The following is a 108,935-nucleotide window of genomic DNA, read 5'->3' on the forward strand; positions in this document are numbered from 1 at the left end:
TTAGGGTATCTAGTTAAAAAAAAATGTGTCCGGTGACCCGGCCATCCCACCGGAATGGCCGCCATAGCTAAAAATAGATCATATGGGTAAAATGCTGGTTTTGGCTTATAACTCAAAAAACAAAGCATTAAGAGAAAATCTTACATGGGGTAAAATTGTTTATCAGGTCAAGATCTATCTGCCCGGAAATTTTCAGATAAATCGGACACCCCGTTGTTGGGTTGCTGCCCCTGAATTGGTAATTATCAGGAAATTTTGCTGATTTTGGTTATTATCTTGAATATTATTATAGATAGATATAAACTGTAGACAGCAATAATGTTCAACAAAGTAAGATTTACAAATAAGTCAACATGTCCGAAATGGTCAATGACCCCCTAAGTATTTATCGTCCTTTTAACAATTTTCATAAAATTTGTTACCTTTTACTAACATTTTTCACGGAAACTACTGGGCCAAGTTCATTAAAGATAGAGATAATTGTAAGCAGCAAGAATGTTCAGTAAAAGTAAGATGTACAAACACATCACCATCACCAAAACACAATTTTGCCATGAATCCATCTTTCTTTGTTTAATATTCACACAGACCAAGGTGAGCAACACAGGCTCTAAATCTAGTTTATGTATAATGGCCCGTTAAAATGGGGTCAAAACTTTAATTTGACTTAAAAATTAGATAGATCATATCATAGGGAACATGTGTACTAAGTTTCAAATTGATTAGACTTCAACTTCATCAAAAACTACTTTTTTTATCAAAAATTTTAAGTTATAACCTATAGCGGGACGAACGGACCCACAGACGAGAAAACATAATGCCCCTCTACTATGATAGGTGGGGCATAACAATTTGAATGTTTTATCAGAGATGATTATATGTCTCTGGTTTTATTTTCTATCGTTTACTGTAGAACATTAAAATTTAAAAATTATTCACAATCGTAATATTTTAGGTTGCTTTTGTTAAATATAAATAAATCCCAAGTTAGAAAATAATTGTATGTACTAGATCAAAAGTAATAGACAATCTACCTTTTCTATGTATCAAATATCTAACATACTAACGAGACCAAGAAGTGTAGATTAAGTGTCTCCTTTTTTTAAAGATAAAAGCAGGTTATAGATTTTCTGTCAATTAAGATTGACATTAAAGAGGTGAAGACTCCAATCCAAATCCCATCTTTGCCTCTAATTACTTATAAATATTGACAGTTGTGAGTCATATAGCCATTATATAGTACTTCGAATTAATTACGTAACTAGGCAGCAAATTGACAAATCTAATGATACCCATACTTGAATAAACTGCTTAAAAGATATACTTATAACCCAAGTTCAATGTGTGCCGCAAGTGCAGCAGTATCTGCTTACCATCCCAGAGCACCTGAGATCACCCCCAGTTTTTGTTGGGATTCGTGTTGCTCAGTCTTCAATTTCTATATACTGTTGTTTGTCTTTTACAAAACATATAAACATGTACAAGTAAGCTTATATAACTCCTAAAACTTTTGTCTCAATTTGTGACAAGATAAATTGCTGAGTGCCACCTGTGAAGCATGATAGTTTACTGTTAATTATCAGTGACTTGTTTAAATTACACTTTTCCCACACTGAGTTCCATCATCTTTCGTCATTCTTTTTTGATTAAAATGAATAATAAATAACCCAGATATAAGAAATATTTGGGATAATATATTTCAGTGTGTAAAAATCAAGTGCTTAAATAGCATGGCTAAGCCTAAATTATGGACATTGGTTGGTGAGGCTGATCCTTTGGAAAGATTTGGTCGGACAACACATTCATATCTCTCAGTCAAAAACCTTGTGAGTGGCCTTCATCTGTTTGTTTTGTTATTACAAGAATTGGGTGTTGATTGCAGATCTTCAATATTTTTTTAAAACTTTATTTATGAAAGGCACAGGACAATATGTGTATGACAGGAAAAAATTGATACAATTTAAAAATGCTTTGTGATGTCCATTTTCATTGAACATATTCACATTTTGTAAAGAGGCCAGCCTTCAAGTGTGAGATTTTCTTGCAGGGTTGAAGACCCATTAGGGGCCTTCGACTAGTCTACTGTCAGATGGTTTTCTGTTTGTCACATTCTCAATTCTATTGCCAACTACTAAAGTAATACATGAACCTCCAATAAAACATGTTTTCAGTACATGTTATTTTCACAATAAACTGGCAAATAACTTGGGGAAAATTAGTGAATAGGACCTGGTTTCTGCCACTTACAATCCTCATTTTGACATAATTGACCACAGTGATGAAGGTTGTTATGTGCTACTAAATTTACATTGGCCCCTGTTAAAACGTTTAAACCTGCAACATTTGTTTGCACCTGTCCTGAGTCCGGAAAATATTGTTTGTTGTCGTTTGTTGATGCAATTCATAAGTGTTTCTGGGTTCTTGTTGTTTTATATAGGTGTTGGTTTTCCTGTTTGAATGGTTTTACACTAGTCATTTGTGGGGCCCTTTTAAGCTGGCTTTTTTCTGTGTTAGATAAGATTCTGTGAAGAAAGCCATACTTTGACCTATAACAGCTTGACTTGAATAGAGTGTTGTCTTATTGTCACTCATACCGCATCTTCTTATATCTATTGAATGGTTGGGATAAAGTAAGATTTCTGATCATCTCTACCAGTCTTTCTTATAAGACTATTCTATACTATGTAGAGGTGTTTTAAAAAAAATGTTGACATATTGCTCTCTCAGTGACCTATTTCTTTCCTTCATATTGAAAGAATCTATTTAATCTATGTAGTGAATGGTTCTGCTCTAGTCATTTTTGGGGCCTTTATACCTTGCTGTTCTGTGTGAGCGTAGGCTCCGTGTTGAAGACAGTTTTAGACTTATAATGGGTCACTTTTACAAATTGTGACTTGGCTGAAGAGTTGTCTTATTGGCACTCATACCACATCTTCTTATTTCTAATCAAATAAGTATAAGAGAAAACATGTGAAACTATCAAAATTATCAATTTATTCAAATAAATATAAGAAAACATGTTGCATGAGTATCTAGTAAAATAAAGCTAAAAAACTATGCATGTATTTGAAATGCTATAAACAAAGAAAAAATATAAGAGCCAATATTTGACATCTTCAATCAAATATTCTCCCATCAAATATTCTCCCATCTGTCAGAACTTGTTTAAAGCTTAACGCATTATAAACATAAAACTGGCCATTTAAGTAATCATATATCAACATTTATGTCACAATGATAACATACAAATAAAGAAACTATCATATTTTATAAGAATATAAAAAATAAAAAAAATAATAGGAAAATGAAAGTCACATTTTTTTCACATCAATTGCTTATTCTAAATTAAGACGAGAAGTATCCACAGTGGTCTTTTCTGATTTAAAAGAAAAGCAAAAACATATGTATAACAATAAAATCTTAAAGGAATCTTTTTTTGGTTAGGCTGTTGAAATGATGCAGTTTTTGGCAGTTTCTTTTATTAAGATTGATACAGAGGACAAATATTTCAAATTGAAAAAAAAATTAAAAACTAAATAAATCTAAATTTCATCATTTGCTCAAGGTTATCTGAAAATCAATAATAATTTTCAAAATTAAGTAGGCAATAAGTAATCAATAGCTTCTTCCCAATAAATAACAGTATCTTAATATAATAACATGCCGACTGTATCTCAATATAATAACACAAGATTAAATTATGCAATATTAACTATTGTTCAAGTAATAATGTACTGTAAGTGGGTACAGAACACCTAATTCTTTAAAAATTAGCTTGAGGTTTGAACCACAGACTTTTATTAAGGAGAAAATCAAGTTTCTCAATGATCAAATTGAGTGCTTGTCAAATTGCTATATACCCAATGAACTTATTACTGTAAATAATGTAGTCAAAACTGCAAATTTTCAAATTTTTATCAAAAGGTCAAAGGATATTTTTGTCAAAATTTTAAGAACTTTAACAAGCCAGATCTGTTTTAGTCAAAGTAATAAGTACCTTTTAACATGGGGAAAATTTACTGCAGATAATTGCAATATATTTCTATGTATTATTTACTATAAATGAAAATGAAAACATGTTTAAAAACTTATATCTAGCTGTCTATGGAAGACAAAAATGATGAGGATGGTTTTGATTGCAATTTAAACTACACAATTTAATATGGCACAAAATATCAAGAGTTGTCTCTCTTTTTCCAGAGATTTATCCTCAGACCATCTTTACCCTTTAAAACCTTTGATTAAAGTAGATTATTGGTGTTCAAAAACTTAATTAACTTTAAATGTTGATTTACTGCACTGTTTATTTTTAATTTTGTGGATTTCTTTTATGTGTCAATAAGAATTATCAATAATATAAAATCAATTTTGATTTAAATGGTTTAAATTCTTTAATGGCACATAAAAAAATATACTGAACAAATGATGTTTATGTCAAATAAAGAGCTATGTATAACCTTAAATTGCCCAAAAAAATATAACAGCAACAAGTCAGCAAATCAACAAGACAAACAAAACCTAAAAAAAAGCAACCTGAGGTTACGAAGATGTTGAAAAAAAATCTTCAACCATTTAAACTTTCTTTGAGCAAGACTTCTTGTGAAATATGAAACTGCATACCAGTAACCATTCAAATTGATCATATAGTATATAAGAATAAAAAGAATGCTTTACTTCAAAATGTATACTTTACAGAAATCAATACCCAAATATACTAACCAATTTCAAGAAAAAATACTTTCATTTAAATAGACTAGTTTATTAAGGACTGTTTTATAAATATATAAATGGGACCACTTCAAAATCTCAATGATGTTTTTGTAAATTAATAGATCAAGACAAACTCTTAACTTGCCTCTTTAGACATTTATTACATTTTCAAAATGAATTACCTGTGTAAGATGTATATTTTCATTTAACAGTCTTCAGATAATAAAACTAAGTTTTTTTCAAAGTACAATTAACAGAAATATAATATACTACATTTATTTCAACACATTCTATCATATGTCACAACTGAACATTTTAGCAATCAGTAAAAACTTTTGACAATCAATAATAAATCTATATACCATTTCATAATCATGCTCATATAAACATGTTCTGGGCAGCAAAGTGCAATATTTTCCAGAAAAAAATGGCAAGACCTGTTCATTCAAATAATCTTGAAAATATAAGGCTTTGTTAACACAAGTTGTTTTATGTTTATGTCTGCATATTACATGTATCACAAATCTGAATACGATGAAAATTATGAAAAACATGTAAGTACTCTTGACAGAACAGCTGCTATTATGAATCACTCCTTCGTAAAACCTTCTTCTTTGAGTATTTTAACATGAGCTCGTCGCCAACTTCGCTTAAAATAGCAATAGCCTGTAATATATGTATAATAATGTCATTATTCAGTGTTTAATATTTTAAGCATTTCACTTTTCATCACATTAAGAAAAAAACTCAATATTTCTGAGTTGCTTTTCAAAATTTTAAGAGATAGTTGCATTTGATAGTTCTTGAGATACAAGAAATTGAAAATGTTAAAACCCGGACAAAGAAATATTGTTCAAATTAAATATATATTAATTGATTTCCCTCCCAAAGAACTTTCAAAATATTCTACCAAAAAGCAACACAACAGTAGTTACTTTAAACATATTTCATTTCAAATTAAAGAACCTTAGTGAGCATGCTCACATACCCCACATCCCCACATTGTCATTGGAGAAATTAAATAAGTGTAAGAACAAAAAATTGTGTAAGAAAAAATAATGACTAATAATTTCCTGTCAATATGCACATCTACATATTATGTCCTTATTATCAACAAAATTTCATAAAATTCTGTTGTGTGGTTTGAGAGGAGTTGCGATGACAAGAAACAGGACTAACCGACGGACTCACGGGTCAAAAACATTATACCCTCCACAACTTTGTTGCGTGGGGTACAACAAGAATGTGTCAATAGTACAAGGATGCCTAGGTGGGGCATAAAAATGACAATAACTATCTACTATACACTTCACAGTAGACAACCTGAGCAAAACAAACCCAATCCAAAGCCAGTGGTGATTTAATGTGCACCAGGAAGATAAGCATCTTTCTAAACCTGGGTCCCATTATGTTGCTAAAACATGTAGTTATTTTCAAATAAGTTAATAGGGGATCATATGTTAATTCTTATAAAGTGTGAGAAAAAAGACAGTTGCCTTTGCTGTTTGGTTGGGTTGTTGTCTCTTTTACACATTCCCTATAATAGAATTGAGACATGTAAAAAGAGAAGATGAGATAAATATGAATGTTAAGATCCAACCCTAAAACCAAGCAAGAGGTATAAAAACTTCCTTTCTAGCCTTACCGGGTAAATGATATCAGGTGGTCCAAGACAACAATTGTCGTCCCTTGATTTTCGTTGTCCACGAGTATAGTCCCCAGTGTGGATAGTGTGTTACATGCCAATATTTTTTATATCCCTTTCAAATTTATTTCTCTATGTTTTATGCCTCACATATCAAGTAGCGGGATGAAATGACACTGCAAACAAATTTGGGTCTTGAATTTTAAAGTAGAGTAGTGATTTGGTCCAGCTAAAAAGGTTAAAAATTAGCACTTTGGAAGCTGTAAAAAGATTTCAAGACCTCCTAAACATAAAATTGTCCATATTTTGACTTCCAGCTGATAAACTTTTCTATAATTTTGATATAATTTGTCCCTATAGTAGTACAACACACTGTAAAAATATTATTGAGAAAGCAAAGGTGGGATTTATTGAATTTTCATTTATTGTCTTAAAGAAATTCACTACAAAATAACTGTGGTCTTGGACCAGGTGCTCTGTAAGGGTAAGCTTTGCCTGTAACACCTGTTGTATTTATGTATCACTGCATTTATATGTATATGTCATGTAGATGATTCTATGCCCCACCTACCATAGTTGAGGGCATAATGTTTTCTGGTTTGTGGGTCCAATCATCCTTTCGTCTGTCCATTCGTTCATCTGTTCGTCTATCCTGCTTCATTTTTTTTGGTCAAGGTAGTTTTTGATGAAGCTGAACTTAGTACACATTTTTCCTATGATATGATCTTTCTAATTTTAATGCCAAATTAGAGTTTGACCCCAACTTCAAGGTCCAGTGAACATAGAAAAGATACTGCAAGTACTATGGACACATTCTTGTTGTATCATTTTTTACCATGAATTTGTTGGTCTTTCTACAACATATGAGTTTGATTTGTCCTTCCATCTCCCCCCTTCTTTTTTAAAGGTATTGACATATGTTATATTTTGTCCAACTTACCTGATCTAGATTTTCTTTAGTATGAGCTGCTGATAAACACATTCTAGCACGTGACTCTATAATTGGAGTAGCAGGGAAGCCTACGACACAAATCCCTAATCCTTTTTCTATACACATTCTATTAATAGCTCTGAAATATAATGATATTAATTATTATTTTCACAGGCTTTTATTAACAAAAATAATACAGGTTGGAAGACACTGTTTCCCTCACAATACACACTCATAGAATCTTTTAAATATCAAAATATTTGCTTCAAAATCATAAATGTCTTCTGCGAGTCAAAAAAATACATTGGTGCATCTATTTGGTCACAGTCAAATTCACTAAGTGTATTGTTCTTTTGAAATTACAAATTGGGGTTTTCTTTCAAAAAATGATACATAGAATTCATTTTATGGAATAGTTGCATTTTTATTCATCTGTTTTCATATCTCAATTTTAACTGAATTTGAAATTATTCCATTTTACCAGAGAGAAAAGGTGTTTTGCAATTACAAAATGAATCATAACAATACTGAACTCAATATACTTTTAGTTCATAATTATTTAAAGTCATATGAAACGAGTGAGTGGTGAAAAAAATGTTTATCCAATTCTTTTAACAATGCATGTATATATCATAAACTTAGTCATCTGTGCATGATTTTATCAAGTTCTACTCATATATAACGTATAATCGTCAATTTTTTTTCTCTCTGTCTGTTATGATTTAACAAATATGGCTGCTCAGTAAATGCCGTATTTTGAAGCCAAAGTTTACTGATTGTCAACTTATAGTAAACAAATAACAAAAAGCATGGGTATTGAGCACGTGTTTAACATGTACAATTAGATAATTGTTTATTTCAATGACAGATCCATGTGTATTGCCACCACCAGATTTTTACGAGGAGGGTTACGCTCAGGTCACTATGCGTATGGAAAATATGTCGGCAAATTGCTTGGAAGGAAGCAATTAAAAATAAGTAAACTTCTTCTAAATGTGGACAAATTAAAGAAAATAAGTATGTGTACATAAGTTGTATAATGAAAACTATCCATTTAGTTATAAAAAACATATGCATATTTTTTTTTAATTTGACTTTAATTGGTACTAATTTTGTTGTTGTCATGGATATATTTATACTGCAAATAACTTACCCTAGTTTTGTAGGGAAAAATACTAGTAAAGGTACAACAGGTGAGTTGTCATTTCCATATATTATAAAACCTTTCTTAATTAGCTCTCTTCTAAAATATCTGGTATTCCATTTCAACTGTTCAATTCTTTTCTTGCCTAAAAAAACAAACATTAATAAACATCTCAGAGAAACACTATTGGCTGAATTGCCTAAACTAGAAGCTCTTAACAATTACAGCAATATTTACTTAGGGCTATTCCAGAAAAAAAAATGTATGGGGGTTGGAAGGCAGTTTTTGTCAGCACCCGCCACCCAGACAATCATAGTTGAGAATTACAGTGCATTAAAGTGTAGAAAGTTTTTCTGATACCCATCACCCATGTTTTATTTTAATGCAATGTGCCTTTCACCCCCCCCCCCCCCCCCCCCCCCTCTAAAATCAAAAACAATGTTTTTTCAACTGTTTACATGAATTTTTTTTTCAACACCAAAAGTGATAAAATAAGACATTCAAAATCTCAAGTTAACTTGAACCTTTTTGCTATTCAAAAAAGATTGCATTGCAATTTACCTTATAATATAAATATATTAATAAACCTTAATCAATATAAATGTAAATTGTCATACAAACATACCTTCTAATGTACCATCTCTCCCCATCATTATAGACATTGATGATAAAATTTGTTGACAAACTGCAGGACACATTGTAGGGGAATATATGGATGCATGGGAATTTAGACGTAAATGGTTTATCAGTTGCTGAAAGAAAACAAAAAAAATATTTTATTAAATTGATACATTTATCTCCCTTTCCATTCCAAATTTGTGCAAATATGGCTTTACAAATAAAACAATTAAAAAAAAGTAACCAATAAACTAGTTAGATGTCAGTAAATTACAATATTGCATGTGTGATTTTGTATTATTCTATCCAAATGCAAATTATCTAAAGCATATAGGTTAAATATTAAAAAAAATCTAACCTGGAATGGTAAAAAAAGGCAAAATGATTTTCTGGTGAGTTATGCTCTCCCCTTACATACCTTAATTATCTCCCCTTACTTACCTTAGTTCCAGCAATATAACCACCAGCAGCACCAAAACTTTTAGTAAATGTTCCCATCATAACATCAATGTCTCTAGGGTTTAATCCATAATACTCTACAACCCCTCGACCAGTACTTCCTAACGCACCAATACTGTGAGCCTCGTCTAAATATACATAGGCTTTGTATTTCTTCTTTAATTGGATGACTTCTGGTAAACGTATCACTGAGCCTTCCATACTGGAATAAATATACAGTATTATTCAAGTGCCAATTGAAACTCCCTGGCTTCTGTCATGGCTTAAAAGTTCAATTATAATATCAGTTTCCAAATGGCAGAAAGATTCTGGAATATTATTTCCACAGAAAGAAATATACTACAATACAGAATAAGGGGTATAGCAGTCTTCACAATGAACTGTTAAATCTAAAGGCCCAGAGCTCAATTTTTTAAAAATTTTAGTTAGATTCTGTTGGCCTATAGATATGATTTTTTCAGGCCCGAGAGCAATTTTACAAGCCTAGGCTGCCTTGGCTGCCATTCAGCGTGAATACTGGTAAAGAGTATATCGATTCAACAGAAGCAGGTACTTAGCTATTTTTATTTTCAAAGTTTGCAGAGGATCTTCTATTAGAAGAAACAGATTTACTTTGACACCTACATGTACCATGTGATATCAAAACTTCAACCTGACATAGGGTAGACACTTTTCAATTAATGGAGGTCATATGTTGCAGTCTAGACATCTTTTTTTTGTTAATGTGTTAGAGTGATCGGTTGTTGCCTTTTGACTTAACTCCTCTTTTTAATGTACACTTTACTTTGACAAGCCATATTTCATAACCATGGAGCTAAAAACATTGAAATGATACTCATTTCTGACACATTTTTCTTTTGGTTATATTGAACTGAATTTCAGTTTTTTTTTTTAAATTGAAGTAGAGGAAGAGGAATTATGAAATTTCTAACCTGTATACTCCTTCAACTACAATTAATATTTTTTTCCAAGCTCGACTTCGTCTTGGTTGACCATCTACAACTGCTGCTTTAAGCTTCTTTTCTAAATCTGCCATATCTAGAAAAAAAAAAGGTCAAATCTAACATTGTCTTTATAGTAAATTTTATAATAAAGTAAGGATTCAATTCAATTGGATTTTTCAGTCGCCAACCGATCTCTTATCTTCAAACTCTAACCACCCAACTTATTTGTCTAATTGAAGACAGAACCATGTGTCATCCAACTTTTCTTCTATCTTATCTTAATTTCTCTGCATACTGAAATCTTGGTGTTGAGGCTTGTGATCACTGAATGAACTACTGAAACCACTCTGCCACCAAGGCCACTGGATGAATTAGTTAAACCACTTGGCCATCAAGGCCACTGGATGAACTACTTATACTACTTTAAGTATGGAAGGACGTTTGATATTTGGAATCATGCATATACCATTATCTTATAATTTTGTTTATTTTAACTAATTTGATTCATTCATATTTCACTATAGACAGAAAACAGCAGATAAAACAGTGACATACCACATGTATTTCTTAAAAATCCAAAAATTGAAATCTAAAAACCTCAACACTTTGTGACACCATTGCAACTACATTTACCACAGAGCTCCAGATAAGAATTCACAAATTAGGGTTTTTACCCACCACTTTCTTATATAATTGGGTGATAAAGTTTTTTAATTGCATTATCAATTCAAATTCACCCCTCAGGTTAATAATATCAAATTGGGTTTTTCACCACCAAGTTCCTTAATGTATTGGGTTTTTTCATCGACACAATAGTGAATATTTAGGCAATATCAACCCCAATTTTGTTTTCATCTTAAATATGTTTCTTTCTTTGTTTAGCTGTTTAGGGTTATGGTTAGGGTTTTTTGCTAGCTGTTTTATTTGGTTTATTCACTGAGAAGCAATTGTAGGTTTAATTTGTGTCCCGTTTCAAACATTTTGCCTGTTTTGTATTCTTTCACAAAAACTGATATGTGTATTCACAGGCACTCGTCTTATACCTTTATATAATAAATTCTGAGACCAGTACATGATCAGTGCCTGTGTGCATGGTGTGTGTATTCATTAATTAACCGTAAAATGAATAAAAAAATGTAATTGATTTGGCCTTTCACTTTTTCCAACTGATTTCGTTTTTGATAACACCCATGTTTATTAGCAATGTTCTCGTAATGGTAGGCACACACGCCCGTGCGTTCGATGGACGCTTCCTAAAAGTCTTGTTATCATCATAACTGTTTAAACTTTCCCTCAGCTTTTCAAAGGAAGCCGAATACATGCTTCTATTCAATATTTTTACCGGACATTCACTTTCGTTTTAATTCAATGTATGTTATGATAAATCCCGAGCAATGCAAAAAAAAATATGACTACATGACACACGCTAATTGGAAAAACGCTGAGAAGATCGAAATGTTTACAAAAACACGTGTACCTATTGAGCAACGGAAAACTCAAACAGGGACCCATTTCAGCTACTTGATGCAGGGATCTATTTTTAGAACGACAGGAAATTTCCAATTATAAATATCATAAAAATAGTTTACGCGACGACTGTCAACAGATAAGGGTAAATAACGCAAAAGGTAGTCTATAAAAGGGTTGAGAACTCATGGTTTTGGCATATAATTGCGTGTTCCGTTGAATTAATTGGGTTGTTGAACCCTGCAATGGACAATTGCATTGGGTTTTCTATTATTCGTATTGCGTGATCAGGCAAATACGCAGCTTATCTGGAGCTCTGTACCAATACATTTCTTCTCTATTCTACATTTATTGACAGTATTATTATAACACTTATACCCTTTGCAAGAGTAAGCATAATCCTATAACTACCTAAAAAAGTATATCAACCTCAGACTTTGCCCTCAGGCGATATACTTCTTTAGGATATATAGTTATACTAGCTGTGATTTACGTACCATTATGTTTAAAAGTTTTGATTGTAGCACCTGACAACCTGGATCCTAGTACTAAGGAAGCATGATTTAATTCATCGCTAAGTATAAGGCTGCCCTGAAAAAAAAGATTATGTTCATTACAAACTGTGGTTAATAAAATGTGAGCAAGATCGTGTGAAAAGAAGAGGATACAAATCAGGGGAGAAAGGATGAATTGTTTGGAAAACATACATTTCAAATAATGAACCCAGTTAACTTCACCTAGATTAGTCTATTTAGGGATGAAGAAAATTGTCCAGCTTGTCTTGTTAAATTATTCCAACACACACCTTTTCTCGGAAAAGCAATTTCTATGTAAGAAAAATCACACAGGACAAGTAAAAAACATATGCAGCAAGTAATTTTTTTTAATATATATAATACTTGTACTTGGACTATTAAAGAATTTGAATATTTCGATATCCCAGCTTTAAATCTTGCTATGCAATTTCATTACCTTTCCAACTAGACTTGGCATATTCATTGAATTAGTAGCAAATCCCATTGGCATAGTAATGGCTGCCTCCATCCCAAGATATTCTGCTACCATAAGATCAAGTTTCTGATGTATATCTAAGAATCCTGAAAAGTACAGTAAGTAATGATCTTTTATTTTTTTTGCAAAAATTCAATTCTTTTGATCTACAAGAAAAAAAACACAATATAAATTCAATGGGAAGGAAATTTGGACACCGGAATCATTACTTTTTTTTAATTACTGCATCAATAAAATATTACAACATATAAGACAATCAATCATAAGGTTTTTTTTATAATCAGAGTTATCTCCCCTTGTGAACAATTTTTTTTTTGTGAATTAAAAATGTTTAAATGGACAGTTATAACTTGGTTGAGCCTATATATTCAGTGCTGATTCTAAACTGAACTTAATGTTTGCTTTCGGTTTTCCTGGAGAAAAGTAGATGTTATGAAATACATGTAAAACAAAAATGGAGTTTTGCTTAAATACAACACATACACAGTTTTGGAAATAGCATGGTATAACTTATAATTTTTATCATGAGTAAAAAGAAGTAATAATCTATAGTTATTGTAATACACATATGTCTTGTGTTTTCATGAGACTACAATCCAAATCTGTTCATACAAGTTTCTTGTTTACAATTTGAAGTTTAGTATGGCATTCATTATCACTGAACTAGTATATATATTTGTTTAGGGGCCAGCTGAAGGACGCCCCCAGGTGTGGGAATTTCTCGCTGCATTGAAGACCTGTTGGTGACCTTCTGCTGTTGTCTGCTCTATGGTCGGGTTGTTGTCTCTTTGACACATTCCCCATTTCCATTCTCAATTTTATTATCATATTTTTAATATATAACAAGGGAGACAAGTTGTCTCTGTTTAAAACATTTACAAGGGTGATAATAATATTCTTGTCACAGCTGTAAAATCATTGGACATTTGTTGTTCACTGTACACCATCTGCATTTCTTCTTTTTAATTTTGGATTTAACGTGTCTTTTGATTGGCTGATAGTGTTTTGTCTATCAGCTCATGGACATAATTTGGTCATTTGACCTCAATGTCATCAACATTATTATCATTATTTACTCCTTTTTTAGAATTAAATTATTAGAAATGACATTAATATTTTTTTATGTCTATTCGAATTAACATAAAAAATGTGGTGCACACTTATAAATAACACGTAGGCTATGTGTGTACCACATTTAATGTTATTTCTTCATTTTTTAATGTTATTTCTTCATTGACAGAAAAAAAATTACAGTCATTCCTTAAATAATGTTGTAACAGAATATAATTTACTGATGTTATGATTTTCTTGCTTTGATAACCTACCTAACTCTTGTTTACTTGCACAAGTTCCAGTACCATATTTAAGTATTGACTTTTCAGCAGCTTCTGCACATGGTCCTTTACAATCAGAAAATCCTAAATAATTGTATGACCCTAGATTTATCACATTATGCGATCTACCTGTCAAACTGAAATAATAATCATATAGTCAATTAAAAGCTCCAAATAGTAAACAAATAAGAAAATTCAAAAAAAAATTAACCAAAACATGTACATAAAATATCACATCTGTATACAAATGGTTGGTATACACAAACACTTAAATTTTTATTATATATTTTTATGAATTTGTAAAAAATTTGTAAATCATGCAAGAGCAACATAATGTATTGTTCAGTATTGAACCTTTGTTGACCCAAAAGAATATCATACCTGTCAACTCACCTGTTTTTTGCGGGTGACACCCGTTATTTTCACCTCTCACCAGGCCTGGGGTAATGGTAATTTGTAATTGTAATGCATTGTAATATTACATTTTTTGGATGTAATGCAAAGTAATTTGTAATGCACATTTTCTGCATTACAATTACATGTTATATAATGATTACTTTAGTTAAAAATTGATGTAATGCCTCCATTACAGTACATTACTTTTCATTACAAATTGGTAAAATAGATAAAATTGAAGAATATCATGAATGTTGTATAATAAAAATAAAATATTAACAAAAACAAAAGAAAGTATGGAATAAAATTTTTGTCACAGTTAATTACTGTATTAAATAAATTACATCAATCTTTAAAACAAACATTAAGGTAAAAATTTAAAATGGTAAAAAATATCAAGTCTTTGATCTTGGTTTCTGATATTTGTTTAATATGATATGGGAATATTTTGGTGTTTGGTGGTCTATGAAAAATCTTATAAAAAAAATTATCAAACAAAACTATATAGATCAATGAAAAAAATATGAAGATGAAAATTTCATAATTCTATACACAACTTACATGTATTTCAATGAAATATTGAATATATCAAACAACATTTTTAAATCAAACTGTGGTTTGGGTCCTGTCTGTGTTGTTATTTCACCTAATTTAATATCACAATGTTTTTATTGCAATCAAATCTTCTCAACTTATGTTTGTCCTCACAGAACCCTTAGGCATTTCACAAGATTATCCTTTAATGACACATTTATTATATCCCTTTGAAATCCTTAATGATGTCGTGATTAATGTAAGAAACAAAATTATATGATAATTTATTTATTTTTTACCACCACCTGAGAAACTTGAAAGTGACTTTTTAAGTTTCATGCCTCCTACTACTCCATCAAAGAGTGTAGACACAGGTATGGTGCAGTACATGTTGTTGACATCTACTTGTCTGAGCCATGTGAAGAAATTTCAATCAATGCACTGGAATAATGGAAGTCAAATTCAGTGTGCCTTTCTTCTTTGGCTAATACAGCTATCAAGTATTTTGCCATTTCCCACACATAAGCTCCTGTAGAAAGCCTTTTAAGTATTGCTGGAAAGGTGTACAGAACTGATGGCTGTTCTCTTAATGGAATCACATTTAAACCACTTATGATGATAAAGTGCAATGGACATATTAATTAACCATTATTTGAAGTCTATGTAACTAACACTGTATACATATGTACATATACCTCTGTTTTAAAATGCTTTTTGTTTTTGTATTGAAAAAGTAATGTGTAATGTAATGCATTACACAGGCAAAGTAATTGTAATGTAATGCATTACATGTGAGAAAAAATGTAATTGTAATTGTAATTGTAATGGAAGAATCACAAAGTAATTGTAATGTAATGCATTACATTGCAATGTAATGGCCCCAGGCCTGCCTCTCACCCGGGAGTTTTTCTTTACCCGGCGGGTCCCGGGAATCTCTAACATTACCCGTTTCACCCGGATTTCTGACTGGAATTGTTTCCGGTATTTAGAAGTAATACGACCTTCGGTTTTATCGGTCTTTTTCTATGTAACCAAAAGTCAAAATGTAGGACTTGTTTACCTGAGCTACGTAACGATATTTTCAACAAGCTACAAGATGAGTTCAGTGACTATCAGTTGACCCCATTAGATGAACTTCCACTTTGCACTTCCCCTGAAACTGACATTGGTACATTTTGGGGAGAAATGGCCAAGTTGCATGACATTTTTCTTAACAAGCCAAGATTTTTTGTTTTGTCAAAACTTGCTAAAACATTACTGGTTTTGCCAAACAGCAACGCAGACAGTGAGAGGACATTTTCTTTAGTAAAGAAAATAGCTACAGAGTTTAGGGCTGATCTTAATAAGGATGTGTGCTCTTCTTTCTTGTAAAATGAATACACATTTGCATTGCTATGAACTGAAACCAAGTGCAGTTCTTTTAAAGAATGCCAAGTCTGCTACTATGGAATATAACAATAGTCTGAAATAAACTTGTATACATGTTCTAACTGTTTCATATACATATTGACTATATAAATTATATGTAAACATATTTTTGTTCTTCAATTGAGCCCGCAAAATGTCGTACGCGTTATGACCTGAGATTTTTTTTCTCAATGCAGGTCATGACCTGACTTTTCATTTACAGAGGTTGACAGGTATGGAATATGTTGTCAATATTAGACAGCATATGTTTAAGATTTGTGTGTCTGAACTCACAATGTTTGTAGTTTTATAAACTGTCTGATCCATGAATTACTGTATACTGTAAATTAAGAAATTATTGCATGCATTTATTATTGCGATTTTTGCAATTTTAACTTTCGCAAAAATTGAGAAATTTCTGTTTATTTCATATAAAAAAATCAAAATGCAATTTAAAATTATTGTATTATAAACCTGTTGCATTTTTCGCAATGATAAAAACATTGCAATAATTTCTGAATTTACAGTATTCAGATACTATTGCAAAGTTTATATAAATGTGAATAATACAACTGGATGAGTATCTTAATAATTAGCACTACTATTCTGCTATTGGTATATGAAGAGTGGGACGCTCATATTTGCCGTGGACACAATTTCACCGTTTTATGATTTTGAGGTATTAAAACTTCAAAGGATGGTTGAAATGGAAGAAATATGCCGTTAAATTATATTTTTATAACAAATATGATTATTTTTGAAAATGAGACTAAATTTCAGCACTTACGGCAAAGGACCGAAAAATGGACATCGATTTTCAGCCAATTTCTTGAATGACAAAAACGATTTCAAAGAAGCATTCCTTAGTAATTCTTTGACTGATTGCCCTAAATTTCAGTTTTTTATACATTTCAAATGTCTGCTATTCGTCTATAATGAAATTTATTTGATAAATATTGTTAAAAGCTGCAGTTATTTGTTTTTAAATAGATATGTAAAAACGGCGAATATGTGTCCCCCGTTGACAAAAAAATAGGAAATTTTAAACACCCTTTCATCCAACTTTTCAGATGATTTTACTCAAAACAAACACGTTTTCAAGCTACGAATATTTTGCATTTGAAGTTATCTTCATATAGAAATAGCAGTATACCTCAAAAACATAAAGACCTGAACATAAATTGAAGAAAACATGGAAAGATATGGCGAAAATGAGCACCTCACTCTATCTGTATGCAGATTTTTATAAAAGCATGCAAAAAGAAGTAGGGGAAATAAGGCCCTTATTTTGCCCCAAAATTACTGCAAATTTAAAAAGTTATCATACATATTCTTAAATTACTGAAAACTTGACTAAGGTATTAAGTAGAAAAACAAAACAAATTTGACATGGAACAAGTTACCATGGCAACAAATCATGACCTAATTTTGCTTATTCTGTTAAATTTTGTGATTTTCCTTGTTTTTTCATCAAATTTTAAGTATATTTATGTATGCTGCGCAGGATGTTTCCACAACGGGAATAAAGACAGAAAACAGCATAAAATCTGTATTTTTCGTCGTTTTTTGTAAAAACAGTACATGTAATGACTTAATTGTGACGTCATCAGGTAAAAATCTTCATGCTTTTTCTATATATTTCTTGGCCCTATACATTTTTGAACACTATGTGCCAATTTATTTTCCAAAATTAGGCCTTTATGACTTTATTATATAAGTCGTTTCTGAATAATTGTATCTTACTCCCTATTGTGACATTTTGATGGAGATTAAATCAGAATGGCCCACTATGCATACAAATGCAGGAGACTTTTTCAAGGTCAAATCTTTTGGTCTTGTTCTGTTTGAAATTTCAGGGTTTTTTTCAACCTCAGTATCACTCAAGATTTGAAACTTAAAATGTATATCAAAATTCATTTTTATAGTCCATGAAAGTAATTGCTTTCAACAAAACGCTTCAACAAAAAATCTTAAATGCATACCAGGTAAGCATTATCGGTAGACAAAATATAAATAATCGTAGATAATCATAAATAATCCTGAACTGAGTATACTATTTTAATCTCAATGTATTTTATGGGACAATATTTGCTTTACACATAAAAAACAAATATATTCTTAATGCTTGACAAATTATATAGCTTTCAATATTGGAAAATTAAATATAATTGAGATATGCGTGGTGACCTGTATCTCTTTTGAGAGGTAGGAGACATGTGTCGAATCTTTATTCATAGTTGACTGATTATATAACATCTAGTCATTTAAATGCAAGGTTTTCATTTTTTGTAAAATGCTTTCCCACAGTTATTTTTAACATTAGTTAAATTTTTTATCAGAAAAATATTCAGGTTGAAACTTTATGACCATCTAAAATAATATGTATTCAATGGTTAAAAATAAACAAAATACATTTATATATTCATGTATATAATTTTTTTGTTCTAACAGCTACAGATATTTATAACAAACTTTTCAGAGAATAAGACACTTAGTAAGGAGGAACAAATACATGTTGACCATATTTCTAAATTCATGAATAAACTGCAAAACAACAGTAATGGGTGGGATTTTCATGAAATTTTTCAACAACATTGAGAATGGAAATGGCATTTATGTCAAAGAGACAACAATCGGACTAAACAGCAGAAGTTAACCAATGGCTCTTAAACACATTTTCCACTTTTTACAAAGAACTTCTTTCCCTGTCATAATCAGTACAAGCATTAGTAAATATTGGATTCTGCCTAAAATCTATATTATTCCTATCCTAACAATATAAGTGTGCTGGTGGTTGTTCCACAGGGCAGTAGTACGCGTCTAGTGTGGCTGGTTTTTTTATAAAAAGCAGCTGCCGCTGGCTAGCCTACATATGTAAGCGAAGAGAGAGCCGAGTGAGTAAGCCTCTCCTGCCAGTACATAGCCTCTACACTGTCAAGACTTCTACAGTGCCTCCCCGCGACAGCACATGGTAACTGGGGTCTAGCATCTCAGGCTTTACTGTAGAGGATCTTGGAGCAGCAAGGGCCCTAAAGATGCAGAGTGTAGGCCCACCGACGTGTGGACACGCCCTTACTCTCATTAACCTTGCCCCAACTATGGGTAAATAGCCGGTTAGATGAAAATCGTTAACCCAGGAAGGTAATTTATCTAGGAGAAAGAAACTCCAAAATAAAAACGGGCAGATAATGGTTCGTCAGCCTTGGTAGGCAATTTATCTAAAGGAAGGAAACCTTGACGAAAAATCCCTGGCCCTCCAAGCAGGGGGTTTGGCATAGGGCCAACAACCCTATCCTATAAAAAGATTAAAGTTACGGAAACAGCAACAAAGGAATCAAACACAACCGCTTTACGAATAACAATATACATACTCTGCAGTCCACCAATGATTTGATGTAGTTCTTTCCAGGACATCCATGGTAGGTCCTGCTACTGAACATATTGGTCTGTTAAAGCAGTCACGAATCCTTCTGTATACATGGCGTGTATAGAAACTTTCCCAACTTTGAAACAGTGGTACAAATCCCTATCAGAAGAGCAAAGAATACTGTTAATTCAGATAATTTTAGGTATATATTAATTTGAAATTTGCAATGGGAATTCGGGGATACATTTTGCAAATAAAAGAAAACACATATTAATTGCATTATTTGTACCCAGCACTACCTGAATTTAAAAAAGTAATCTTAAACTTTTGTACACATCACAATTATTAATTGTAGCTGGTATTCTACAAAGACTGATACCAAAACAAAAGTATGGTTCAGCATAACAAGACAAATTAACAATACAGTGGGTCTCATTGGGGTCTAAGTGTTACGCTAAATTAACAGATTTTTTTTAAGCTTGACACTTGAAAGTCAATTAATTAAGCATGAAAACAAGAAACCAAGTCGGATGGGACTAGGAAATTTTGTGTGCTTTTATGGCAACAAGAAGCAGAATATGAGATTCTGATAAAACAAAAAGTGGGATACGGGATCAGACCCCCCCCCCCTTTTCCCGTTACATATAATAGGTAGGTCCTTTAATATGGTTTTTGAGAGTTATATTTAGACTGCAACTGAAAATGAAGGTAAACTGGATAAGGACAGAAAGTTAGCCTTGCAACAGGCCACCTACAGACCCCTTAAAGAGTTGTTGCAAAGTTTTTTTAATCAAAAGAACATTGCACTCTCTCTACATGAGGCAACAGATTTACCATCGGCATTCTGACCAGACATGGATGCAGATGTGTACATCCTGCACAACCAAATAGAGGCTCCATGGAGGATCCATGTCTTTAAATAAATTGAACAATCTCTTTCAAAGTCAACAAATAAAATTTAAATAAATCATAAAGAGAAACTTTTGTATCTTGCAATTACCTATACACAATGAAAAGAGACTGGTAGCTTTATTATAAATATATTTCTGTATGTGTAACTAGAGGCTCTCAAGAGCCTGTGTCGTTCACCTGTATCTACTGTGGTTTTGGAAATCATTTAAAAAGGTTGAAATTATAATACATAGTATTAGATGTCTAACAAAGATTGAGACCAAGTAGTCACATGTAAATTAAAAGCAGGTCAGCCCAGTGTAGTCTAACTATAGTTACTTAAGACTCCTTATCATTATTTAAATTAGTATTCAAGTTGATTTGAAATTATTTTTAACAATTTTTCCATTGAATTCTATGTTAAAAGATTAGAAATATTAACAACAAAAAAAACTCAGGTCATGTGAGCTATAAATGAATGTTCATACTATATTTATTACAATACATCATAGTTTAAATTCAGTAGAAATATTTCCTTTCCTCACTCAGTTCAGAAATTAATAAAGGTATTTCATTGAGCTCTATGATTTTTACATGAAAGGACTTGACAGACAATTTATTTTCCAATATAATGGATAAGTGGTTTTAAATAAGGCCTAAAATAAAATATTGTTTGTTTCCCCAATCCCGACCGACCCTTCAAAATTGGTGCTACTCATAAAATTTTATTGTCAAAACTAAGTGAAATATTATTTTATTCATTTTGGATTTTCAGGCTTGCCGGATCGTCCGATAATATTCAAGCTTTTTGGAAAAATAAAATTATTTCCCTACCTACCTATCCACACCTGGCTTGGCAAACAATATTTTAATTTAGGCCTAAGGCAACAAAACCACATATGAAAAAAATGCATCATACTTAACTTGGCAATAGTTTTGCTATAAAACATCCCTATTGCTATTTTATGTGTGCCTGCATCACAACACGTTGTAACAATTATAAGCAGTTCAACAAAAATTTAAAATGGTAAAAAACATGTGAACTTTTATGACTGTAAATTCAGAAAATATTGCAAGGTTTTTATTAATGCGAATATTGAGACTTGGTGGTTATTGCAATTATAAGAACTGCCATTCAAATATCTGATACATATCTCTATTCTGATTTTCAAGGAATCACAATTATCCATTCTTCAAAAATCGCAATTATAAATGCACAAAATATTTTCTGAATTTACAGTAAACAGAATATATAAACAAGAAACTAATTATGGTCAGAACTTAACACTTACCTTCTATAAGTTTGTTGAAAATGTGAAAATATACTTTTTTTATATAAATAACTGTATTATGTGTATAAATAAAGATTTTCTACAATTTTAATCAAAATAAAATTGTCAATCTTAAATAGCTTTAATTTAAATATTTTAGAAATATTTGATTTTGTTTACTAATAGACATGTAAATATATTTCCAGGAGTTGCACGCTAGAAAATTCTAGATGTTCATGTTGCCAAGTCTTTGGTTTTCACTGTTTGAGTTCTGTTGTTTGGTTGTATTTTTCTTCTGAGCAATGGCTTTGGCAGTTTATTTTCAACTTATGAGTTTGAATGTTCTTATGGTAGCTTTTGCCTCTTTCACCACTTTTTTTCAAGAACATTTTAATATTTATATATGTTGTATATGTATCATTTATTAATCAAGGTCAATATATACTGCTGATATCAAATTAAAATTTCTGGTGACTTAGTAATAAGAAATAAAATCAAAACTAAATTGAAAATATCAAGAATAGCTTATGAAGTTGGTACCTCACACTACAGGCATGACAGGGAGATAACTCTATAAAAATCAGCTTTAGGTTTTAATCACCTAGTATTGTTGTGGAAATATTAAGCTTCTCGAAGATCAAAATTAGTGTTTGTCAAAACTGCTATATGCCCAATGAAATTTTCTGAGAAAGTGTGTGGTTCAATATTTTTTAAATTTTTACATTTTTGTGAAAGGGTCAAAATAAATATTTTATCAAAATTTAATGCAAATTAAAGGAGCCAAATGTATTTTAGTCAAGATGTTTGGTACCCCCTAGATGACAAATTATTTATTGTTAGGATCAAATCATACTACAGTTTCATATCAAAGTTCTATACCTACCGATTGTCTGGGCTCTGTGCATGCCTTTTCATTTTCCAGACCAGTGTTTCTAAGAAAATCTCTGATGTGTCCTACTAGAACTAATATTCCATAACATAAATATGTTAAAACAGCTATATAAATAGGGGTTTCTTCAAAATTCTCTTGAAAATCTTTTGGGTCCTCAGGTAGTGACTGCAAAAAATAAAATGAAATATAAAACAAAACTGTCATGAACACCCCGGTAACAGGCTGATGGTACAGAGTTTTACAATGTAATATAAAATGTGTTCTACTTCATGATTGCTTTTAACACAATATTTTTCACTATATATCTATCACCTTCATCAGATTTTTGTCAGTGTTTGTGTGATCTATGATCATCGTACGATTGCATTTATTGTAGGAGACTTTTTTAAAAGTCATAAAACATTGTACATGTATATATACTGCACAAGACTCGACTCAGGATCATCAAATTTTATGACATGATATATTGTATGAGACTTCAGATCATTTAAAATGTCATTTACAAAAAATTTCAATTTTTTTTTTTTGATATGTAAAAGGGAGATAATTTGAGATATTTAGCATGGGAGATAACTCAATTATAGCTTCAGCTATGACATAAGGGATTATAATCAGTTGTTTCCATGGTCACCACAGATCTTGCCAGACAAAATTGGTTTGGTCCAGTTAAGTGTTAAGCTTCACTGGACCAAATGACATGTACAATTTTTAATTTTGTCAAAATCATAAATATGTAAATGTCCTTAAAAAAAGTCTGGTACAGTAAAGAAGAATTGTTCACTGTACCAAATTTCCAGTTGATTTCTCAAAGCCTTGGGAACCCCTGTATAATTCATTGATAACTGGCTGTCTATCAAATTAATCATAATCAAGATTAACCTATTTTCCAATTATGATTTTTTTTGATTTTAAGTTTTAATGAATAACAATCAAGTATAAAAAAGAAGATGTGGTAATATTGCCAATGAGACAACTATCCACAAAAGACCAAAACAACACAAACATTAACATTGAACTATAGGTTACCATACGGCCTTCAACAATGAGCAAAGCCCATACTGCAGTCAGCTATAAAAAGCCCAGATAAGACAATGTAAAACAATTCAAACGAGAAAACTAACGGCCTTATTTATGTAAAAAAATTAACGAAAAACAAATATGTAACACATAAACAAACGACAACCACTGAATTACAGGCTCCTGGCTTGGGACAGGCACATACATAAATAATGTGGCGGGGTTAAGTGTCTGGTCAAGAAAGGCTGTGAATCAGAGGGCCCATATATCATGTTACATGTGTATATACAAACACTTTATCATATATGCAAATATAATGACTAAATAAAAGTTACAACTTCTATCATGTAACATGTGTAATTCAACCCCTATATCATAAAGGCAAATACAATGTTAGTCCAGCTGTCATTATCAGTTTTTGTAGATTAAAATATCAATATGAAAATCAGTCATAAGATAGCTAATATCAAATCATTTAACATGGTGTATGGTATTTGAGAGCTTAAAGTATGTGAAACAAACCATGAAGTTATGTCATATTTTATACAAGAGCAATTTCATATTTATATCATGTTTATTGAGCATTGATAAACAAACTTTGATTTAATCTTATCTTACATTTCATTTAATTCTCCATGGCAACTTCTTGATGATTGGAAAGCATGAACATGTCATGTATATCTTATGAATTGTGAATACATGATGAATTTTTTGTATATTTTTTCTTATTATTTGTAAAGTTTATTTAGAATGCTTAATTTATTTGCTATCAAAATTTATTGGATAAATCAATACAAACAACAAATGTAAATCATGATTTATATATAATTTGACAGCTTAGTTTATAAATGGATGAATGTGTTATGTCATTATTGAGAAATAAATTAACATTTCCCCCTTGGGAATGTAAACAATGTAATGTCCATGTAGTTATACTATAGGCTATTCAATCATTTTCACAAAACATCTTATACAAAAGATACATTTTATATACAGAGGTTGATAAAATCAGACAGGGTTTTATTTTATATAAGAATTTATCTTTATAAATGACATAAATATAAGGAGGTGTGGTATGAGTGCAATTGAGACTACTCTCCATCCATGTCACAATTTGTAAAAATATAACCATTACAGATCAAAGTCCACTTTCTTTAGTCAACTAGGTTATCTTATATAACCTCCGTGATTTAGTTTAATAAACCATATAACCAAATCATGGGAAAAGGATATAGAGAAACAAATTCTTTATTTCTGAATTTACATGTGATGTATCTCTACATGTTTATGCATATACATCAAAATTTGTAGTTGCTTTGCATTTATAATAACTTTGAATGTCTCTCTTGTGATCATGTTGATGTTGATTTATTCATTTAATTTAGTTTATTGAATAAATGCACATTTATACCCCAATGGGGTTGAAGGCATATATAAATCAACATAATACATCATACAAAAATAACAACAAAAGAACAAACATTATATACATATATGTATAAAAAATATGATTTTTGCAAAATGCAAAAAAGCATATACATGTATGACCCAATTAGATAAATTAAATATCAAATGTGTATAAATTAATTATTTCCCAGTAAATGACATGTCATAAAAATATCACATAGTAAACTTTGCAATACAGTTTTTAGTGTTGAACTGTCAAAATGTTGTCACACTCAGACCTCAAATCAATTTTTTTTTTATTATGTTTAAAACAAAAAATGTGTTTTATCTGCATTTTTAAGTGCTAAATTAATACTTTTGAATTCAAGGCAATTATTCCTATAATACTGGTATCTTTTTAAAAATATATATCCCGTCTGTGGTCTTGGACACTATCTATATAATATCAAAATTGAAGTTTGGTTAAAAAAATAATTTAAAGGACAGAATGACCAGGTTTTTTAAATCTTGTTAAAAATCTATAATAGGTCTTTCTTGACATGGGTATTCATGTTCTTATCAATCGACATTGAGAAGGAACATGTACTTAAAGTACTTGGAAATATTCTTTCAGCTCTAATGAAATATTGCACTTAGGTTTTTGGAAAGAGATTAAAAAGATATAACTATATTATCTTTTATAGATAAAACATTTTTGTCTCAAGTGTTTTAAATTTCAGTTGTCAAGTTTCATATGCACTAAGAGCATGCACTGATAAATCAATATCTATAAAGCTAATCATGGTATCACAAGTTTCATATTCAACCAACACTTTAATTAACAAGAAAATATCTTTATTTATTTATACAAGGATATACAAATCCTTGATTTATACAACTATATCTTGAAATATTTAGGTATATGTAATACCCTAGCATCATCTATAAATAATGTTTACATTGTAGTGTCATGTGGACCATAATTAGCCTCCGGCTGTTAGACATATTTGTGTGTGGTTACATTTTATCATGTGAGAGTTTGTAAGGACACACTGTAGGTGTGTAGATACGCTGAATCATTTATAGTACGATGTGTAATAGTAAATAGTCTTATATTTATAACTTATGTATGAAACATACCTTGGTTCCATTTGAAGAATGTCCATTTTGCTTAATTCCATCTTTTGTTATGACCGTGTTTCCATTTTGATGCTTCATTCTATAGTTTAAACAAATGTCATGCGATCTTTTATGCAATTATACACACTGTGCAGATGGAATGTCGGTTATAGTGTAACACGTGTGTTATTATTCCTTGTGCATGTTCACCTGTTGAGTAAAAAAATCAAACTAACATTTGTATTATAAAAACATAAATTTCCAACAACTGAATCACTTTTTTATCCCCGGCAGTCACGACTGGTTATCTTTACAACATTTATAAAAGTGGTCATGTACCGCTGTCGTGCTGGGGAGAGGGGCGTGGACAAGTTTGTTTACAAAATTAATTTCATTGAGAAAATATTACATAAATCATTGTTGATGATTGCGATTAAGAAATTATATAAATCACTTACTGTTTTCGATTGGTTTATGACTTGATAAATCCCAATTTACTAGTTAATTTAAACTTTCCCGCAAAAATAAGTGTGATACGGCGATTATTCAGACAGTGGTTCGATTGTGTGTATAAACGTACGATGTACCGCATTTCTGATTGGATAATAAAAATCTGTGTATCCACTAGTCCAGTGCGTGCCAGCGTATTGTGTAATTTATGCTATAACAGCATAACGTAACAATATTACATCAACTGTTCACATGTACATGATTGACATAGCCAAGGATTTAAAGTATATTAACTATATAAATTCCCAAACTAATATCACAGAGATATTGAATAGTTTCAATAAAAAAAAAGAAACAACTGAAAACCCTAAAAAGTTGCTATTTTAATATTAAATGATAAAATAATAATTAATTAAATGACCGCACCCAAAGCCAAAGGCCATTGAGGCATTGGTTCTCTTTATTGAGCCAAATAAAAAAAAACACGATATTTTTACATAGTACCGGGCCAAAAGTGTTCAAAAGTATTCGGCACCTGCATTCTTTTTGCTATATTTTTCACAAAAAAACACATTTTTCAAAAAAAAATATTTCGAGGGCATTTATGGTTGGATTTTTATCAACAAGGCCAAAAGACGTAGAATTGTCTAAAGTATGTTTGTTTATTTGGTATTATTTTTGTCTTCAGGTGTTTTTGTGTGAACACATAGAATATTTTTTATAATTTAATTTGCTTGGATATATAGCGTATTTCTGAACAGAAAATAATATTTGTGTTTATCTTGTGAAAAGAGAAAACGATCCACAAAAAATACATTTGTATAACCAAATAACCAAATAAACCTTTGACAATTCTGCTTCTATTGGTACCAAGCTGCTTAAAATCAAACCAAAAATGGCCCCAAAATATTTTTTGGAAAAAATGTATTTGTATAGCCCTACAATATAAAGCGAAAAATCTCAAGCGACGAATACTTATGGCCACACTCTGTATTTTTTATTTGCCTAATGTTAGGTCCCATGATTAAGCTGGGAATAAATGACATTGACTCATAACACACACGAAATTCGTCATAAGACGCACGAAATTCGGCATAACACACTAGAAATTCGGCATAACACACACGAATTCGGACTCATGAATAACATTCATAATCAGATATAAGTTGTTTAAAAACTTTCTTACAACAGAAGGGTTGTCAGTGGCCAATCCAGGAGGCATACACTCTCTTTCCTCTTTTTTAGTGGAAAATTTAAAAATTATAAAATTATCCTTAAAAATATGTGCATCTCTGCTCTCGACCGATATTTTTTTACTATTTTGACAATTAAATTTCTCTTGTTAGTACCCATATGGTATTATATTTTCATATTTCATAGTATCAAAGGAGAAGGTTCAGTAAGACCCTATTTTGGTCTCAAAATGTAGCAGTTTTGCAAAATTGTGAAAATGTAATCTTTAAGATATTTATTGGAAAGGAGAACGCATAAAACTTTGCTGAGCACTAAAATGAAACTCGAAACATGAAACCAGCAATTTGACTGGTTGATTTTAGAGTCTGAGTATACATAAATTATGCTCGAAAGTTTTATGACCGTGAGGCCTGACATGCATAAGTATTGATATTATTTTGATAGTCTTTGATAATTGATAGGGTTTCTATCGCCATACTTCATAATTTAAAAATGCATAATATGTAGCTGGCTTTTAAACAGGACAAAAGTTAGTAAACACTATGATGTATCAGTCCATTTCCTAAAAGACATAAGATGTGGTATGAGTATCATGCATTATAATGAGACAACACTCCAACAACGTCACAATTTAAAAAGTAAACCTTTATATGGGTTAAAGTACGGCCTTCAACATATTGAGTCTTGGCTCACAACGAACAGCAATTTAAGCTACAAGGAGACCAAAGGACCCCAAAAATTATTCTGTAACGGTCAACGCACTATATATTTATATTTATATATATATCAGCCACATCAGCAACACACGCTGTATACGTTGTAATTAAGTTTAAAAATACACATGGAAAAAAGTATTGCAACTGAACACCTTGATTTCTAAACCTTGAAAACTTGATCAGCCTCTTATTTTGGATAGAATATGATAAAATATTTGTAAAATTGTATTGAAACATAGTTAATGATAAAATTGGCATTAAAACGACAGAAAAAGATAGATGCATGAAAAAATGTTTTATCTAACCACAATTTTGATAACAAAATGAAGGGTTTTTTTGTACAAAAAAAAATGCGTTTTACAACTTTCACTTTAGTCGAACTTTACATTGTCAGACATTTCGGAATCAATCTAAAGATGTTTGTTGATCGTTATATGCCAAAGAATTAGTACTTTGTGCAGCTTCCATTGAAACGGATAACCGCCTGTTAACGTCTTCTGGTTACTGCCACCAGTCGACTAATTTGTTGCTAAAGTAACCGCAACCATTCCTAAAAAAAAGGCATTTTACAATAGTAATTTTGGGGCCCTTTATAGCTTGTTGTTCGGTGTGAGCCAAGGCTCCGTGTTGAAGGTCGTACATTGACAATTGTGCAATTTCATTTTCTAGGTCTGTTTGATTCTTCTTTATCTTCAGTAAAGCAAGCCAAAACGGGTCGTATTGTCATTAAAATGATAAATTACATCGAATCAAACTACTAAGTAATGCCATTAACTCATTGTGATTTCCAAACACTATAGGAACAAGGTTGCAAATGAAAAACTTTGTGCTCATTTGTATACGAATACAACCTTTCGACAAAACTTGATGCCGACATGTATATTAATGTTAACGTTGTCGAGGGGAAACTGAAAAAGCTTCTTCTTTCTTTTATACAAACTCAGTAACATTATGGGTAACACAGTGATTGTTCTGACAACTTAAATGAAAATAAACTCCTTATCATTAATTGTACTTAAATATTGACTGTCTCCCTTTCTGAGGGTTTGGTTTAATTTTAAGAACTATACAAGTGTGGACACAGATCAGTGTGGATAGTATATGTGGATGATTGACAGTGTTTTCTGACAAAAGAGTTCTATGTTACCACTAGGGTTCAATGGTAAACTGTGTTAACACTATAAATTAGAAGTGAAGTGTATTTTTATATTAAGTTTTATGTTCAAGACAGTCATAGATGAGATTATTATTGCATGTATTACCAAAGATTCTGATAAAATATGTTCCACAACTTAGATTTTGGATAGCAGCAAAACTCAAAATTAGGAAGATGACAGAATTGGTTGAGTCTTACAATGAGGATCTGCGGAGAGCAATGACGTTATAGGATACTCATGCGAGGAAATACGATCATTTTAAGATCGCCAGACATGTAAAGGCAAACAAGACTTCAATGCTGAAATGATACAAATATTTTGACGATACCGCATTAAGCCAAAATTATTTCAGTCAACAGATGGCAGATAAGTGGCCAACGAATCTAGGACCAAAGTAAAAAAATAAAGTTCAGAGAAGGAATTTTGCTGATTCAGACAAAACGGCAACGTGAACATTGGCGGGTCTAGGGGCGGCTTTTTCTCACGAAAGGGGGGCTCGTTGATCCGCCCCTCCCCTGTTGTGAGACAAAAATGGCTGATTTTATAGAAAATAACTGAAGCATGACTGGAGCAGCCCTCATAAGTCAGTCCCCCCTTTGTGAACAGTACTGGAACAGCAACTGGCGTATATATATAAAAAAGAAGAAGATTTGGTATGATTGCTAATGAGACAACTGTCCACAAGAGACCAAAATGACACAGACATTTAAAAATATAGGTTGTCGTATACATACAGCCTTTAACAATGAGCAAAACCCTTACCGCATAGTCAGCTATAAAGGCTCCCTTATGACAATGTAAAACAATTCAAATGAGAAAACTAATGGCCTTATTTTATATAAAAATCAGAAGCTCCGCAGGGCGCAGCTTTATAGGACGGCAGAGTTCGAACCCTGAACAGTTGGGGCAAGTATGGACACAACATTCAAGCTTGATACAGCTCTGAATTATGATTGTGATTAAATAGTTGACACAACATAGGTTTCTGACACAGAATGAATGTGGTCTAAGAACTTAAACTCAAAAACTTGAAATTATAAATTAGACATTTACCTATTATGGCTCATAACTCAAAAACCATAGCGTTTCGAGCAAATCTGACAAGAGTTAAAATTGTTTATCTGGTCAAATTCTATCTGTCCTGAAATTTTCAGATGAATCAAACGACTAGTTGTTATGTTTCTGCCCCTGAATTGGTATTTTTAATGCATTTTTGCTGGTTTTTTTGTTATTATCTTGAATATTATTATATATAGGCTCCTGACTTGGGACAGGTTCATAATCAAATAATGTGGCGGGGTTAAATTAGGTTTTCATCCTGACAAAATCTATATACGTCCTGGTAACTCATACCCAAATCAGTTTGATAGCAGACTCGTTCCGGTAATGTTGTGAATGACAGTTTATGACCAAACTAGGTGAAGATTTGTCTAAATGTCATTTACAGTCGATTTTATTGATTGTGTAGGCAAAGGTAATATCTATGATTAGCTTGCTTTTTAGCTCAACCGTGAAGTCGATTATGTTAGATAATCTACCCTCCTTTAAGGGTAGACTAGTCCGACAGATAACCAATCTATCTGTCTGTTGGACTAGGCTACCTCGAAAGGAGGGTATTAGTCCTGATTTCGCAGTTCATCCTAACAAGCAAGCTAACCAACGATATTACCTTTGCCTACACACTCAATGAAATCGGCTATAATAGAAAACATTAATAACATTTACCAATTGTTGTTTTAAATGATCAAGATTTTTTTTTAAATACTACAGACATTTACATGATGGAACTAACTCCAAATAAATAAACATACCAGTTTTTCTTGATTTTAATATTTCAGTTTTATACAACGGCTTTTCTTGATTTTGATATTTCAGTGCAACAAATTTTTCTGATCATTTGGATACTTCAGTTTCACACATCATACTTCATGCACAAATTTTCGACATAAAGGTCAATGTTTCGTTCCCAATTGGTTAATTTCTTTTGGATTAATTACCTTGATCCTATCATTCCTTGTGTATATCTTTAGTTGTACTTTACATTGAATTTTTCTTGATAGATTAATATAAAACCAAATATGTATTGCTGCTTAGGTATTAACACATGTGTTCCTATATCCCTTCAATACTTATATTTTTGCATTGCATAAAGTTATGCTTTTCTAATAATGGTTGGACGTGTTTTCACAGTTGCATATATTTTAGTCTGGGATATTTTTCCTATTAATCAATTAGAAATGGGATCAAGCCTTCAGTAACTAGATCAGCATTTGTGTCTGTTGTCTTTTGTTCCGTTAGCTTTTTACTAAACACTAGTCTGATGAGTTACAATCAAGACATTTAGAACTGATTTTTTTAGCTCACCTGGCCCAAAGGGCCAAGTGAGCTTTTCTCATCACTTGGCGTCCGTCGTCCGTCGTTAACTTTTACAAAAATCTTCTCCGCTGAAACTAATGGCCAAATTTAACCAAACTTGGCCACAATCATCATTGGAATATCTAGTTTACTGGGTCAAGTTTATTTGTAAGCAGCAAGAATGTTTCAGTAAAGTGAGATCTACAAACACATCACCATCACCAAACCCCATTTTCGTCATGAATCCATCTGTGTCCACTCCTTTGTTTAATATTCACATAGACCAAGGTGAGCAACACAGGCTCTTTAGAGCCTTTAATTTAATGTTTCCACTCCTAGAGACATACATTTTTATTGAAAATGGAGAACAAGCTGAAAGAGCAAATCATCTGTGTGTAATGTGTGTAACATTGAAATTTTTCAAATCTGATATTAGAAATTATTTTTTACAAAAAATGTTAAAACGCTGCTATATCACTTTTAACATATCATGCTTTGTCTGGGCAAATTTTACAAAGGGAAGTTATTTGTTTAAAAGTGTGTAATAACAGAATCTAGTTTGTAATTGTCATATGGACTTTTGTGAACACAGGATCTCTACTGTGGATTCACTTATTTTAGTAGGTACTAATTTTTTCGTGTTTTGAGGAAAACTTGCATTTTTGAGGATATTTGATTTTGTGGTTTCAAAAAAAGTCTGCATGTAAGCATACAGCAAATTTGTGATTTGTTGAACACTTAAATTTGTGGTTTCTTGTACACATGAAATCACCAAAATTGGTATCTAAGGAATAATAACAAATCCATAGTATTTGATCAGATTGAACATAACGCAACTAATATGAACACTTTATCATAGTTTTAATTTTGTCATCATAGCAGTTAAACAAAGATGCATAGATTCAACTTAAAAAAAAACAAAGCTGGCATATTAATCTACTGTAAGAAAGAATAGTTCAATACATTCACAAATAACTTCATGTAAGCAAACAAATATCTACATAAACTATATCTATAAATATTCTCAACATTATTACAATTCTAAACAAAAATAACACACCTTATAAACTTAAAAACATATAACAAAATTAAATTTTTCTATAAATTTTCATCAACATTTTGGTCATTTTAATTATATAGAATACCCGCATAATATTTATAATTAACTTTTGTCATAAAAATGTAAATATAATAATAAATCAATATTAACTACCAGTAATTCTTGATAACAAATTAAAAAATCATTGAAAAAATAATTTTGAACTCTTTAATGCTATGAATACAAGTACTAACACACAAGTTTTTAAGACCGAAGAATATGTTTATCCTCAAGTCGTTATTCTTTGAAACTTAATAAATTCTAGATTTTTGTTTTCAAAACTGAAAATATTTCCAATAACTGTGGTTAAGTTTAAACACATCTTTATGATTTAACAATTAAGTTTAAACACATCTTAATGATTTAACAATTATTAAGTACATAGCCACTTATTTGTCCATTTATTTGGTTCCAATAAAGAACTAATTTTTTTCACATACAAAATATATCTTACTAAAGTTTCATCCTAATATGACAGATTTTAAATAAGGTTTAACATTTATTAAGTCTGAATCCTAACTTGACAAACTTATAAAAAACAATCGAAAAGGAACTAATTCATTCATTCAGTGAAAAAAATTAAATGTTTTTGATCACTTGAAAAGGAATTTAATACATTTGGTTCTGAGATAGTTTGTTTTTTTAAGTGTTTGATATAATTTTACAAATAACTGGGTGAGGGTGTCCAAACAGAAAAGTATGTTCAATCTTTTTAAATAGAAACAATTTTAAATATTCCTATTTTTGTGTAAAAATTTCACACAGATGCATAGAAAAATGTCATTTAACACAACTTATCAACCTTAACATTGAAACAACAACTATATTGGACTCTTCTATGATTTAAACAATGTATGAAAAGTCAAGTAGTTTGACATAAAAACACAACTGGAATAATTTCAAATGTTTCCACACTATACCAGCAGATTAAAATTATCATCAAATCACCAGTATTATCAGCAGTAGTGTCCATCGCTTTTGTTTTATTGGTGACAATAGTCATCCCAAATTCAACAAAATAAATCACTGCATTTTTTTTCTATATACTTTACAACACATCCATGGAAACTTTAATCATAAACTATTCCAGAAGGCCTTACAAAACCAGTGTTGCATGTACACAGTGAGGGCTAGTCAACACTGGTCCAGTATTAAACTACTGTCATTTTTTTCAAATACATCATTAACATTATGCTTAACACTACCTGAAATTTAACATAATAATTCAGAACTAAGTGTAAATAAGTAAAAACTAATAATAATATTTACAATAAAAATATGGATGATTAATAAATAAATTAATTTATAATGCAAGATGAAATATGCTGTCTGTGTACCACAGCTCTGATTCATTTTTGAACATTTTAAATATTCAGTGAATGTGATTGGATGATTTAAAAACATACTTGATATTCAGCAATTGTGATTGGATGTTTCAGAATATGAAGTATTCTGGGTATTTTTTCATAAAAGGTACTTGTTTACATACAACAAAAAAATGATTGGTGGCAATATCATAAACCCGAGTGTCAACTTATGGTGTTAATCAAAATTCAATTTGACGTAAGAATAATAAAATAGCCAAAAGTCCTTAAAATTCTGAAACTGGAATATTTCCATTAGAGAAAGACCTACATGTGTTGTGATGTCATCCCTATGTGCCACTTGGGTTTATATAAAATGGTAAAAATGATCAGTATGAAGCAAATTTGGAATGTTATAAATGGTACCAACTACTATAAGTAAGTTCACAATGTGCCTAAATTTTACCCTTTCAAAATCACAGTAATTTGTCAATCACAACCGTTCTAAGGCTTTAACTTCAAAATATAGCCTTATAATTCTATATCTAACTGTCACAGTAAACAGACACATATTTAAATCAAACAACGCCTCAGTCAAAATGTACTTCGTTAAACAATGTCTCACACACAGTGTACAAATTTAAACAATGTCTCACACACAGTGTACAAATTTAAACAATGTTTCACAAACAGTGTACAAATTAAAACAATGTCTCACACACAGTGTACAAATTTAAACAAAGTCTCACACACAATGTTCTAATTTAAACACACACAAAAACTAGTTTAAACAATGCCTCACACACAATGTTTTTATTTTAACAATGTCTATTTCTGAAAGAAACTGTTTACCCCAATTATCAATAATGTTTTAATCAGTTTCATTGTTCTGAAAGTTGTAAATTCTATTCATGCTGACAGAAGCTTTTAAAAGTTGTTGAATTCACAAAACTGGTCAAATGAAAAAAAGTGACTTCATGCAAGATTCATTTAAATGCTCACTTGAGCAGTTTTGTTTCTAACAAGTATCAGCTTACTAAAAAGCTTGTCTCAATATAAATAGAATTTCTAATCTGTCAGAAAACTGGTAATCACATGAAAGCTTTGGATTGTCAATTAAAATGGCATTTGATAAAAGCCAAGTAAACATTAATCTTTCTGTCATATCATAATTAAACGTATATCAAGCAGTTTTTAATAATTGAAATGAAAAATAAATTAGATGATTAATGTAAATGGCAAATGAATGGCACTTAAATATCTAATACTAGATACTGGTACCAGTAATAACTATATACCGGTACCAGTAATATAAAAATACAAAATACTAATGGTTAAAAAATAAAATATAGAACCTAATACACAAACGAAGACAATAAAATACTGTATAAATAATGACATTTTTAACTTTGAGAAGAAATAATAAATGCATTTAAAAATAAAAAAGAATTTCTACGTTAACAATTATTTGTTCAATTAATATGTAAGCATTGAAATCAGCAGTTATACTCATTTCAAAAGTAAATTTTTCTCAGTCAGCTTAGATATGTGGATAGAGATTCACTTTAAGAAATGCAAATATATGAAAAAATATATAAAGATTTTTGAAAAAAATAATATGGTAGCATACATGAGAACTTTACTTTTCCAAAGGAGTTTGTCACAGTCACTTTGACTTTGCCATCACAAAATGGCACTACCCACGTAAATGGGAAGATAACTCTATTTATTTTCAATACTGAGATCAGCCTATCAATTGAAACAATAAGCTTAAATCTTAAACATATATAATCAAATGAACAAATAAATACTTATTAATTTGCATTTTTTACATCACTGAAGATTAATAGGTCTTCTAAATGGACATTTTTCCAGAAGATAACTTTAAAAAGGTTTATATATAACTTGTATAAGGCCAAAAACGTATTTGTATTTGTTTACTCCTGGCAGAAAATTAGCATCGGTAGATACATGTAAATACAAAAATGGCTGGATTTGTTTCACTAGGAAGGAATTCTTAAGCTGTTAAAGATCTTGGAAAAGACACACTTGGCGCATAAATAAAATCATGCATGATAGCATATGAATATAATGTAAATATCAAATATATAAATATTGTAAAATATAGCACTAAACACATTGAATGAAGGTGAACCAGATAAAACACAATTAGATTCAGCTGTAACATTCAATTTTGATGAATCTTTATGAACCTAAGAGAGATGATATTTTTGAGTGATTAGGATGTACTTAGGTGAGGTTTTAGAATTTGTGTCAGATATTCAGACTCCTTGGTGTTTTTCCATGACGATATAAGGTAAAATATTTTGCCCTATAACACCTATTTATCTTTTAATATAAGACTTAATAGCTCATAAAAGGACATTTGATAAAATTTTAGCAGATTCTTGATTTTCTTTCTTTTAGTTTGAGACCCAAATAATACCAATGCAAAATACAAGGTAAAAGTCCAAGTCAGCCTTTTCCCACCATATTTTATAAATCCAATATTTTGAAAAGGAGCTCCATGACCTATCAATTTTTTTTAGCTTATTTTCATCCTTAACTAATACTCTTCCAGCTTATTGTATCAATTTAAAATTCTTGATTTACTTAATTTCACCTAAGCTCACCTAAGTACATCCATAAGTTAAATTGATGTTGATGTCGGTGATGATGGGTAGGATGCACCAATTTTCTTGCATTTCAAAGATATAACACTTTTGAAGGAAAAGATGATGATCTGAATGACAGATGATGGATAGATAATACTAGCATTCAGGTGTAAAAAATCTGTGCTATAAACAATTACATCAAATTATTTTGATAGTCATGATAGTTAAAAGGTTAAGTTCATAAATTATAAAATTTAAAATTGTACAACAATTCCTGAAAGACAACTGATACATATATATTTGCATCATGTATGATTAACAACATTACATCACAGTCAAATGGATTCTGTCATTCACAAATTTTATCAACTATTGGAGAAGTAAAATTTGATTTGGTCCAGTCCAGTGAAATTATTAGTTCCAGATTTAAAGATGAAAAGAAACAGAACACAGAATCACATCTGTGAAGGTCCATTGCTTTTGTTCCGCTGAAAAAACAAAAAAGTTTCTAGCAAGAAAAAACATCATCAAGGTTGCCTATCATTTCAGTTAACAAAGATCAGACTTACAAGACCAATTTTCTCTGCCCTGCTGTTTTCATGAGAATAGACAATACTAATTTTTTGCTACATGACTTAACGAACTGTATATCACTGATATTGAGAGATATATTGTGACCAGATAACTAACATATATAGTACTATGATAATTTTTCACTCAACCTATACTTATTTTCCATGATACAGACTATAACATTGTCAAATTGATTATGATAAATGTCCACTCAAACTACACCAACATTCCATGATTTGGACTGTAAAACATTATCTGATTGACATTCCACACAATTCACAATTTCTCAAGATTCTGATTGGTTGACATTAGTGTAGTCTCTATAAAGATTCCCGGAACACTTTCCATTGTAATCCAAACACCGTTGATACAGAATCCGTCATTAACATGAATTATTGAATGTCATGGCAACACATCTAAAAGGCCATTACTACTGTCATGTTTACACATCTTCTAAACAATCACTGCAAAAATAAATAAACATTATTAATTATTAAATTCAAATATAGGAATTATTCAAGACTAGTGGCCCTTACCAAACTTAATCTTTTATACTAAATACCTGCCCTTTTTTTTTGTAAAGAAAAACTTAATGTGATTTATCGTAAATTGTATGTAAGCAGCGTATTTAAATTGAATATACACCATTTCTACACATTCAGCTTTTGAAATTAATCATGTTACTATGAAAATCTGAAATACATACCAATAACAACTCCACATCCTTCTCACTAAAACTTGGTGGAATAGTTCGGGAATATTTCAAAGATAGCATATCACCAACTTCATTTATTATTGCAAGGGCCTGAAACAAGGAGATCAATTAATGTAAACATGTTTTATTGAACATTTAGTTACATATAACTTAAAGAATAAATTAAGACAAAAAAAAAGTTAACATATCAAAGATACCAGGATTGAAATTTCGTATTTGCGACATACATTGGTTTTGTCTACAAAAGACTCATCAGTGGCGCTTGAATAAAAAAAAGGTTAATTAGTTTAAAAAACAAGACCACTGCTCTTGTTAAATCCATCTCTTGGACTTAAATCATTTTAAAATGCATGCATTATATTTCAGTTGAAAGATCTTGTGTACTCGGACATGATTACTTAAAGAATATGAGTACATATCAACCATATTCTTGTTTGTGATAAATGTATTATACTTTAATTTTAAACATTTTCATAAACACACAATTATTGGTTTATAAGTAACTTTTAAGATGACGCACACATTATCTAATGATGGAATGATCGCCACAAACTTTCCAAGTGAGGTCAGTGTATAAAAACTTACCTTGTCCAGCATTTCTTTATTATGAGCAGCAGACAGACAGAACCTTGCTCGAGATTCTATGATTGGAGTGGCTGGGAAACCTACCACTACAATACCAAATCCTCTCAAAACTTACCTTGTCTAACATTTCTTTATTATGAGCAGCAGACAGACAGAACCTTGCTCGAGATTCTATGATGGGTGTGGCTGGGAATCCTACCACCACAATACCAAGTCCTCTTTTCAAACATTCTCTGCCTAATGCACTGAAATATATAATGAGATTGAAATAAAAAGCTAATTTTTTCTAAAAGTATTCTTGATTTATAGTTTTTCAAAAATTAATTCTTAATTTGCCAAGTTAAAAATAAACGATGAAATTTCAATTCATTTTAGTAATATCATCTAGCTTTCATAGAAGGTATAAAGAGTTTTTTGCTATACCTACATATACCTATTGCTCATTGTTGAAGACTGTTTGAGGATTTATAGTGGCTGACATTCTCACCCTTTTATTTCTGGTGAATGAATATTTCAATGACTTTTTTCAGATTTCTTTTTATTTTAATATAGACTATCCTAGAAAGCCTGATGCTGAATAGTAATTATTCTTATATTATGATCAGTCAAGGATTTGCACAAAAATGCAATGACTTATTGAATGACAGATTTATTTTAGATTTAAACATATAGTAAACTGATACAAAAAAGCCCTGTTTCTTTGCTTTATGTTTTTTGGCTGTGCATGTTTTCATTTTGTGTCATGGGTGGATATCCCTGTATTTATTGTTTTTTTCTATGATAAAAAATGTCTATTAAATACTTACGCAATCTTAGATGGCATAAATATTAACAATGGAATGACAGGTGAATCTTTGTTTCCATAGATAATGAAACCCATATCGTGTAACCTCCTTCTGAAATATCTGGTATTCCATTTCAGTTGTTGTACTCTTTTTTGACCTAAAATTGAACAACAGCATGTTAGCATTCTTTAGTGCTCAGTATCAATATCTGACATAAATATTATAAATTATTTGAAGGCTAAAAAAATGTTTTGCATTATTAAAGTATAAAAGAAGGTTCAATTAATGTATAATCAGAACTTGATAAGTGTTTTTATTATTAAGATTTTGCCATTTCAGACTATAATGCGATTTGAAATTTGTGATTTTGAGAAAAGTCCTGTTCAATTTATATAAAAATATTCATTATGGGAGTTCAATTTCTTGCAATTTAACCCTATTTCATTTTTTTACAATAATAAAAACATTGCAATAATATCTGAATCTACAGTACTTTATACCTCTCTGAGAAAGGGTTACACCAAGGACTTAAAAATATGTGAACCAGACTTTAAAAGTATTACTAAAAATAACATTGAATTATACAGAAGAGTGAAAATTGTTATGGTGTTAAAAAAACAGTTTTGACATATTTTCATACCTTCATTAGTGCCATCAGCTCCCATGATGATTGACATAGATGATATGATTTGTTGTGTAACTGGAGGGGCCATGGTACACGAATATATTGATCCATGAGACTGTAACTTCAAATGGTTTATCAAATCCTGAAAAATAATAATAAATTTTAGAGTTATTTCCCTTTGATTGTCAAAAAGCAATATCTTAAACCAAATCTGGTTTTTGTTATATTTTTCTTCATCATGCTAATTTACATCAGGAGATTGATTTTTACATTTCACATCATTCAACTATAGAACCAATTAATGATTGGAAATTAATCACCTCTCATAATGTTTCTTTTTATAATTTCAGCAAAAATTTTAGCGAAAATCTAATCTTTAATCACACATACCTTAGACCCTCCAATATAACCACCAGCAGCACCAAAACTTTTTGTGAATGTTCCCATCATAATATCAATGTCTTTAGGATCAATTCCAAAATAATCCACAATGCCTCTGCCATGTGGTCCCATGGCTCCTACACTGTGGGCCTCATCTAAGTAAACATAAGCTTTATATTTCTTCTTTAATGCTACCACTTCTGGCAATTTTACAATCGATCCTTCCATACTAAAAAAAGATATCATTGTTAGATGACCTTCAAAATTACCCATAATACACCAGTTTAATATCCTGACAGAGGTGAATTACTTATGTGTATGTGTGTCACATCTTTGAGTTATATCGGTTGTCTTAATAACTCCAACAAGAGTGCACAGGCTAAAATGTCTCGCCTTCTTTACTTATCACTGATATTGTGTTGATAGTCCTAAGTATAAAGCTTTATTCAAAACTGTCACATAAACTTAATATAAACCAAAATAACTGAACCATGAAAATGAGGTCAAGGTCAGATGAACCATGCCAGGCAGACATGTACAGCTAACAATGCTTCCATACAACAAATATAGTTGACCTGTTACTTATAGTTTAAGAAAAATATACCAAAACACAAAAACATAACTATGAGCAATGAACCATGAAAATGTGGTCCAGGTCAAATAAAACCTGCACAACTGACATATAGATCATTTAATATTTCCATACACCAAATATAGTTGACCTATGACATATAGTATAAGATAAAAAGACCAAAACTCAAAACTAAACTTTGACCACTCAACCATGAAAATGAGGTCAAGGTCAGATGACATCTGCCTGCTAGACATGAACAACTTACAATCATTCCATACAACATATATAGTAGATCTATTGCATTAAGTATGAGAAAAACAGACCAAAACACAAAAACTTAACTAGTCTATAACCACTGAACCATGAAAATGAGGTCAAGGTCAGATGACACCTGCCAGTTGGACATGTACACCATACAGTCCTCCCATACACCGAATATACTAGCCTTATTGCTTATAGTATCTGAGATATGGACTTGACCACCAAAACTTAACCTTGTTCACTGATCCATGAAATGAGGTCGAGGTCAAGTGAAAACTGTCTGATGGGCATGAGGACCTTGCAAAGTACGCACATACCAAATATAATTATCCTATTACTTATAATAAGAGAGAATTCAACATTACAAAAAATATAAACTTTTTTTTCAAGTGGTCACTGAACCATGAAAATGAGGTCAAGGACATTTGACATGTGACTGACGGAAACTTCGTAACATGAGGCATCTGTATACAAAGTATGAAGCATCCAGGTCTTCCACCTTCTAAAATATAAAGCTTTTATAAAATTAGCAAACTCAGCCGTTGACGTAGCCGCCAGATCACTATCCTTATGTCGAGCTATCTGCAACAAAAGTTGCAGGCTCGACAAAAATAATTTACCACACCATATTATTTTCAACAATAAAATTTACTGGTTTTGGCCAATAAAATAGTCACTGATTGAGGTTACTGAAATTACAAATGCAAATCAAGCCCTATGTTAGAACTTTTCAGAGCCTAAGTGAATCTTTGCTTTAAAACCAAGAGTATAATCTAAAATAAATTTTATTACACAAAAGTCTTGCCTTACCTTCCGAAGACAAATACATGTAAATATTTTTACACATAAAAATGTTAGTGACTGAATTTTAGCTTGTTTACTAACATATCTAACAGACCTAAATTGTTATATAATAACTGAACAATTTTAATAATTTGGAAATTATGTTATGCATTTTTTATCTATATACCTCAATACTGTAATAAAAAATATATATATATAAGGCACACTACAATATAATGAAACACCATCTGTCAGAAGTTTTAAATATATTTTATAGCACAGTACTGTGAATTCATTTATTTTCATGGGTATCAATTTTTGTGGATTGAGGAATAAATGCATTTTTGTTGATATTTGATTTTGTGGTTTTGCCAATCTCTGTATAAAAAGCAGAATTTGAACACACAAAGCCCACTAAAATTGGTATCCCACCAATAATAATGAATCTAATGTACTATCAAACACAATTGCTTATCATTTTCCTACCTATATACTCCTTCTACGACAATTAGAATTTTTTTCCATGGCCTGTGTGTTCTTGGCTGTCCAAAGACTACTGCAGTTTTAAGTTTATTTTCTAAATCTTCTATATCTGAAATATTATGTACATCAAACAGTGAAATATTGGCAATAAATAGCAAATCAACAACCTGGAACAGACAGCAATTACAAACAGAACTAAACAAATCCCAAAGAAAGTCTTCCAAATTATGATTTTCAATTAGTGTATAAAATATGCAGGTTCCAGCTAGTTTTAAAAGAGACAACAAGAGCTTATAAAAAAGAAGATGTTGTATGACTGCCAATGAGACAACTGTCCACAAGAGACCAAAATGACACAGTAATTCAATATTTACCATTATGGTGGAACGTTTTAATGGAAGCTCCTGATAACCTTGACCCCAGCACCAAAGATGAATGGTTTAGTTCATCACTTAAAATGAGGCATCCCTGAAATTATGTAATTATAATAATTCTTAAAATTGCTAAAAACTATAACAAATTGGCATACAAAAATGACTTGTTTGTACATATGTGAAAGATCCTCATTTTTTGTATACAGACACTAGTTTATGGTGTCTCCCGTAAATATTTTGTCATTTTGTACTATTTAAATCTATTGAAACTTCTTTTTTTTTTAAATATAAAAATGTTTGACTACCAACCAAAATATTTTTTTTTGCCATATTAATTCATCCTCTCCTTTGCTGTTATAAACATTTACTGGGACTTTGTATGGAAAGCAGTATGAAGAATATTGGTGTAATGTTCTGTGTTCTAATCATACCTTTTCATTGGTAATGAGTTATGTGTTCTATTTTGTTCTTTCAATTTTATTGGTTGAAGTGACTTTTACACTGTAGATTCTTTATTCTTCCTGGGGTACTAAATTTCCTCAATTTATGTGTTACATAATTTCAATGAACATTCAGATCAGGCAATAAGTTTAACAAAGGAAATAACACTTAAATCAACTTAGTGCAGCTGAAGTGCTTCTCAGAAATTACCTTAAACATTTAAGTTTTTATCTGTAATCATAACTTCTTTTTTTTACATTTTGAAGAGAAGCTTACAGTAACAATGTATTCCACAAGAGGGTTGGTTTATTCAATAACTCACCTTTCCCAAAATTCTAGGTCCATTCATTGAAGAAGAGGCAAAACTCTAAAAATAAGTGGTTGCAGTAATGAAGTCCTCCATAATAGAACTAGTTTATATAACTCACCTTTCCCACAATGCTTGGCATGTTCATGGAGTTAGTGGCAAAACCCATAGGAAAAGTGGTGGCAGCTTCTACTCCAAGAAACTTTGCCACTAATTCATCAAGCTGTTTATGGATTTCTAAATAACCTGAAATCATTAAAATATTTCATTCAAATCTGTGTATTCATTTACAGATCTTGTTCATACTTTTCTATTACTTTATACTATTTTATATTGCTCCTGATTATCTATTTAGCCAATTGGGTTGTTTTATTCTTTTCGTCCTTTCATTACATGTAATTGAAATTCAAATATTCTGTCAAATTACTTTGTAGATCTCTGCTTTCACAATCCTGTCAGTGCAGTTCAAAGGAAAACTGTTGTCCGTTAAACTACATTGCAATCAGCTCTTCTTTTTTTTAATATTTGTTTTGTCATTTTTATCAACAGGAATTAACTTAAGCACTCTTCACATAATAAAAGGCATATGTATATGTCACATGTATGTATATGTATATGTATTAAGATATTATGGTTTTGTTTACAATTATTGGCTCATTAGGTCTGATAACAAAAACTTCTATTAAGTGGCATAGTAATCTTTCTACATACTAGTTCATCTTTATGCGAGTTTATTTCATTTTGACAGCAATAGTGCTCAATAAAAACATCTATATTCATCATACACTTACCGTTACTAAAACTTTTGATTTCCTCTTGATGTGTGTTGGTTTATGGATCCTTAAATTTAAAGGGAACTTGTCCTTTAGTATTAACTTACCTAATTCTTGCCTACTTCCACAACATCCCACGCCATACTTCATTGTAGATTTTTCTACAGCATCTGCACAGGGACCTTTATTTTCAGCAAAACCAAGATAATTATATGATCCAAAATTTAATACATGCTGGGTCTTTCCAGTTAATCTGAAATAAAAGACGTTTAATTTGTAGCTAGGAGACAAAATTTATATTTTTTTGAATTCTGTTTTCCAACTTTTGTTAAATAGATTGAAAAATGTTCTAAATCAAATTACAAATAGGTCCTTGTATAATTGCAATTGGCGATAAATACATGCAGAGTCTTTTTGCAAGCCTAACAAAGATAACTTGAAAATAAATTCATGAAAATTCGCCAATTTGAGACATTTCTTACTAATAACCATTGCGAGTCCTGTAAGCAGGGCGAAAAGACCACTTTCATGACTTTCAAGTTTGTCTGTCACTGGAAAAAACTCAACCATGTGCACTTAATAATGCCATTTAACAGATAGAGGGATGGCCTGTATCCCTGCACTATAAATATTCATCAAGCTTCTTTGTGATCATCATTGTGCAGGATAAACTAGAAATAATGTTTTTTCTGTAGGTACTTAATCACAATTCCCTAAATAGAGCAGTGCTGATTGTCAATTATGAGAATTCAATTTGCCGAATAATTTGTGCAATATAGCATCATAATTTTCCAACTCGCTCAACATGAAACCAGAAGTGACAATGCCCCTAAACAGGGGAATGATGTTCATTACAAACTAAGTTCTTGGACAGAAATGTATCTCGAAAATTGTCTAATATGTACATACTCGAAGTTCCATCCATTATCAGGAGATACACGTTCTAACATATCCATTTCTGCACCAGCTACACTGCATATCGGTCTGTTCCAACAATCTCTTATTCTTCTGTAGAGATTCCTTGTATAAAAACTTTCCCAGCTCTGATAGAGTGAAACGTAACCCTAAAGAGAAAAGCCAAACCTATAATTTTTAGAATTTAAATTGCATGATATACAAACATGTTCAAAGTTTTTTGGTGTTTGAATAATGATAATATTGTACATAAATGATACCAGAGGCAAGCCACTGTGTCATTTTTGTATTTTTGTTTTAATCTATTTGGGAATAGACAGGCACATTATGCTGCACATATAAACCGATTCCAATGTAAGATTATGTTTATGTAAGAACAAATACCTTAAAAATTGGCACAAAAGTTTAAAATGTATAAATCTTTTAAAAAAATATTTCACACAAAAAAAAAGGGTGGGGGTGTCCAAGCCTAAAACATTTGTATTATACCATATATATTGTACCTGAAGCTTGGGTTCTGTGCATGACTTTATTTTTTCAATACCAAGACTCCGCAAGAAATCTCTGATATGTCCAATAACAACCAGAACAGCATATCCCAGATATGTTAAAATGGCTGTAGATAGAGGTGTTTCCTCAAATGTTTCTATAAATGTATCCTTCAGAGGTGTGTTCTGAAAATATAAAGGTATTATTTTCAATACAAGGGAAATAACTAGTAATTTTTTTTTTAAATTACCATGATGAAAAAACATACACTTCATTATTGTTACATATTGTGATTCTTAAACCACTCTAAGCTAAATATTTTGGTTGTAACATTTTTTTCGATCTGTATTTTAAAAAAAAATTACATGGATGTACAGGGTATTAATAAATAAAATAATATTAAATATACATGTCACGATATGTGAGATTGTACCCATACCTGTTTACCCTTCATACAATCATTTATATGTGCAGGACTTCAAAACCGGTTCACACTTTTACAAAAATGTACCCTCTTAGTCTCTAACATGAAGTTGTGATCTATCTTACAGATACATATACATCAGAAACCACACTTTTCATGGGTACTTTACAGCAACACTCATTTACAATGGTTTTCATAAAAATTGTTACCCTTTTGTTTAATAACACTTTAACTATTGTATTGTATATTGCATGCCTGGGACATTGTTAAAATCTGAATGTTTGTGCAGTTGGTATCGTAATTGTGTATTTATATTGCAATTGAATCTATACTAATCAATATTTTCTATTCATCTATGTATGCTCGGTATGCCCCTTGTGGGTTCATAATTGGAACTGAAATGTGCTGTTACATTGTATTATTTAAAGGTTGCAGTTAAATTATCAAAAATTTGTATTATCAAAAACTTGCTATATATCCAATCACTTATGATATATTAAATGCTTTTAAAAACCAATCTGTCAAAAGGCTTAGGCACCCTATACTGTGTAAACAATGATTTTCCCAATAACTTGTCAATTTGATATGGAAAACAACTCCTCAGTCATTTAAACAGAGCAGTTAATGAGATTTTTATCTTCACACTTTTGTTAATGGGAGAGTGATATTTGACTTACTTTGCGTTATTGTTACATGAAAAACAGTGAAAAGCAATGTACGATGGGACTAGTAATATGTACTAAATAATAAAAGTTGAAGACATTTATTTTATACTTACAATACATACATTTACATTTGTAATTAAACAGGGTCTTACCCAACCATGCATTCTGGCATTTACTCTCCATTGACCAATGTAACAATACTATTTTTATTATTGTTACATTTCCATGTAACCGTAGCCAGTGCCATTAATATATGATTTTATAAAAAAGAATAAAAATATATGATTTAGATTTTCCTTTTCAATATTCAGCTTGTAACAGTGTTTCTATATATTTAATAGTTATCTGTCATTTTGTCTGTTTAAAACACTTATAGGTGTAATACCACCATTGATTTTCCCCTATTAGTCTTTGTTAAATTTGCACTTTTCAAAAAATTGTGCAGAATTTATCTTTGTTTCAAATAAAGAATTACTTGGCATGAGTAAAGTTTTATCCTGTCCAGTTCTATAGAAAAAGTTTCACATAACATTTCATTGCATATAAGAAAATAACCATCATTGGAAGTTAACCAATCAAATTTCTCCCCTTATTCTATCTGTGTACAAGGTTTAGTCACCATGTAACCTCAAGATTACAAAATTTTCTATAGAAATCACAAATAAAAAATAATGGTGTTTTGAAAAACCCAAGACAAATGTTTATGACACAGAAATAGTTTTACTGCAATAAAATGTAGGATTAATTCCTACAACTGTCAAATTCAAGGGAATATTTTTTTAGACCTACTTTCGTATGCAACCGGATGTGAAGTACCATGATTTGGTGGTATTACACCTAAAGAAGACCTTTTTGTTCAATAAACTGAATGAGACTTTCTCCCTTTGTAATACTGGTTATTTCAAGCATTTCTGTCAAGTTTTGTCATAATCAGTTCAATAGTTTGAGAAAAATCTAGTATATGGAAAGACGACATCTACAGTGAATCGAGCAAAATTTCTTCGACAAATCCAAACCAAGCCGCATCAAGATAGAATAGAGTGTGGACCAATAAATGATCAAATATCTATCTTATCTGCCTACAAACAGTTGAAAATGATACACAAGATGATTTTAGGAAGATGAAGTTCCACTAATAAACCTCTTTGTCTGCTTTATAAGGTCTCTTTGGGTCAATTTATACCTCTCATTTCCTGAAAATTTCAACTTTTCAGGCTAATAAATGAAAATATTGGGGTAACTTTCACTCATTTATGGTAGAAATGTTATAAGAAATGAGTAATTGAAGCATTTTAGCAGAATGAACAATCCATATAAAAGTTTACTGTCTCCAAGGAGGTTTCAATAAGTCCTCACGTAAAAATTAAATTTACGCCGCGTTCCAAAGAAGGACATAAAAGGCTTCTATTTTAGTGAATAACTTGTCGTTACGACATTAAAAATAATTTCATCTACTTAAAACTATATATTTATTTAAGTATTACCTAGGAAAATGTTATATCATATCAAAATATAAGAAATAAGGAGAAAAAACCCACCCCCTCCAAAAAAAATAATATATGCACTTAGTATGGCTTGTTCTGTCAACTGAATATTCGTGGTACAGTCATATTTTAAGACAATTTTCTCATAAAATGTGTTTTAGAGACTCAATCCACTCAGAATATTTCATTTTTGTATAATTTCACTTAAATAGCAAGAAATTTTAACACATGAGATTACTCACAAGGCCATAGGTGCATGTACAGCTTCCCATATTAGGTGTAATACCACCATTGATTTTCCCCTATTAGTCTTTGTTAAATTTGCACTTTTCAAAAAATTGTGCAGAATTTATCTTTGTTTCAAATAAAGAATTACTTGGCATGAGTAAAGTTTTATCCTGTCCAGTTCTATAGAAAAAGTTTCACATAACATTTCATTGCATATAAGAAAATAACCATCATTGGAAGTTAACCAATCAAATTTCTCCCTTTATTCTATATGTGTACAAGGTTTAGTCACCATGTCACCTCAAGATTACAAAATTTTCTATAGAAATCACAAATATAAAATAATGGTGTTTTGAAAAACCCAAGACAAATGTTTATGACACAGAAATAGTTTTACTGCAATAAAATGTAGGATTAATTACCTACAACTGTCAAATTCAAGGGAATATTTTTTTAGACCTACTTTCGTATGCAACCGGATGTGACGTACCATGATTTGGTGGTATTACACCTATAAAAATTACCTTTCCTAGAATATTCAGAAACAGTTTAATACCCATGTTTCAAACTATATTCCAATAAAGTTTATACACAGATGGAATTTATTTTTTCATGTCCTGTTTTAACTATACTACTAAATAAACATATAAACAATACTTGTTCGTTCATGTACTTATAGAACAGACATAAACAAGTTTTCACACTCAAATCTTAATTGATCACAGCAGGATGTGTCAATAGATTAAACTTTTACTATAAGTACATGTTTCTAATTGTTTACAAGAGTGTTTCCTTTTATTTTGGTCATGTCTCTCAATGTATTGATAAAGGCCAAAATAAATTAATTTTACAAAAAAAATCTTCAGATTTGGAGTGAGACACGCCAAAAAATAACAGCCAATCATTTTTTTTATCATTATGAAATGTCTTTCTATAAATACATGTATGATGTGGCATTGATATTGAAAAAAATATATATTTATTTACATGTATGCACCAGCAAAATTGTAAACTGTTGTATAAAACTTTTATTTATTTAATTACAACAGTGTATTTATATATGCTTCATTAATTATTTAGTTTTATTACAACATCAACACATGGAAAGCATTGATTATATATGTAACAATATATATGAAACTTCACTGTTATTTAACAGAATAAAGGTGGATTGTTAAAAATTGTAAGCACACAGAGTCAATACTAATTTCCTTTCCCAAACTGCAAGGTATCATTTTCATAAGGAGTTATCTGAGTACATGTAGTTCAAATTTCACTTTACAAAAAATAAATGATTTTAAACATAATTCAAATTTTCTACAGAAAATAGTTTATTCTGCTTCAAGTATATATATCTGAAATGATCTCTTCATAATGAAATAACATTAAAAATGTGATGCCTCTTAATATTTAATTTTCAAAATAAACCATTTGAAAGTCACAGATGGATTAATATTTAAGTCTCACCTCTTCAGTTGATAAAACAACATCATAAAACATACAAGAACCACTCTAAAAAGAGTTATGAGAGACTATCTAAATTGTATATACAGTATAAGGAGCTTAATGAATGAAAGAGACCCAAACAGAATTACAAAAAACATAATTGGTCAAATTTGACTCAGGGAATTGGAACCTTGCTTTTTTTTTTATATAATTTATCAACATAAAACATGTCACTGGTATAAAACTAATCATTTAAAAATTTCAAAAATACAGCATTGAATGTCAGCAGCTACAAATGCAGACTCATCAGTTACATGTATCATTGAATTTGTTAATAGAGACTTCGCCAGCTGTATCTTAGATTCTATGTCTTTGAGTTGAATCTTGAAATACTACTTATTTACAAAAATATGGATATCAGAAGTTATTTGATTTAACAAAAGATAATTAACATAATGAGTTAAGATATTTAGTAGTTAATTATTGACCTTTTTGTATATAGATTGGTCATGGCTAAAAAAAATTGTGACAATTAATAAGTAGGAGTTATTTGGTTAAGTATATTTTTTGTACAACTGCAGTGTGCATTAAATAGAATACAAGACACAAAAAGGGACAATTAACATATCCCAATGCATCACAAAATTATTCTAATAAATTAATGTATCAATATAGAAATGTTCTTTAGCAGTTTATAGCAACAAATATATAGTTCTGTATTTATTTTATAGAATGCTATGTATTTTATCTAAAAAAGGGTCAAGGATATACATGCAACAAAAAATTGTTTAGATAGCAACATGCCTAAATTCTAATTATACAACGCAAATGCAGTTCATAAACCAGGGACAGAACAAATTTGTTTTGGCAACCGGCAATATTTACAACGGGAGATAATCATGGAATGTTGTTTACACTATTAAAATGGGCGTGTCCAATCACGCATTCGAATTTTTTTTAATAAACAACATAATCGAAAAAATATTTTAGATTTGTTTTAATATTTTCATTAATTTTAAACAAGATTTTACACTTATTACGAATTTCGACAATATAATGGATCACTTTTTCCGGTTGTAAAAACTATGTTTCAGTTGTAAACACGCGCATTTCCAAATGCTCACATTATTATAGTTATACAAAACTTGGTTATTTTACCTGTGAATTATGTCCGTTTTGATAACAATTATTAAATCCATTAGTTTTCCCGTTCATCCCATTTTTCGGCTTCGTTTTTCCAGCCATCTTCACCACCTAAACTTTAATTTCTAACCAAATTTCGTAACACTTATTTCATAGGACTAAAGTACACGAGATTGACCAATCAAATATAACGTTATATTTTCTCTAAAAGTAACTGACGTGTATTTCCTTTTCGAAACAATATGGCAAAGGGAGAAAACTAAGGGTATACCGGAAGTTTCTCAAAATAATTTATGTATGCGCATGGCCATAACGTCACTTTTTAACTGCACGGGACAGCTGAGTGAACAGTTTGTAAGATTAACCAAGAAATTAAAGGTGTGACAGAATGGCAGACAACGATCTGTTAGGAGATTTCCAGTCAGAAAATAACTACCACCAAGAGGATTTCGAGAAAGTGGAGAAAATACCAGAGCAAGATGAAGAAATTTCATCGAGTTATGTCGGTGAGGAGGCAGAGGCCGATCGTTATGATCCCGGGCCCGTCAATACTGATCCAGTTGATAATTTTAGTGATTTAGTTAACCTTGGTTCTACTGGTCAGTCTGCATTTGCTACCGCCAATGACCCCTTTTCTTATCAGCCCCAAGAACCTACAGCACCCCCTAAAGAAGTAGATCAACTTATGTCTGCATTTGAAAACGAGAACACTGAAAGTGAAACGAAAAAAGAACCCCAACAAGAAGTGCCCAAGCTTCCCAAGACAGGTAATAGTTTATTTGAAATGCGCTCTTGTTTTTAAAAGATTTTTCAAACATATGTTAAGATAAACTCATTCTGGTAATTTTGTTACCGTCTGTCCCGACTCCAGTTGCAGTGATATAGTGACTCTTCATGCTTTTTGTGTTTAAATTAATATATTTCATGTATACATATTATAAGTCTTTATCATGTATATTAATACTGTGCATTATTGCATATAATGATTTATGACCGATTGCTTCAGGGCAATTCAGGTCACAAATTGTAGTTCAGTCTAAAATAGAGTTATGAGAACACTTTTTATGCCTCACTTTTGATAGAAGAGGGGCATTATGTTTTCTGGTCTGTTCATCCGTCTGTTCGTTTGTCTGTCCTGCTTCAGGTTAAAGTTTTTGGTCAAGGTAGTTTTTGATGAAGTCCATTCAACCTGAAACTTAGTATCTATGTTTCTTATGATATGATCTTTCTAAATGTAATGCCAAATTAGAGTTCTGACCCCAATTTCACGGTCCACTGAACATAGTAAATGATTGCGATTTGGGCATCTGTGTACTGGGGACACATTCTTGTTTTAAATATTAAAAGCACAGCCTCATCATACAGAGTAGCTAGGTCAAAGATGTTGCTTTCTTGGCTGCTACATTTGTAATCATCGACCAATTGACCTAATAGTATATTTCTTCTGTAGACCACCACTTCCCACAGTTTTGTCACTTTTGTGAGCCCTGGACAGAAAAATATATGAATAATTGTATAACATATTCATGGACTGTAACCCAAAAAGGTTAAAAAAATTCTAATGCAATACATTTTAATGCAAGCTGAAAATTGTCCTTAGTTATAAAACTTACAGTGACAAAGTATACTACACAGTAACATGTTTATAAATGAATTAAAACTGATCTTAGACATGTTACAGACGGGGTTGTAAAAATGGAACAGCAAATGCAGTTGGACCAAAGATCCTGTTGAGTGCATTAACAAAGGGAAACCATAAAGAGTGCTTAGGCTATAGCGCATGGACATAACTATTTATCACCTTGCCAGTTGTTTTGACTTGCTTCTTTGCTGTTAGAGAAAATTTTGGCTTTGCTTTCTGTTTAATTATTTAATTTTACCTTTGACTGGACATGTGCATGTCAGCCCATATTGGCTACAATAATTTTTTGAAAAAAAAAGTGATTTTTATGAAACATTTAGTAAAAAATCTTAAGTTGTTAAGATTTTTGCCCAAGCGCTGTAGTTGTTCATTTAGCTATAGCTAGCTACAATGTACTTCTAGTTTTTAGTGTGTGTGTGTTAAACTGACACTGCACTGGGTCTTTCTTTGTGTAAATATCCATACTAATAAATTTAAAGTAGTATGAACTGGAGTGTGAACTCTGCTCAACATAAACAGTCAACATAGTATTGTACATATGCACAGTGTGTCTTCAATTTGTATACTATTTAACACAGCATTTGTTCAAAACTAGAGGCTCACTAGTTCCAATTGTTTAACAAATTTGGATACCCTGGCAATGAATGGGAAGGCCCTATTGATTTTTGGCTCAATGGATCAAAGGTTAAGGACACAGTTCAACTTTCTATCTTTTTATCAATTAAAAGAAGACGTTTTGGAAAATATCTGTTTCTAGATGATATTTTTTGAGTTTTAGATACAATGTTTGCCAATGAATGAGGTCGTGAAGGTTGTATCTTTAATTATTGCAATTACTAGATTTTCAGAAAATGTGCATTTATCAAGTCATGTAATCATTACAAAATCCCTGAAAGATACTTTTTGTGGGTAAAATTTCATCTACTCCAAATTCTTAAAGGTTGCCTTTACAGAAATTATTGCTTTTTTCTTCCAGATTAAAATGTCAACCTTACTCTTAATATCTAGCTTTAAATTCTCCCCTAGCTAATATTTAGCGTTCTATTTATCATCTTTAATGTTTGCATTTCATGTCATGAATTACCTTTTATTCATTTGATACTTGTGTTGGGTGTGTGTGTGTGTTTGACCAGCTCATGAAATTGATTAAAGTATTTATAATGCATTATTTAGTCTTTATAAAGATCATTTAACCTGTAACAAACTTTGATAAAATTTTAAATATTAATTATTAGCAATGAAAGTTTAATAATCAGAATTTGTTTCTCTATTTTAAATTTATATACAATTTTTTTTTATTGTAAAAGATAATATAATCGTAGCACAAGTTTTTCTGTTTACAGATATTAAAATAACTTGTACATATATACAAATATTAAATAGTCACAAGTAATACATGTAATACCACATCATTTATATTTTCTTTTTCAGAATCAGTAAAGCAAAGCACAAGTCCACCTGCAGGTAACAACTTTGATATTTTTGTTTTCTGACTTTTATATTATTAACCCATACATTCTACTGTCTTCACACTGAATGGCAGCTCAAGCAGCCCAGGCTTGTAGAATTGCTCTTGGGCCTGTAAAAATATCTACAGGCCAACAGAATCTAACTAAAAATTTACAAAAATTGAGCTACGGGCCTCAGGCAGTCTTCACACTGAGTGGCAGCCCAGGCTTGTAGAATTGCTCTCGGGCCTGTAAAAATCATATCTACAGGCCAACAGAATCTAACTAAAAATTTTCAAAAATTGAGCTTCGGGCCTGTTGATTTTACAGTCCATCGTGAAGACTGCTGTCAGGGCTGTAGATTAAACAGTTCATCATGAAGACTGATTCTATATATTTTTTTAAGCCTTAAACTTATAAAAGTTAATTTCCTACTATTTCTGTAATATTTATTTGAAAAAAATAATGCAATTGAATTCATGTACATGTATTACAATTCTGATAGGCAATTAAATAAAAAATCAAATGTTGCTAATATTCAATAACTTAACTTCGATTCAAATGAAACCCCTTTAGGAAACGGGTCCCACACTTTCAGTCATATGTTCTAAACAAGCCCATGAGAACCACTTTTGCTAAATACTTGAGTGTTACATGTACATGTATATTTTTCTGTGCCAGGGTGTTATTCACCTTCTTCCAGACCCGTATTGTAAAATGTTGAGTATCAACCTTAAAATCATTACTTCAATTGAAACATTTATTTAACAGGCCAACTTTTGATACATGTCAATTATATTTTCAGAAACTGCATCATGGTTAAAAAATGTAGATCCAAGAGGTAAGTGTTACTATAAATAACTTTCTTTTGATTAGTTTGATTTTTGATTAGACAAGACCAACATTATCTGTTTAAGGTTGTTCAAATTAGTTATTACCCTGAATTTAGTATCTACCCTTTATAATTCCATCTTCAGGTCAGATACAAATGTACCATCTAAAATAAGGTTATGGTATAGGCTTTGCTCATTGTTGAAGGTCGTACGGTGACCTATAATTGTTAATGTTTGTGTCATTTTGGTCTTTTGTGGATAGTTGTCTCATTGGCAATCATACCATATCTTCTTGTTATATTATTTCAAGATCACTTCCCCACAGAAGTAATATTTTTGAAAGAAAAATCATATTAAAACCTTAAACAGGTACATGTATATTTGAAATTATACTAATATCCATTACTTTTACTACATAATTTTGAATGAATGCAACTTTTGATAATACAGTGACATGTAATATGTAAGCTTTTTTTCACACCAGTTCACAATAACTGAACAATTGTTTGCTTACACGGTAGACTCCACCTAATCGTCTAATTGGATCAATATATTGGGTAATGTGATATTTTTTGCTGAGTATCCGATTTGTGGATTTTTACTGTACCCTTAAATAAGGCATACCCTGTAGTATGTATTATGTAAATATCAACTTCACTGAGCAGTCTGCACAAAAAAAAATCTTTTTTAACTTCCAGTCCTAAATCCACTATTCCTTATGTAATGAATTATGGAAAGAGAATTGTCTTAATATTGTTAAGACTAAAATTTGACATTGAGACATATAGATGTCTTATTGTTTGTTGGGATGCTGTCTTACAAGAAAATGTATACATGAAAATTGTATACCATCCAGAAAGAAACTTAGATATTGTTAATTTGAAATGAGCAAAACATATTTCTAAAAAAGTATATATAAAATAAGGATTTTGTTCTGAAACTGCTGGGATAAAAATTTAAAGTATTATGTACTTTTGTTGATGTCTTTTTATATAGTTTATTGAAAAGGGTTGGATATTTAAAGTTTATATGAATGGGGAAACTAGTCTTTTCTATTGGTATTTAATTTCACGGCATTAGTGAAATGTGTAATCAACCAAATTACTAATCAATTAATAATTGTATTGTATGCAAGTCTGAAAAAATAAATCGTAGAAAAAAGATTAAATTTATATGAAAAGTTAAACATGTATATTCATTGAAAAAGGTTTGATGTTAACTAAGAAGATGAAGATAGCTGCTGATTTTGTTTCAATTATTGGTTTGTTTGTGTGATTTCAAATTGGTCATAATCAGTGGCGGATCCAGAATTTTCATAAGGGGGGGGGGGAGGCCCTGACTGATCTAAGGCGGGGCCAACTCCAGTCATGCTTCAGTGATTCCCTATATATCAACCACAATTTTTTCCACGGGGGGGGGGGGGGGGGGGGCCCTGACTGACCTAAGGCGGGGCCAACTCCAGTCATGCTTCAGTGATTCCCTATATATCAACCACAATTTTTTCCACGAAAGGGGGCCCCACCCAGAATCCGTCTATGATAATTAAGGATCATCATTATTGCAATGGTTTTTGTCTTAATATCAATATAATTTATAACGATCCAGAAATTTCTAAAAATGAGAGAAATTTTTGAAATTGAGGTTGACTCAAATTTATGATGCTTCTCTAGAGCAAAGTCATGATGAATCCTCATTTGATCCTAGGACGATAATCTGGTTTACTTCTCCTTGGTTGTAGGGTATTATTGCCTGTTTGCTGTATTTAAGGTTCAAACCCTATTATAATCTGACATTGTTTAGTAAATATCATCACTAAGCATGCTAAGGGAAGTATGAGTAATGTTATAATTAACAGGATCATGATTAGAACAGCATACCTCAGTTTTTACAAGTGGATATTGATTGTTTTATCATTGGTATTGATTGCTTTATCATTGTTATGGTTATAATTCCATCATAAATATTCAATACATTGGTAAACACCAGTCTCCCAAGTCAATAGGTCTGATTTTATTATCTTTATCATCTCAAGATAAGAATGAGTGTCTTGGAAATGTTAGAAGGAGTTTGGTACTATTATGTCCATCTGTGTGTCTGCCAAGTCAATAGACAAATTCAGAATCTAAATACATGTATTACAATTCAAAATGAGACATTATGATTAATTTTTTTTTAATCATAATAATGAAGTTGTAGAAATTATACAAGAATTTTGTGGAATAAGAAAAGAGGTGATTTTAAAGCTTTGAGTGATTTTATCGATTTAATTTGTTGGTTGTCATAATGGTTGAAGTCAATGTAATTATTAAGCTGAAATATTTAATGATATTTGTATAAACTGAGAGATGAAAATACGATAAATGTAAAGTATATATATATATATGTCAGATATATCTCTCTTTCTGTCTGTGAAAAAAGGTCTTCCATATTTTTTTTGTGTGGAAACAACAGATGCCTATTAAAAACTTTTCCAAATAAACAGCCCTAAACAGCTGACACAAGAAAATCCTATTGTGTCAAAATTTGATTAGATCTGCAATATTATACACAGATTATATAAATTATACAATGAAAAAGGTTTTTTTTTCATATTTTTTTTTCATTTTTTTTCTTGTTATCTTTTCTTTTTTTAAGTTTTCTCTAATTTTCAACCATCAGTAGTGATATGGTCATTATGTGACTAAATTTACTCTCTCTGGCTAAATTAAAAGTTACCTGTTAATCAGTTGATAGGGAAAGAATGAAAAGTCACCTAGACTTCATATCTAGTGATTACAGACATATTTGTTTTTATGGTTGTGTATAAAGAAATAAAATTCCTAATTTACATATAATAGCATTATATTCTAGTTAGAATGATTACTAGTAGAATTTTGTGTTGTTTTTATTAACCTTCTTTATTTGATAATTATTTAAACACCAGACGATGAAGAAGACATTTATTTTGCCTCCGACCATAAAGTTACGACTATTGAGGAGGAACCTGAGCATAAAGTTTGTAAGTTCGGCATGTGTAGTCCAAACTAAAATGGCATCCAATATACATGTAGGCTGCAAGCACTCTGCATGATTGTCTTGAATAATAGCGGATAATGTCCTGGCTTCCAAAAGTAGGCTGTACGGTGACCTATAGTTGTTTATGTTTGTGTCATTTTGGTCTTTTGTGGATAGTTGTCTCATTGGCAATCAAACCACATCTTCTTTTTTTTTTATACTTTACTCCAAAAAGACCTACTACTTTGAAAATATAGGTTAATATAATGATCAGTCTTGTAGTTGTACAGTACACACTAAGTGGTTCATTCAAAAGTGTTCTTGCAAATGTTGAGGGATTCTGTCATGTACATGTATATGGAAGCCAAGTACTCAGACAACCAGAATATCTCTTTTTGAAATTCATTGAAAACCGAATACTTGACACCAAAAACAATGGGAAATGAGCTAAAGAGATTTGGAACTAACATCTTTGAGATAGCTACCCAACAATCTTGATGTAAATGCTTTATTAGGCTTTTTGTATGCAATATTTGTTCTTGTGTTCGCTTGTGTTTCGCATTTCAAATTTATCTGTTTTAGTACTACAATGTATTTGAACTGGTTAAGTGTGGTTTCTTAAAAACAGGATGAATTTATGGGTTGAAAAATCTGCTAGACGAAATAAGCCTTATTTCCTTGCATATTTTGTTAAGGATGTACTAAGGTGAGGTTAGGTGAAAATTAATAAATTAAGAATTTAAAATTGATAATTAATCTGTTAGAGCATCCTTTAAGGATAAAAATAAGCTAAAAATATTGATAGGGCATGGACCTCCTTTTCCAGATATTTGAGATTTAAAATATCGCGGGAAAAGGCTGACTCCGACTTTTACCTTATGTTTGCATTGATATTATTAATGGGTCTCAAAACAAAAGAAAGAAAATCAAGAATCTTTTAAAATTTTGGTAAATGACCTTTCATGTGCTATTTTAAAGTCTTATATGAAAAAATGATTTGGTGTTATGGGGCAAAATATTTTACTTTGAATTGTATGGAAAAACACCAAGGAGTCCGAATATTTGACACAAATTCCAAAACCTCACCTAAGTATATCCTTAAGACGTAATGATCAATAAGCATACATTTTGTAATTTACTGGCCCACCATGTGTCTTCACATTTGCATTAATGCCATTATGGTTTGGGTCACATACATTTTTGTTTTCAAAATTATTATACATTTTGGTTATGCTTGCTTTGTTTCACATTTTGTATTTTTTTGTTATTTCATTATTTCTTTTATTGTTCTATTTCATATTATTTCTTTATACTACAAAAAAATGATTGATTTAAAAAAAAATTTACTTCGAAAAAAGTACTAGTGATTGAGATCAGAAAAGGTAACAGTCAACAACTAGTTTTCTTACTCAGACTTCATTGACATTGTACATGTATTGAATATATATTAACTTGTACGGATAACAAATAATTTAATAATCCTTCCCATTTGTCAAATAGTTTTGTTATGGTTTAAAAGGATTTGTTGATCAGTAAAGGCTGTCAGATGTGCAAAGTGATTTTAAAAGCAAATTTTTTTTTTAAACGAATGCAAGAAACTTGCTTTGCAGTGAATCAATGAATGAAGTGGGGAGATATGTATTGCCACTGAGGGGACCTAATCTCTTTTATAGTCTCAGTCATTTTCTTGGTTTTTTTTCATTTTCTGCTCAACAAAAATGTCAAAAAAACATTTTTGGATCTTGTGTCAACCATGGCCAGGTATACCTGACAAGTTTACAGAATTTGTTTCATGCTTCATGGTACATATGTTAAATGGATTTACAAGGCTTCCACCTACCTATATGATATGCATGCATACATTATATGCCCTTCAGAAATTTAAATATATGTTTATATAACTTTTATTTTAATTGATGTAAAAATTGCAATTTGAAAGCCCTTTCTTGACATTTTTGTTGAAGTATTTGTTACATGAAAGAAGAGTTACACATACATTAAAATGCAATTGATCATGTATTTCTGCTTTTACAAGAAAATAGTTGGTGTTTAAGACATTTGAATACACAAGTCAGGTAAAAGCTTATGACAGGGTTAAGCTATGGTTACCTATAATACAAAAAAATGATGTGCACTAAATGGAAGAAGATCTTGGCAAATAAATAAATTGAGCCCTCTCCCACTCTACAATAACGGATATGAGCTGCTAAATGAGTCTCATTGTTTAATTCAGATCTAACCTTCTGTTAAAAATAACTTGTTAAGCTTGACAGACCTTGGTATACTAGATAGGTCATGATAATTAGATTGGTATTCTATAATTTAATCAGAAAAAAAGTAACTATCTATTAATTATTTATCACATAGCTGTGTAGTGATGTGTTAAACAGCTACTTTTTATGTTTCCAGTATTTATTCATGCATGAAGTTCATGAAGTAACCTTCAAAGAAAGAAGGGAACGGTTAGGTCACACATTTGTATTGTTTTCCACTGAAGTCTAAATGGGTTCTGACTTAAAAACGATAATTAAGGAGGCTCAATTTTCCTGAAAGTACCCAACACATTTACCTTCATTTTTCAGTAGCAATCAAATTTTAAATTTACATCAAACAACCCACATTACAAAAATCTACACGTTATTGTTAAGTTCTTATCCAGAACATGCATGAAATATTTTCTACTGGAGTTGAGCAAAGACCAATCAATAAATCAATATTTCTAAGAAAAAATAATGAACAAAAGTTTAATCTGTCTCCCATGGTGATAAAGATATACACATAGCATATCTTTGTTTGGGTAAAGTTATTTGAAAAAATTAAATCATTTCAATTTTTGCTTTAATCCCTACCACTTGTTAATACATTGCAATACCCAAAGTTTACACCCTTCAATTCTCAAGGTTTAGACTTAACAAAACCCCAAATGTACACATTACAATACCTGAGTCTACACCTTAAAATACCCAAAGTTGACAGCATACAATACCCCAAGGTAACACCTTAGTAACTTACAATATTTATGTTTTACACTTTCAATACACCAAGTTTACACCTTACGATATCCCAAGTTTACACCTAAAAAGCCCCAAGTTTACACCTTATAATACCCTAACTTTACACCTTACAATATTCCAATTTTACACTGAACAAAACCTTGACCTTACACCTTGTAATACCCCATGTTTACACCTTCCAATACTCGGAAGTTTACATCTTGCCATACCCCAAGTTCACACCTTACCATACCCCAAATTTACACCTTACAATATCCCAAGTTTACACCTTACAATACCCCACAGTTTACACCTAACAAAACTCCAATTTTACACCTTGCAATACCCCATGTTTACACTTTCCAATACTCGAAGTTTACATCTTGCCATACCCCAAGTTCACACCTTACAATACCCCAAGTTCACACCTTACAATACCCCAAGTTCACACCTTACAATATCCAAAGTTTACACCTTACAATACCCCACAGTTTACACCTAACAAAACTCCAATTTTACACCTTGCAATACCCCAAGTTTACACCTGTAGTGTTCAGAAATCATTATTTCCTACATCAGAATAACTTGTATAGCATCTGTTCTTTGCTAGTTATCAAGAAGTGAATTATCTATGTAATAACATGATTAGAGAGTTTGTCAGTGCAGACTAGATGTCAATGTTTGCATTACTGCAAAATCTAATTAATGCATGGGTTAATCAATGAAGATTTCAGACCTTAGTTAATAGTATCAAAGCAAAAAAAACATTTATAAAGAATACCAGAACCCAGACATTTTGTAAAAGTACATATTCCTGTTTCTGGGATTATCTATAACAAAATTAAAACCCACCAGGAGTTCTCTAAAACAAAGGATTTGTATACAATGTATTACAAATACTTGGTAAAACTATATAATTTCAAAGGGTTACTTAGTTAGCAATGGCAGTTGTGAAATCACAATTTATGTGTAAGATTTGCATGACTCCTGAATCATAGATGTATAACATTTATTTATATGATGATAAAGAAGTAGACTGAAACAACAGTACACAAACTATTGACAAATCCTAGATTACAGTGACTGACTCATTGACAGAGGTGATTGATTTTACATTAATTGTGATTACAGATCAATAAAATCTTGATCACCTTTGGATCACCTGTAGGAATGCATGTTATCAATGGAATGCAATGCATGATAAGGTGAAAAGAAAGCTTTGAATGCAGCCTGGTTAATCTTTAGAATTTAGAGAAAAAATATAACATGTATAATCAATATGAGATGCAGCTTGAATGCAGACATAAATATGCACTATATAAAACACAGTGTTGATCATTGATTTTGTCAACTTTGATTGTGGTTAGGATATTTTAGGTCTTGCTGCGTTATACAACTGCAGTTGTTTAATCCTTTGTCTGAGTCACCATTTACAGAAATTATAGAATAAGGTTATTTTATAGGTTGATAATGTACACTTGTCAATAAAATAGGAACATGCTCAAAAGAACATCTTTAGTATAATATATATTAATATGTACATGTATGCTATCACTGTTTTATATACCTTTTTATAGGGGTGTGGGTCTTTAATGATGGATAAAATTGCATGGTCCTGGTCAATACATTAAAATATTCTGACCATAATTTATATATATATCCGAACAATATCATAAATTTTGTAGAGATTGTTTAGGATTTGTAATGAACAAGATATTTCGTAAACGTAAAACTGGTAAATAGTTATTGTGTTTGCATATACTCGTTTGTTTCTATTTTGATAGATGTAAAAATTTGTTGATATTGAAATCGTGAGTTTTTGAGGCATGATCTCTTATTCAGAATCAGGGGATTCAATGATTTGTAGATAATTTGTTTGGAAATTTTATTCTAATTATAGCTTATATGATATCAACATTTATTAATTATTTAGAAGAGTAATCATCTAAAAATTGAAATGATATTAGATACATGGTCCCTTTAGATTAATCAAGACTGAACTGTGGGTACTCTATTTTGTTCGATAATCAGTTTCATCATTACATGTAAATATTCATTGGAATTGGAAATTAATGAAAGTATCCGGTTTTTATTGTGCCTGTTTTTTCAAATTTAAATCAAGATTGAGGTGGGCCTAGCTTCATAAGTCAATACTTTATTTTAATTAACCACCATTATTGGCAGTCTTTATGTCCCCATTCAAATGCATTGATCGTCAAATAAAAAGGGGGGTTCCAACTTCCAACTCCTAAACCCTCCCCCTGGATCAGCCAATGCATATGTCTTATATGTGCCTGTCACAAGTTAGGATCCTGTAATTCAGTTATTGTCTTGTTGGGTATCTGGCTGTGTTTTGTATGAATTAGGTGGTTGGTTTCGTCTTATAAATTAGAGCCCATTTTGTCATACTAATGCACTCACAAAACCTTATCCCTCACAATATACATGTATGTGCAAAAGTAAGTTGCTTCAAATATAGTGGAATGAAAGCTGTTTTCCTTGTTAGTTTATATTATGCGTCACATATACATTATGAAATATATCCTCAATGTGAATTTATGTTATGAAATCATAGTGCAATGGTTATGTATTTGAGTGTCCTGCCTATCCAGGGCCCTTTTTTTGAACAATGAATTTTTGTATTTTTTTACAACAGGGTGCTTAAAAAGTAGCATACATTCTCCTACTGTGCTGTAATAAGGTAGAGTAGGGAAGAGTTATAGATCGCTGTCACTTATTCAGTATTAGTGTTTAGATGACTAATTGATATTCATCATTAAAATTGATTGATTGTTGAGCTAAAATATTGACTTGTTTCTATCAACAACAATGACATTTCATTGGATAAGTATGGACCCTGTTTCGTTATTGTTAACTTGATTGATTGGTGACTAGAGTATTGGTATAGAAATATTATACTTTAAAGTCCATTTCTACATTGGGTCAAAACTATTGTTAGGCCAAAAAAAAAAAAAGTGTGTTTCCTGTTGCATGCCCCAAAAAATTAGGGTCGGTAGGTAGGTATTTTTTTTTTTTTTTTTTTTTTTTACTGGCCTGCTTGGGTTGTTTTTTGTGTATTTTTATAATCAGTTTGTTATTCTTTCAGGTTATTTTCATCAGTTCATTGTTCAAAAGTGTCAGATTCTGGAACAACACACTTGAATATAAAGTCCCTCACATTAAAAAGCTGCACAACTTCCCCAACTGTCAATGTGGGAGATATTTCATGTTTTTTTCCAGTCACAGTAAATTCATTGTTCTTTAATCCAAAGTCATGATACTGATTGAATATATCAATATTAGAAAATGGGGCTATTATACTTTTTTTCTCGTTCCTGTGTGGACACTCATCGATTGTTATTGATAACACACTTTGACTGATGGCCATAGCAGAAGCCATGCCGTTGTTTGACTTCAATCTGTATCACACAAATGCTTACTGTATTAAAATTTTATTTGAAATCAAACGTTTAAAAGATGCCATTCAAAGGCTATACTAAACAAAAACCGTTTCCGGGAAAAAAAGTTAGGGTCGGCGCCAAAAAATTAGGGTCGGTCGGGGGACCGGAAACACACCAATTTTTTTTTTTTGGCCTTATAACTACACTAAATGATTGATGATGTTGAAGTTTGCTTAAAACACAATGTGAAAACTTGTTAGATTTTTCCATCCACCACTTACAATCTTTTTTACACCAAGATGGCTTGTATCCTGCATTTATCAATGCTTTTTATATTGCTATCACGTTGGCGTCGTCGTCGTCGTCCGAATACTTTTAGTTTTCGCACTCTAACTTTAGTAAAAGTGAATAGAAATCTATGAAATTTTAACACAAGGTTTATGACCACAAAAGGAAGGCTGGTATTGATTTTGGGAGTTTTGGTCCCAACATTTTAGGATTTAGGGGCCAAAAAGGGCCCAAATAAGCATTTTCTTGGTTTTCGCACTATAACTTTAGTTTAAGGTAATAGAAATCTATGAAATTTTGACACAAGGTTTATAACCACAAAATAAAGGTTGGGATTGATTTTGGGAGTTTTATTTTCAACAGTTTAGGAATTAGGGGCCAAAAAAGGGCCCAAATAAGCATTATTGTTGGTTTTCGCACAATAACTTTAGTTAAAGTTAATAGAAATCAATGAAATTTAAACACAATGTGTATGACCACAAAAGGAAGGTTGGTATTGATTTTGGGAGTTTCGGTCCCAACAGTTTAGGAATTAGGGGCCAAAAAGGGACCCAAATAAGCATTTTTCTTGGTTTTCGCACCATAGCGTTAGTATAAGTAAATAGAAATCTATGAAATTTAAACACAAGGTTTATGACTATAAAAGGAAGGTTGGTATTGATTTTGGAAGTTTTGGTCCCAACAGTTAAGGAAAAAGGGGCCCAAAGGGTCCAAAATTAAACTTTGTTTGATTTCATCAAAATTGAATAATTGGGGTTCTTTAATATGCCGAATCTAACTGTGTATGTAGATTCTTAATTTTTGGTCCCGTTTTCAAATTGGTCTACATTAAGGTCCAAAGGGTCCAAAATTAAACTTAGTTTGATTTTAACAAAAATTGAAACCTTGGGGTTCTTTGATATGCTGAATCTAAAAATGTACTTAGATTTTTGATTATTGGCCCAGTTTTCAAGTTGGCCCAAATCGGGGTCCAAAATTACACATTGTTTGATTTCATCAAAAATTGAATAATTGGGGTTCTTTGATATGCCAAATCTAACTGTGTATGTAGATTCTTAATTTTTGGTCCAGTTTTAAAATTGGTCTAAATTAAAGTGCAAAGGGTCCAAAATTAAACTAAGTTTGATTTTAACAAAAATTAAATTCTTGGGCCTCTTTGATATGCTGAATCTAAACATGTACTTAGATTTTTGATTATGGGCCCAGTTTTCAAGTTGGTCCGAATCAGGATCTAAAATTATTATATTAAGTATTGTGCAATAGCAAGTCTTTTCAATTGCACAGTATTGTGCAATGGCAAGAAATATCTAATTTCACAATATTGTGAAATAGCAAATTTTTTTTTAATTAAGAGTTATCTTTCTTTGTCCAGTATAGTAAGCAAGAAATATCTGCAAGAATTTTTTTTAATTGGAGTTATCTTTCTTTGTCCAGAATCAACTTAAATCTTTGTTATATACAATATACAATGTATATTCACTTTTTACTACCAACTGATAAATTTAAATAATCTTTACCATTCAGTGATAACAAGCAGTTTTTTTACATCATGTATTTAAATGAGTAGTAATTGTTGCAAACTCCATTAGAATATTTTAATTGAAATTAGTTTTGGAATAAGGGAAAGGGGGATGTGAATAAAAAATTGGGTTTAATTTTTCTCATTTGAAATTTCATAAATAAAAAGATAATTTCTTCAAACATTTTTTTGAGTAGATTAATATTCAACAGCATAGTGAATTGCTCAAAGAGAAAACAAAAATTTTAAGTTCATTTGAATACATTCATTCTGTGTCAGAAACCTATGCTGTGTCAACTATTTAATCACAATCCAAATTTAGAGCGGAATCCAGCTTGAATGTTGTGTCCATACTTGCCCCAACCGTTCAGGGTTCAACCTCTGCGGTCGTATAAAGCTACGCCCTGCGGAGCATCTGGTTAATAAAATAAAGTCAAGTACTACCGTAGATACTCGCCTATTAGTCGATCCGACTATAAGTAAAAAAATGTATTTATATTTGGTTTTGATATTCCAGTTATATACAATTTATTCCAAATCATTGGCAATGTAACATTCTTTAAATCCAGTAAAGAAAAAAACTTTTAACTTGGAATTAAAATCTTTAAAATAGGCACAATGTGATACTTGTGACCTGTACACCATCTACATGGTTTCCACATTTTAACCTACTTTAGTGGGCTAAAATCAATAAAGTACTTCCTTTCAAGTCATGCATGGTAAAAGTTTACTTCTCCTTTGACAAGTTTATTGCGTTTCTGATAAGTGTTTGCAGAACATGAATAAAAAATATTAATTAAAAACTGTGACAGGATTCCAACTTTGTACATTCTAAGTGTAACGGTATATTAACATGTATTTGTTATTAAATTATATTTATTCACCTAAAATATCCAGTAATATTTACTGCTGAAGTTAAATCAATCCAACGAGCATTGATACAATGATAAGAGACGTAATTTCGATTGATTTTTCCAAGGACTCTTCACGTCATTATCGGGAAACGAAGTGTGTTCTAACGTCTGTCAAATATGAAATCGATTTTGTCAAGTCATTGGGCATTTATTTTCACACAGGATCGTATGTAACATTATGCACATAGGAAAAATAACAGACCACCGGCGCAATCTCTTTGACAATTGTATTTTCCTCTTTTAAACAAGACGAAACAAGTCTACGGATTATGTTTGCTAACATCCCGTTGGAAACAAAAACAATGTTTAGACCTAGTATTTCGTACATCCGGCCGTAATGGCGTTATCACATGTTTCATGTATGACCGGAAATGGTTAGAACTTAAGGACAAAAACAATTTTAATAAATAACTGGACTTCTGTTTCGTGTGAAATGTAACGCATAACGACAACGTAAATTTCTTACTTAATTATTACGAAGATCAAAACAAGAATGTAAATCATCTCGGATTTACCTGTTTGAACATCTCGCGAGAGTTCATATTTGCATATTGTTTTTAAGAATTCTATTACAACAAAGCAGATTTCATCATCTAAAAATTGCGTTACGAAATCGGACACAAAAATCACGCCACTGTTCTTACATCTGCTACATAAATACTTATAGTTCTCGGCATTTTCTTCTCACTATTCTTATTGGTCGATGTTCTTTGTTATTTGAAAGCAAAAGTTAGGAATTTGCCGGTGACGATTATCTATAAATCAGTCAGCGTTATGCTCTTCGGAAGCAATAAGTAACGCGAGAAACGACACAAAAATACGGTTGTAGAATCTTTGAAATTCGTATATTTAAATTTTTTTTCTCGGGAAGAGTAGCATACACTTGTATGTTGATAAAAATAATGGCATCTTTAGATGTAGTTTCAACTTTTCTTACAATAATTCACATTTTATCACTTTTCTATAGTTATAGGAAACGGAGCCCAATAGCCAATTATGGTCCATATACAGAAATCTGTCCTGTTGCATAAACCATTATATCTTGATGTAAATTAGATGAATCCCATTGGTTGTTTTGGCCCTCTGGTGCATATCTTAGGCCTATAATAAAAAATTGTTTGTTTCCCCAATCCCGACCGACCCTGCAAAAACGGTGCTACTCGTAAAATTTTATTGTCAAAACTAAGTCAAATATTATTTTATTTATTTCCAATTTTCAGGTTTGCTGGATAGACAGTTATTGTTACAGCTTTTTGGAAAAAAATAAATTATTTCCCTACCTACACCTAGTTTGGCAGGGTCGGGATTGGGGAAATAAACAATATATTAATTTAGGCCTTATACCTAACTGATTAACTGCTGCAGTGAAAGGCTTTTACTTTATAAACTATTAAAAGAAGGTAGTAGCATGCCTGTGGGCCCCCATATTATTCACATTCAGGTCTGTCCAGTAGAATAACCAGTTACCTGTTAAAGTAGAAGAATAAAACATACATTATATTTGTGTAAAAAAGACATGTCTTCATGCCTAATAAACCTGATGAGATTATATACAAATAGCATTGATTGAATGTTTTGATTATGCATATACATGTATCTTATTCTATACTACCTGTATTCAAGGACTTTTTTAAGATCGATTGCAACTTGATATATAAAGTCAAAAAGTAGTGGCATCTGGTTCAAAAACAAGGTTGAGACAGTTAAAGGTTAAAAATGCTACTAATCATGTGCTTAACTTAATGTATGCTTTCATTGGCTTATTGTTTATGGTTTGCATAGATATAAAAAGCTATATTTGAAAACATAATGTTTAATTGTGTTAATCATTTGATGTGATCATGAGAGAAAATAAGAATTAACAGCCCCCAAAACCCCACTGCACCAACCCCTTTAAAAATATCCTACAATATTTCTATTTATGTTATGAAATGAAATGTCATAGAGTTTAAACCTTTGAAATAAGGGGGCAAGAACATTACAAGAGAAATTGATACTATCAAAAATAGATTTGGTCCTAGTGACAACAAAAACTTTAACTCGAACAAAACACCAATTTACAAAATGATTTTCTTCTCATATCCCAGTTTGCTATTTTGCAGTTTCCTGACTCTTTTGATGCAAGATGAATTAAAGTTTCAAGCACATTTGAAAAAATAAAGATTTCTATTGCATTGTTTTAGCTTTTACATCTTCAATGTGTTTATTGTTTTGCTGGGGTGACCGTGTAATTTTTTTTCAGGGTCAATTTTACTAATAAAAACATTAAGGGTGTGAATATTTCTCCTAATAAATAGTGATACATATATTTAATGAAATGTTTTTTAATTTCAGTATTGGAACTAATCTATTGGAGAGATTTAAAGAAGACCGGGATAGTGTTTGGATCCATGTTATTTATTTTGCTGTCTCTGGCTATATTCTCAGTGCTCAGTGTGTTAGCTTACCTGTCACTAGCTGTCCTGTCAGTCACATTAAGTTTTAGGATTTATAAGAATGTATTGGCGGCGGTGCAGAAATCAGGAGATGCTCATCCATTCAAGTAAGATTTTATTCTTTTATTGACATTTTCTGTTTGGGATTTGAACATATTTGGAATCATTTGTCTTATCTTAATTAATTGACTAGATATGCCAGTTTTCCTAACAAAACTTTGATGGTTCTCTCCAGGAATTCTGGCTTTCTCCACCAATAAAATCAAGCGTCGCATCCCTGGTGTAGCCTAAAGTGTTAAAATACCAAAATAATCATATTACTGCATGAAACTTACTGAAATAACTAAAACTGATATGACACAGCACAAAATAATGAAAAATTCATGTAGCATTGGAACAGTTTGTTTACCCCTGAAAGTGAAGAATTATTATAAGAGTGTGGAAACATCCATGAGACAGCAACCTAACAAAAATGACCAAAACACAGGGCAATATACATGTTTATACAAATGTTCTTAATTATCAAAACTTTAAAAAGCTGTATACAAAATAAACAGAAACTATTAAAGATCTTCCTTCAAAAGCAAATTCTACAAAGAATCAAAATTAATCACAATATGTCATAAGGCAGGAGAGGATTGAGTCATCTTTCAAAAGAATTTAATTTTGTTCCTCAGATTATGTTTTCTAAGGTACACCATAGTTAGTTTTTTAATTAGATCATTCAGTTTGTAATTGTAATTTGTAATTGTAGAGCCATGTTGGATCTGAATATTGATTTACCTGAGGATAAAGCACAAATGGCTCTGAAGAACATCTGTAAACATATTAACTGTACTGTTAGAGAGCTCAGACGATTGTTCCTTATTGAGGATCTCGTAGATTCAATGAAGGTAAAAATGAATAGAAAAAGTGAAAAAGGAAGAGTAAATTTAACATTTGAACAAACAACAATCAAAGAACAAAGAAGTTTTTCCATAGTACAGAATTTCAAATTAATAGAATACTATTGGACTTTCAGTATCTGATTTCATACTTTGGTTAGTTTTTCTTCCTCTTGTCCTCAAACTAAGCTTGAAGGAGTTTCTATTTAACAGATGTTATAAGAAGCCTGATATCACATGGGACATCTCTTCACTCATTAATAATGAAAAGTTGTCTTCTCTTGTTAATGAAGAAAAGTCGTAAATCTTAGATCAGACAATGACCTGTGTTAAAATGTACAGACCATTATCGAATATTTCCATTCCCTGGACTGTACAAAATCCTAAATATATTCTTTTAAATAAATAGCAATTCATTTAGTCAGGTAGAGGGTTTTCCCCATAATACTCTATACTTGGCTAGAAAATTGTTTTCCCTATTTTAATCAGTCATTTTGCATTATTTACGAAAAGTATTAGCTTTTTAGTAAGATAGTTTAGAAGGGGAGATAATATTTGTACAATTGTATGAAAATCATAAGTATTAAATCGTGTGCATATAGATGGGCTAGACATCTTTTTAGTTTTATTGTGTGTTAGATTTATTTCCCCTTAGTCATTAATATTTAAACTAAGTATATCTTGTATATTTCAGTTTGCACTGCTGTTATGGGTTTTGACTTACATTGGATCTTGGTTTAATGGAATGACTCTCATCATTATGGGTTAGTACACTTGTAATTTATTGTATAAAGATAGTTCTGGGTTCGTCTGTTAGAATATAAAAAAAGAAGATGTGGTATGATTGCCAATGAGGCAACTCTCCACAAGAGACCAACATAACACAGAAATTATCAACTATAGGTACAGCCTTCAGCTTTCAACAATAGGCAAAGCTCATACTGCATAGTCAGCTTTAAAAGGCCCCGAAATTAGAATGTAAAACAATTAAAAGAGTAAACAAGCGGCCTTATTTATGTACAAAATTAAACAAAAAACTATTATGTAACATAATCAAACGACAACCACTGAATAACAGGCTCCTGACTTGGGACAGGCACATACATACATAATATTTATTAAGTTTCTTTTGAGATAAAAAAAATAAGTTACTCAGAAAAAATTGCTTTCAAAAGTAGATGTCTGATCCATAAATTGAAGGATTGTTTCCCTACCCTATTCGTAACATTTTAACTGAATGAGAATTTGCATAGATTATGGTGCATCCATAAAAAGATTATAGTTTGTAAGCCATAAAAATGGAGTAATATTTCAGACCTGCAGCTTATTCAATATTGCTTGAAAATTGACACTTTAAAACTCATTAGTAACATATTTAATATATACTTTTTTATAAATTGCAGGTTTGGTAGCTATATTTACTTTACCTAAAGTCTATGAAACATACAAGGTAAACTTTATATCTAGATTTCTAAAAATGCACTTGGATCATTTGAAGCATAGTCATTTAAGTGTTTTGTGTTCCACAACACAATTGTATGCAGAATTACACACAAAAAAACATGTATTTCAAGAAAACAATATTTGTTTCTTAAAGCAATTATTTCATACATATTCAAGAAACTTAACTGATGAAACAAGTTAACAAAAGTCAGTCATGTTGACAAATACAGTTGATAAAATTTTGACTTCTGAAAATTTGTAAGACTAATTAAAACTTTAAATAAGGCATCTGTGCATAGTTACATATATTCTATAGCATGTAAAGTCTTGCATAAGGTGGTACCTAACACTACAGTGAGATAACTCTGTAATATCAGGTAAACGTTTTAATTACGTTGCCTTGTGAAGGCAATATAAAGCTTCACAATGATCAAAATAAGTGTTTGTCAAACTGCTATATAACCAGTGTGATTTTTTTGATAAAACGCTTGATTCAAATTTTTTGATTTTTTTATGTTTTTGTACAAGGGTCAAAGTAAAAAAATTGTCAAAATTTTATGAAAATTAGACAAGCCAAATTATTTTTAGTGAAAGTGTTGGGTACCACCTTTAAAAAGCTGGTATGCAGAATTTGTCAAGACGAAGAAATCAAATATCAACAAAAATATAAGTTTTCCTCAATCAACGATTTTGGTACCCACAAAAATAAATGTTAAGATATACATCAGATGGACATACCCCAAAGTTCTGAAGTCTCATACACAAAATAGTAAGACCAAAAAAAATATATGTCTGTTTCCTGTTGCTTACCGATCCTGACTAAAAACCCAGACCCTAGATCTTTTTATTCAATTACGGAAAAATATAGTTTCTGGTCTGATCCACATCTTACTATGCAGAAACAATCAAAATGGCTGCTCTGAGAACAAATTGCTACAATTAGGGTTTTAAAAATGTCGGCACTGGGGGGGATAATTCAATTAAAAGCTTCTTTAAAGAGATTATATCATTTTGGGGTAATGGACCCTAACCAAACATGACATTTAACTGACTGCAAATCTGAAAGGTAGTGTAAAAGAAAATCACTACCTACCGACCCTGATTTATTTGCCTTGGCAGCAGGAAACAGACATATATTTTTGTTTGGCCTAAATAGAATATAGAGATTATATATATATTTTCTTTTGACAGGTACAAATAGATAATTATGTGTCAATGGCTTGTGACCAAGTCTGTAAAGTTAAAGCTCAGTAAGTATTAATTATTCATGTCCACCATAAACTTTTTTAAATGCACAAGAATAGTAAAAAATAGTAAAGTACATCACCATGCATTACAAAGATAATTAACTTTGTTCTGAAGTTTGTCAATATACTATAAAACTAGTTTTGGAAAAATGTTAAAAACGCTGCATTAAACAGAAGATAGATTACAAAATGATCACCCACAGATAGCTGTGTGTACTGAAGTCTGTAGATATAGCGAAAAACTAATCTCCAAAAAAGGTTGGAAGTACTTTGCAAGACACAGAAAGAAAACCATTTTATAGACAAATGAGGAAAAATATCAATGTTAATTTTTAGGAAAGAGTAAAAACACTTAGCACAACACAGAAAGAAAATATTTTTATAGACAAATGGGGAAAAATATCAATGTTCACATAAGGGAATGAGTAATGGATCAGTTTTTGGTAAAACAATAAGAAATAATTTTACTAGTAGTATATTTTATTATTTTTCAGAGTCGTAGCTAAGTTACCTTTCCTGAAAAAGAAAGAAAAAGCACAGTAAAGCCATGAAGAATAATTAGTAGACAAGAAATACACCATATATATAAAAAAAAGATGACTGTGTCCTCTGATTGTGTATAAACTGAGAGCCAGAAAGTGACATATTTATTTTACATCACGCTTTGTACCAGTATTAGTCATTGTATCTTAAATGATTGAAATGTTTTTTCGGACTGCAGGACACATAATATTCCATCTTGAAAGAATTTTTTGCTATCAGCTGACGTAAATATGCAAAAAAAATGTTTGAATTTAAAATTTAAAAACAAAAAAAATACTTTGAGAGGAGTATTGTAGAATTTTAAAAAATTTCATAGTACATTTTTTGTAAGCTTCATTATAAAGTAAAATGTGTTTTGTGTGTTGTACTTATTTATTCATTGTCCTAAATGTTGATCATAATTCTTAAAAATTACATTGTAAAATATTTTTTCTTTCCTGTCGTGTGATTTTTTTCTGTATAAAAGTTTTTAGTCTATATGTTTCCATACAATTAGAAATACATGTAAAACACCACAACCTCAGAAAATTATTCTTCACATCCACATGCAGTTATTTGTAGGTAAAAACTCTTATTTTGTAGCATAATGTCTAAAAATTAAGACAAATTTGCTCTGTTTAAAAATTACAACTGTCAATTTGAATGAATCACTATGGAATTCGAAAATAAATAAAAGTATATACAACAGGGTTATAAATCAAAAGTGCTATTTACCATATTCACAAACAGTACCACCAGAAGCAGTTTTTGATGGATATACTTTTTCATATTACAATTTTATTTACAAAAACTTTTAAGAAATAACATCATTTATAAAATGCTATTTTAATTACTGGTAAAAAAAAAATGAAATGAAAGGGAAAAAAAGTCATTTTTTTCTTTTTACCAAATACCTGTAATCACATGCCATGCTACCAATTCGTGTGTTTTTTTAATTAACAAGTTTGAACAGTAATATCTTGCTGTATTATATCCCTTATGACACATTTACAAAGGTACATGTAGTAAAATACCATAAAAGCCATGATATTGAAAGTAAGTTTGCTATTATTGCATGAATGTATTTGATACAAACATAAACCAAAAAAATCTGAAGGGATTTAATAACAAGATGTTCTGTTAATTATTTGTTAATATATAGCCATATGAACATAAATACTGTACCACAGCATAATTATTTAAGGAAGACCTGTTCATATGAAAATATTTGAATAATTTATTTTAGACTTTCAAATGCTTGAAAGACTTCATAGCTTATAGCAAGTGGTGTAGAATTTTGTGGGTATACAATAGATGTTATATAAGCTAAATATGAGAAAATAAATTTGGCAAGTTTACACTTAGGAAGAGTGAAAATTTATGAAGACTGCTACTTGAAATATCCCTAGATTTTTCAAGTATATCATAAAGTGCTTCATAAAGTGCTGTAGAATAGATATGGAATGGAACACCTTGTCTTTATATAATTACTAAGTAATATATGAAATTAGACCTCACATTCGTAGCAAGATAGTCGTCACTGTCTCATAAAGTTATGGTAACAATGCTGTAGAATAGTAAACATTGTCAAATATGAAATACACTGTATATATACATTTCAGTCTTTCTCCTTGATGTTTTGTAATACTCTGTTTTTATTGCCTTGTTATGTATATATAGATGTGTGCAAGTCATCCTGTTAAACCAATTTGTTCAAGTTTTTAGTTTGAAACAGTCAATATTTGTACTTTGGAGTTGAAGGACTTGTTTTGAAGGCTGTGATCTGTGAAAATTAAAACCTTTGTTCAGTGCCATTGGAACAAATGAAGAAAGTTACAGACTTATAATGTGGAAAAGATAAGACTATTTTAAGGCAATTCAATAATTAGGATTATATGGTTTTGTGTTCTGTTGGTAGATATATAAGTAGAACAATACATCGATTCAAATTTAGTCTGATTAAAATCAAACCTCTCATTTCTCCAGGTTCTGATATGTCACATAAATAAAATGAAAACAGGTGAGAGGTATGAATTTACTTAGACTGATTTTAGATGGGAGATGATAAATTTAACTGGTCAAATAAGCAAGCTACTGGTAGTGCTTTTTGCATGATTTAAACCAATTTTTAGATGAGCAATATATCATTGAAGTAGAAGAGGAGATGGAAAATTAACATTACATTCACATCAAAGTCCATGTACGCTTCATGAATGCAGATATCTGACTGGGCTATCATCCACTGGAGTGGTGGAAGTTATTGATCTCTTTTGTTTTATACCATCATTGATTCTTTTATTATATTCTCTAGTGATGTTGACATTCATTGAAAACAGTTAAGAAGTGACTGAAATAAAAACATTTGAATAAGTTGAACAAAATCTAGTATTTTATCAGGGTTTGTGTTTGTTTCATTCAGTTTGCCGTGATCATTTTGGACTTGGTTTCATTAAATTGTTCCATCAATATTAAATCTCGATTTTTTTTGGCAAGAACAAAGTAGAAAATATTAAGGATTTATCATTATTTGTTGAGTGCTAACTTTCTTAGTATTGTTGAACCACAAAGTTAAGTGCTCTTTAATATACTTTATAACGTTTTGTTTATTTCCCGCCCACATTCACAGTACTTAAACCTGTATAACTCTAGTATACAGAAAGCATGTACTTGGATTATTCTGACGTTTTGTTAAAATTTTATTCTGATTTTTCTGCCATGACTAGAAATTTTATTTATATAATGTCTTCCCAACATAATTTAGTTGAGTTAGCGGGATGTCTATGAACATAAAGTATACTATACAGTTAGGTGTATCTAATATATTTATATATAAAGTGTAAAGCTTTGTACTGTTTTGTAGTTTTCAATGTAAAAGTGTAAAATTTTTAAAATATTTATTTATTCAACATATTCTGATTCTGTTATAAACAGTGTACACACTTAATAAAAAGATGGAAATATTTAGAAATTCAATCATTCTGCAAGTAGATATTTTTTTCTTTTTCTTATCATCTGACACTCCTGCTTCCTCCACCAATAAAAACTGACTGCAACAATATGCCAATAGTTCTGTAAGTGGCATTAAACACCAATGATTGATTAATCATTTTTTTCTGCATAATGATTGATAGTTGTTTTATTGACAATCTTCCTGTGTTTTCCATTTATCAGTGATCAACTGAAACTTTTTGAAACATTTTTTATCTAGAACCTAAAAAGTTATGTATTTGAAAATTTCATTCATCCCAGAGGTACAGGAAAACACTGATAAAAAGCTGACCAAACTAAACACATTTAGTGTTTGAGGACATATGTATGGTTGAAGAAATACTAGTTATACCAGAACAAAAACATCAAATGTTTATATTTTCTTGAAGTCTGTATATTCTCTCAATACTGTGACATTTTGTTATCATAATGTTCTTTTATTTAATATGCAACTCATTATTTTAGAGAGAACATCTTTTTTTCTATCATTTATGTACATGCATTTACTTTAATTCCTGGAGACCTTGTGATTAATTGCTTTATGTGCAAAGCCTTGAATAAAATAAACTGAATGTTGAAAGTATTTGTCTTTATTTAGTTGATATTGTTTAATAAATCCAAATCATTTATTGAGTGAAACCGCTTAATTTCTGTCATTCTACCTTCAAAAAGTTCATTAGTATATATGAAAATATGGAGAAAAATCATTAACAGGTCCAGTGAAAAATTCAATTGCCCTTTTTCAGTAAAATATAGATAAATCTCTGCATTTGTGCAAGTAGCAATATTTCATCAGTAAAAAAAATCAACAGGAACTGCTGACCCTTCTCGAGCAGCAGATTTTCTTGAATTTAGTCATTTGTTTTGTCTGCATGGCCATGGTGTAGTCTGTTTTGCGATTGTGTAGTGTGTTTGGTCATGGTAAAGACTGTTTAACCATAGTTTAGTCTATTTGCCATGGTAGAGTATGTTTATCCATAGTGTAGTCTGTTTAGCCATGGTAGAAACTGTTTGGTCAAGGTTTTCTCTGTTTGGTCATGGTGTTTACTATTTGGTCATGGTGTTCTCTGTTTGGTCATGGTGTTCTCTGTTTGACCATGGTTTTCTCTGTTTGATCATAGTGTTCTCTATTTGGTCATGGTGTTCTCTGTTTAGTCATGGTTTTCTCTGTTTGATCATTGTGTTCTCTGTTTGGCCATAGTGTTTTCTATTTGGTCATGGTTTTCTCTGTTTGGTCATGGTGTTCTCTGTTTAGTCATGGTTTTCTCTGTTTGATCATTGTGTTCTCTGTTTGGCCATAGTGTTTTCTATTTGGTCATGGTTTTCTCTGTTTGGTCATGGTGAAGTCTGATTGGCCATGGTGTTCTCTGTTTGGTCATGGTGTAGTCTGATTGGCCATGATGTTTTCTGTTTGGTCATGGTGTTCTCTATTTGGTCATTGTTTTCTCTGTTTAGTCATGGTTTTCTCTGTTTGATCATTGTGTTCTCTGTTTGGCCATAGTGTTCTCTATTTGGTCATGGTTTTCTCTGTTTGGTCATGGTGTTCCCTGATTGGCCATGGTGTTCTCTGTTTGGTCATGGTGTTCTCTGTTCGGTCATGGTGTTCTCTGTTTGGCCGTAGTGTTCTCTATTTGGTCATGGTTTTCTCTGTTTGGTCATGGTGTTCCCTGATTGGCCATGGTGTTCTCTGTTTGGTCATGGTGTTCTCTGTTTGATCATGATGTTCTCTGTTTGGCCATAGTGTTTTCTATTTGGTCATGGTGTAGTCTGATTGGCCATGGTGTTTTCTGTTTGGTCATGGTGTTCTCTGATTGGTCATGGTGTTCTCTGTTTGGTCATGGTGTTCTCTGTTTGGTCATGGTGAAGTCGGATTGACCATGGTGTTCTCTGTTTGGTCATGGTGTAGTCTGATTGGCCATGGTGTTTTCTGTTTGGTCATGGTGTTCTCTGATTGGTCATGGTAGAGTATATTTGACCATGGTGTTTTTTGTTTGGTCATGGTATATTTGTTTGTCCGTGGTATGGTATGTTTGGTCATGGTGTTCTCTTTTTTGCCATTGTGTACTATGTGTGCCCGGATGTAGTCTGTTTTGCCATGATGTATTATGTTTTGCCGTGGTGAAGTCTGTTTTGAAATGGTGTAGTCTGTTTGGCCGTGGTGTATTTTGTAGCTTATGGTTTAGTCTGTTTGGCCATGGTAGAATCTGTTTGGTCAAGGTTTTCTCTGTTTGTTCATGGTGTAGTCTGTTTGGCCATGGTGTAGTCTGTTTGGCCACGGTGTTCTCTATTTGGTCATGATGATCTCTGTTTGGTCATGGTGTTCTCTATTTGGTCATGGTGTAGTCTGTTTTGCCATGGTGTTCTCTATTTTGTCATGATGTTCTCTGTTTTGTCATGGTGTTCTCTGTTTGGTCATGGTGTTCCCTGATTGGTCATGGTGTTCTCTGTTTGGTCATGGTTTTCTCTGTTTGATCATGATGTTCTCTGTTTGGCCATGGTGTTCTCTGTTTGGCCATGGTGTTCTCTGTTTGGCCATGGTGTAGTCTGATTGGTCATGGTGTTCTCTGTTCGGTCATGGTGTTCTCTGTTTGGCCGTAGTGTTCTCTATTTGGTCATGGTTTTCTCTGTTTGGTCATGGTGTTCCCTGATTGGCCATGGTGTTCTCTGTTTGGTCATGGTGTTCTCTGTTTGATCATGATGTTCTCTGTTTTGCCATAGTGTTCTCTATTTGGTCATAGTTTTCTCTGTATGGTCATGGTGTTCTGTTTGGTCATAATGTTCTCTATTTGGTCATATTGAAGTCTGATTGGCCATGGTGTTCTCTGTTTGGTCATGGTGTAGTCTGATTGGTCATGGTAGAGTATGTTTGACCATGGTGTAGTTTGTTTGGTCATGGTAGAATCTGTTTGTCCGTGGTATAGTATGTTTGGTCATAGTGTAGTCTGATTGGTCATGGTGTTCTCTGTTTGGTCATGGTGTTCTCTGATTGGTCATGGTAGAGTATGTTTGACCATGGTGTAGTTTGTTTGGTCATGGTAGAATCTGTTTGTCCGTGGTATAGTATGTTTGGTCATAGTGTAGTCTGATTGGCCATGGTGTTTTCTGTTTGGTCATGGTGTTCTCTGATTGGTCATGGTAGAGTATGTTTGACCATGGTGTAGTTTGTTTGGTCATGGTAGAATCTGTTTGTCCGTGGTATAGTATGTTTGGTCATGGTGTTCTCTTTTTGGCCATGGTATACTATGTGTGCCCGGATGTAGTCTGTTCGATCATGATGTATTATGCTTTGCCGTGGTGTAGTCTGTTTTGCCATGGTGTAGTCTGTTTGGTCGTGGTGTATTATGTAGCTTATGGTGTAGTCTATTTGGCCGTGATGTAATCTGTTTGATCATGGTGTAGTATGTTTGACCGTGGTGTAATCTGTTTGATCATGGTGTACGTAGTCTGTTTGGCTTTGGTATAGTGTGTTTGGTCGTGGTGTATTCTGTTTGGTCATGATGTAGTATATGTGGCCATGATGTAATCTGTTCGTGATGAAGTCTGATATGTCGTGGTGTAGTCTGGTTGGCCATGATGTAGTCTGGTTGGCCGTGGTACAGTTAGTTTGGCCGTGGTGTAGTCTGTTTTGCAATGGTGTAATCCTTTTGATCATGGTGTAGTCTGTTTGGTCGTGGTATATTTTCTGTGAAATAAATTCGGATGGAACATATTTCCTTTGAAATTAGTTCCGGTGGAACAAATGTCACACCGTGACCGGAACACATTATTTGTCACATACTAGTATTCTGTTTGGTCATGGTGTAGTTTATTTGACCGTTGTGTATTGTTTGGTCATGGTGTAGTATGTTTGGCCATGTTGTAATCTGTTTGATCATGGGGTATTCTGTTTTGCTGTAGTGAAATCTGTGTGGCCATGATGTAATCTGTTTGTTGATGGTGTAGTCTATTTTGCCGTGGTGTATTCAGGTTGGCCATGATGTAGTCTGCAGAGGCGGATTTAGGGGGGGGGCGCCCCCCCCCCCCCCCTTTTTGAAAAAAAATGTGTTTGTCTATATAGGAAATTACTGAACCGTGACTGCAGCAGCCCCCCCCCCCCCTTTTTTTTTAGGCAGTCAGTGGGACCCCACTTATAAAAATATCTAGATCAGCCAGTGGTCTGTTTTGCGGTTGTATAGTCTGTTTGACAAGGTTGTAGTCTGTTTGCCACTGTGTAGATTGTTTGGTAATTATAGAGTAGCCTGTTTGGCCTGGTGTATTTTGTTTGGCAATGGTTAAGTCCAATAAATCAATCCATCAGTAGATCTAATTGTTTAGTATAGGATATGGACAGACAAGCTTCTTTTAAAGATAATACTTATTCGTACTACATGTTTCATGATTAAACTTTGGACTTCGTCCCCTTTTTAAGTATAACAAGAAAATGTCGAGCATTATTAGATGAAACTTAATAATTGTCTAGATAATTTCCGGATTATTTCATGAAAAAGTTTCAATAAATCTAAAATGTGTCCTTTAAGTTATATTTCATACTCTTCCGGTATAATCGGATATACTAATTGCAATAAGAAAATTCACTTATAATGGCAGCTTTTATTAACTTTCTGTTGTGGGTTTATTATTTATTTTTAACCACGAGAAAGACACCTGATCGCAAGTTTGAGGTGATATGGAATGTGCCTTCAGAGAAATGTAACACAAGGTATGGTGTAGATCTTCCTTTATCACAGTTTAATATTCGATCGAACAGGAACCAGTCATTTTCAGGTGATTTAGTAACGCTTTTTAATGAACCTACTCCAGGACTCTATCCTGAATTCTTACCGAACGGAACGGCACAGTACGGTGGTTTGCCACAGGTAAATATTCTTGACTCTGAAATGTAATATTTTTCTGTTTACCATTCACTTTTATTTCTTCTGTTCGAATGCAAACCAATATCTTTCAACGAACAAACTAGTGCGTATGTATACATATTGTATGGTAATCTGAGGATGTCATAAGTTCTTAATGGGGTGACTAGTCTTTCATAAGACTGTTGCTTTGTCATAAGAGCGGATTTGGCACATAAAAAAGCCGGCCCATAATTTTAAGCTAGTTCAAAAAAGTAGATTTCATATTCTTAGACATGCATGTAATATTTGCCACTGGATGTTAACTCGTTATAACAGTCCCTTTGAAAATGTCGGATCAAGACGTGACGTCGGTCTGATCAAGTTTATCTTGTAGTTGTAGAAGCGTTACATTACCGTCGGTTTTTAGTGTGGGTCATGATACTCAGTTGTTGATGTGTAGTGTTTTTTTAGACTGGTTGGTCTTTCCGTATTTTTTTGTTTTTTTGTTTTGTCATGGTGTTGTTTCTTTTCCACTTTACAGTATGAGTTGTGATTGTCCCTTCCCTTCTGTCTCTTCATTGAAACAAATCCCCTAATTTCCTTCATAAATGTATAATACTTCTGAACAGTATAACTATTTAATGGCCGTTTTCTCTTCTTTCTTTTTTTTTAAAGCTGGTTAATCATACCAAACACTTGATGAAAATAAAGCTGGACGTCATAAACAAAATCACAGAGAGCTCGTTTGGCGGGTTTGCTGTTATCGATTGGGAAGGTTGGGTTCCTATTTTTGATCGCAACAAATACAGTCATACTCGAACGATCTACATTAACAAATCTGAGGCACTGGTTGCCAAACTTCACCCTGAATGGAACCCATCAAGAGTAAAAAATGAAGCAAGGATTCAGTTTGAAACCAGTGCAAGGTATCATTTACTATAGAAGCGTTTTATATTGCATTTGCAGTGATGCCGTTATAGTTTACTCGTATCAAGTGTTTAATTTTTTGTTATTGCTGACTATACGGTGTGACTTTTGTTCATTTTTGAAGTCCAAACGGTGATCTATAAGTATTGCTTACATCCACAACTCGAGTCGATAGTTTCGTTTTAAGTTAAGATTGTTGATACCTTAGAATAAACAGTGGAGCCCTGCCGATCAGCAAGGATTATGCAGATGACTGACAGACATCAAAAAGGCGCTACGAGATACAGATTTCCGGTGGCTCGACAAATGTTTCTTGAATAATCGTGATCTGGAACGCTGATATGTCATTTAATTTTTCATCAATATGTAAATGAAAGAGAAGTGGAAAATACCAAAGGATTACTTTAGTATTCGAACTCAATGAGAAACGTACATTACCTAGACAAAAAATAACAAACCGTTGAAACGGCAGTATACAAAACACAACACTAGCTACGTGCACCTGAAGGGTAAGAAGATCCTGCTCCGATGTGGTATCATGCTACAAACAGTCGAGGTTAAAAAAAACGTGGCAATCTAAGATCATAATCATTTAATACCAAATTCATTACATGACAAACCTTGAAGACGAAATGTGAGATACTATATACAAACGAACTGAAAACATCATATCCTTGCCGGTACACCTATGCATCCGTGTTTTGTTGTTGTTTGTTGTTTATAGTGTTGTTCTGTATACAATCTAAATGTTTTATTCAATTTAGAACGTTGATGCAGGAAACATTAGAATATGCTACACAACTGAGACCAACAGGACACTGGGGATTTTATGGGTTTCCAAGATGTTACAATTACAAGAAAGGACAGAAAAGCTGCCCAACGAACGATATGGAATACAATAACGAGTAATTATCAATTTCCACACATATCTATTTATTTATTTATTTATTCAAACAATCATACATTTGATAATTAACTGATATTGTGTATGTTTGGCTTTCAGTCGAATAAATTCCAAACTTTTGATCAAAGTCAAAGTTTTATCCTTGTTTGAATGCGAGCGTTCCTGATAAATGTTAATTCAGAAAGTTCTTCGTATAGATCTAGGAAACTGATGAAGAAATAATATGAAGTTAAGGCATGGTGGCTATAAGCAACTTACTTATGGAGTTCTGCTTTGTGATTTTGCTTCATGTTTTTTTTGCATAATTAGTAGTAAGATAAAGATAGATTCATTCCTGACAACTTGCACCGATCTAATTAAATCTTGATATTCAAATTATTTTCTAAAAAAAGTCGTGTATTTTTTTTTTTTTTTTTTAACTCCTACCTGCTAGAAACAAACTAAGGGACTATGCAGAAAAGGAAGAAAAACATTTGTTTCCCCCTTAAAACAACGAATATTGATTTGCCTAACAGAACAATGACCTAACATGACGTGGGTTTTTAAAATGGAATAATACTATTTTAATATATTTTCCAGACTGTGTTGGTTATTTGCAAAAAGTTCTGCGATATTTCCTTCGATTTACTTGCCTGAAAAGTTTGGTTCAGATGAAGACAAGCGTATTAGAGTTTCCGGAATCATCGCCGAAGCGAAGAGAATGAAAACGAAATGTTCAAAAACATCAACTTCAGTACTAGCTTACTCTCGCTATCGATATCGGGATACTGAACATTTTTACTCAAAGGTATAAGTATAAGATGTGCATCATGTTGATAAAACTAACTACCATTTTCGATTTTATTCTTAAGTGTGAACGTGCGATACAAACGAATGAAAATATTGGGTTCCAAAAATAGAGGCTCTCAAGAGCCTGTGTCGCTCACCTGACTCTACTTGGGTTTTTTAAATCCTAAAAAAGATAAAAAAAAACAGATACTTAAACAATGATTGAGGCCAAATTGAGTTTATTGCATTCCATTCTGTGGTTCCCTAAAAGAAGACATATGTATGTATTTATCTGATGATGCTATTAAACAAAGACCCCGCCCCCTGGTGGCCATCTTGTATTATGGATCGGCTAAAAAGTAACAACACTTGGTCAGCACCTCATAAGGAACATTCACGCTATGTTTGGTTTCATTGTATTCTGTGGTTCTCTAAAAGAAGTCATTTGTATGTATTTCCCATAGGGTCCTATGTTAAACTAAATCCCCGCTGGCGGCCGTCTTGGATGATGGATCGGCTATAAAGTAACAACAAACGGTCAGCACCTCATAAGTAGCATTCATGTCATGATGGTTTCATTCCATTCAGTGGTTCTCTAGAAGTTCAAAATGTAAAAAGTTAACGAAGGACGATGGACGCCAGGTGATGATAAAAATGAAATTGAAAGAAAAAATTGGCAATTGTATGATCTTGGACGGATAGAGAGTTATAAGACATGGCATTTGAATGTAAACGGGTCCAATAAAATTCCCAAACTTAATAAAAGTCCTAAGCGTGTTAGCATATAAACTTTGTCAACAGAATAGCATTAGTTTGCTTCACTTTAGTTTCGGTCAGGTCATAAATGGGGAGACAACTCAAATAAACTTTGTTTTCAAATGAATGCAGAGTTAGTTTACTTTTTTTTGTAGTCAGAAAAAACGACTTCTGTGACTCGTGTATGTGGTGGCTCCAGTCTAGCTTCAGTGATTCCCTAAATGAGAAACCAAATGATCCCATAAGAGGGGGGGGCATTCTCCTGCACACCTATTTTCCTATATCCGCCTCTGAGATTTAGTCTCCAAAGCGTTTCTTTATTTTATGAAAACTCATTATTTCTATTAGATTTCTATCGTCTCATATTTTATTTGAAAATATTACTGTTAGTTAAATTTTCTGTATATTCATAAAAAATAGTTTTACATGCATAATTAAACTATATACGTAATCTGGCAAATAAAAACAACCTGTTACTAGAAACAAATCCATCTCACTATTTGTTCATAGTTTTTTATGTGTTAAATTGAACTTTTGAATCTGCTAAAACAACCGAACACATTTTTTTTTATATGATGAATAGTTCTATGAAGACATACACAAATATGAAAAGATGAATTAATAGATATTCAGAGGAAGCATTTGTCTTTTACAAAATAGGAAGATATTACAACAGTGTCTCGTCTTCATAGTTGATTTTTTTATCAGAAAAAAATAGACAACGATTACCACAGTTTGTTACCATATATGAGGGTCTGGGTGGGTCTGTTATTCTGTAAACATTTAATTTTTACCCCTTTTTTTTCTAATCTTCAAAAAAATAACCCCTTTTTTCTCTAATCTTCAAAAAATTTGACCACACATTTCTCTAATCTTCATTTTTTTTTACCGTTATTCTCTTCATTTTAAGGGCATTATTCTTTAATCATGTAACCCCATCCAAACCCTCATATATATATAGTTGAATAAAACTGATAAGAAGATCAACCTTTATGCTAACGTGATTCGCGTGATCTATCGTGACATGAGATGAATACTGCTCGTAACTTTTTGTATTTTTTTGTATTTTTTTTTTTTTTATCTTGCAGGCAGATCTAAAGAATACCATTCAGCAAAGTTACGTCACTGGTTTGGATGGTGTTATATTGTGGGACACCTCTAATAATTTTGCTGATAAATCTGCCTGTATCAATCTGAAATCATACTTGTTAAATGTTCTTGGGCCTTTTGTTAAAAATTTGACAAGAACATAAAATTAAAACGACAATTCATAGATATTGATGATGGCAGGATAACTCGAGTTAGAAAATATTTGACCGGCCATTCAAGTTAAATGACAAAAAGAAATAATCTTTTTAAAGTAAAGTCAGCTTGAAAATGAATATCGTGAGCCACACTGGCAATGTTGGAAAGATAGTTGTGCATGAAAAATAAAAGTCTATACATGCATAATGTGTATAATGAATTTAAAACCATCCAGTATCATTTATAGATATAGAGTTATCTCTCTTTATCCATCATTCTACATAATTGACTTGACTAGACTAGACTAGACTAGACTAGACTAGACTAGAAAAGACTAGTTTTATTCACAAAATTAAGGCCATAGGAGGTCTTATAGCATACAAACCAATATCATGATAAACAGTAATATATATATGCAATGCATAGACAATAGATATGTAACATGTGTAATGGAAAAAAACACAGGAAATACAGGATTGCAGGTGTTGTCGTCTTTTGTAGACGAAACGCGCGTCTGGCGTATATACGAAATTTAATTAGTCTTGGTATCTACGATGAGTTACACATAACAAAATACTGAATAGCAACTAATTATAATTCAATTATCATCTTACAAATTAGTGACATTCTTTTATGCGTGTTTTACATTGGCATTTCGCCTCTAAAAAGAAAATTACCAATATAGATACATTTATATAAAAGTTTATCGGATTTTATTCAGAGACAAGTGTCTGTGTTTTACTGTGCTGTTATCAGAGTAATAATGTTTAATGTTCGAAAACTACATATTTCACAATTTTTTTCATTTTTTGGTATTTTTGTATATCTTCCAGTTTCTACTCCCTCTTTTCATCCGTATTGTTTGTGCTTTACACATTAGAATTCATACACCTCCTATGTTGTGTTAAATCATATGGTCCCCTTTTTATTTACTGATGTTTCTAGAATATTCAGAATTATAGGAGATGCTGAGAGCGTGACATGTCGCCCTGGTATCACAGACGAGAAATTTGTAGTTCCTCCAATGTGAATTCAAGTAAGGAAAATCAAGATCCCCATACTTTGAGTATCATAATAAACGGGAAATTTGGAATTACTACAAAATAAATTATAGCTAGGAAAATCGCTACCTATAGTTTGAGATTAATTAGCAGTTCGACAAGAGCGAACAACAATTAAGCAATTAAAGGATTAAAAAATAACAGATGCCAAATAAAAATAACAATAGATTAAAAGAGTAACAAGTGCCATATGCAGCTAATATATTTTAAAATCCATGATTGTAAAAACTTTCAAGACTGGCTGCAGGCATATATGTCTCTGCCAGAGGCTCTGGTCATGTATGATAGAGAATTAATCATCAAATTAATAAGAGTTTCATCCATGTAAAACTCTTATGTCTTAATTACTAACATTAAGCTGAATATATACCAATTATGAACATAGAGAATTACATTGAAATAGTTAGTGTTCAGTGATAAGAAGGCGAAATCCCTTTCGTACGTCCTACGAACAATCAGTCATAATATTATATTGCAAAAAAACCTTAGTTTAATAAAACAAGGAATTGTATATTAAAAAAGTTCTTATTAGATCTACAATATCCTTTGATAGAAACTGGACTGGAATGACGGCTGTCGCATCTATGACAGAAATTGTAAATAGTCGATTGCACAATGTACGATATTGATAAATATGGTAAGATTTAAGGTGGTACCTAACACTACAGGGAGATAACTCTGTAAAATCAGCTTAATGTTTTAATTACGTTGTGTTTTTACGGAATATTAAGCTTCTCAATGATCAAAATAAGTGTTTGTCAAATTGCTATATAACCAGTGTAATTTTTCTGATAAAACGATTGGTTCAATTTTTAAAAAAAAAATATATTTTTGTCAAAGGGTCAAAGTAAATACTTTGTCAAAATTTCAAGAAAATTAAACGAGCCGAATTAATTTTAGTTTAGGTGTTGGGTACCACCTTAAAAATAAAAGCAATGATTACAGCTTGGGTTTATTTTAAAAACTTAATGCGGGAAAATTGGTGATAACATTAATTTGGTATAAAAACGATATATATTTTATATTTATATCCCTGCGTATATCTTCCTATTGTATTCTCAGTTTTTAATGGAAATATTAAAGGATTTGTATAACTATACAAATCCTTGCAAATATTGACGTTATGTTGTTCATATTGGTCCCTGATTTGTCACATAAATTATTTTTCTCAACACCCACATACAAAAATATCCCAATGGTGCCTCGGAAAATAACCAGATAAAACCAGTCATAGCTACAAACGTAGTCCAGACGATGATTACGTAAGGGAAAAATACAACTGACGTATACCTCCGCGTAATGTTTACAGATTTTCTGTTGTTTTTTTAATTTTCTAATTGTTAAATGCATTTAGTTAGCATTTTTTATTTCAATATAAGTTTATTGTATTCCAGAATATCCAGAAAAGCTGTATATTATGTTATAAAATCTATTTCTGATTGAAAAACTACAGAACTATTTTGGTAATCACGTCGCGCAGGAATAAATTTGTGTTTGGGTATAAATACCAAATGTCGTGATAAACAGTATTTACGCAGCAAAGACGAACGAGAATGGTTGAGAAACGCTACAGTCGAATTCTTCAAGTTCAAGTTGATAACATGGACAGGCAAGAACATCACATAAGTAAATATCTGCTTTGTATGTTGTTCTGCATGGCTTTTATTTAATATTTATATATTATTTAGTCTTCACAATACGTGACTCGTTGAAAAAAAGGGGATTTCTAAAAAATGTTGTTTATTTTCATAATTCGGGCGGGCAAATATCTTCTGCGAAGTGTGGAGTTGGTTTCGCCTGTTCTAAGTATCTTAAGTTTCGTTCAGTCCTATCTGTATATAGGATACGTTTTATGACCGACTTCCATAATTCCATATGATGGGATTTATTATCATTCGGCATTGATGGTGGCTCCAGACAGATTTGTTTGGCATGTGTTAACATTTAATTTTAGAAGTTTACACAATTGAACGTTTTTATGCTAACATATTGAAGATTGAATTCAATTCATTACTGTAATGACTTTATTTCAATTACTGATTTCTTAAAAAAAATATGGTTGAAAATGATCTAAAAAAATCTTATAACTGGTGATGATGAAGATGCAAAATTGTAACATTTGTATTGCATCTGTCTGCAATTAGTACATAAAGTAAAGATTTATAGTTCCATGGCAAAGGCTACAGCACTCGGCCAGTATGACCACATACAATATTTTTGTACCTTCATAGTTCAAATATTAGCTGTGTCGTCTGGCACGAAGGAAGGTGTCCCCAAAAAAAGAAAATAGCCTTGCCAGATGTCATGATTATTTGGACTAGTTCCTCTTTTGTGTGCAAACCTATTATTAAAACTTTCTCGAAATCATTTGGGAATTTTACTGTTCATGGTAAGAAAGTTTAAATGGAATCTAACCACTGATAAAAAGTCTTTAAAGGAAGGCAGTAAATCTCTTTACCTTCGGGCATCAAACAGCCGTTAGTATCTACTTGACACCATGATTTGTCATATTATCCTTGTGGTATTTAGTCGGACGACTAATAATTATCATTACCGTCATTTTTTTTGGGAAAAAGTACCTTGATGCATTCAAAATCAGTCCATGATTTTAATCGTCTAAAAGAAAGAGTATATTTTACCAAAAATTACTGTTAACATCTTTTGGCAAGAATTTTTACTGTTGTCATGAAGGTTTCCCCATTACCACCCTCTTGAAGAAGTCCAACACTTTTCTTGTTTTGAAAACCACACTTGTAACCAATAATTTTAATTTGATATTGTGTATACATCATAGCAGAAATTGGTCTTTTTGTCAATTTATTGGATATTTACAAGTACACTACAGTACATTTTTCAAATTATGAAATCTTTAATTTTTCAACCCAGTCCTACAGTAAGGGATGTAACTATATAGGGTAATTACAAGAAAATAACATACATTTGTTATTGTGGACTTAAATAATCAGTCTCGAGAGTTCCCTAGAGCCCACTTTGAATGAAATAATTTTCAAATAACAAGCATATGTTATTACAGATTTGGAAATTTGAGGTGAAAGTATCTGCAATAACACACACACGTTATTTCCTGGAATAACCCTATAGAGGTATATCTCAGACTGTCCTAATGTGGAAGATATTTTAGAAAATTTACCTTTGTCTGTGCATCTCATAATTGGTAATGTGTCTCCAACCTTAGTTTGTCTCGAGACTCTACTAAATATTATTAAACTAGTACTAAATAAAATTGAGAATGGAAATGGGGAATGTAATGTTTGTTATGACAAAATTCTTATCATGATCACGTTTGAATTTTGGTGGTGTCCCTTAAGCTTTTAGTCCTAGAGTTATTCCCCTTAACAGTTGTTAAAACTGCTGAAATATTTGTTCCTCATCTTCACCTGAAGTGTGCATGTACATGTGTCTACACAAAATGCCCTTACCTTTCAAATAACTAGTCTACTGGATATTTTTTTATTTTATCAATTGTGAACTATATTTGGTCTTGGTTACCGTCTCTGATGTCCTAATAGATACAATATGAAAGTCAATAAAATGTTGGCCTTTAAATTCTTTTTCGAAGGTGAAGGGAAATAACTGAAATTTTCTAATTAAAAGCTGAATTGCAAATTACAATGAGTTATTGCAGGGCTGTATAATATCCAACGTAAAGGGGTGTAATGTGTCAAATTTTTGTCCTTTTGAATTCAAACTTAAGGACAGAATTTCATTGACATGTTTTGTATGAAATTTACTGCTCAGTGTTATTACTCTGAAACAAGTGGTTATACTCTTGTGAAACGCAGACCAGATTTGATCATAGAACACTGCAATTTTCACATACAAATCTTTGCACTTGCTAGCTCTGCCTCTTTGGAAAATTTTATAAGCAATTTGTTATTTTTAGGTTGTACATGGTATATAGTACTAGCTACATGATAGAAATGATGAGGATTAAATCAGATGTGATGCACATGGGATAAATCATGGGCTAAACCCAGACCCTGAACCTTTCTGAATCCTAGATGGCTTTTTGAAGGTAATTTATCTAACATTTATGTTGACTTGCACTGAGAAATTTGCATGCCATACACTTATTACTGACTTTGTGTTCTTAAAATCTTTGTTAAACTTGGGATTAGCTTACAATATGCATCGGGATTATGAAATCTTCAATCTTGCTCTTTTTGTAGCAAAAGCAGTTACATAAAATTAACCAAATTTTGATATAAAAAAAACTCGTTATAAAAGTAGATAAATCAATGCTAACTTTATCATGCTCATGTTCAGTTAACAAAGTTTACTAAGTAAATATCATATCCTACCTGAAAATCTGCATTGTTGCCAAGGATTTTATTTTGTTTCTTTTCAGGAAATGGTTGACAATGATGTTGCATTGTCTTGAGGGTTTTAGTTGCATGGGGAATGTCGACTTCTGGAAATATGTGGACCCTAGTGTTTGTTGTCCGGAGGAAGATACTAAGGCATTGAAGTGATAGAAAATCTGTTGGTTATAGAATAGAAGAGGGGCATTGAAGATAAATAAGTGGGCAGTTTTATCATCTTTAAATAGATTTTCATTGAGATAGTTTCAATTTTGCCATAGATAATTGAAAAAGTTTCAGGTTCAAAAGGACAGTACCATATACTTGCAGCAAATAATTGTTTCTTGTGCATTATCCCCATATGCATTTAGATCCCTGATGTCTGACGTCCTGCCTTGATGTTTTCTTTTGTCTATTGATTTAGATTTTAAACAACTTATTATTCATGGATTTATTATTTGGATTTTGATTGTGCTATCTAGTAATACATGCAGTGTTGTAGATTTTTTTCCCATTGGGACCATCATCTTAGCATGGGAATGACCTACCACCTTCATTGCAGATATAAACGGGAATGGAATGAATAGACTTGAAAGAAATAAATTGAACGATATATTAAATATTTGAAAACAAGATTTTTTTCCTCCTTTGATTAATACAACTTAAATAATAGCCTTGAGTTCTTGTGTGTTTCAGAGATTCTTTCTTGCATTTGAAATGTCGGTAACGCACAGGATTTAAAACAATATATTGCATTTAACAGTCATTGAAGTGGCAGGGAATTTTAAATATAATTTGCTATGTATTGTAAACATAAGTATTTATCTAGGTGATGTGGTTTGTAGACTAATAACCCTAAGCAATTCTTTGAATTTTAGACTACCATGCTAAATCATATACAACTACCTTGATACTAATAGATTAGAATTCTGATTTTTTTCCAATTTAATACAGATTAGTTATAATAGCTTTGTTGACCTTGAGCAATTTGGTGTAAATGTTTTAAGTTTATGTTTCCTTTCAATTTCTCAGCACCAACCAATAAATCTCCACATGTCAGAATGTGCAAGTTGACAAGTTACAGTCAAGATATGAAAAATAATCAGAAATCCAACATGTAAGACTTCCAGAAGTACAATTGTAAGCCACAGATTTGGATCATTTGTTTATAGAATTTATTTATTTAATTGGACAACTTCTAAAAGGAAAGCCAAGTATTATGGCTGCTAGTAGGATTGATTCGGAGAAATTTGTTGAAAGCATTCAGAAGATAAACATGCCAATTCTTGAAAGAAAGTTTATTAAAGTTGAAAGTTCACCTATAAATAGAGCATTGAATGTTTCTTGCAGGTTTTCATTTCTGTTTTAATTTAGAATCTACAAAATGAAAATGCATGAATGGCTGTATGGTTTATATATACGATATAAAATCAGAACAATTGATAAAAAGGGATAGATATATTTGGACAAAGATAAAACATCATCCATGAAATTTGAATAATTCACATGCTGTGTGTTACCCTCTAAAGCTTCGTCATGGAATAGGGTTATATTTGGACATATAAGCTATTTATACTATCAGCCAATATATATGAGAGTGATGTATTGGATTTATAAAATTATTTTATAGTAAAGAGGACTATTTGTTAGGATATTACCATGAACTAATTTTTTCAGCAACTTTTAATAGATGCAAGACATATCTAAATATGAAGGACATTCCTCAAAAATGATGGCTAAATATGGCAAATATAATTACACTACTAGGAATTAAAGGCATTAGCAAGATAATGATGATTTGTTTAAAGAATTTTATAGGAGCTATATATTCTTCAGTCAAAGGAGTTTGCAGTTCAAATAATTTGGGGAAAAGAAGTCAACCTTTTGAAATAGATTCCATTTAGATTAAATATCCTTTGTTTCTAAACAGGTCTAATGTATTTGAGGAATTGCACGCCATGTTGCTGTAAACAGACAATGCTTCATCTCTGGGATATTTTCACATGCCATAATTGAAAGTTTCCTCTGGACTAGGGTTGTTACTAGTATATTGGAACAGACATTTAAAAACTACATAGATTAAAAACAAATTCAAGTATTTAATTAGATGCACGACTTTGCAAGTGACCCCTGAAAAAAGCTGGCAGTGGCCAATATCATAGTACCAAATAAATAAGCATAAAGAAGTCATTTACAAAATTTATGATGGTTTTAGCAATTCAGATATTGTGGAGGACAAGATTACTTTCAGCTTTAAATGTCATAAATCTAGTGTAAAATTAAGCATATTGTGAAGCAAGGCTCAACCATTCTGCAGTAAATGGATAGTACTTCTTGGTGTTCAAATACTTGAAACTTTTCATACCTTTTATTCAGGCTTCCAGTATTCAATGCAGTCTAGACTTCTTGGACAAGGTTCCTTTCAGATTAAGATGTCATATTTAATCCATACAAAACAGTTGTAAGGTAAAATTAAGCATTTGTGAGGCAGTACTTTACCAATTTTCAAAGTAAATGGACAATGCTACATCTCCTGAATAAAGAAATTTTTGGACTAAACTTATTTGGATTCAATTTTTGCAAATCGTTTTATTTAGGTTAGCAGAATAAAGAACAATTAGAGAAGATCTAAAAGCCAGTCAACACAAGTATATTCTTCAGTTAAGATTCGTGGACAAGATTCATTTCACATTAAAATGTCCTTAGTTTTAATCCAAGCATATCTGAGGTAAAATTAAGTGTTAGTCAGACAGCACACAATCTTTGAAGTAAATGGACAATGCCACATCTCCTGCTGCATAAATCAATTTTTGGATTGTATTGATTTAGAGTTATTTAGTTATTTTTGCAAATCGTCTTATTTAGGTTACCAGAATAAGTAACACTTAGAGATGATTCTAAATGCCTGTCAACATGAGTTAATTCTTTAGAATTAGTTGAGATTAATTGGTTCATCTATTTCTGATTTTTAGATGGATTGAAATTACTACCTTAAAAGATTGTAAAAAGGGTTCTTTACATACAGTCCACTTTGACAGGAATTAAAATTCCCAAAATTCTCATAATATTCTAGGAAGTCAAGTTTAAATGTGCTATTTGTCCAAGTAAATCTGAAGAAGAAAAGACTGAACAAAACAAAAACACCACTGTATTTCCAAATAGTATTCAACTGATGTCACAAAGATTTTTTGCAGTAAAAAAGATTTCATTTAAGAACTCACATCAACTGGAATGGGATTACTTTCAGAAAAAGATATGCCCTGGTATTTGATGGCTTAAAAAGGATAAAAGTAGCTTTACAGATTTATCCAGTAAAATTTTCAGATGTCTTGATCAAATATAGGAACCAAAGCTCTGCAAGATACAAAAAGAAATACAATTTCAGCTCAAGCATGGACTATTGAAAATATTTTTATCATTGTGCCATTTCTTAATACAGTTGAACATGATAACCAACAGCCCACATGGATGCAATCTTTATGAAATATCTACCCAAAGCCACTTGAAATCGGTAAAGAAAATCTAAGGTATCGCAATATAAATTGAATCATTGGTCAAAACCCATTAGAAGATAATAGGACACAGCTAGAGTTGCGTAAAAATTCCTTGTGCTAAAGTAACAATAAGAAGACAAAAAGCAGTAAACATCAGTTTGAACCTTTCAGTTTATATCAACTTGTATTCAAATAAGCATCCAGGAAGATTGTCATATTTCAGATCCAGTTTCAAGTCTATTGTTTGAAGTTAAATGCAGTTTTTAATATCATAATTGGTTTATTTACCTACATGTCACTGGTAGAAATTTATTTGAATTTTAGAGAGGCTTCCATATAAACAACAAAGCTTTAAAAGAAAGAGAAAGAATCAAAAACACCCAAAGGACTAATTATAGAATTATACCATCACACACATATAGTCCAGCAATTGTGGCTCTAATAACACATTATAATTTTAGAATTTGCAAGACATCACTAACCAAGGGAATATATAATTAGGCTAAAATAATCAAGATGCTTCCATATGAGGTTCAAGGCGGACTTTGCAAAGCACTATTAACCAATGGAAGATTAAACTGCTTATCTAATCAACAATGTCGTAAGATATATAAAGTCCTGTTTTAATATGTAACCAATATTTGCAGAGGGAAGACATAAAGGGAAGTAACTTGAACTCATGGATTTGTTTCTTTATTGAAGTTCTGGCAGACAGGTGATCAACTAATGGACAGTATAAAATTTTTAGGTTAAGCGATTGGGTGTTCACCATTTGGTATTTCTACAAAGAACCCTTGCAGTACAGTTAATGTTGTTAAAAAACATTTTTTTTCCAATTCAAACAGAAATGCATATATGCCAGCATACAACTGAACAGCACAATATTTTTAGCTTTTTAAGGAAAAGATCAATATTGTCAATTAATTCAAAGCTTTTGAGAAAAAGAAATGGAATGAAACTGATTTTCAGAAGAAAAAATGTAGCTTTAATTGCAGAACCACTTTCAACATTTAGACCCAACACTGAATTTGATGAAGCAAAGTTGAGGCCTTTTAAATATTGTTTTCCTTTTACCAAGCAAGAAGATAATGAGTCCATTTATTCAAGCAACAAATATTTTTTTTTCATAGAAGCAGTCGTGAGGCTCTTTTCAAAGAAGCAATTCAAAAGCTGAAGAATTCATCTGTTTAAGATTTTGACGAAGAGGTGGCCATTTCAAGAAACTAGTATTTATATCCATGAATTCGATGTTCCAAAATTTTAATTCCAAGCTTAGTCAAGTTTATACAGGTCTCGAAGTTATAATCTTTTGCAGAATCAAATGACAATTAATGCTCTTTTCAATCAACCAGAAATTTCTTTCGAGATGAAACATTTTCTTTTTAGTTGCTATGGTATGAGATTCTCAATAAGTGAAGCTTGAATATATATATTTCCAAATTTAATTTATGGATGTTGCATGAAGAGGGAGGTTTTATAGATGTATATCTTGAGGGTTTGGGAGGGATTAATCACTTCACTCTTTATAGTGCTGTCATCGTATCAAGATGCTGAATGAATGTGACGCTTGCAGATTTTGATGAATGGCTTACCTGTGCACTGAACCATAAATTGGAGGTAGTGTTGTCTGTGTATCATTGAAACAATAATTTGCCTGAAACTTTTTTGATTTGATAAACATTTAAGCATGTGTTCAAAGAATTATGTTTTCTTCTTTTTTTTGTAAAAGACATTGGTAAATTGTATGGCTTTATTTACACTTTGAAAAATAACAGAAATTCATACTTCCAATAGAATTAAAAAATTTGTGAATGTATATATATAGTGGTATGCAAATGGGAGGGGTTGATTTTCAGGTCATTTTCATTGTTTTCTTAACAAGACTTGCTGTGTTTTGGGAAATGTACATGCCACTATGGTAGTAAGAGGAAAGTGATCAAAGCTAGTTGAAAGTCCCTTTTCCAGATATATGCTGCCTCCTTCAATCCAAACGCCAGATAATATAGAAGCTTGAAAAAAATATCTGCGGTATGAAGTAGTAAAATTGCATGAAATATTTGAAAAGTCGTGTTTATATTACTGTCTAATACAGCTTGTTTGATTTCTCACTGGTAGGAAGTATAATTACACCTTTAAAGTTTTCCTTGCCACCTTTAATATACTTAATAATCTTGATATAGCTTTTCAATTTTTCCTAACTATTGAAGTTTATATTTTTCAAGGTTAAGTAATGTAAATGAGATACAGCTAAACCTGCTAACTATAAATGCATTAGTCTAGTTTGGGGGCGGGGATTAATACAAAATAGATTTTTTTGGCAGTGAATGTGGTGATCATTAACAGCCGATTTCTGCACATGCGCTCCCCAGTTGTAATACAGAGCACTTCCTGGAATGGAGTCCCATTTAGTAATAATATGTGAAAACATGTAGTTTATATTCCTTCAATGGAAGCACAGAAAAGGTTGTCAAGTATGTTATAAAGACCATTTTGGGACTAAGAACCAGGATGTAAAATGTAAACTGTATGGAAAAGTAAGATTCATTTTAAATTTTCATACAATGAATACATATCTCAAATTATTTGATTTATAGATATCTCTAAAGCATGTTTAACAGCAAATATAATGCCTTATTTCGCTATATTTTATGCCATATATAAATTTAAGTTAATTGGCTAATTACAGTATCATTATTTTGTATTGATATTTTTGTGTGATCGTAAATATCTATGCATCATGAGGGTTGATTTTTAGTGCATTTTCCATGTCCTTAGAAGATTTGTTGTATGATGAGGAATATCTGTATGCCACTATGATCATAAAGGGTAGTCTTCTCTCCATCCCAAGATGATCCATGCTAGAAGCTTTTTACCAAATCTGCGGTATGAGGTAGTTGATAAATTTGCATGAATCATTTGAAGAATTTTGTTAAATGATTAATACCACTTGAAGGATTTCTCACTTGTTCAAAGAAAATTAATGCACCTTTTGAAGTGTTACTGTGTACCTTGCTTCCTTTCATAAATTTAATCCTCTTCAAGTAGCTTTTTCAATTTCTATCAATGAATTCATGTACAAGTATGGATGTATTGTATTATAAATATAAACGTAACTGCTAACTATAGATGCATTAGTCTAGTTTGGGGAGGGGATTAATATGCAATAGATTTTTTTGGCAGTCCATATTGTGATCATTAACAGCAGATTTATGCACATGCACTTGGTAATACAGCACATCGACTGGAATGGAGTCCCAATCAGCAAGAATCCCTATGAAGATGATTCCATGTGTATAATGTTTGAAAAGAAATTGGAAATCTTAAAAGATTTGAAGTAAAATTGAGTTCAGTTGGTGAGCCTATTGTCTAAAGGACTTTTTTTTTTTTAATTAATTGTGAAATAAAATAGACCTGTTGGAACTTTTCAGAATTTACTTTAAAATATTGTGTGGACTAAAGATAAAATATAAAAATAGTGCAAACATATTTGTAACCTAAATTAAGTAACAGTATATATGATATCAGATAGAAAAATCTAATTTATTTGCTTAGTTTGATACATTTCTAAAAATAATTGTGAATACCAATATTTCTGTGAAGAAATATAGTTTTAGCTTAAAGATACTGCAGTAAAATGTATATATACAGTAAATTGTAGTTAATTATAATAATAAATTTATAATAATAAAGGGGGGATTTGGAAGATCTATGTTTTTTTCATTGCTACAGATAGTGATATTAACATGTACCCCTGTGACCAGTTCTCAAAAGGAACAATTTCTAGTCTATTTTGGCCAGCATCTTACCCTGTTTGCTTTAGAAGGAAGATTTATTCTACAGGTATTATTTGAACCTTATTGTTCTTTGTTGATCTAATGAATTCTGGTGAATAATAATTTCTTTCCTTTCATTGTTTCAGCCAACTCATTTACTTAGAAAACATATTTACTTTTGGGTGGTGTAGATAAAAAAAAATCTTATAGCAATCCCTCTTTCAAAGTTTGTTTTCAGATAAAGAAAATTGAGAATTTTAAAATAAAAAATTTGGGTGGGGGTTTGTGTACTTTTAATCATTTATAGTTTATTGTCAGGAAATGACTATGTTGAGAGATAGAAAAAAGATCAGTGACCCAAAGAGTGACCTGGTAATCATTATAATTTGTGTTGTACAGTATTTTATTTAGTGTTTAAATTCAGATTAAATATAACTGATTAATTTAATATATATCAATTAAATTCATAATTCATATTTTATTGAGGGAAGTTTCTCAATTGATTCAATTATTTTTTTGTGGATCTACCTACCTAGTAAAATAAAAGTGGGAAATTTGATGGGAAAGGGCAACTAATTATATCTTTTGTCAGTGATACCTATGGTTATAGGAAGACTCAGCTTGTGATTTGCTAGCTAAAGTTAAGTATGAACGAAACCTATGGGACTAAACAGATTGAATGCTGCTTAATATGTGAAAATATGCAGTTTAAATTCCTTGATAAGAAGCACAGAAAAGGTTGTCAAGTATGTTATAAAGATCCTCATTGGGCAAAGGACATTGATGCAAAATATATACTGTAATGAAAGTAAGAACACATTTATTGATATACAGATTTATTAGTTATTTATAGTTTTGACAAATATATTATTGTAGATGTTTCATTGACATGGTTTATTTTATCATTCTTATACATTTATCTCTGATAATCTGATCTAAAAAAATCTTTTAAGCATGTTTAACAGCATAGATGATGCTTTATTTTGTAATACTTGTCTGAAGTTTTACACCATATATAAATGTAAGCGAAATAACAGTCATGACAGTATCATTTGAAATTTGAAATTGTATTAATATTTTTGTGTGATCATAAATATCTATGCATCCAGAGGGGTTGATTTTCAGTGAATTTTCCGTGTCCTCGAAGATTTATTGTATGATGAGGGAAATCTGTTATGCCACTATGATCATAAAGGGTAATAAATGTTAGTCCAGGCTGTCTTCTCCAATCCCAAGATGGTCTGAAGGTTTTTCACCAAATATGCGGTATGAGGTAGTTAATATATTTGCATGAAATATTTGAAGAATTTTGTAAGCTATTTATTTCCTTGAAGTTTTTCTTACTTGTTCTTAGAACAAATGCACCTTTGAAGTGTACCTTGCTTCCTATAATATACTTATTCATCTTTCGAGTAGCTTTTTCAATTTTTGTAGATGAATTAATGTACTGAAGTACAGTTATTATTATATGCTAAACTGCTAACTATAAATGCATTAATCTAGTTTGGGGGAGGGGATTATTAACATAAAATGTATTTTTTTGGCAGTGAATTTGGTGATCATTAACAGCAGATTTCTGCACATGCACTTGGCCCAGTTGTAATACAGCACACCTCCTGGAATGAAGTCCCAATTAGTAATAACCCATATGAATATGAAGATAATACCATGTGTATAATGTTAGAGAAGAAACTGAAAATCTGTTATGAGATATTGAGTTATATCGAGTTCAGTTGGTAAGCCCATTTCTAAATGGCATTTTTGCATGTTAGGAAAAATAGAACTGTTGAAACTTTTCAGAATTTATTATAAAATGTTCTGTTGACGAAGAAGTTAATATAAAAATAGTGTAAAATATTTGACCTTACTTAGATATTAATAACTGTATTATGATTATAAGATCAAAAGGTCTTAATTTATTTGCATATTTTTATACTTTTGAAATCATTGTGATCAATGTGAATACAAAAATTTGTGCAAAGAAATATCTTTAGCCTAAAGGTACTGTAGGTTGATGTGTATACCGTAATTTTGTAATTTACTTAATTATAATACTACAGGGGGGGTTGGGAAAATATATATGTTTTTTAATTGCTACAGATAGTGATATTATCATGTACTCCTTTCTGTGACCAGTTCTCAAAAGGAACAATCTTGTGGTCCTATTTGACCAGCATCTAACCCTGTTTGCTTAAAAAGGAAGATAAATTCTACAGGTATGGTGTTTGAACCTTATTGTTCTTTGTTGATCTCATGATTTACATAAATTCTTGTGAATGGTAATTTGTTTCCTTGTTTCAGCCAACTCATTTATAAAGAAAACATACTTTACTTTTGGGTGATTTAAAAAGACTTTTCTATAGTAATCCAGCTTTCAAAGTTTGTTTTCAGATTAAACATGATTTTAAACTTGAAGGAAATTGAGAATTTGATTTGATAAAAAAAAACAAATATGGGTTGGGGGTTTGTGTACTTTTAATCATTTATAGTTTATTATTAGGAAATGTTGAGATAGAAAGTCGATCAGTGACCCTGGCCCAGGTGGTAACCATTATAACTTATTTTGGGTTGTGCTTTATTTTATTTAGTGTTTAAATTCAAATGAAATATAAATCATTATTAATTTAAAATCAAATAATTTCATAATTCATATTTTCATGTTGGAGGTTTCTCAACTTGTATTCAATTATTTTTGTGTGGATCTAGCTATATATAGCTACTTAGTAAAATAAAAGTGGGAGATTTGGTGGGAAAGGGCAACTAATCATATCTTTTGTCAGTGAAACCTATGGTTATAGGAAGACTCAGCTTGTGATTTGCTAGCTTAAGTTAAGTATGAACAAAACCTATGGGACTAAACAGATTGAATGCTGCTTAATGTGTGAAAATATGCAGGTGAAATTTCTTGAATGGCAAAGAACATCGATGTAAAATCTATACTGTATTGAATGTAAGAACACATTTATTGATATACAGATTTATTAGTTATATATAGTTTTGACAAATAAGTTATTGTAGATGTTTGATTGCATTTTGTCATGGTTTATTTTATAATTCTTGTATCTCTCTGACAATTTGTTTTAAAACAAATCTTTAAGCATGTTTAGCATCTTAAATGATACTTTATTTTGCAATATGTCTAAAATTTTATACCGTATGAAAATATAAGTTTTGGCAAATAACAATAACACTTGTATTAATATTTTTGTGTGATTGTAAATATCTATGCATCGGGAGGGGTTGATTTTCAGTTGCATTTTCCATGTTCTTGAAGTTCTGTTGTATGTTGAGGAAAATCTGTATGCCACTATGATCATAATGGGAAATAAATGTCTGTCCAGGCTGTCTTCTTCAATCCCAAGATTGTAACAAGCTTTGACCAAATCTGCGGTATGATGTAAATGTAGTTGGTAAATTTGCATGAAATATTTGAGGAATTCTGTTAGCTGTTTAATACCACTTGAACGAAATTCACTTGTACAAAGAATAAATGCACCATTTGAAGTGTACCCTGCTACTTATAATATACAGTTTACTGAAAAATCAAAAAGCATTTGAAATTTTTGGTTTTTAATATATATTTCAAATACCTAATTTTGAAAGAAATACAGTTTTAGAAATATGTGCTTAACTGCTTATTATAATCACTTGTTTAGTTTGGGGAGGGGATTAATATGAAATAGATTTTCTTGGCAGTGTTATTTCTTAATCACGGACAGCAGATGTCTGCACATGTGCTTTGCCTAGTTATCATGCTGCATCTATCTCCACCACTTCCAGTCTAAGTAGTAAGAACCCTAATGAAGATGATACTATGTGTATAATGTAAATGAGGAGAAAAAGGAAATATGTTAAGATATGAGGAGTAAATTGAGTTGGTAAGCCCATTTTCTTATTGTCTTGCTGAAGTTCGGCCATGATTCTGCAAAGTAAAAAATAACTCAGAATTTATTTTTGGACAATTAGAAAATATTCAAATGAAAAATAATTGTAATGAATATATTTTACATATATCTTATAGAAAGGTGAAAGAGAGAACTAGTTAGTTTTGTCTATTTTCTTGCACTTGTAAAAAATCATTTGTGATTGCAAATATTTGTATAAGAGATTATCTAATTATACACTGGAAGTAAAATTTATATTCATGTTGTAGTTAATTTATATTAAAGGGGGGATAGGGATTATGAATGTTTTTTTCCTTGCTACAGAGTGATTTTTACATGTTCTCCCTCCTATGAGCATTATCTATATCATTCCCATTTATCCAGCATCCAAGTCGGTTTTGATTCAGTAGGAAAATCATAAAATCTACAGGTATTGTGTTTCAAACATATTGTTCTGTTTTCATCTCATGATGATAATTTATAAATGGTAAATTCTTTATCTTTCATTATTTTCAGCTTAGTTTTTAAAACACATACATTTCTAATTACTGGGTGATATTGGTTCAAGTTTTCATTGGGAGCCTTCTAGCTTTTAAAATTAATTTTGGAAAATGAATTAAGATAAATTGAGGATTTGATCTTATAGACATAAACTGGGGGAGGGGGTATGTGTATTTCTAACCTTATATAGTTTATTGTCAGGAAAAAGTGAGAGATAGAAAATAGATCTGTGAACTGAAGAGTGGTAACCATTATAACTTATTTAGTGTTGTCATTATTTTTTTAATTGAATAATTCATATGAAATATAAATCAGTTTTAATATTTACAAATTATTTCATGATTCAAATTTTATTGTGGTGGTTTCTTAACTTGTATTTAAATTTTCTGTGAATTGAGCTTTTACGGTTAATTAAAAGTGGGAAAGTGGTGGGGGAACTGCATTACTAATAATGTATTTGTCAGAATCCTTGAAAACAGCAGATTAACTTGCAGTGGTAAGGCATCCTCACAGTTTCTAGTATTGATCCTGCTTGAAAGAATCTAAATGTCCCATGTCAAGATGTAATGGTATTTAGAGATTAACAGGTCCTGTACCAACACAGTATTACTTAAAACTGCTTTAAAGTAGAGATGTTCATGAAAGATCATATGCATAACCATGAGTTGTAAAATGGTAACTTATTTTATGTTGAGTTGGTGTTTTAAGTAAATGATTTCAAACATCATGTCAAAACAAGTTTCATCATATCTACTATTTAAACTGCAAACATAATTGATATTAAATCAAATTTTGATGATATCTGTATTGTTAATACTATTATTTTTCTAGAATTATCTATAAATCTTAATTTCTGTTAGTATTGTTAATTCATTTATTGGTCAAATTAGAAAAATTATGGGTTAGGCTGTTACTAACTAATTTTTTACCAGCTAAATATGACCTGTGGAAGAATATCCTGAAATAAGAGTAAAGAAGCATAGCATGTCAGGTGACAGAAAGCTTGAAACCTACAGTAAAAGTAAAGTTAACAGAAAGAGGTTCATTATGCTAGCCTGTATGAAATAATATTTAGTAGAAAGATCCAAAGACAAAAGAATGGTGTTTCTTTTTATCGTTAGAAAAATGGAAATTTGAATATATTGAATGTTTTTGTTGTGAAAATGTTTAATTTTATAGGTTAACCAATGCTTAATGAATTATTGTTAACTTTTATTTGAGTCATTTAATATATTTCAATTATTTGAATTTATCAACTGTTTGAATTTATGGATAAAAAGGGGAAGGGAAGGGTAACACTGATAATATTTTTCTTTGTTAGTGAAACAATTTGAATTGACAGATCATGCTTGAGATATTGGGACAGTTAGTTTACAGAGATCTTTCCATAATACAGTAACAAGTGTGACCACCAAATAATGTAATAGCTTGAAAGTATGTTTGAGGTTATTAATAGTAAGTGGATAAGATTATACTTTATATATTGTGACAGGGGAGGTGATTGTCAAAAATTATAGTATCAAATGGTTATCTTTATGTTCAGAGATTTTATCTTGTATACAAATAGAAAGTTAAAAGGTTATTTCAGATTAGATATGAATCAGTGTAAAAGTAGAATTTACCAGTTTTTGTCAAGTAAATTATTTATGGAAGTTTTAATTGCTTGGGTAGCTTAAGTTTTTTGGTTATTAAAGGGGGGTTGGGAAGGGATAAGGTAACCTATAATATCTTATTTGTCAGTGAACACAAGTCCTTGAAGATACCAGATTCACATACCGTGGAAAAGACTCAGCAAGATCTGCTTCCTGTGATAGTCCTTGTATACACCCAGTTCCAAGGTACCTGTTCAAGAAAAATTGAAACTTAAAATCAATTTGAAAAAGGATTTACAATTAAATTTTTAAGCTGTGAACATGGCAAGATTTAATTTGTAATATAATATACATGTATATTGAAAATTTCAGAATACTTAAATATTAGTAGAAACTCCAAATATTTTCAATGATGGTTAAATTTATAAGATATGTTATTCATATTGATAATTTAATTCAGAAACTGGGGGATGGGGTATGACATACATTTGTTATTGCCAGCAAAAGTATCAAAAATATAAAAGGATGGTAATGTGCGGATATTGGCCCTCGAGTCTATGTAACAGTTTAAAGGGAAAGTACATCATGTGACCAAAAGGTTTGAAACGAGTACAGTAAAGTGTGAATAAAGTAATGTTTTAAAAAAAGACCTGAAGAAGAGTATGGGATGAAAAAGAGGCCTCGACAAAAGAAGGGTATTTCATATATTTTTATATTACAGATTTTTATTTTAATAAGTTGTTCTGTTGAAATATTAACTATATGAGGTTTAATTCATTGCAGAGGTTTTGTTGTCTTGTAATTTTTATACGACCGCAAATTTTGAAAAAATTTTCGTCGTATATTGCTATCACGTTGGCGTCGTCGTCGTCGTCGTCGTCGTCCGAATACTTTTAGTTTTCGCACTCTAACTTTAGTAAAAGTGAATAGAAATCTATGAAATTTGAACACAAGGTTTATGACCATAAAAGGAAGGCTGGTATTGATTTTGGGAGTTTTGGTCCCAACATTTTAGGAATTAGGGGCCAAAAAGGGCCCAAATAAGCATTTTCTTGGTTTTCGCACTATAACTTTAGTTTAAGTTAATAGAAATCTATGAAATTTTGACACAAGGTTTATGACCACAAAAGAAAGGTTGGGATTGATTTTGGGAGTTTTGGTTTCAACAGTTTAGGAATTAGGGGCCAAAAAAGGGCCCAAATAAGCATTATTCTTGGTTTTCGCACAATAACTTTAGTTAAAGTAAATAGAAATCAATGAAATTTAAACACAATGTTTATGACCACAAAAGGAAGGTTGGTATTGATTTTGGGAGTTTCGGTCCCAACAGTTTAGGAATTAGGGGCCAAAAAGGGACCCAAATAAGCATTTTTCTTGGTTTTCGCACCATAGCGTTAGTATAAGTAAATAGAAATCTATGAAATTTAAACACAAGGTAAATGACTATTAAAGGGAGGTTGGTATTGATTTTGGGAGTTTTGGTCCCAACAGTTAAGGAAAAAGGGGCCCAAAGGGTCCAAAATTAAATTTTGTTTGATTTCATCAAAATTGAATAATTGGGGTTCTTTAATATGCCGAATCAAACTGTGTATGTAGATTCTTAATTTTTGGTCCCGTTTTCAAATTGGTCTACATTAAGGTCCAAAGGGTCCAAAATTAAACTTAGTTTGATTTTAACAAAAATTGAAACCTTTGGGTTCTTTGATATGCTGAATCTAAAAATGTACTTAGATTTTTGATTATTGGCCCAGTTTTCAAGTTGGCCCAAATCGAGGTCCAAAATTAAACATTGTTTGATTTCATCAAAAATTGAATAATTGGGGTTCTTTGATATGCCAAATCTAACTGTGTATGTAGATTCTTAATTTTTGGTCCAGTTTTAAAATTGGTCTAAATTAAAGTGCAAAGGGTCCAAAATTAAACTTAGTTTGATTTTAACAAAAATTAAATTCTTGGGCCTCTTTGATATATATGCTGAATCTAAACATGTACTTAGATTTTTGATTATGGGCCCAGTTTTCAAGTTGGTCCAAATCAGGATCTAAAATTATTATATTAAGTATTGTGCAATAGCAAGTCTTTTCAATTGCACAGTATTGTGCAATGGCAAGAAATATCTAATTTCACAATATTGTGAAATAGCAAATTTTTTTTTAATTAAGAGTTATCTTTCTTTGTCCAGTATAGTAAGCAAGAAATATCTGCAAGAAATTTTTTTAATTGGAGTTATCTTTCTTTGTTCAGAATCAACTTAAATCTTTGTTATATACAATATACAATGTATATTCACTTTTTACTACCAACTGATAAATTTAAATAATCTTTACCATTCAGTGATAACAAGCAGTTTTTTTACATCTTAATATTTTATGATGTATTTAAATGAGTAGTTATTGTTGCAAACTCCATTAGAAATTTAATTGAAATTAGTTTTGGAATAAGGGAAAGGGGGATGTGATTAAAAAAAATGGGTTCAATTTTTCTCATTTGAAATTTCATAAATAAAATGAAAATTTCTTCAAACATTTTTTTGAGAGGATTAATATTCAACAGCATAGTGAATTGCTCTAAGAGAAAACAAAAATTTTAAGTTCATTTGAATACATTCATTCTGTGTCAGAAACCTATGCTGTGTCAACTATTTAATCACAATCCAATTTTAGAGCGGAATCCAGCTTGAATGTTGTGTCCATACTTGCCCCAACCGTTCAGGGTTCAACCTCTGCGGTCGTATAAAGCTACGCCCTGCGGAGCATCTGGTTTTTATTGAGAACAAATTAACAATAGATAAGTGAATTGTAGGATTGTTGCTTTGATATATATATATTGTAGGTTTAAGGATTTAATTATGCAAGTTTGGTATCTTTTGACAGTGAATTAGGTGCTTATATACCCTTATTGTGCTGTAAAATGTACTTTATTATTTGTGTGATTATTTCAAAGCATTTGTAGGGAAACATTTATTGTTAAGCTTGAATGAGTTTATAAGCTCTTGAATGGTCATATGCATATAATATATATAATGTTGCATAATATGCTTGCATTTAAAAAAAATTAAAATCATCTAATTATCATATTTAATATTTTTTTAATGTTTGATTTACACTGATAATGACTTGGACTATACTCATGATAATGGTGGGTGGGTGCATATTAATTACAAAGGTTTGTTTTTTTATTAGCTGGGTGTAACAGATGGATTGAAATATGTGAGATGACGAGTGTTATGTTGTGCCTCAAACTAGGTTGAAATTGTGTAGTTAAAGATCCTGTGATAAGATGCGATTGTGCTATTAAACCATAAGTAGATATTCAAATCTGTTGTGCATTAATTGAAAAAAGTTGTGTATTTTCCACTCGAAGTGTGAGCTATAACTACAGCCTGTATAACATGTAAAGGTATGAATTGGTGTTGTTTGCATGTAATTAAAATATTTG

At 31.3% G+C, this 108,935-nt stretch overlaps 4 protein-coding genes and 1 long non-coding RNA gene across 9 annotated transcripts; 3 read left to right on the forward strand and 2 right to left on the reverse strand.

Moving 5' to 3' along the window:
• Positions 1-2,974: 2,974 nt before the first annotated feature.
• LOC134710146 (serine palmitoyltransferase 2-like) lies at positions 2,975-27,157 on the reverse strand. Of its 2 annotated transcripts, XM_063570358.1 has the most exons (13): positions 27,002-27,157; positions 26,565-26,753; positions 23,013-23,186; positions 19,972-20,126; positions 14,255-14,400; positions 12,891-13,015; positions 12,416-12,509; positions 10,440-10,545; positions 9,490-9,709; positions 9,056-9,182; positions 8,440-8,575; positions 7,296-7,425; positions 2,975-5,376 (listed from the first exon to the last, which is right to left on the reverse strand). In XM_063570358.1, exons 2-13 carry the CDS (start codon positions 26,640-26,642, stop codon positions 5,293-5,295), a joined length of 1,575 nt encoding a protein of 524 aa, XP_063426428.1. In that variant the 5' UTR covers positions 26,643-26,753; positions 27,002-27,157; the 3' UTR covers positions 2,975-5,292. The 2 variants fall into 2 exon arrangements, with proteins under 2 accessions (XP_063426428.1, XP_063426429.1); XM_063570359.1 differs by lacking the exon at positions 27,002-27,157 and having other exon boundaries at positions 26,565-26,904.
• A 6,168-nt stretch (positions 27,158-33,325) lies between these two features.
• On the reverse strand, positions 33,326-52,129 carry LOC134710149 (serine palmitoyltransferase 2-like). Its single transcript, XM_063570364.1, has 13 exons — positions 51,903-52,129; positions 46,512-46,682; positions 46,003-46,157; positions 45,201-45,346; positions 44,442-44,566; positions 43,573-43,666; positions 43,202-43,307; positions 41,107-41,326; positions 40,732-40,858; positions 40,113-40,248; positions 39,422-39,551; positions 38,713-38,811; positions 33,326-38,470 (listed from the first exon to the last, which is right to left on the reverse strand). Exons 1-13 carry the CDS (start codon positions 51,987-51,989, stop codon positions 38,468-38,470), a joined length of 1,599 nt encoding a protein of 532 aa, XP_063426434.1. The 5' UTR covers positions 51,990-52,129; the 3' UTR covers positions 33,326-38,467.
• A 16-nt stretch (positions 52,130-52,145) lies between these two features.
• LOC134710147 (reticulon-1-A-like) lies at positions 52,146-78,021 on the forward strand. 4 transcript variants are annotated; one of them, XM_063570362.1, is made up of 10 exons: positions 52,146-52,393; positions 54,961-54,993; positions 55,783-55,818; positions 58,734-58,808; positions 70,254-70,461; positions 71,109-71,247; positions 71,933-72,002; positions 72,642-72,688; positions 73,873-73,931; positions 74,423-78,021. In XM_063570362.1, exons 1-10 carry the CDS (start codon positions 52,276-52,278, stop codon positions 74,469-74,471), a joined length of 834 nt encoding a protein of 277 aa, XP_063426432.1. In that variant the 5' UTR covers positions 52,146-52,275; the 3' UTR covers positions 74,472-78,021. The 4 variants fall into 4 exon arrangements, with proteins under 4 accessions (XP_063426432.1, XP_063426433.1, XP_063426430.1 ...); XM_063570360.1 differs by having other exon boundaries at positions 52,164-52,654; XM_063570363.1 differs by lacking the exon at positions 58,734-58,808 and having other exon boundaries at positions 52,155-52,393.
• Positions 78,022-81,951: 3,930 nt separating this feature from the next.
• Positions 81,952-87,082, forward strand: LOC134710150 (hyaluronidase-1-like). Its single transcript, XM_063570366.1, has 5 exons — positions 81,952-82,294; positions 82,946-83,196; positions 83,962-84,102; positions 84,681-84,888; positions 86,714-87,082. Exons 1-5 carry the CDS (start codon positions 82,019-82,021, stop codon positions 86,876-86,878), a joined length of 1,041 nt encoding a protein of 346 aa, XP_063426436.1. The 5' UTR covers positions 81,952-82,018; the 3' UTR covers positions 86,879-87,082.
• Positions 87,083-88,553: 1,471 nt separating this feature from the next.
• On the forward strand, positions 88,554-92,886 carry LOC134710151 (uncharacterized). The gene is made up of 4 exons (XR_010106100.1): positions 88,554-88,568; positions 89,326-89,557; positions 91,836-91,967; positions 92,301-92,886. It is a non-coding gene; the product is annotated as an uncharacterized LOC134710151 (long non-coding RNA).
• The last annotated feature ends 16,049 nt before the right edge of the window (positions 92,887-108,935 follow it).

The sequence above is a fragment of the Mytilus trossulus genome, chromosome 3, assembly GCF_036588685.1.
Source record: "Mytilus trossulus isolate FHL-02 chromosome 3, PNRI_Mtr1.1.1.hap1, whole genome shotgun sequence".
In the NCBI taxonomy this organism is placed as follows: Eukaryota; Metazoa; Mollusca; class Bivalvia; order Mytilida; family Mytilidae; genus Mytilus; species Mytilus trossulus.

What these genes read in the sequence shown, in the direction of transcription:
- LOC134710146 (XM_063570358.1), bottom strand. Translation starts at nt 26,642, where the DNA reads ATGAAGCATCAAAATGGAAACACGGTCATAACAAAAGATGGAATTAAG. An exon ending in TGCCAAGTCTAGTTGGAAAG is followed by an intron (nt 12,510 to 12,890) that starts GTAATGAAATTG and finishes CTTTTTTTTCAG; the next exon opens with GGCAGCCTTATACTTAGCGA. An exon ending in TTTTTCCCTACAAAACTAGG is followed by an intron (nt 7,426 to 8,439) that starts GTAAGTTATTTG and finishes ATTATATTTCAG; the next exon opens with AGCTATTAATAGAATGTGTA.
- LOC134710149 (XM_063570364.1), bottom strand. Translation starts at nt 51,989, where the DNA reads ATGGCTGGAAAAACGAAGCCGAAAAATGGGATGAACGGGAAAACTAAT. An exon ending in GCACAGAACCCAAGCTTCAG is followed by an intron (nt 46,158 to 46,511) that starts GTACAATATATA and finishes TTTTCTCTTTAG; the next exon opens with GGTTACGTTTCACTCTATCA. An exon ending in GATAATGGATGGAACTTCGA is followed by an intron (nt 45,347 to 46,002) that starts GTATGTACATAT and finishes CTTTTATTTCAG; the next exon opens with ATTAACTGGAAAGACCCAGC.
- LOC134710147 (XM_063570360.1), top strand. Translation starts at nt 52,276, where the DNA reads ATGGCAGACAACGATCTGTTAGGAGATTTCCAGTCAGAAAATAACTAC. An exon ending in AAGCACAAGTCCACCTGCAG is followed by an intron (nt 54,994 to 55,782) that starts GTAACAACTTTG and finishes TTATATTTTCAG; the next exon opens with AAACTGCATCATGGTTAAAA. An exon ending in ATCTCGTAGATTCAATGAAG is followed by an intron (nt 71,248 to 71,932) that starts GTAAAAATGAAT and finishes TGTATATTTCAG; the next exon opens with TTTGCACTGCTGTTATGGGT.
- LOC134710150 (XM_063570366.1), top strand. Translation starts at nt 82,019, where the DNA reads ATGGCAGCTTTTATTAACTTTCTGTTGTGGGTTTATTATTTATTTTTA. An exon ending in AGTACGGTGGTTTGCCACAG is followed by an intron (nt 82,295 to 82,945) that starts GTAAATATTCTT and finishes TTTTTTTTAAAG; the next exon opens with CTGGTTAATCATACCAAACA. An exon ending in CAGTTTGAAACCAGTGCAAG is followed by an intron (nt 83,197 to 83,961) that starts GTATCATTTACT and finishes TATTCAATTTAG; the next exon opens with AACGTTGATGCAGGAAACAT.